Source organism: Melopsittacus undulatus, unplaced genomic scaffold (genome assembly GCF_012275295.1).
Source record: "Melopsittacus undulatus isolate bMelUnd1 unplaced genomic scaffold, bMelUnd1.mat.Z mat_scaffold_55_arrow_ctg1, whole genome shotgun sequence".
NCBI lineage: Eukaryota > Metazoa > Chordata > Aves > Psittaciformes > Psittaculidae > Melopsittacus > Melopsittacus undulatus.
In genome coordinates, this window is record NW_022994420.1 from 425,851 (window position 1) to 567,625 (window position 141,775).

Consider the following 141,775-nt stretch of genomic DNA (forward strand, 5'->3'; position numbering starts at 1 on the left):
TCCCTTACCAGTAGAGCTGAGCATCTGCTTTTGTCCCTTACCAGTAGAGCTGAGCATCTGCTTTTGTGTCTTACCAGTAGAGCTGAGCATCTGCTTTTGTCCCTTACCAGCAGAGCTGAGCATCTGCTTTTGTCCCTTACCAGCAGAGCTGAGCATCTGCTTTTGTCCCTTACCAGTAGAGCTGAGCATCTGCTTCTCCCCCTCATCAGTAGTCGATGCCTTGGCATGTTAAGTACTTAGGACAGACAATACATTTATTTAAGCAAAGGAATTCCTTTAACCCCCTGTTGTGGTTTAAACCAAGTCCCCCAACTCCCGGAGAGTTAGGAAGGACAATCCAAGGAATGTAGCCCCCACGGGTTGAGACAAGAACGGTTTAATAGCTAAGGCCTAACACAATAATAATGATACAGCCAATAACAAGTGAAAAGAATACAACACCTCACCAGCCACCAACCCATAACTCACTCCACCCTGCCCGGCCGAGCACCGCGTGCTCCTTCCTCCATTTTCCTCTAGAGCTCCATCCCTCCTGCTCTCTCTCTCCCAGCTGCATCCTGGGCATCACGTGCTATGGTATGGAATACCTCATTGGCTAGCCTGGGTCAGGTGTGCTGTCTCTCCTTCCTCCCGACCTCCCCATCTCCACCTGGCTGGAAAAAACCTTGAACAAAAACACCCTCAAATCATGCTCAGCCCATGACATTATCCACCCCTTATTCCATACCATTCACATCATGCCCAGATCCCACATTTTCAATACACCATCACTCTTAAGTCCACCCCTCGATCATGAGTCAATCTCTATGTTGCATCTCTGGACTGATGGCCTGAAATATCTGGGCCCACCAGGCTCAAAATCATTCACCGTCCCCTTCAGCAGTTCTACAGCTTGCTGCTGGGGACTCCATACAGCTGCCTTCCACTTCCAATGCTTCCAAAGCACAGGAGGGGCCCAGTGGACCAGATACCTGGCCATACTGTCCCACATGCCCTGCCACTCATGACCGTCCAGCCTTGGGGACAGTCTCCTGGTGCCCCTATATCCTTGTCTAACCTTAGACAAGACCCAAACCTGACTCTGCTTAACTTTTGGGATCAGACAAAATGGTTGTGTGTAGAACACACTCTGTTTCTGTGCCACCAAGCTGACCCCTATCACAATCAGCAGGCAGGTCCCAAGGGCACCCAAAAGCCATTCAAAACCATCAGAACTCTCAGCTGCTGCTGCTGCACTTGTCACTGGGGCTGATGTAGCTGCCCTGCTTGCCAGCTCTCCCACCACCAGCTTCTCTTCTCCCAGGTCTGGATCTTCCTCCACTGCCTTGCTGGGAAGTGCTGCGTGGTCTCCTGCCTCCTGCTGGGGCTCGGCGGGTGACTTCCGTGGGGACACTCTCGGCCATCGGGGGGTCCGGAAGGGCCGCAGGACTCTGCTCTTCCGGTGCCTGCTCCCCCTGCTTGGCTACTGCCCCTCTCTGCTCCTCTGCCGCCTCCCCCGGATGCTCTGCTACAGCCGTTTGGTTCCCGGGGCCGCTCTCTCTGGCAGCCTCAGCTGGTGCTGCCGGCTCCTGGGGCTGCTCCTTCCTGGCTTCACACAGCCTCACGCAGACGGAGGCGAGGACAAGGGCAAGGATGGTGAAGAGCAGCGGGATGGCCTGGTACAAGTCCAAGTCCATGACCATGTCCATCCCCCCCTGCTGCCGGAGCCCCACCGTATTACAAGTCATTGCCGTAAAGTACAGTGAAACAAAAACTTTAGCCCAAGCCCCATGGCTGTTAAACACAAATACATCTAATCCATACACAAAGTACCTGGCAAAATCCTGAAACTGTGAGATCCAGAGAAAAAACTCTGAGAGCCAATAAATCAGCATTGTGATGAGTGACTATAAATCTGCTCAGATGTGTTGTTATCTCAACCCCTCGTGCCCCACGTTGGGTGCCAAAAAGAACTGTCATGGTTTAAACCAAGTCCACACACAGCTCGTTCACTCAGTCCTCCCCTTGCTTCCCCATCTCCTGGAGATTAGGAAGGAGAATCCAAAGAATGTAGCCCCCACGGGTTGAGATAAGCACAGTTTAATAGCTAAGGCACAACACAAATCACTACTGCCATTACTACTACAAATAATAGTGATAAAGCCAATAACAAGTGAAGAGAATACAACATCTCACCAGCCACCGACCCATAACTCACCCCACCCTGCCTGACCGAGCACCAACCGATACCTCCTCTATCCTCTCAGAGCTCCAGCCCTTCCGGGTCTCTCCCGGTTACATCCTGGGTATGACGTGCTATGGTATGGAATACCTCTTTGGCTAGCCTGGGTCAGGTGTCCTGTCTCTGCTTCCTCCCTGGCAGAGCATGAGCTCAGAAAAGGCCTTGGACAAACCAAACATTGGAGCAGTAACTCAAAACATACTTGCTATCAGCAACCGTTCCCAGCCCGAAAGTCAAACCACAGCACTGCACCAGCTATCAAGGAGGAGGAAAATTACTGCTACTGCTGAACCCAGGACACGCACCTACTCAAAAACATTCTACAATTACATTTAGGAAATGGAGGTGATACTAATGACCAGAGAATAACACTTGAGCATAAAGTTCAAGTGATTACTCTAATTCTCTCACTGAATAGACTATCTCCTATTTTGCCCATGCATGGATATGGTCTGGATGGAGAGGGACTGGCAGAAGAGTGAGCACTGGCTGGGTTGTTGGGTGCAGAGGTTGATAGATTCTATCCTGCAGGAGGCTGGAGAGTACCACAGGGGTTTATCTCCCTAACCTATCTAAACTGAACAGAAGGAGAGCACCACGGTGTGTAGGGACCATCCCACAGTACCTGAGCAAGAGAAGGAGGGCAGGAACAGAGACCTGGGCCAAGTGCAGCCCAGACAAGCAAGCTGGGGATTACAAGACAGGTCCACAACCAAGCTAAAACAGATCAAATCAATCCCCTGGTCAGGTTTAAGTCCAGCATTTGCTAGGAAAGACCATGAGCAAACCTAGGTCTAAGGATCATCAAAGGATTTCATAGGTGTGCACACCTCCTGCTAAACCAGAAATCCTCAAGTATAGTCCAACCACCTTGGCCTGAGCTTAAATAGAGATGTTGGGAAAATGGGCAGAGGGTGAGGATGGAGCACCAGCTGAGGCTGCTCAGGGGGATAACGGCCTGGGACAATTCATCAATGCCTCAAACTGCCCATTTCTCACCCTTCAGTAAAGTGGAAGCCCAGAGTCACCAGCTCAGCTGCAGGACATCCAGGCACTGCATGTGGATAATCCCACTGAGGATGGAAAACTGGGCTCTCAAGTGTGCACAGAGGGAAAACAGCAGCTCCAGAGAAGGAGTCACTTGTGCTTCATGTCCCTTTTGAGGACTGTGTGCAAGATCTGGAATGTCTCTCAACCCATTCTCATTGTGTCAGTCTGTTCAGACCAAAACCTTTGCATGGTCCACAAGTATGTCAGAAGCATCCTATGAGCCCTCATCACTGCTGCTGTGCAGCTGTGCTCAGGCATGGCTCATCCATGCCATGTCTCTCAGATGCCCAAGCACCACAATGCCTTTCAGAGGTGATTTCACACCCTTTGCTTTTCCTTCTCTTTGTTTTCCTCTGCTAAAGCATGAGCAGCCCTGGAGGCTTCCTCCCAGGAGAGCACATGCAACTGTATTTACAGCCCCAGCACCACAAGCTGGGCTCTTGCAGTCTGGCAGGAGCTCACCTCTCTTCACATCAGGAGCTGAACAGAGCTGATGCTGGCACCTGGATGTTCTCTGCTGCACTGGGGATAAACTCTTGGCTCCCATCACTCTGTGGTAGAGAGAAGACACAGGAGGTAACACCAGCACAAAGCACAGCCTCACCTGCATTGATGCTGTGGGCTTGCTTCTGCATGTCCTTGGGTCCTCTTTCATAAAGCTGTGCCAGAGAACAGCCTTACCAATGTGGGTTTTCTTCATAAGAAGAGGGAGCAATGTCTTATATAGGTTTTTTTCTATTAGACAGGCAGCTAAAGCAAGATGCACTGATTTATTTGATACTTAAATGAGAATTAATTTTATTCTGTTATACAGAAATGCAACATTTCAAATTGTCAGCAGAATACAGTCACTAATAAATCAGCCTTTAGAATAAACCTGTTATAACATCAACTCCTTTTTAAAGCAAGATACTGAATGCCCATTGGTTTAGGATGTTTTATCGTGTCAGAGTAAGGTATAATTCGTTAATTTAACAATGTCAATGTTATTTGTTGTAAATGATCTCAAACAGTTTGTTAAATGTGATTTGGTGACTGGAATGATAATCATAAGCCAAAGGAAATGTGTGTGGGTAATGCATGTGTAAGCTGGGCTTTCACTGGGAATGAGATATTCACTTGCTCCACATTTGTGTGCAATCCTATGAAGATCCTCTGAGGTGTCTTCTGACACAAATTTCCTTCACATTGCAAGTGATTAATGATCTGATTCTCTGTTCAAACACATGTGCTTGACTAAATCCATAGCTTTAATTGTCCCAGCATAGAAAACCTAAAATGCCATTTACTGCTTCAAGAAACTCCCTGTTCTGTTCTGAATACCTCATCTGAAAAACAGAATATATATATATGTATGTCTATATGGTTAGAAAGTATATTGGAATAATAGAAAATGTAACAGGTACATTTGTCATTGATTGCAGATAGATATGGTCCAGATCTGAATATCCATTTTTGATCAGTTTGATGTTTCTCTTCCTTTTGTCTCAGCAGGGAACACCTGGTCATGGCCGGAAATCACACACAGATTGAATTCATCCTGTTGGGAATTACAGACAGACCATGTGCACAAACTCCTCTTTTTGTCTTCTTTCTAATGATTTACATTGTCACTCTGGTGGGGAACGTTGGCATTATCACATTGGTGAGGGTGTCTCCCAGCCTCCACACCCCCATGTACTTCTTCCTCACCCATTTTGCCTTCGTTGACATCTGCTATTCCACAGTCATCTCCCCCAGGATGCTGGCAGACCTCTTATCAGAGGACAAAACCATTTCTTTCACTGCCTGCATGATGCAGTTCTTCACCTTTGCTTTCTTTGGTATTAGTGAGTGTCACCTGCTGGCCATGATGGCCTATGACCGGCACGTTGCCATCTGCCAGCCCCTGCTCTATGTGACCATCATCTCCAGCCGTGTCTGCTGGCAGCTGGTAGCATCATCCTATCTATTCGCCTTCCTCAGTGCCATCGCCTACACATGGAGCGTGTTTGGAGGTTCCTTCTGTGGTCCCAACCGCATTGACCACTTCTTCTGTGATGAAGTTCCTGTTCTAAAGCTCGTGTGCTCTGACACCCACAGCAGTGAGATGGTCATCTTTGCCTTTCTCACTATCAACGAGGTGGGTACAATTGTGGTCATTTTGCTCTCTTACGTCTCTATCATTTGCACAGTGCTGAGGATGTGCTCAGCACAGAGCAGGGCCAGAGCCTTCCACACCTGTGCCTCCCATTTGACGGCTGTATCCATGTACTTTGGGCCAGCATTCTTCATGTACCTACAGCCTCCATCTAGTCACAGGAGTCTGGATAAAGTGGTTTCCATCTTCTACACAGTGGTCACCCCCATGCTCAACCCATTCATCTACAGCCTGAGGAACAAGGAAGTGAAAGGGGCTCTGATCAAGTGCAGGAGGAGACTGTTCAACCATAGGCAACTGAGATGAGTTCTTTCATCCAGAACATACGTAGGATGATGCTACCGGCTGTCAGTTCACATCCAGTGTGAAAGCCTATGGGGCACTGAAATACTGAGATTTTCCAGTGATACTCATGACTTTATCGAAGTTCTTCTGCAGGTCCTACACAAAAAGTCAATGACAGTACTGGATGAGAAACAGACCCTCAATATGACACCATTCTTGGAAGAAAACAAGAGGTGACTGAGCTTCAAACTTCATTTCTCTTCACAGTCCCCAGCCTGGAGGAAGAAATTACCCTCAATTATCCCAGGCAGCATTTCCACACAGGAAGCTCCAATGAGCTTCATTGAGTTACAACTTTTGTCATTCATAAACATGTGTTTCTCTTGCAAGATCCTTGACCTTGTCCCTCGGCTCCAATAAAATTCCTCACTCTTACCTGTGAGCTCTTTATTAAAGCTGCTGGGGTGGGAGGGAACAGGAAGTGCAGTTTTACATTTGCTTGCTGAGAATGAGTCAGAGAAAAGGCTTCAAAAGATTCATTGCATTTGTTTGTGCCTTTCAAAGAGCAGAAGCTAATGGGAATCAAGGTCTAAGCTGGGACTTTGAATATGTCGTGGTTTAAACCAAATCCTCACAGTACTCTCACTCATTCCCCCCCCTTGCTCCCCCAACTCCTGGAGAGTTAGGAAGGAGAATCCAAAAAATGTAGGCCCCGTGGGTTGAGATAAGAACGGTTTAAAAGCTAAGGCACAACACAAATCACTACTGCCATTACTACTACAAATAATAATGATAAAGCCAATAACATCCAAAAAGAATACAACACCCCACCAGCCACCGACCCATAACTCACCCCAACCCTGCCCAGACGAGCACCAACCAATACCTCTTCCATTTCCCTTCAGAGCTCCACCCTTCCAGCTTTCTCCCCCAGTTGCATCCTGGGCATCACGTGCTATGGTATGGAATACCTCATTGGCTAGCCTGGGTCAGGTGTCCTGTCTCTCCTTCCTCCCAGCCTCCCCTCCTCCCCAGCAGAGCACGTGCTCAGAAAAGGCCTTGAACAAAAACACCCTCAAAACATGCTCGCTATCAAGCAACTGTTCCCAGCCCAGAACTCAAACCACAGAACTGCACCAGCCACAAGAAGGAGAAAAATGACTGCCACGGCTGAACCCATGACATTATCCACCCCTTATTCCATACCATTCACGTCATGCCCAGATCCCACATTTCCAATACACCATCACTCTTAAGTCCACCCCTCGATCATGAGTCAATCTCTATGTTGCATCTCTGGACTGATGGCCTGAAATATCTGGGCCCACCAGGCTCAAAATCATTCACCGTCCCCTTCAGCAGTTCTACAGCTTGCTGCTGGGGACTCCATACAGCTGCCTTCCACTTCCAATGCTTCCAAAGCACAGGAGGGGCCGAGTGGACCAGATACTCGCCCATACTGTCCCACATGCCCTTCCACTCATGACTGTCCAGCCTTGGGGACAGTCTCCTGGTGCCCCTATATCCTTGTCTAACCTTAGACAAGACCCAAACCTGACTCTGCTTAACTTTGGGATCAGACAAAATGGTTGTGTGTAGAACACACTCTGTGTGTGTGCCACCTTGCTGACCCCTATCACAATCAGCAGGCAGGTCCCAAGGGCACCCAAAAGCCATTCAAAACCATCAGAACTCTCAGCTGCTGCTGCTGCACTTGTCACTGGGGCTGATGTAGCTGCCCTGCTTGCCAGCTCTCCCACCACCAGCTTCTCTTCTCCCAGGTCTGGATCTTCCTCCACTGCCTTGCTGGGAAGTGCTGCGTGGTCTCCTGCCTCCTGCTGGGGCTCGGCGGGTGACTTCCGTGGGGACACTCTCGGCCATCGGGGGGTCCGGAAGGGCCGCAGGACTCTGCTCTTCCGGTGCCTGCTCCCCCTGCTTGGCTACTGCCCCTCTCTGCTCCTCTGCCGCCTCCCCCGGATGCTCTGCTACAGCCGTTTGGTTCCCGGGGCCGCTCTCTCTGGCAGCCTCAGCTGGTGCTGCCAGCAGCTCCTGGGGCTGCTCCTTCCCGGCTTCACGCAGCCTCAAGCAGACGGAGGCGAGGACAAGGGCAAGGATGGTGAAGAGCAGCGGGATGGCCTGGTACAAGTCCAAGTCCACGACCATGTCCATCCCCCACTGCTGCCGGAGCCACACCGTATTACAAGTCATTGCCGTAAAGTACAGTGAAACAAAAACTTTAGCCCAAGCCCCGTGATTGTTAAACACAAATACATCTAATCCATACACAAAGTACCTGGCAAAATCCTGAAACTGTGAGATCCAGAGAAAAAACTCTGAGAGCCAATAAATCAGCATTGTGATGAGTGACTATAAATCTGCTCAGATGTGTTGTTATCTCAACCCCTCGTGCCCCACGTTGGGTGCCAAAAAGAACTGTCATGGTTTAAACCAAGTCCACACACAGCTCGTTCACTCAGTCCTCCCCTTGCTTCCCCATCTCCTGGAGATTAGGAAGGAGAATCCAAAGAATGTAGCCCCCACGGGTTGAGATAAGCACAGTTTAATAGCTAAGGCACAACACAAATCACTACTGCTACTACTACTACAAATAATAGTGATAAAGCCAATAACAAGTGAAGAGAATACAACACCTCACCAGCCACCGACCCATAACTCACCCCACCCTGCCTCACTGAGCACCAACCGATACCTCCTCCATCCTCTCAGAGCTCAGCCCTTCCGGGTCTCTCCCGGTTACATCCTGGGTATGACGTGCTATGGTATGGAATACCTCTTTGGCTAGCCTGGGTCAGGTGTCCTGTCTCTGCTTCCTCCCTGGCAGAGCATGAGCTCAGAAAAGGCCTTGGACAAACCAAACATTGGAGCAGTAACTCAAAACATACTTGCTATCAGCAACCGTTCCCAGCCCGAAAGTCAAACCACAGCACTGCACCAGCTATCAAGGAGGAGAAAAATGACTGCTACTGCTCAAACCAGGACACCCACATACTCAAAAACATTCTACAACTACATTTAGGAAATGGAGGTGATACTAATGACCAGAGAATAACACTTGAGCATAAAGTTCAAGTGATTACTCTAATTCTCTCACTGAATAGACTATCTCCTATTTTGCCCATGCATGGATATGGTCTGGATGGAGAGGGACTGGCAGAAGAGTGAGCACTGGCTGGGTTGTTGGGTGCAGAGGTTGATAGATTCTATCCTGCAGGAGGCTGGAGAGTACCACAGGGGTTTATCTCCCTAATCTATCTAAACTGAACAGAAGGAGAGCACCACAGTGTGCAGGGACCATCCCACAGTACCTGAGCAAGAGAAGGAGGGCAGGAACAGAGACCTGGGCCAAGTGCAGCCCAGACAAGCAAGCTGGGGATTACAAGACAGGTCCACAACCAAGCTAAAACAGATCAAATCAATCCCCTGGTCAGGTTTAAGTCCAGCATTTGCTAGGAAAGACCATGAGCAAACCTAGGTCTAAGGATCATCAAAGGATTTCATAGGTGTGCACACCTCCTGCTAAACCAGAAATCCTCAAGTATAGTCCAACCACCTTGGCCTGAGCTTAAATAGAGATGTTGGGAAAATGGGCAGAGGGTGAGGATGGAGCACCAGCTGAGGCTGCTCAGGGGGATAACGGCCTGGGACAATTCATCAATGCCTCAAACTGCCCATTTCTCACCCTTCAGTAAAGTGGAAGCCCAGAGTCACCAGCTCAGCTGCAGGACATCCAGGCACTGCATGTGGATAATCCCACTGAGGATGGAAAACTGGGCTCTCAAGTGTGCACAGAGGGAAAACAGCAGCTCCAGAGAAGGAGTCACTTGTGCTTCATGTCCCTTTTGAGGACTGTGTGCAAGATCTGGAATGTCTCTCAACCCATTCTCATTGTGTCAGTCTGTTCAGACCAGAACCTTTGCATGGTCCACAAGTATGTCAGAAGCATCCTATGAGCCCTCATCACTGCTGCTGTGCAGCTGTGCTCAGGCATGGCTCATCCATGCCATGTCTCTCAGATGCCCAAGCACCACAATGCCTTTCAGAGGTGATTTCACACCCTTTGCTTTTCCTTCTCTTTGTTTTCCTCTGCTAAAGCATGAGCAGCCCTGGAGGCTTCCTCCCAGGAGAGCACATGCAACTGTATTTACAGCCCCAGCACCACAAGCTGGGCTCTTGCAGTCTGGCAGGAGCTCACCTCTCTTCACATCAGGTGCTCGATAAAGGTGATGCTGGTGAGTAGAAGTTCTCTGCTGGGCTGGGGATAAAGTCTTGGCTCCCACCACTCGGTGGCAAAGGGAAGGCACAGGAGGTAACACCAGCACAAAGCACAGCCTCACCTGCACTGAGGCAATGGGCTTGCTTCTGCATGTCCTCTTTTCCTCTTTAGTAAAGCTGCATCAGAAATCAGCCTTGCCTGTGTGGTTTTTCTTTATAAGAAGAGGAAGCAATGGTTTGTGCAGGTTGTTTTCTTTCCCATAGGCAGCTAACCCAAGATGCACTGAATTACTCAAGAGTTAATGAGGATGAATCTTATTTTGTTCTAAAGAAATGCAACATTCCAGATTGTCAGCAGAATGTAGTCACTAACAAATCAGCACATTGTAACATCAACTCCTTTTTAATGCAAGCAGCTGAATGCTCATAGATTTAGGATGCTTCAATGTGCTGGAGCTCAGAAATCTATAAATCATGTGAATGTTATCTGTTAGGAATGATCTCAAACAGTTTGATAAATGTGGTTTGTTGATTGGAATGATAACTAAAAGCCAAGTGAAAATGGGTGCAGTTCATTCATGTGTAAGCTGGATTTCACTGGGACTGGGACTTTCTATCCTCCTGGTTTACATGTGTTACTATGAGGTTTTCAGGTGTCTTCTGAACAAATTAGCACTGAAAACTGAAAAGTGAAAGTGAAGAAAGATCTGATTCTTTTCTTTAATCTGAAAACACATGTGCTTGAATGAACTGATAGTTTTAAGGGTCGTAGCATTGAAAATGCCATTTGTTCCTTCAACGTGCTCCTTGTTCTTTTCAGGTTACCTCAAATGTATAACACAATATATATGTAATTTGGGTTAAAAAATACTTTAGAAAATACAGTAATTTGGCAGTTAAACTGACCATTGTTTGGATTAAACTATGGTCCAAAAGTGCGTAAAGAAATCCCTTGTTTTAAGTGTTCCAGCATAGAAAACCAAAGACACCATTTGTTGCTTCACTGTGCTTCCCGTTCTTTTCAAGTACCTTCACTGAAAACCAAAAAACATATAGCTTGGGGTTAAATCTATAGCAAAATATGTGAATTTAACCAAAATGTGGCAGTTAAAATAGTGACTGATAGTCATTAAATATGGTCCAAGAGTGAATGTCCACTTTCAAAAAGTGTTCTGTTTCTCTTCCTTTTGCCTCAGCAGGTAACACCAGGTGATGGGAGGAAATCAAACCCAGATTAAATTCATCCTCTTGGGAATTACAGACAGACCATATGCACAAACTCCTCTTTTTGTCTTCTTTCTAATGATTTACATTGTCACTCTGGTGGGGAATGTTGGCATTATCTCATTGGTGAGGGTGTCTCCCAGCCTCCACACCCCCATGTACTTCCTCCTCACCCATTTCGCCTTCATTGACATCTGCTATTCCACAGTCATCTCCCCCAGGATGCTGGCAGACCTCTTATCAGAGGACAAAACCATTTCTTTCACTGCCTGCATGATGCAGTTCTTCACCTTTGCTTTCTTTGCTACTGTTGAGTGTCACCTGCTGGCCATGATGGCCTATGACCGGCACGTTGCCATCTGCCAGCCCCTGCTCTATGTGACCATCATCTCCAGCCGTGTCTGCTGGCAGCTGGTAGCATCATCCTACCTATTCGCCTTCCTCAGTGCCATCGTATGCACATGGTGTGTGTTTGGAGGTTCCTTCTGTGGTCCCAACCGCATTGACCACTTCTTCTGTGACGTATCCCCTGTGCTAATGCTCGTGTGCTCTGACACCCACAGCAGTGAGATGGTCATCTTTGCCTTTGTCACCATCAATGTGGTGGGCACGAGCATGATCATTTTGCTCTCCTACATCTCTATCGTTCGCACAGTGCTGAGGATGTGCTCAGCACAGAGCAGGGCCAGAGCCTTCCACACCTGTGCCTCCCATTTGATGGCAGTTTCCTTATTCTTTGGGTCAGCATTCTTCATGTACCTACAACCTTCTTCTAGCCACAGAAGCCTGGATAAGGTGGCTTCCATTTTCTACGCCGTGGTCACCCCCATGCTCAACCCATTCATCTACAGCCTGAGGAACAAGGAGGTGAAGGGGGCCCTGGTCAAGTGCAGGAGCACGTTCTTCAACCACTGGCAACATAGAAGAGTTTTATCATTAAGGACATGAAGATTTCATGCATTGTCAGACAGCCTATGAGGCACTGAAGCAATGGGATTTTCCACTAATCCTCATGATTCTATGTAGTTTCTTCCACAGTTCATGCACAAAAGTCAATGACAGTATTGAATGAGAAATAGCCCCACAAATCACTTCTTTCTTTCTTAGATGGATATCAAGAGGAGAGGAACCTCAACCTTCAATTAACTTCACAGTCACCACTTTGTATGAAGCAATTGCCCTGAATTATCCCAGGCCTCATTTCCTCACAGAAACACCAATCAGCTTTATCCGGTTATAGCCTTGGTCACTGATAATACCTATTTTTCTTGCAAGATTCTTGACCTTGTCCCTCAGCTCCAATAAAATTCCTCACTCTTACCTGTGAGCTCTTTATTAAAGCTGCTGGGGTGGGAGGGAACAGGAAGTGCAGTTTTACATTTGCTTGCTGAGAAAGAGTCAGAGGAAAGGTTTCAAAAGATTCATTGCATTTGTTTGTGCCTTTCAAAGAGCAGAAGCTGGTGGGAATGAAGGCCCAAAGATGCACATTTGAATATCAAGGGCAATCTCTCCCCATTCTGCAGCTTCAGACTAGATTTCATTTCAAAGAAGGCACCTATAGAGAATAGAAATCTTTACTCAGAATGATGAACTGTGCTGAGACCACCCAGTGGTAAGGACAATTTGGGCAAATCAAGGGCTCATCCCATTCATTTTAAGAGGTGTTTTGCATTCATCTTAAGTCCTGTTTACTTAAATGGTGAGATCAATGGAATTCCACTTGGAGATAAGCACCCACATCCCATGTCCATGCCCAGCTCATGCTAAAGCACACCAGGGAAAAACAAATTGTCTATGCCACTTACAAATTAAGCCTGTTGATGGTGACTTAGGTCTGAGGCAAAAGTGTCTTCTATTTGTGGTCAACAAAGGAGCCACAATCAATGTAATTAAATGCTGAAAAGCCAGGAAGAACAAAGGCCTTTGAAATCAGAGCTTCCTTGAAAACCTTCTGCACACCTTGGTTTCTTCATTCTAGTTTGTCATATACATGCAGTAGGTATCTTAAAAGACCAACAGGAAGGGGGAAAAGTGATATGTAATGACATAGAGCAGAGAAATCAGATTGTCGGTGGTCTTGTAGCACAAGCCAGTACTAGAAACAAAGCAAGACTTGCAAATCATTGCAAACCAAGTCTGTAAGCACAAGAAATCAGGTGGGGAAACAAAAGTCCTTGGTGTCAAGTGAAGCCCTGGTCTCTTCTGTCACAAAATCAGCAGATAAACATCATGACAAAGCTATTTCCAAAGCAAAGTGCTGCCAATCACTAAAGACCTAATATTATACTTGGTAAAGGAGAATGCAGTAAAGACCAGAAAATAACACTTGAATGTCATGTTCAGTTTCTCACTCTAATTTCCATCACTGATTGGATTGTATCTTAATTTCCTCATGCAGGGATATGGTGTGGATGGAGAGGGACTGGCAGAGCAGTGATCCCTGGCTGGGCTGTTGGGTGCAGAGAGTAATGGGTTCTGCTCTGCAGGAGCCTGGAAAGTACCACAGGGGTTTGTGTCCTTTATCTGTCTAAAGAGAAGCAGAAGAGAACACCCTGGTGTGCAGGGACCATCCCACAGTACCTGAGCAAGAGAAGTAGAGCAGGAACAGAGACATGGGCCAAGTTCATCCAAGACTCCAGAGCATCAGGCAAGTTGGGGATTATGAGGCAAGTCGAGACTAAGCCAAAGCAAGACAACACAAATCAAGTCAATCACTGAATTAGGGTCAGGTGCAGCAATTGCTGGCAAGGTACATGAGCAAGCTTTGGTCACCATCAAAGGATTCCTTAGATGTGCACAAGTCCTGTTAAACTGGAAACCAAAACACAAACAGAGCCCAGCTTCCCTGGGCTGGGATTAAATAGAGGTGGGGGACAAATGGGCAGAGGGTGGGGATGGAGCCTCAGCTGAGGCTGCTCAGAGGGATAAAGGCCTATTAGTTCAGCCTGGGAGAATTCATCATTGCCGGGAAATGCCCATTTCTCACCCTTCAATACACTGGAAGCCCAGAGTCACCAGCTTTGAATATCAAGGAGAATCCCTCCCCAGGATGTAGCTTCACATATAAGAATTAGTTCTGTAGAAATCTTCCACTCTTTAAAGACAACCCTGAACACTGAATCCATGGTAACTGAGAGCTTTCTGGGTTTGAAAAAAGCCAAAACACAATGATGGGGGAAAATATCTTTCCTTTAGCTGTTGTGAGAATTAACTTATATTTCAAAAGTATATGGATTGTGAACAGACTGTTTATGTGCTCTGAAAAACAACAGTATGAAAGAACACATCACCTTAGGTGTAGGGGGAACATGGCTTCTACCTGTGGTCAATGAAGGAGCCAAAACCTATATCTTTAAATGCTACAGAGTTTGCAGGAGAAAGATCTTTGATATCAGAGAACTTCCTTTGAAAACTTCACCAAACCTTGTTTTCTTCCAATCTACTTTATTGGATATTTCTGCTTAGCCTATATGTATGGAATCTTAGAGCCACAAAAAGCCCAAATCTGGCCTCAAAATAGAGGTACTGGAGAGGCACAATTGTGAATTCCAGCAATACATTGCCAGAGGATGTTATCACTCCCTACACCTGCCTGACAGGATGATGGAGCCTGGAGGGGACTCTTCCCTGCTCAAAAGGAACAAGGGATGGGACAAGAGGAAAAGGCCTCAAGCTGCACCAGGGCAGGTTTAGATGGAGCTGAGGAACAATTCCTGCCCCACAGGGTGCTCAGCCATTGGAACAGGCTGCCCAGGGCAGGGCTGCAGGCACCAGCCCTGCAAGGGTTCACACCCCTCAGTGCCATGGGTTAGGGGTGGCCTTGGCAGGGCTGGGAAAGTTGAACTTGATGAGCTTAAAGCTCTTTTCCTTTTTGTCTCCCTTTTGCTTGGCAAATCAGAATAAACAGAAAGTGAATTCTACTGTTCCACTGAATCAACCTCCATTTCTAGACAGTGTTGCTAAACTCATTAAAGGACTTAAGAAAAGGACAAAAACACCTTTAGCCAGAGAAATAGAGATGACAGCAAATACGTGTGATGCCATGCAGGGAGATTTTTAGGTTTTGATGTACAAACCTCATTCAATGGTTTCCAGCACCATTAACCTCATCTCATTTCAGACAGCAAAGAATTTAAGTGTATGACCTCTGTTATGAAAGAAGGCTCGTTGAAAGTGTTTTAAGACGTGGTAGTGATAAATTCCCACCAAAGGGCAGATACTATCAAGGAACCCCTGTCCCCTGCTCCACACCATTGCTTTCTATTCCCCTGTTGGCAGCAATAAAAGCCATGATCTCCATGGCAGCCTGACCACAGCAGAGCACACGAGCTTTGGTGTTGCTCAGCAGCCTTCAGACTTAATACATGACAACCTGGAGCAATGGCATTGCCTGCCCTGATGTCTACCCTGCTGCTTTCCTGCACAGAGAGTTGGTCCTTGGTGGAAAAACATGGTATACAAATAAAACCCCAAATACTCCAGTTTGTCTATGACCCCTGATCATAGAGCTGCAGCCTCTGTCAAGACCATAGAGAAACTAGGAGTTATGGCTGAGCCATAGAGCTATCCCAGAGACATGGAATCATAGAAAGGTTTGGGTTGGAAGGGACCTTAAAGCTCCTCCAGCTCCAACCCCTGCCATGGGAAGGGACCCCTTCCACTGGAGCAGCTGCTCCAAGCCCCTGTGTCCAACCTGGCCTTGAGCACTGCCAGGGATGGGGCAGCCACAGCTTCTCTGGGCACCCTGTGCCAGCGCCTCAGCACCCTCCCAGGGAACAGCTTCTGCCTCAGAGCTCAGCTCAGTCTCTCCTCTGTCAGGTTAAAGCCTTCATGGGGGTTATGGGGAACCTCCACCTACAGCCAAACATGACAGGAAGGTGCATGTCACACGGATCAGCCTGATCCCCCAGCAGTGCACACTGCCACAATCTTGGCATCATTTGGGGTTCCAATCCCTTCCAGCACCATGTCAAGTGTACATCTGAACAGACCAAGAAGGAGAGGAAAAAAACCAACAGGCAATAAACAAGTAGATAAATCAGATTATCTGTGGTCTTGTTGCACAAACCAGTTGTAGGAAGAAAGCAAGACAGAGAAATGGTTCCAACCGAGACTGGAAGCCTAAGGAAGAGGCTGGGAAAACAAAGCCACAAAACCAGCAGATAAACATTGTGCCAAAGCCACTTCCTAAACAAGGTGTTGCCAATCTACTGAAGAATGAAAGTCTAATGTTGTACTTGGTAAAGGAGAAGGCACAAAGGAAAAGATAATAACAACTGAATATAACGTTCAATTTATTACTCTACTCCCCTCACTGAAAATACTATCTCCTCATTTGCCCATGTAGGGACATGTTCTGGATGCAGAAGGACTGGCAGAGCAGTGAGCACTGGCTGGGCTGTTGTATGCAGAGGGTGATGGGTTCTGCTCTGCAGGAGCCTGGAGAGTGCACAGGGGTTTGTGTCTTGAATCTCTATAAAGAGAACCAAAGGAGAACACCCTGGTGTGCAGGGCCCATCCCACAGTACCTGAGCAAGAGAAGTAGAGCAGGAACAGAAGACCTGGCATAAGTACAGCAGAATAAGTGGAATAAGTTTACACAGCATCAGGCAAGTAGGTGATGATGAGGCAGATCCAGGAACAAGCCTATAGAGGTCAAGTCAATCTCTTGGTCAGGAACAGTTCCAAAACTTGCTAAGAACATAAATGAGAAAGCCAAAATCACCATAGAATAGTTAGGGTTGGAAAGGACCTTAAGATCATCCAGTTCCAACCCCCCTGCCATGGGCAGGGACACCTCACACTAAACCATATCACCAAAGGCTTCATCCAACCTGGCCTTGGACCATCAAAGCATTCCAAAGGTGTGCAGAACTCCAGATAAACTAGAAAATAAAACTCCTCTACAAAAACCTCAACCTCCCTGAGCTTTGATAGAGACTGGGGACAAATGGGCAAAGGCTCAGGATGGAACCCCAGAGGAGACTGCTCACAGACATGAAGGTGTATTAGTTAAAGCTGGGACAATTCATCACTGTGTGAAAATGCCCATTTCTCACCCTTGAATACAGTGGAAGCCCAGAGGCACCAGCTCAGCTGTTGGACATCCAGGCTCTACATATATGTGTAACCTCACTAGGAATGGAAATCTGGGCTCTCAAGTGTGCACAGATGGACATTAGCAGTTCCAGAGATGGAGTCACTTGTGCTCCATTTACCATTTGCAGACCGTCCGCAAGGTCAGATATGTTTCTGAACCATTTTTATTGTGTCAGTCTGTTCAGACCAAAACATTTGCATAGTCCACAAGTATGTCAGAAGCATCCTATGAGCCCTCATCACTGCTGCTGTGCAGCTGTGCTCAGGCATGGCTCATCCATGCCATGTCTCTCAGATGCCCAAGCACCACAATGCCTTTCAGAGGTGATTTCACACCCTTTGCTTTTCCTTCTCTTTGTTTTCCTCTGCTAAAGCATGAGCAGCCCTGGAGGCTTCCTCCCAGGAGAGCACATGCAACTGTATTTACAGCCCCAGCACCACAAGCTGGGCTCTTGCAGTCTGGCAGGAGCTCACCTCTCTTCACATCAGGAGCTGAACAGAGCTGATGCTGGCACCTGGATGTTCTCTGCTGCACTGGGGATAAACCCTTGGCTCCCATCACTCTGTGGCAGAAGGAAGGCACAGGAGGTAACACCAACACAAAGCAGAGCCTCACCTGCACTGAGGCAGTGGGTTTGCTTCTGCATGTCCTTGGGTCCTCTTTAGTAAAGCTGTGTCAGAGAACAGCCTTACCAAGAAGAGGGAGCAATGTCTTATATAGGTCGCTTTTCTTTTACATAGGCACCTAAAGCAAGATGCACTGATTTATTCAAGACTTAAATGAGGATGAATCTTATTTTGTTGTAAAGTAATGCAACATTACCAATTGTCAGAAGAATATAGTCTATAAGAATCAGCTTTTGGAATCAGCACGTTTGAACATAAACTCAGCTTTCAAGTAAGCTCAGAAATGTACAAATCATGAATTCAACCTTATGAATGTTATCTGTTGTGTATGATCTCAAATAGCTTGATAAATGTGATTTGGTGACTGGAATGATAATTAAAAGCCAAGGGAAAATGTCTGGAAGTCATGCATGGGACTGGGATATCACTGGGACTGGGACTTTCATTTGCTCTAGGATTATGTGTGCTCTTATCAGGTTCTTCTAATGTGTCTTCTGACACAATTTGCCTCCAAACTGAAAGTGAATAAAGATCTGGATTATTTTCTCAAGCCTGAAAACACATGGAACTGAATAAATCCATAGCTTTAAGTATCGAGTACAGAAAAACAAAAATGCCTTTTGTTGCTTCAATGTGCTCCCTGTTCTCTTCTGAACACCTCAACTGAAAAATAAAAAACATAATTTGCTGTAAGAAAATAAAGTAGAATATACTAATTCTACCAAAATGTGGCAGTTCAAATACTGAGTAAGTAGTGTGAGAAATGGTCCAAAAGCTAATTCTATTTATAACTACTTAGATGTTTTTCTTCCTCTTTCCTCAGCAGATCATGGGAGGAAATCACACTCAGACTAAATTCATCCTGTTGGGAATCACAGAGAGCCCATGGGTGCAGACTCAACTTTTTGTCTTGTTTCTATTGATTTACATTGTCACATTGATGGGGAACGTTGGCATTATCTCATTGGTTCGGGTGTCTCCCAGCCTCCACACCCCCATGTACTTCTTCCTCACTCATTTCGCCTTCACTGACATCTGCTATTCCACAGTCATCTCCCCCAGGATGCTGGCAGACCTCTTATCAGAGGACAAAACCATTTCTTTCACTGCCTGCATGATGCAGTTCTTCACCTTTGCTTTCTTTGGCAGTGCAGAGTGTTACCTGCTGGCCATGATGGCCTACGACCGGCACGTTGCCATCTGCCAGCCCCTGCTCTATGTGACCATCATCTCCAGCCGTGTCTGCTGGCAGCTGGTAGCATCATCCTACCTGTTTGCATTCCTCAGTGCCATTATGTGCACATTGTACACATTTGGAGGTTCCTTCTGTGGTCCCACCCACATCAACCACTTCTTCTGTGATGTTGTCCCTGTGTTAAATCTTGTGTGCCCTGATAACCACAGCAGTGAGATGGTCATCTTTGCCTTTCTTACCATCAATGTGGTGGGCACGAGCATGTTCATTTTGCTCTCCTACATCTCAATTCTCTGTACCGTGCTGAGGATGTGCTCAGCACAGAGCAGGGCCAGAGCCTTCCACACCTGCGCCTCTCATTTGATGGCCTTTATCATATTCTTTGGAGCAGGTTTCTTCATGTACCTACAACCTTCTTCTAGCCACAGGAGCCTGGATAAGGTGGCCTCCATCTTCTATACCATGGTCACCCCCATGCTCAACCCATTCATCTACAGCCTGAGGAACAAGGAGGTGAAGGGGGCCCTGGTCATGTGCAGGAGGAGGTTCTTAAACCACTGGCAACATGAAAGAGTTGTATCATGCAGGACATGAGCAGTTCATGTCAAGTGAGAAAGCCTATGGGACATTAAAACTATGGTATTTTCCACTAATCTTCAAGATCTAATGTAGGTCCTTACACAGTTCCTGCACAAAAGTCAATGACAGCATTGAATGAGATACAGACCACTCAAATCAAATCTCCCTTTGAAGGAAACCAAGGGGAAGAGGAACCTCAAACTTCATTTCACTTAAGATTCCCCAGCCTGGAGGAAGAAATTACCCCCAGTTATCCCAGGCCTCATTTCCTCACAGGAAACACCAATCAGCTTTATCCGGTTATAGCCTTGGTCACTGATAAAGACGTCTTTTTCTTGCAAGATTCTTGACCTTGTCCCTCAGCTCCAATAAAATTCCTCACTCTTACCTGTGAGCTCTTTATTAAAGCTGCTGGGGTGGGAGGGAACAGGAAGTGCAGTTTTACATTTGCTTGCTGGGAAAGAGTCAGAGAAAAGGCTTCAAAAGATTCATTGCATTTGTTTGTGCCTTTCAAAGAGCAGAAGCTGGTGGGAATCAAGGTCTCAAGCTGCTCCTTTGAATAACAAGGGGAATCCCTCCCCAGGCTGCAGCTTCACAAGAGATTTCACTTGCAGGAAGAAACTGTAGACAATAAAATCCATAATAGAGGATGATGAAGTGTGCTGAGACCACCCCGTGTTAGGGACATTTCGGGCACATCAGGATCTCTTCCCACTCATTTTAAGGGGTGTTTTGCATTCATCTGAAATAGCCTTTTACCTAAATGGTGAGAGAAATGGAATTCCACCTGGAGATCAGCACCCACATCCCATGTCCATCCCCAGATCATGCTAAACCACCCCAGGAAACCTAATTGTCTATTTCAGATAATATTTAAGAGTGTAGGAAACTTTTATAGATGAAAGACAAACCTGAACACAGAACTGATGGGAACTGAGAGCTGACTGGGTCTCAATAAAGCCAAAATACACTGATGGGGGAAAGTATCTTTCCCTTACCTGTTGTGAGTGAGAATTAACTTCTATTGGGAAAGTATATGGATGGTGAACAGACTGTTTATGTGCTCAGAAAAACAACAGTACTAAAGCACACACTGTCATAGGTATGGGAGGAATGTGGCTTCGACTTGCATTCAATAAAGGAGACAGAATCTATATAATTAAATGCTAAAGAGCTAGGCAGAAGAGACACCTTTGATATCACAGAGCTTCCTTCAATACCTTCACCACACCTTGTTGTCTTCCATTCTGTTGGCTATTTTGGTTTAGACTATACATATAGAATCATAGAGGCACAGAAAGGCCAGGCTGGACCTCAAGAGATCATCTGGTCTGAGCTTTTGTGGAAACAGGAGTCCCGATGAGCAGTGTCATGTCTAGGGCTCATTGCTGCTGGGTGAATTACCCCCTTCTGGGGTCCTTATTTCCTCTTGGGTTTAACAAATTTCCCAAAGCAGAGGGAACTGGAATGTTCAAGCATTTACCCACACTTGATGCTAGGCTCCTAAGAGAGCTCTGCATTGCCATAGTCTTCTGTGGGGGATCCAACTCAGTGAACTGGCAATAGGAACCTCAATCTAACATGCAGGGGAGGCACAATTGTGAATTCCAGCAACACAAGAAACAGGCTTGAGGTTTTGGAAATACATTTTATACTGGGAGCATCATTGCATGATTCTGCTTCAATCTTTGCACAGAAGGGTTCTACAAAATGCAGCAGCCCCTGCCTATAGATGTGCACTTCCCACATCAAATACATGACAGAGGTCCTCCCTATAGATGGTTCTGACACGGCAAAAAGCAAGCACCTTTTAGGCACGAAGAGCTGGACATGGGTCCCTTTGTCCTCTGCTTCAGGTGCTCTTACATCAGCCTGAATGTTTTGGAGGAGAATATGGGATTCTCTGGAGATGATTCAAAACCTGGCCTATATTGGCATGAACAGTTAGGGCGATATTATTCAACAGCCTTATCTACCTAACAATTAGCTATCAAATCTCATCTTTAGATACCATACCTAGCTTTATCCATAGATAACAGAGAGGATAGAGATCTGAGAGCAGTGCCTAACATAGGTGAGGTTAATGCCATTTTCTCTCTTAAATGTACTTAATTCATTACTTTGATTTCATTTCCTGCACTGGTACAGAAAAAATTCATTGCCCTTTAGTGACAGAAGAGAATGGTCCTGAAAATAAGAAGAGGTCATAAGGCAGGTTTTAAGCCATCAACTGAGAGATGCTGATGGCAGTGGAAGAGCATTTTGACAGGGCTAGCAACGAGCACAGAGCTAATGTCCAGTGCCCATCTGAAAAGACCAAGAGAGAGGGGGTATAGACAATAAAATACATTAGATAAATCAGACTGTGGTGTTGTGGCACAAACCAGGCATAGGAAGACAGACTTGGAAATGGTTCCAAACCAGGTCTTTAAGACTAAGGAATAGGGAAGGCAAACAAAAGTCCTTGGTGTCAAGTGAAGCTCTGGGGACCTTCCTCACAGAACCAGCAGCTAAACATGGAGCCAAAGCTACTTCCACCTGACAAAGTCCCTCAGGGCACTCTTCACCTCCCTGCTCCTGAGGCTGTAGATCAGGGGGTTCAGCATGGGCACCACCAGTGAGTAGAACACAGCAAAGACCTTATCTGTGCTCAGGCTGCTGCCAGACCCTGGTCGGAAGTTCAGGGCGAGGATGGAGCCGTGGAAGATGGTGCCTCCAGCCAGGTGAGAGGTGCACGTGGAGAAGGCTTTGGGGCAGCCCTGAGCAGAGCTGGTCCTAGAGACAGCAGCGAGGATGAAGGTGTAGGAGACCAGGACGGACGAGATGGTCACCAAGGCCAAATATCAGATACCTATTGACACGTGTGTCGGAGCAGGAGAGGGCCAGAACAGGCATGAGGTCACCAAGGACAGAGGTTTGACACCCTCCCTGGACCCTATGTCAGTGCTTCACTGCTTTTACAGTGGGGTTTTCCCCTCCCTCTGTTTCTAACTGGAATTTCCCACATTGCATATTCACAATAAGAAATCTCACATTTACCCTCATCTGCAAGATCAAGCACATGGAGAACTTGCAGGTGGCATCAAGTGAAAAAGAATGTGACACCATTAACTCTTTCACACATCCTTTCTCTGTCCCTGAAACCACAGAATCATGGAATGGGTTGGGTTGGAAGGGACCTTAAAGCTCCTCCAGCTCCAACCCCTGTCACTGCAGGTAGCATCAAGTCAAAAAGAACATGACACCAGTAATTCTTTCATGCATTCTGAGCCTCTTCAGTCATAGAATCATGGAATGGGTTGGGTTGAAAGGGACCTTAAAGCTCCTCCAGCTCCAACCCCTGTCACTGCAGGTGGAATCAAGTCAAAAAGAACATGACCCCAGTAATTCTTTCATGCATTCTGAGCCTCTTCAGTCATAGAATCATGGAATGGGTTGGGTTGGAAGAGAGCTTAAAGCTCCTCCAGCTCCAAGCTCTGCCACAGGCAGGGACACCTTCCATGAGAGCAGCTTCCTCCAAGCCCCTGTGCCCAACATGGCCTTGAACACTGCCAGGAATGGAGCATTTACCACTGCTTTGGGAAATGAAGCCTTGGGTGATATGGTTTAGTGTGAGGTGTCTCTGTCCATGGCAGGGGGGTTGGAACTGAATGTTATTAAGGTCCTTTCCAATCCTAACTATACTATGATTCTATGTGCCTGCTCCTGAGCCATCCCAGTTGTTTCTTCACGATGATACCAGCTCCAAACAAACATAATTCCATAGTCCTAGACTATTATCCCAATGAAACATTCACATGAGCATGGGTAGAGCAGGTCAAACTGAATGCACAAGGGGCAAGAAGCATAAAGGCATCTGGGTCTGAGTTCATCTGCCTCAACATTGACTATTAACAACTGGAGATGCCCCTGAGTCTGCCTCTGAGCTTTTCAAACTTAGATAAATAAAAGCTGAGTCATTAAATCCGAGTTCTGTGTCTCCATCTGTGCTCATTGAAGGTGTTTCTGTAGCTCCAGGATTTGTTCAGATAAAGAGTGAGCTGCAAGAGTGCAAGTTTGAACACACGCACATGCACACACACACACACACACACACTCACACACACACACACTCATACACACACAGACTCAGCTTTCTCCCCTCACTGTGTTCCCATCCCCATCACAGCCTGGGCTCAGGCTGCATGAACTGGGCTCCTTTCAGACTCTTAGAACCAACCAGGCTGCAAAAGCCCTTCAAGCTCATCCAGTCCAACCATTCCCAGCCCTGCCAAGGCCACACCTAACCCATGGCACTGAGGCCTCGTCTCCATGGGATGTGAACCCTTGCAGGGCTGGTGCCTGCAGCCCTGCCCTGGGCAGCCTGTTCCAATGGCTGAGCACCCTGTGGGGCAGGAATTGTTCCTCAGCTCCATCTGAACCTGCCCTGGTGCAGCTTGAGGCCGTTGCATCTTGTCCCGTCTCTTGGATTCAAACAAACTGGAAACAGGTTTGAGGGGGGCAGCTGGTCCAGTTTGACCTCCAGGAGGCCTTCAGATCCTGACTGCAATTACTTTAATCCAGAGAAAGCTATTCTGAGATGCACAGACCATGCACAGAGGGTCCATGGTACAAGTCCTTCTGATGTTCAGACCTGTTCTGGACCACATCCATCTTCACCAACTGCCCTAGGATGTGAGAAAACATCCTTTTATTCCCATCCATTCTAGAAGGGACCTGACTAGCTCATAACTAGACAAGGAATTGTAGATGTTGAGTCAGGTGACCCCATTCCCATGCTTATTCTACAATCCACATTGATAATGGTAGAAAACCCACATTTCTGAAAGCCAGTCAGGCATGGAGGATGGATGTAGTGGACTTGAACTTCCCTCACAGCTGAACAGACACAAGCAAATCCATCCCAAGGCAAATAATGGCAAGAAGTTTAAAGTATGAGGTGTCATTGAGGAGGTTCAAAGGTGAGGAGAAATGCAATGAGCTTCCCCAGCTCTCTATATTAGGGGGTCAAAAGCAGGAAGGACAAAGCACCCCGTTAGCAAGAACCACATTATCTGCACATGTCATGAAGACAAGGATGTCTCTTTAAAGAGAGAGTATGACCAAGCTTGTATGGGCACAGAAAGCCCTCCAGCAGGCCCCACATCCAGGCTTTCACAAGACAAGCAGTCACAGCTATTTCCATCACAAGTGATGCTGCTCACTGGCCCAAAGCAAGAAGTGCTCCTTGGGGACCAACCACCCTTCCAGGAGTCATCAGCTTTAACAAGACCTTCTGGGCTTTACCAAGGAACTTTCCTCATCACCACAAAAGCTTCTCACAACACTTGCATGTGACTTACCTCATTCTTCATAACAAGCCCTCAGAGATTAATTAGCTGGGGAGAACAAGAAAGAAACTTTCTCCTTTGTTAACAAAGTTCACTTCTACAGCTGCCTTGCTTGACAGAGCTGGTCCATGCCCAAAGGCAGTGAGTTGGAGGGTCAGTGTGTTGGCATGTTTGTGTCTTAAGGACAATTTCATGGGCCTGGATCATAGAATCCCAGCCTGGTTTGGGTTGGAAGGGAGCTTAAAGCTCCTCCAGCTCCAAGCCCAACCCCTTCCACTGGAGCAGCTGCTCCAAGCCCCTGTGTCCAACCTGGCCTTGAGCACTGCCAGGGATGGGGCAGCCACAGCTTCTCTGGGCACCCTGTGCCAGCGCCTCAGCACCCTCCCAGGGAACAGCTTCTGCCTCAGAGCTCAGCTCAGTCTCCCCTCTCTTGGGCAGGTTCAAGCCATTCCCCTTGTTCTGTCCCTACAGGCCCTTGTCCCAAGCCCCTCTCCAGCTTTCCTGCAGCCCCTTTAGGCACAGACAGGTTTATGGCGGAAAGTTTCTCTCTTATTGCTCTTGAAAGACCAAACCAACACCAGTATTTTCTAAGGAAGAATTTCCTATCCATCTATGCAGAATATAAACCCTTCTTCATGAAGTTAATATCTGCTATTAGCAACCTTGATAAAAGCAAACACACAACCAGGACACTGCACACATCCATTTTGCTTTCCTACTCTGTCCAGGAAGTGGTTTATGGATGCTGAGCATTGAGGCTCTGCTGCATTAGAAATTATTCATCTATAGAACTGATGGATGCCAGGTTGGATGGGGCTTGGAGGAAGCTGCTCCAGGGGAATGTGCCCCTGACACAGGCATTGGGATGGAACTTCAAGTTCCTTTCCAACCCAAACCATTCCATGGTTGCATGAAAGCTGCTTTCACCTCCTCACTTTGGAGTGGGGTTTCTGAAGGACCCCAACACATCAGCACAGTGAGCTGATGTTTCCCATTAGACTTCAACTGACTCTTCAGGCTATGGCCTGTGTCTGCTCTCAACACAACCCACATTGGAGCTGTGTCTGCCCATCACCCTTCACTGCAAGTGCAGAGAACCAAACACTTTTTCCAGAAGAAACCCCTGATATGGAGGTTTAAAATAGATCCAAGCTGAATCCAAGCCCAAGATGCATCCTTGTCTCTATAAGAGGAACCTTTGGTGACTAATTCCAGTGCGGAAACCTATAACTAGATAAATAACTCATTGGACCAGTGTGACTCAACCACCAAAACTGCTTATCACAGGGGATGAAATTCCACCCTGCTCCTGGGTCAGCATGGTGGTAGCTTTCCATGGGACAGGCCCATCCAGGAAAGCATGACACCAGCTACATCCTATGGAGGAAATAAGTACATTTCCTAGGAGCAAATGAGCAGATGGACACACGAAGCTGAGAGCTGGTCTGGATGAGGTTCCCACCACCATGGGGATGGAGACCAGTAAAACAGTCACAAAGAGCAGCTTCTACAGGTTGGTGAAGCCCAAGAGGACAAACATGGTCACACTCAAGTGGTTTCCCTCCAGCCACTCTCTTGGCAGCAGGAGACAAAGAAACATGGGAAGAGGTTGGATCACTTCTCCCAGCTCATAGGAACACACAGGGCATGAGGTTAAGGCAGGATTTGGGGTTTCCTCTGTGAATGCACCCAATTACTTGCAGATAAAACCATGATGGGTGAAGGTCATAAATAATATATTGAAAAATAATAACTTGATAAAATAATAGTCAATAATTCATGTATGGAAAAAAATTATCTTAAGGCTTAAATGGTAAAGCTCTGGCTGGGCTGTTATGGAAGGAATTGGTCCTGCAAAACATAAGCATCTTCCTATGAACATCCAAACCCTTTATAACAAGTACACTTCTTTGAGATGATTTCTATCCTGTTGGGAGGATTGCTCTTCTTTAAGGACAAGTAAGTACAATAATATCATGCCTTAATTTGCCACATGAATTAGTGTTGCATTAAATAGATAAGAGGTCACATTTCAGTGATTTTCTGACTCTGTAGTCATGTTTGAGTCAATTAAAGAGAGATCAGAATCCCTGATTGCAGTTCCATGGACTTGTAGCTTCAAGGGAAAAACCAGCCCCTTCTCATCTCAATTATACTTGCATGTATTTCTTCCTCTGTTCTTATACTTAAAGGACATCTGTATATATAAATCTGTATGACAAGATGACTGCTGCTCATGTTACCCTTAAATATGCATTGACCTTAAAATGATGAGATGACCTTAAAATACGCATGGTGCCTGTTGAGAAATGAGCATTACTCCTCCTTCCCCTCCCACTTCCCTCTGCCCTTCAGCCCCTTTCCCAGCAAGATGACCATTTCTTCAGCACAATTCACCTTCTCCCTCCACCCTTCCCAAAGCAGCTTTGACTTCCCCATTCCCCAGCCTGTGCTCAGAGGTTCACTGCAGAAAGGCCCTTGACCCACCACCAATGCTCTTCTCAGGGTGCTGGTGGCTGCCTTTGCTGCAAGGACACATTGATGGCTCCTTTCAACACAGAGGACACCACAACCACCTTGTCCCTCTCTGCTAAGGTGCCCCCAGCCTGTCTTGGTGCTTGGAGCAACTGTTCCCCATGGGCAGGACTCAGCATTTTCCCTTTTTGAAGTCTGTGTGATTCCGTCTGCTCATTTTGGACCCAAAATTGGCCTTTGAAAAGCCATTTTGCTCCAGTTTCCTCCACATTTAAATATCCTCAGGGTGGCTCTTTGGTGTGTGCAAGAGGAGGAACTGAAACCAAGAGTGGGACATATTGCATGTAGGGAAAAGCAGCTGACAGCAGACAGGGTTTTGCTAAAGCTTTAACCCCTTTAAATGGGTTCAGAAGGTCCAGCTGATGTTGTCTACACCAACCTCAGCAGGGGGATAAAGGCAACTGCTGTTTCCCATTGCTAATGACTCACACACTCAATGGCCATCTCCTCATCCTCATTCATCTCCTTCACTTTGGGTAGTAGTTATATAACTAAGTTATAGATATATAAAGAGGAGACATCTGAAACATCCATCTTTCATCTACCACCACTGAAAGCAGCCATTCTCAATACCACTGGTTGTGTAAACAGTGCAAAACATCACCCATCCCATATCAAATATCCACATGTTCTCATACATGGAAGCATCCTTTTCTCTGTGGTCTCAGCTTTACACACTCATGCTGACACTGCAGGTGTCTAAAGCCAGCTGAATGCAGTCCTGCCCATGGGTCTGTCATTGCTCAACCCAACCTTCCCCTTCTCACTTTTACCCTTTGTCATGATACAGGAAATACAAATTTCCCTTCTTGGGTTCAAAAACCATAAATCAGAATCCCAGAGTGCTTTGGGTTGGAAGGGGCCTTGAAGCTCCTCCAGCTCCAACCCCTGCCATGGGCAGGGACAACTTCCACTGGAGCAGCTGCTCCAAGCCCCTGTGTCCAACCTGGCCTTGAGCACTGCCAGGGATGGGGCAGCCACAGCTTCTCTGGGCACCCTGTGCCAGCGCCTCAGCACCCTCCCAGGGAACAGCTTCTGCCTCAGAGCTCAGCACAGTCTCCCCTCAGGCAGGTTAAAGCCTTCATGGGGGTTATGGGGAACCTCCATCTACAGCCAAACATGACAGGAAAGTGCATGTCACACGGATCGGCCTGATCCCCCAGCAGTGCACACTGCCACAATCTTGGCATCATTTGGGGTTCCAATCCCTTCCAGAGCCATGTCAAGGGTACATCTGAACAGACCAAGAAGTAGGAGCAAAAAAAAACAACAGGCAATAAACAAACAGGAACACAGACCTGGGCCAAGTTCACCCAAGGCTCCAGAGCATCAGCAGAGCTGGTGATGAGGAGGCAGATTCAAGACCAAGCCAAGTCAGGTCGAGTCAATCCCTTGTGCAGGATCAGGTGAAAAAACTGCTAGGAAGGGGTGTGAGAAATCCTTGGTCACCCCCAAAAGATTCCGTAGGTGTGCTGAACTGCTGCTAAACTGGAAACCACAACTGCTCTAGTAAAGCTCAATCTGCCTGTTCTGAGCTTAAATAGAGATGGGGGAAAATAGGAAGAGGGTGGGGATCGAGCCCCAGCTGAGGCTGCTCAGGGGGATGAAGGCCTATTAGTTAAAGCTGGGATAATTCCTCCCTGCCTCAAAATGCCTGTTTCTCCCCCTTGAATACAGGGGAAGTCCTGAGGCACCAGCTCAGCTGCAGGACATCCAGGCACTACATGTGGATAACCCCAGTGGGGATGGAAAACTGGGCTTTCCCTTCACAGAGGGACATCAGCAGCTCCAGAGATGGAGTCACTTGTGCTTCATGTCCCTTTTGAGGACTGTGTGCAAGATCTGGAATGTCTCTCAACCCATTCTCATTGTGTCAGTCTGTTCAGACCAAAACCTTTGCATGGTCCACAATTATGTCAGAAGCATCCTATGAGCCCTCATCACTGCTGCTGTGCAGCTGTGCTCAGGCATGGCTCATCCATGCCATGTCTCTCAGATGCCCAAGCACCACAATGCCTTTCAGAGGTGATTTCACACCCTTTGCTTTTCCTTCTCTTTGTTTTCCTCTGCTAAAGCATGAGCAGCCCTGGAGGCTTCCTCCCAGGAGAGCACATGCAACTGTATTTACAGCCCCAGCACCACAAGCTGGGCTCTTGCAGTCTGGCAGGAGCTCACCTCTCTTCACATCAGGAGCTGAACAGAGCTGATGCTGGCACCTGGATGTTCTCTGCTGTGCTGGGGATAAACCCTTGGCTCCCATCCCTGGGAGGCAGAAGGAAGGCACAGGAGGTAATACCAACACAAAGCACAGCCTCACCTGCACTGAGGCAGTGGGCTTGCTTCTGCATGTCCTCGGGTCCTCTTCAGTAAAGCTGTGCCAGAGAACAGCCTTACCAATGTGGGTTTTCTTCATAAGAAGTGGGAGCAATGTCTTATATAGGTTGTTTTTCTATTACATTGGCAGCTGAAGCAAGATGCACTGATTTATTTGATACTTAATGAGAATTAATTTTATTCTGTTATACAGAAATGCAACATTTCAGATTGTCAGGAGAACACAGTCACTAATATATCAGCCTTTAGCAAAAAAACTGAATTCCCATTTTTTTAGGATGCCTTATTGTGCTGGAGCTCAGGAGGGTATAAATTATGAATTTAACAATGTCAATGTTATTTGTTGTAAATGATCTCAAAGAGTTCATTAAATGTGATTTGGTGACTGGAATGATAACCAAAAGCCAAAGGAAAATGTCTGTAGGTAATGCATGTGTAAGCTGGGCTTTTACTGGGACTGAGATATTCTCTTGCTCCATATTTATGTGCAATGCTGTGAGGATCCTCTCAGGTGTCTTCTGACACAAATTTCCTTTACATTACAAGTGATTAAAGATCTGATTCTTTGTTCAAACACACGTGCTTGACTAAATCCATAGCTTTAATTGTCCCAGCATAGAAAAATTAAAATGCCATTTACATTTCAATAAACTCCCTGTTCCTTTCTGAATACCTCACCTGAAAAACATAACACATATATATATAAATCAGATAATATATTGGTTATTGATTGCAGATAGATATGGTCCAGATCTGAATATCCATTTTTGATCAGTTTGATGTTTCTCTTCCGTTTGCCTCAGCAGGGAACACCTGGTCATGGCTGGAAATCACACACAGATTGAATTCATCCTGTTGGGAATTACAGACAGACCATGTGCACAAACTCCTCTTTTTGTCTTCTTTCTTTTGATTTACATTGTCACTCTGGTGGGGAACGTTGGCATTATCACATTGGTTCGGGTGTCTCCCAGCCTCCACACCCCCATGTACTTCTTCCTCACCCAGTTTGCCTTCATTGACATCTGCTATTCCACAGTCATCTCCCCCAGGATGCTGGCAGACCTCTTATCAGAGGACAAAACCATTTCTTTCACTGCCTGCATGATGCAGTTCTTCACCTTTGCTTTTTTCAGTACTATTGAGTGTCACCTGCTGGCCATGATGGCCTACGACCGGCACGTTGCCATCTGCCAGCCCCTGCTCTATGTGACCATCATCTCCAGCCGTGTCTGCTGGCAGCTGGTAGCATCATCCTACCTATTTGCCTTCCTCAGTGCCATCATCTACACATGGTGTGTGTTTGGAGGTTCCTTCTGTGGTCCCAACCGCATTGACCACTTCTTCTGTGATGAAGTTCCTGTGCTAAAGCTCGTGTGCTCTGACACCCACAGCAGTGAAATAGTTGTCTTCACCTTCATCACCATCAATGTGGTGGGCACAAGCATGATCATTTTGCTCTCCTACATCTCTATCCTTTTCACAGTGTTGAGCATGTGCTCAGCACAGAGCAGGACCAGAGCCTTCCACACCTGCGCCTCCCATTTGATGGCTGTTGCCTCCTTCTTTGGTACAAAGGTCTTCATGTACTTACAACCTCCATCTAGTCACAGGAGTCAGGATAAAGTGGCCTCCATCATCTACACAGTGGTCACCCCCATGCTCAACCCATTCATCTACAGCCTGAGGAACAAGGAGGTGAAGGGGGCTCTGATCAAGTGCAGGGGCATTTTCTTCAACCACTGGCAACGGAAGAAAGTTCTATCATCCAGCACATGCACAGTTCATATCAACTGAGAAAGACTGTGGTACACTACAACATTTTTACCAGCAATCCCCATGATTTAATGTAGGTTCTTTCACAGTTCCTGCTCAAAAGCCAATGACAGTATTGAATGAGAAACAGACCCCCAAAATCACAGCATTCTGGCAAGAAAACAAGAGGAGACTGAGCCTCAAACTTCATTTCTGTTCGTAGTCCCCAGTCTGGAGGAAGAAATTACCCCCAGTTATCCCAGGCCTCATTTCCTCACAGGAAACACCAATCAGCTTTATCCGGTTATAGCCTTGGTCACTGATAATGACGTCTTTTTCTTGCAGGATTCTTGACCTTGTCCCTTAGCTCCAATAAAATTCCTCACTCTTACCTGTGAGCTCTTTATTAAAGCTGCTGGGGTGGGAGGGAACAGGAAGTGCAGTTTTACATTTGCTGGCTGAGAAAGAGTCAGAGAAAAGGTTTCAAAAGATTCATTGCATTTGTTTGTGCCTTTCAAAGAGCAGAAGCTGGTGGGAATCAAGGTCTCAAGCTGCTCCTTTGAATATCAAGGGGAATTCCTCCCCAGGCTGCAGCTTCAGACTGGGTTTCAGCTCAAGGAAGAAATTGTTGACTTAATTAATTCATTGTAACTAATGTCAGTATGGTTACTGAATATAATTATGTTACATTAATCATAATAAAATTAATAATACAGGCTGAACTGTGCTAACACCACCCAGTGTTAAGTGTAATTGGGGCACATCAAGGGGTCCTCCTATTCATCCTAAGTGCCCTATGCTTACATGGAGAGACACATGGAATTCCAGCTGGAGATAAGCACCCATATCCCTTCAGCATGAGCTGGGCATGAACAAGCACAAAAGGAAAAGGATGTATTTCATTGACAAATGAAGCCTGTGGCTCGTTTCCATAGATGAAAGACCATCTTGAGCACAGAATTGCTGGTAAGTGAGAGCTGTATGTGTCTCAAAGAAGCCAACACACACTGGTGTGGGATAATAACTTTCCTTTGCCTGTTTGAGTGGGAATTAACTTATATTGAGAAAGTATATGGATGGTGAGCAGTCTCTTTTGTGTGCTCTGGCAAAGCACAGCAAGAGAGGAGATGTTGCCTTAGGTCTCAGGGAAATGTGGTTTCTACCTGTGGCCAATGATGGAGACAGGAAAAAATGTCATTAAATGCTGAAGAACTTAAGAGGACCTTTGATATTAGACAACTTCCTTGAAAAGATTCACCATAACATGTTTTCCTACTTCTTGTTACATGGATATCTTGGTTTAGATTATACGTATAGAATCACAGAGCCACAGGAATCCCAAGTTGGACCTCAAAGGATCACCAGATCCAATCTTTTGTGGGAAAGGGAGCCTAGATGAGCAGTGTGATGTGTAGGGCTCATCCCTGCTTGATGAATTACCCCACTCTGCTGTCCTTATCTCCTCTTGGCATTCAGGAAGTTTCCAAAGCAGAGACACCTGAAATGCTTAAAGGTTTACCCACACTTGGTGCTACATTCCTAAGGGAGGCCTGGATTGCCATAGTCTTGTGTGTGATGGATCCACATCAGGGAACTGTCCAGGGGAGGCACAATTGTCAGTTCCAGCAATACAAGAAACAGCCCTCAGGTTTTGGAAATACGTTTTATACTGAGAGCATCATTGCATGATTCTGCTTCAGTCATTGCAGGGGAAAGGGTCTACACAATGCAGAAACTCCTGCTGGAGACACAAAATGCACACACCAAATATATACCAGATTTCATCTCAATCAAAGTCTAATATTACACTTGGGAAAGGAGAAATCACTATGGACCAGAGAATGATACTTGTATATAATGTTCAGTTCTGTACCCTATTTCCCTCACTGAGAACACTAGCTCCTATTTTGCCCATGCAGGGACATGTTCCAAATAGAGAGGGACAGTCAGAGCAGTGAGCACTGTTGTCTATGAAGGATGATAGCTCTGCTCTGCAGTAGCCTGGGGACTGCCACAGGGGTTTGCATCATTCATCTCTTTAAACTGAGCTAAAGGGGACACTACAGTGAGCAGGGACCATCCCACAGTACCTGAACTACAGAAATATGGCAGGAACAGAGACCTGGGCCAAGTTCAGCCAAGACTCCAGAGCATCAGGAAATCTGGTGATGATGAGGCAGGTCCAAGAGTAAAAACAAGACCCAGATGAAATAAATCCCCTGGTCAGCATCAGGTCCAGCAACGGCCATGGAAATCCATTAGCAGACCTAGGTCACCATCAAAGGATTTCCTAAGTGTGCACAACTCCTTCTAAACTGGGAACCACAATGCCTCTGATAAAACCCAACCTCCCTGGAGTGAGCTTAAATAGAGATGGGGGCAATTGGGCAGAGGGTGGGGATGGAGCCCCAGCTGAGGCTGCTCAGGGGGATAAAGGCCTGTTAGTTCAGCCTGGCACAACTCATCATTGCCTGGAAATGCCCATTTCTCACCCTTGAATACAGTGGAAGCCCAGAGTCACCAGCTCAGCTGTTGGACATCCAGGCACTGCATGTGGATAATCCCACTGGGGATGGAAAACTGGGCTGTCAAGTGTGCACAGAGGGAAAACAGCAGCTCCAGAGATGGAGTCACTTGTGCTTCATGTCCCGTTTGGGGCCCTCTACAAGATCTGAAATGTCCCTAAAACCCATTCTCATTTTGTTGCCAAGGTCAGACTAAATACTTTGCATAGTCCACAAGTATGTCAGAAGCATCCTATGAGATGCTCATCATTGCGGCTGTGCAGCTGTGCTCAGGAATGGCTCATCCACACCATGTCTCTCAGGTGTCCAAACACCCCAATGCCTTTCAAAGTTGATTTCACACCCTTTGCCTGACAACAACCAAAATCCACAGGAAGCATCATTCTCTTCATCTCCAGGTGCACTAATAAACTCCAGGAACAATTTGCTGTAAATATGTGGATTTGGGGACATGTCTTTCCCCTTCTTCCACACTGAGTGGAGGCAGTGCTGGCAAGTGACTGTCTACATAATTCACCACTGACTATTCCCATAACTTTTTAAACTGGCTTTTCCAATGCTACTTAAAGAGGATTTCAGCAATGCAAAGAAGAGTTCCTGCAACCATTTCTATTCTCACCATTGCCCCTTGTTAACATCTTCCTGTAAACTCACTCCTGACTGTGATGCCTGACATTGCTGATGGACCCTGGTACCACCTCCCATCAGCAAGGTTCCCCTCAGCTCCCTGCCATGATAATGCCAACCATGGCCCTTGTGCAGCTGTAACTGCCTCAGAAATGCTCCAAAAGTGGATGTGAAAGGTGGGGTTGTTCTGTGGTTTGCTCTAAGGGAGCCCAAAGCCCTGTTGCTTGCTCAAGCTGAGGTCATCTCCTCTGGGTACACTTCATCCCCACACTAATCAGCACAGAGAAGAGATAATGACCTGCTGTGGGCTTTGTCACCTCCTGGGGCCCAAAGACATTCACAGTCCCCACATCCCCACATCCCATCAAATAGGAAGGGGGTTTGCTGATGCTGGTTCATTGCCAGGCTCCCTGCACAGCTCCAGCCACCTTCATCTTCACATCCATCTGCGAGAGCATCAGGAGGGCAGCAGAGACAGAGCTGAGATGTAAGTGAGGGGCAGCATCTTTCAGCCCATCATTCTCCTGTGCTTCTCTCTTGGCAACAAGCAGCAGCTCCTGTCTTCATCTCCTGCCCTCCTGCAGGCTCCTGGGCTTCTTGAGGATGCTCTGGGCTTCCCAGGGAGCTGCTTGTGCTGTGTCCTCCCCATGCAGCTGCTGAGAAGGCAGGTTTGGAGATCAGCCTCATGGAGAACACACAGGAGGGAGGGGAAACCAATACAAACCTCTGTGTAAACTTGCATAAGATCATAGCTTGCATTGGAAGGGACCTTAAAGCTCATTCAGTGCCAACTCCCTCCATCCACTACAGCAGGTTGTGGCTAACCTACACTTTCTATAGATCAGGAATCCATTCCAGTAACGAAGAAACCCAAGCAGAGAGGGAAGAAGCAGGTGGGTGGGAAATGCCCTCAAAAGCATGAAGGATCAACTCTGCACTGTGAAAGCACCACGTTTCTCTGTGTTCCAGGTGGAGCCGCATGGTCTGCAAGCCCCAGGCTCAGCACTAACGCAGGCAATGAAGTGCAGCACTAAGGTAAAGCTGCTCGGGTGTGCAACCTCCCCACTGCTTTCCACAGGGCTCATTGCTCAGCATCTGCAGGTGAGCCAGAGGAGCAGGCACCACCTTGTGCCATGGTGTTGAAGTGCTTGAGCACCCCTTTGTTCTCCCTGTGCTGGGACAGGACTTTCCCCAACCTGTTCCTCATTGATTTGTGCCTCAACTCTCCCTTTACATCCTGCAGGACTGTCTCTGAGCAGCTCCCAGCACACAGAGGCTTTTGCACCTGGCACATCCCTGCCTGCTGGACAAGAAACCTCCAGCCAGCAGCTCACACACAAAGCACCATCCAGCCCATGGCACAAAGCAACTGCACCCAAGTGACCCAGTTCATCCTGGTGGGGTTCACAGAGGAGCCGGTGACTCAGGGCAACTTGTTCCTGCTCTTCCTGCTCACCTACCTTGTCACCATCGTGGGCAACCTGGGCATCATCATCTTGATCAGGGCCAGCCCCCACCTCCACTCCCCCATGTATTATTTCCTGGGCAACCTGGCCTTTGTAGACCTCTGTTCTTCCACCATCATCACCCCCAAGATGTTGGTTGACTTGATGTTGGAGAAGAAGAGCATTGCTTATGCTGGGTGCGTGGCTCAGGTCTTCCTCTTTGATCTTTTTGGGATTACTGAATGCTTCCTGCTGGCTTCGATGGCCTATGACCGTTATGTGGCCATTTGCCATCCCCTGCTCTACCCCCTTGTCATGTCCCCAAAGTGCTGTTTCCAGCTGGTGACTGGCTCCTACCTCATGGGGCTGACCAATGGTGTGAGACACACCATCGGCATGTCCACCCTGTCCTTCTGCAGCTCCAGCACCATCAACCTCTTCTTCTGTGACATTTCCCCTCTCATCTCCCTCTCCACCTCCGACACCACCCTCAGCCACATCATCCTGACCACTGCAGCATCTCTCCTTGGTGTGTCCAGCAGCCTGGTTGTCCTGCTCTCCTATGTGGCCATCATCCTCACCATCCTGAGCATCAATTCAGCCGAGGGCAAGCGCAAAGCCTTCTCCACCTGCACCTCCCACCTCGTGACTGTCAGTATCTTCTATGGGGCATGCTTTTTTATGTATTTATTCCCCAGCTCACACAGCTCAAGAGGAGCAGATAAATGGGCTGTGGTGATCTACACCATAGTGACTCCCATGCTGAACCCCTTGATCTACAGCCTGAGGAATAAGGAGGTGAAGGAGGCTTTGAGGAGACTCTTGAAAATAAAGTGATATTGAATGTTTTAAGTTTAGGACCAGACAGAATGGAGATGTGGGGAGATGCTCAACTGTTTGTTAAGTTTCTCAGGTGGACAACATTTGCTGGGGGAGTCTTAAGCACCTTAACTTACATGATGCCCTGGCGGCTTTGATATCACCACCTGCATATACAAATAAGAACCTTGCAAAAGCTTTAACAATTCTCTGTACAGAGAGTTGATTTGTGGTGGAAAAACAACACATACAGGAAAAACCACCAACACATGCCAATGTGTGCATTATCTCAACCCGTAGAGCTGTAGCCTCTGCCAGGACTATGGTGAATCCTGGAGCCATGGCTGAGTCTTAGGGCTATCCTAGAGACATAGAATCATGGAATGCTTTGTGTTAGAAAGGAACTTGAAGCTCCTCCAGCTCCAACCCCTTCCACTGGAGCAGCTGCTCCAAGCCCCTGTGTCCAACCTGGCTTTGAGCACTGCCAGGGATGGGGCAGCCACAGCTTCTCTGGGCACCCTGTGCCAGCGCCTCAGCACCCTCCCAGGGAACAGCTTCTGCCTCAGAGCTCAGCTCAGTCTCCCCTCTCTTGGAAAGGTTCAAGCCATTCCCCTTGTTCTGTCCCTACAGGCCCTTGTCCCAAGCCCCTCTCCAGCTTTCCTGCAGCCCCTTTAGGCACTGGAGCTGCTCTCAGGTCTCCTCTTCAGGAGCCTTCTCTTGTCCAGGCTGCCCCAGCCCAGCTCTCTCAGCCTGGCTCTGGAACAGAGCTGCTCCAGCCCTTGCAGCATCACAACACACATCAACCACATCCCATATTCACAGATCACACACACACAATGATGTGCTCAGCTTTGCAGCACAGTTTATGTCTAAAAAGACAAGAGCAACATTTTCTGGCAGGTATCTAAGGTAGGAAAAGCATCATCAGCTTGAAGTAACATGAAGTCTGCCTGATTGTGTCTGGGTTATTGGTTTAAATCATATTCCATATTCCATTCATTAAACCTTAGTCACTCAGGAGCTATATAAAAACACAACCTGTGATTGAGTGTGCCATGGTTCCAAAATCCTCTTAAAAATCTTCATGTAAAGACATACAGAAGGCAAAACTTATCCCAAATCATAAAAGTCTGTTGGGTCTGTGTGGTTTCTTTCCCTAAAGAGACAAGGTTTGGGTCCATAACTCCCTAACATTTGTCCTGAGAATGAGAGAAGACCCCCAGGCAAATGTCAATGCCTAAGAGAACTCTCATCACCTGCACTTGAAGCTTCATTTCATTCCACTCAAATCACTATCGTTTCAACACTGACTTGATGAGAACTGAGTTGTCTAAAGGGGACAAAATGAATCATTCAGTGGTTTTAGCAAGTGGTGCACAGGCTGATGTCAGTCACTGTGGCTGATCCAATGCATTGGGATGGGATTTCTCCCAGTGGCTCTCAGCCTGCAGCACTACAGGAAGAAATGCCAAAATCCAATTGGAAAGAACATTTGGGGTTGCTCTGCTTGGGTTTGTCTTTAACAGATCAGTGCCTATACTGAGCACACCAGCTACATCTGAGCATGAGTTAGCTGAATGCTGTTCTTCATCTGACCATTCGCACCCTATTGTTGCCAGCTCCTCTAAGAAGCAATTCACCTTACTCCAAAACAACCATCCTAAATAGCTTAATTCAGTACTACCTAGGAATTCCCACTTATCACTGTTGACTGCAGAGCTCAAGTTATTCCCTGCACCAGGACAAAGGGGTGTCATAGAATCATGGAATGGTTTGGGTTGGAAAAGACCTGAAAGCCCAACCCCCTGCCATGGGCAGGGATGCCTCACACTAGATGAAGTCACCCAGGGCTCTGTCCAACCTGGTGCCTGTTGACTTCACCCTGATAATCCCCACACTTAGAGCCCAGATCCACATCTGGAGGAGCACAGAGCTGAAGGATGCTCTGGGAAGACTCCTAGGAAAAGTTCTTGTTTCCTCCCACATTCAGGCTGGTAAAAAGATATAATCAACTCGATGTAAAGAACATGGATGTTCTTGAGATTGCACCTTTGTTCTGCACCTACAGACATGGTAACAGTGAGCACATAACATGGAGAGCTCTGAAAGCTCTGAAATAGACTTTAGGTTGCAGGGAGTAACTGAGGGCAATGGTGCAGAACACTTCATTGGGTGCAATGGCCACACTGAGTATCTGCTTCAAGGACCTGATCCTTAGGGAAATACAGGATGAAGAAATAGAGCAATATCCCCAACCACACAGCACAGGCAATGCTGGGACAGGAGAGGATGCACCTGCGTGCTCTGCCCTGGCAGATGAGCTGCTGTGGGGTTGTCACACAGACATCTTCAGCCTGCTTTTGTTCTTGTGCTCTCTACACTTGTGATCCCACCTTGGACCCTCACTGTGGGGATATACTCTAGCTCACAGCTCCATGGGACATGTGGGATCCTGCTGGACAAGGCCATGAGTGAGTATTCCTGGGTAAAAAGGGTCAGCAAGGGACACAGAATCACATTAGCCAAGAAGGTAAATCTTCAAGGGGATTCATCTTTCTTTTCTCTGTCTCCTCATCTCTCTGCCCATCCCTTGTGGTACCTGATGACAAACACTAGAATCAACACATGAGGCCAGATAAGAAAATCATCAAGCCCATTGAGGAGCATCCAGCAGGAGAGGCAATTGAGAGAGGGTCCTCCAAACCTGACTGGAGCATAGGGGAAGCTGCAAGGAAGCAGCAGGGCACAGCTCATATTCTGGTCTTCCTATGGAAGGGTCTGTCACTTCCATTGCCTATGGAAGAGCTGAAGTAACTCATTCTTAGGCTGGCAATGTCAGGTGAGAGGAATTCAGGTTCTGTGCCTGTACTCAGCTGTGCAAACACACACTAGCACTGAATAACTGCTGCTTTCAGTAATGTGCCTAAAACCAGAGCTCCTAACATACACACATTGTAATTAAGGCTTTTCAGTGCACATCCAACCCTTCAGTGTTTGCTCATGCAAAAGAGAAAGCTCAATGAGACAATGCTTTTACTGCTAAGACTGAAGGCAATGAATCCAACCAGACTGTGTTGGGCTGTAGCAGATGGGGACTCCACATGCATTTGTCTTCAGCCTCTATCTCCAGTTTCTGCATATGAAATTCAAATTAAAGAGTCTTAATGTATGAGCAATTTAATGTGACACCGAGATTGAGATCTCATATTCATAGAAGTCAGGGAATGCAAGGAAGTGTTCAAGGCCAGGTTGGATGGGGTTTGGAGCAACCTGCTCTAATAGAAGGTGTCCCTGCCCTGGACAGGTGGCTGGAACTGGATGAGCTTTAGGGTCCTTTCCAAACCATTCCATCATTCCCTGATACAACACCTCAACCAAACTATAAGAGTGCAGATTCTCTCAATGCTAAATTTACTCTACTTTTCTCTATCCTGTGTGCAGCTGTGCTATGGTACAGAGAGTAATACCAGCACCATGGAAGCCCTTCCCTTAGCCCATGATCAAGACCCCACACACTGCAGCGATGAAACAGCCACTGTGATCCATGTCTCCAGTTCAGTTCCTACACCATGGAAGAGAGGAACCACAGTTCAATCACCAGCTTCATCCTCCTGGCACTCACCACAGACCCAAAGCTGCAGCTTCTCTTGTTCATGGTGTTCACCTTAGCCTACATCACCACCCTCTATCTGTGACTATCTCACAACTAAAGAAGGAATTGTAGATGCTGAGTCAGGTGACCCCATTCCCATGCTTACTCTCCAATCCCAATTTCATAATAATAGGAAACCACATTTCTGAAAGCCAGTCAGGCATGAAGGATGGATGTAGTGGACTTGAGCTTGCCTCACAGCTTAACAGACACAAGCAAATCCATCCCAAGGAAAAGAATGGCAAGAAGTTTAAAGTATGAGGTGTCATTGAAGAGGTTCAAAGATAAGCAGAAATGCAATGAGCTTCCCCAGCTCCCTTTATTAGAACGTCAAAAGAAGGAAGGGACAAAACACTCCATTAACAAGAACCACATTATCTGCACATGTCATGAAGACAAGGATGTCTCTTTAAAGAGAGAGTATGACCAAGCTTGTATGGGCACAGAAAGCCCTCCAGCAGGCCCCACATCCAGGCTTTCACAAGACAAGCAGTCACAGCTATTTCCATCACAAGTGATGCTGCTCACAGGCCCAAAGCAAGAAGTGCTCCTTGGGGACCAACCACCCTTCCAGGAGTCATCAGCTTTAACAAGACCTTCTGGGCTTTACCAAGGAACTTTCCTCATCACCACAAAAGCTTCTCACAACACTTGCATGTGACTTACCTCATTCTTCATAACAAGCCCTCAGAGATTAATTAGCTGGGGAGAACAAGAAAGAAACTTTCTTCTTTGTGAACAAAGTTCACTTCTACAGCTGCCTTGCTTGACAGAGCTGGTCCATGCCCAAAGGCAGTGAACTGGAGGGTCAGTGTGTTGGCATGTTTGTCTTAAGGACAATTTCATGGGCCTGGATCATAGAATCCCAGCCTGGTTTGGGTTGGAAGGGAGCTTAAAGCTCCTCCAGCTCCAAGCCCAACCCCTTCCCATGGAGCAGCTGCTCCAAGCCCCTGTGTCCAACCTGGCCTTGAGCACTGCCAGGGATGGGGCAGCCACAGCTTCTCTGGGCACCCTGTGCCAGCGCCTCAGCACCCTCCCAGGGAACAGCTTCTGCCTCAGAGCTCAGCTCAGTCTCCCCTCTCTTGGGCAGGTTCAAGCCATTCCCCTTGTTCTGTCCCTCCAGGCCCTTGTCCCAAGCCCCTTTCCAGCTTTCCTGCAGCCCCTTTAGGCACAGACAGGTTTATGGCGGAAAGTTTCTCTCTTATTGCTCTTGAAAGACCAAACCAACACCAGTATTTTCTAAGGAAGAATTTCCTATCCATCTATGCAGAATATAAACCCTTCTTCATGAAGTTAATATCTGCTATTAGCAGCCTTGATAAAAGCAAACACACAACCAGGACACTGCCTGCAGCCATTTTGATTTCCTGCTCTGTCCAGGAATTGTTTTATGGATGCTGAGCATTGAGGCTTTGCTGCATAAGAAATCGTTCAATAGAACTGATGGAGGCCAGGTTGGATGGGGCTTGGAGGAAGCTGCTCCAGTGGAATGTGCCCCTGTCTGTGGCAGGGGATACAACTGGATGAACTCTAAGCTCCTTTCCAACCCAAACCATTCCATGGTTGCATGAAAGCTGCTTTCACCTCCTCACTTTGGAGTGGGGTTTCTGAAGGACCCCAACACATCAGCACAGTGACCTCATGTTTCCCATTGGACTTAAACTGACTCTTCAGGCTATGGCCTGTGTCTGCTCTCAACACAACCTACATTGGAGCTGTGTCTGCCCATCACCCTTCACTGCAAGTGCAGAGAACCAAACACTTTTTCCAGAAGAAACCCCTGATATGGAGGTTTAAAATAGATCCAAGCTGAATCCAAGCCCCAGATGCATCCTTGTCTCCATAAGGGGAACCTTTGTTGATTAATTCCGATGTGGCAACTTACAACTAGATAGAATAACCCCTTGGACCTGTGTGACTCAACCCTCAGAACATGGAATGAGAAATCATGAGTAAGCAGCAGCTGGGATGGAAAATCAGCTTTGCCTGGATGGACAGACATAAGCAGAAGAGGAGGTGATGGGGGAGTTCTGGACAACACCGAGAGACTTTGAGCCATGAAATAAGTTAGAGCACATCTGGATACAACATATGGCCAGCAGCATGGAGCATCTGTGTCATCAGCACCAGATAACAGACAAGGAAAACCCTGCTCAGACAGGGTCTGCAAAGGCTGTTCCCAGACCAAGTTGGGTGACTGCTTATCACAGGGGATGAAATTCCACCCTGCTCCTAGGTCTGCATGGTGGTAGCTTTCCATGGGGCAGGCACACCCAGGAAAGCAAGACACCAGCTACATCCTATGGAGGAAATAAGTACATTTCCTAGGAGGAAATGAGCAGATGGGCACATGAAGCTGAGAGCTGGTCTGGATGAGGTTCCCACCACCATGGTGATGGAGACGAGTAAAACACTCACAAAGAGCAGCTTCTACAGGTTGGTGAAGCCCAAGAGGACAAACGTGGTCACATTCAAGTGGTTTCCCTCCAGCCACTCTCTTGGCAGCAGGAGACAAAGAAACATGGGAAGAGGTTGGATCACTTCTCCCAGCTCATAGGAACACACAGGGCATGAGGTTAAGGCAGGATTTGGGGTTTCCTCTGTGAATGCACCCAATTACTTGCAGATAAAACCATGATGGCTGAAGGTCATAAATAATATATTGAAAAATAATACATTGATAAAATAATAGTCAATATTTCATGTATGGAAATAAAATTATCTTAAGGCTTAAATGCTGAACCTCTGGCTGGGCTGTTATGGAAGGAATTGGTCCTGGAAAACATAAGCATCTTCTCATGAACGTCTGAATTCTTCTTAAGAAGTAGGCTTGTTTGGGATGATTTCTTTCCTGTTGGAGGTATTGATCTTTAAGGACAAGTAAATACAATAATAACATGCCTTCATTTGCCACATGAATTAGTGTTGCATTAAATAGATAAGAGGTCACATTGCAGTGATTTTCTGACTCTGTAGTCATGTTTGGGTCAATTAAAGAGAGACCAGAATCCCTGGTTGCAGTTCCATGGACTTGTAGCTTCAAGGGAAAAACCAGCCCCTTCTCATCTCAATTCTACTTGCAAGTATTTCTTCCTCTGTTCTTATACTTAAAGAACATCTGTATATATAAATCTGTATGACAAGATGACTGCTGCTCATGTTACCCTTAAATATGCATTGACCTTAAAATGATGAGATGACCTTAAAATACGCATGGTGCCTGTTGAGAAATGAGCATTACTCCTCCTTCCCCTCCCACTTCCCTCTGCCCTTCAGCCCCTTTCCCAGCAAGATGACCATTTCTTCAGCACAATTCACCTTCTCCCTCCACCCTTCCCAAAGCAGCTTTGACTTCCCCATTCCCCAGCCTGTGCTCAGAGGTTCACTGCAGAAAGGCCCTTGACCCACCACCAATGCTCTTCTCAGGGTGCTGGTGGCTGCCTTTGCTGCAAGGACACATTGATGGCTCCTTTCAACACAGAGGACACCACAACCACCTTGTCCCTCTCTGCTAAGGTGCCCCCAGCCTGTCTTGGTGCTTGGAGCAACTGTTCCCCATGGGCAGGACTCAGCATTTTCCCTTTTTGAAGTCTGTGTGATTCCATCTGCACATTTTGGACCCAAAATTGGCCTTTGAAAAGCCATTTTGCTCCAGTTTCCTCCACATTTAAATATCCTCAGGGTGGCTCTTTGGTGTTTGCAAAAGGAGGAAACGAAACCAAGAGTGGGACATACTGCATGTAGAGAAAAGCAGCTGACAGCAGACAGGGTTTTGGTAAAGCTTTAACACCTTTAAATGGGTTCAGAAGGTCCAGCTGAAGTTGTCTACACCAACCTCAAGCAGGGGGATGAAGGCAACTGCTGTTTCCCATTGCTAATGGCTCACACACTCAATGGCCATCTCCTCATGCCTACTTATCTCCTCCACTTTTGGTACTACTTATATAACTAAGTTATAGATATATAAAGAGCAGACATCTGAAACATCCACCTTGCATCTACCACCACTGAAAGCAGCCATTCTCAATACCACTGCTTGTGTAAACAGTGCAAAACATCACCCATCCCACATCAAATATCCACATGTTCTCATACATGGCAGCATCCTTTTCTCTCTGGTCTCAGCTTTACACACACATGCTGACACTGCAGGTGTCTAAAGCCAGCTGAATGCAGTCCTGCCCATGGGTCTGTCCTTGCTCAACCCAACCTTCCCCTTCTCACTTTCACCGTTTCTCATGATACAGGAAATGCAAATTTCTCCTTCTTGGGTTCAAAAACCATAAATCAGAATCCCAGAGTGCTTTGGGTTGGGAGGGACCTTAAAGCTCCTCCAGCTCCAACCCCTGCCATGGGCAGGGACCCCTTCCACTGGAGCAGCTGCTCCAAGCCCCTGTGTCCAACCTGGCCTTGAGCACTGCCAGGGATGGGGCAGCCACAGCTTCTCTGGGCACCCTGTGCCAGCGCCTCAGCACCCTCCCAGGGAGCAGCTTCTGCCTCAGAGCTCAGCACAGTCTCCCCTCAGGCAGGTTAAAGCCTTCATGGGGGTTATGGGGAACCTCCACCTACAGCCAAACATGACAGGAAAGTGCATGTCACACGGATCGGCCTGATCCCCCAGCAGTGCACACTGCCACAGTCTTGGCATCATTTGGGGTTCCAATCCCTTCCAGAGCCATGTCAAGTGTACATCTGAAAAGACCAAGAAGGAGGACAAAAAAAACCAACAGGCAATAAACAAACAGGAACACAGACCTAGGCCAAGTTCAACCAAGGCTCCAGAGCATCAGCAGAGCTGGTGATGAGGAGGCAGATTCAAGACCAAGCCAAGTCAGGTCGAGTCAATCCCTTGTGCAGGATCAGGTGAAAAAACTGCTAGGAAGGGGTGTGAGAAATCCTTGGTCACCCCCAAAAGATTCCGTAGGTGTGCTGAACTGCTGCTAAACTGGAAACCACAACTGCTCTAGTAAAGCTCAATCTGCCTGTTCTGAGCTTAAATAGAGATGGGGGGAAAATAGGAAGAGGGTGGGGATGGAGCCCCTGCTGAGGCTGCTCAGGGGGATGAAGGCCTATTAGTTAAAGCTGGGATAATTCCTCCCTGCCTCAAAATGCCTGTTTTTCCCCCTTGAATACAGGGGAAGTCCTGAGGCACCAGCTCAGCTGCAGGACATCCAGGCACTACATGTGGATAACCCCAGTGGGGATGGAAAACCGGGCTTTCCCTCCACAGAGGGACATCAGCAGCTCCAGAGATGGAGTCACTTGTGCTTCATGTCCCTTTTGAGGACTGTGCGCAAGATCTGGAATGTCTCTCAACCCATTCTCATTGTGTCAGTCTGTGCAGACCAAAACATTTGCACAGTCCACAAGTATGTCAGAAGCATCCTATGAGCCCTCATCACTGCTGCTGTGCAGCTGTGCTCAGGCATGGCTCATCCATGCCATGTCTCTCAGATGCCCAAGCACCACAATGCCTTTCAGAGGTGATTTCACACCCTTTGCTTTTCCTTCTCTTTGTTTTCCTCTGCTAAAGCATGAGCAGCCCTGGAGGCTTCCTCCCAGGAGAGCACATGCAACTGTATTTACAGCCCCAGCACCACAAGCTGGGCTCTTGCAGTCTGGCAGGAGCTCACCTCTCTTCACATCAGGAGCTGAACAGAGCTGATGCTGGCACCTGGATGTTCTCTGCTGCACTGGGGATAAACTATTTGGTCCCATCACTTTGTGGCAGAAGGAAGGCACAGGAGGTAAGACCAACACAAAGCAGAGCCTCACCTGCACTGAAGCAGTGGGCTTGCTTCTGCATGTCCTCTTGTCCTCTTCAGTAAAGCTGTGTCACAAAACAGCTTCAGTAATGTGGGTTTTCTTCATAAGAAGAGGGGGCATTGGCTTTTGCACTTTGTTTTTCTGTTACATAGGCAGCTAACGCAAGATGCACTGAATTACTCAAGAGTTCAATGAGGATGAATCTTATTTTGTTCTAAAGAAATGCAACATTCCAGATTGTCAGCAGAATGTAGTCACTAAGAAATCAGCACATTGTAACATCAACATGTTTTTAATGCAAGCAGCTAAATGCTCATAGATTTAGGATGCTTCAATGTGCTGGAGCTCAGAAATCTATAAATCATGTGAATGTTATCTGTTAGGAATGATCTCAAACAGTTTGATAAATGTGGTTTGTTGATTGGAACGATAACTAAAAGCCAAGTGAAAATGTGTGCAGTTCATTCATGTGTAAGCTGGATTTCACTGGGACTGGGACTTTCTATCCCCCTGGTTTACATGTGTTACTATGAGGTTTTCATGTGTCTTCTGAACAAATTAGCTCTGAAAAGTGTAAGTGAGGAAAGATATGATTCTTTTCTTTAATCTGAAAACACATGTGCTTGAATGAATTGATAATTTTAAAGGTCCTAGCACTACAATGCCATTTGTTCCTTGAACGTGCTCCTTGTTCTTTTCAAGATACCTCATCTGTATAACATAAAATATATGTAATTTGGGTTAAAAAATACAGTAGAATATACAGTAAGTTGACAGTTAAACTGGACAATGTTTGGATTAAACTATGGTCCAAAAGTGTCTAAATAAATCCATCGTTTTAAGTGTTCCAGCATAGAAAAGCAAAAAAGGCATATTTTGCTTCAGTGTGCTTCTGGTCTTTTAGAAATACCTTCACTGAAAACCAAAAAACATATAATTTGGGGTTAAAACTACAGCAGAATATGTGAATTTAACCAAAATGTGGCAGTTAAACTAGTGACTGATAGTTGTTATATGTTGTCCAAAAGTGAATGTCCACTTTTAAAACGTGTTCTGTTTCTCTTCCTTTTGCCTCAGCAGGTAACGCCAGGTGATGGGAGGAAATCAAACCCAGATTAAATTCATCCTCTTGGGAATTACAGACAGACCATGTGCACAAACTCCTCTTTTTGTCTTATTTCTATTGATTTACATTGTCACTCTGGTGGGGAACGTTGGCATTATCACATTGGTGAGGGTGTCTCCCAGCCTCCACACCCCCATGTACTTCTTCCTCACCCAGTTTGCCTTCATTGACATCTGCTATTCCACAGTCATCTCCCCCAGGATGCTGGCAGACCTCTTATCAGAGGACAAAACCATTTCTTTCCCTGCCTGCATGATGCAGTTCTTCACCTTTGTTTTCTTCGGTACTATTGAGTGTCACCTGCTGGCCATGATGGCCTATGACCGGCACGTTGCCATCTGCCAGCCCCTGCTCTATGTGACCATCATCTCCAGCCGTGTCTGCTGGCAGCTGGTAGCATCATCCTACCTATTTGCCTTCCTCAGTGCCATCATCTACACATGGAGCGTGTTTGGAGGTTCCTTCTGTGGTCCCAACCGCATTGACCACTTCTTCTGTGATGCAGTTCCAGTTCTAAAGCTCGTGTGCTCTGACACCCACAGCAGTGAGATGGTCATCTTTGCCTTTGTCACCATCAATGTGGTGGGTGCAAGCGTGGTCATTTTGCTCTCCTACATCTCTATTCTCCGGACTGTGCTGAGGATGTGCTCAGCACAGAGCAGGGCCAGAGCTTTCCACACCTGCGCCTCACATTTAATGGCCGTTTCCATGTACTTTGGGCCAGCATTCTTCATGTACCTGCAACCCTCTTCTAGGCACAGGAGCCTGGATAAGGTGGCCTCCATCTTCTACGCCATGGTCACTCCCATGCTCAACCCATTCATCTACAGCCTGAGGAACAAGGAGGTGAAGGGGGCTCTGCTGAAGTCTGGGAGAATGCTTTTCAGGCACTGGCAACATGCAAGACTTGTATCATCCAGGACATGAGGATTACATGTCAAGTGGAAAGCCTATGAGGCACTAAAGCTCTGGGATTTCCCACTACCTCTCATGATTTTATGTAGGTTCTAAAACAATTCCTGAACAAAAAGTCACTGACAGTATTGCATGAGAAATGGACCCGACCATCACTTCTTCCATGGAAGAGATCAAGAGGAGAAGGAGACTCAATCTTTAATTTATATCACAGTCACCTTTCTGTAGGAAGAAATTGCCCTGAATTATCCCAGGCCTCTTTTCCTCACAGAAAGCACCTATCAGCTTTACTCATTTATAACTTTTGTCACTGATAAAGACGTCTTTTTCTTGCAAGATTCTTGACCTTGTCCCTCAGCTCCAATAAAATTCCTCACTCTTACCTGTGAGCTCTTTATTAAAGCTGCTGGGGTGGGAGGGAACAGGAAGTGCAGTTTTACATTTGCTGGCTGAGAAAGAGTCAGAGAAAAGGTTTCAAAAGATTCATTGCATTTGTTTGTGCCTTTCAAAGAGCAGAAGTTGGTGGGAATCAAGGTCTCAGGCTGCACTTTAGTATATCAAGAGGTATCCCTCCCCAGGGTGCAACTTCAAAGTAGATTTCACTTTAAGTGAGAAACTGTAGACAGTATCATTCATAATACAGGATGATGAATGGTGCTGAGGCTACCCAGTGTTAAGGACAATTTGGGCATATTAAGGCTTCATCCCGCTCATTTTAAGGGATGTCTTACATTCATCTGAAGTGCCATTCACTTAAATGGTGCAATCCATAGAATTCCAGCACAAGACAAGAACCCACATTCCATGCCCATGCTGAACTCTTGCTAACGCACACCAGGAAATACCAAATGGTTTATTTCATATAGGAGTTAAGACAGTGGCTCATTTCCATAGATGAAAGACAATCCTGAACACAGAATCGATCCTAACTGAGAGCTGTCTGGGTCTCAGAGAAACCAAAACACACTGATGGGGGAAAATATCTTTACCTGCTGTGAGTGGGAATTAACTGATGCTTTGAACAGAATATGGATGGTGAACAGTCTCTTTTGTGTGCTCTGGCAAACAGCAGCAAGAGATGAGATGTTCTCTTTTGTCTGCGGGAAAGTGGCTTCAGCCTTTACTCAGTGAAGGAGGCAGAACTGATGTAATCAGATGCTAAAGAGCTTGGCAGGACAGAGACCTTTGATATCATTAGAATCATAGAATGGTTAGAAAGGACCTTAAAATCATCCATTTCCAGCCCCCCTGCCATGGGCAGGGACACTTCACACTAAGCCATGACACCCATGGTCCAACCTGGCCATAAACACCGCCAGGGATGGAGCATTCACAACCTCCCTGGGCAACCCATTCCAGTGCCTCAGCACCCTCACAGGAAAGAATTTCTTCCTTAGATCCAATCTAAACTTCCCCTGTTTCAATTTTAACCCATTACCCCTTGTCCTGTCCCTACAGTCCCTCAGGAAGGGTCCATCCCCAGCATCCCTATAGCCCCCCCTTCACATACTGGAAGGCTGCTAAGAGATCATAACACAAGACTTCCTATAGAAACTTCACCACACCTTGTTTTCTTCCTCTGTTTTGTTGGATATTGCTGCTCAGACCATACATATAAAATCTTAGAGCCACAAGAAGCCCAAGTTTGGCCTCAAAATTCATCTGACCCAAGCTTTTGTGGAAAAGGGACCTAGAAGAGAAGTGTCATCTGTAGGGTTCATTACCCCACTCTGGTGTCTTCATTTCCTCTTGGCTTTAATAAAGTCCTCAAAGCACAGATACAGAAATACTGAAACATTTATCCAGACTTGGTGCTATGCTCCCAAGAGAGCTCTGGATTTCCATAGTCTTGTACAGAGTGGATTCAACTCTGTGAATGTCCAAGAGGAAGCTCAGTCTAATGTGCAGGGGAGGCACAATTGTCAATTCCAGCAATATAAGAAAGAGGTTTGAGGTTTTGGAATACATTTTATACTGAGAGCATCATTGCATGATTCTGCTTCAGTCATTGCAGAGGAAAGGGTCTACACAATGTAGAAACTCCTGCTGGAGACACAAAATGCACACACCAAATATATACCAGATTTCATCTCAATCAAAGTCTAATATTATACTTGGGAGAGAAGAAAGCACTATGGACCAGAGAATGACACTTGTATATAACGTTCAACCCACTGAACTCCCTCACTGAGAACACTAGCTCCTATTCTGCCCATGCAGGGACATGTTCCAAATAGAGAGGGACAGTCAGAGCAGTGAGCACTGTTGGGTGCAGAGGGTGATGGGTTCTGCTCTGCAGGAGCCTGGGGGCCACCACAGGGGTTTGCATCATTCATCTCTTTAAACAGAGCTAAAGGGGACACTACAGTGAGCAGGGACCATCCCACAGTACCTGAACTACAGAAATGTGGCAGGAACAGAGACCTGGGCCAAGTTCAGCCAAGACTCCAGAGCATCAGGAAATCTGGTGATGATGAGGCAGGTCCAAGACCAAAACAAGACCCAGATGAAGTAAATCCCCTGGTCAGCATCAGGTCCAGCAGCAGTTAGGGAAATCCATTAGGAGACCTAGGTCACCATCAAAGGATTTCCTAAGTGTGCACAACTCCTCCTAAACTGGAAACCACAATGCCTCTGATAAAACCCAACCTCCCTGGAGTGAGCTTAAATAGAGATGGGGGCAATTGGGCAGAGGGTGGGGATGAAGCCCCAGCTGAGGCTGCTCAGGGGGATAAAGGCCTATTAGTTCAGCCTGGGACAACTCATCATTGCCTGGAAATGCCCTTTTCTCACCCTTGAGTACAGTGGAAGGCCAGAGGCACCAGCTCAGCTGTTGGACATCCAGGCACTGCATGTGGATAATCCCACTGGGGATGGAAAACTGGGCTGTCAAGTGTGCACAGAGGGAAAACAGCAGCTCCAGAGATGGAGTCACCTGTGCTTCATGTCCCATTTGGGGCCCTCTACAAGATCTGAAATGTCCCTAAAACCCATTCTCATTCTGTTGCCAAGGTCAGACTAAATTCCTTGCATAGTCCACAAGTATGTCAGAAGCATCCTATGAGATGCTCATCATTGCGGCTGTGCAGCTGTGCTCAGGTATGGCTCATCCACACCATGTCTCTCAGGTGTCCAAACACCCCAATGCCTTTCAGAGGTGATTTCACACCCTTTGCCTGACAACAACCAAAATCCACAGGAAACATCATTCTCTTCATCTCCAGGTGCACTAATAAACTCCAGGAACAATTTGCTGTAAATATGTGGATTTGGGGACATGTCTTTCCCCTTCTTCCACACTGAGTGGAGGCAGTGCTGGCAAGTGACTGTCTACATAATTCACCACTGACTATTCCCATAACTTTTTAAACTGGCTTTTCCAATGCTACTTAAAGAGGATTTCAGCAATGCAAAGAAGAGTTCCTGCAACCATTTCTATTCTCACCATTGCCCCTTGTTACCATCTTCCTGTAAACTCACTCCTGACTGTGGTGCTTTGATTACTAATGGACCCTGGTACCAGCTCCCATCAGCAAGGTTCCCCTCAGCTCCCTGCCATGATAATGTCATCCATGGCCCTTGTGCAGCTGTAACTGCCTCAGAAATGCTCCAAAAGTGGATGTGAAAGGTGGGGTTGTTGTGTGGTTTGCTCTAAGGGAGCCCAAAGCCCTGTTGCTTGCTCAAGCTGAGGTCATCTCCTCTGGGTACACTTCATCCCCACACTAATCAGCACAGAGAAGAGATAATGACCTGCTGTGGGCTTTGTCACCTCCTGGGGCCCAAAGACATTCACAGTCCCCACATCCCCACATCCCATCAAATAGGAAGGGGGTTTGCTGATGCTGGTTCATTGCCAGGCTCCCTGCACAGCTCCAGCCACCTTCATCTTCACATCCATCTGCGAGAGCATCAGGAGGGCAGCAGAGACAGAGCTGAGATGTAAGTGAGGGGCAGCATCTTTCAGCCCATCATTCTCCTGTGCTTCTCTCTTGGCAACAAGCAGCAGCTCCTGTCTTCATCTCCTGCCCTCCTGCAGGCTCCTGGGCTTCTTGAGGATGCTCTGGGCTTCCCAGGGAGCTGCTTGTGCTGTGTCCTCCCCATGCAGCTGCTGAGAAGGCAGGTTTGGAGATCAGCCTCATGGAGAACACACAGGAGGGAGGGGAAACCAATACAAACCTCTGTGTAAACTTGCATAAGATCATAGCTTGGATTGGAAAGGACCTTAAAGCTCATTCAGTGCCAACTCCCTCCACCCACTAGAGCAGGTTGTGGCTGTCATGGTTTGAGCATGTTTTGAGGGTGTTTTTATTCAAGGTTTTTTCCAGCCAGGTGGGAGGGGAGTCCGGGAGGAAGGAGAGACAGGACACCTGACCCAGGCTAGTCAATGAGGTATTCCATACCATAGCACGTGATGCCCAGGATGCATACTGGGAAAGAGAAAGCTGGAGGGGTAGAGCTCTGGAGGAAAATGGAGGAGGGAGCACGCGGTGCTCGGCCGGGCAGGGTGGAGTGAGTTATGGGTCGGTGGCTGGTGAGGTGTTGTATTCTTTTCACTTGTTGTTTGCTGTATCATTATTATCTGTAGTGGTAAATGGCAGTGGTGATTTGTGTTATACCTTAGCTATTAAACCGTTCTTATCTCAATCCGTGGGGGCTACATTCTTTGGATTCTCCTTCCTAACTCTCCGGGAGTTTGGGGACTTGGTTTAAACCACGACATTTTTGGCGCCCAACATGGGGCCCAAGGGTTTGAGATAAGAACAGGTCTGAGCGGATTTATGGTCTCTTGTCACAATGCTGATTTATTGGCTCTTAGAGGTTTTTCTCTGGATCTCGCTGTTTCGGGATTTTGCCGGGTACTTTGTGTATGGATTGGATGTGTTTGTGTTTGTCGATCATGGGGCTTGGGCTAAAGCTTTTGTTTCACTGTACTTTGTGTCGGAGGCTTGTAATACAGTGGGGCTCTGGCAGCAGGGGGGGATGGACGTGGCCGTGGACTTGGACTTGTACCAGGCCGTCCTGCTGCTCTTCGCCGTCCTTGTCCTTATCCTCGTCGTCGTCTGCGTGGAGCTGCATGAAGCCAGGAAGGAGCAGCCCCGGGAGCTGCCGGCAGCTGAGGCTGCCAGGGAGAGCGGCACGGGGAGCCAAACGGCTGTGGCAGAGCAGCGGGAGCAGGCGGGGGAGGAGCGGAGCAGGGCGGTAGCTGAGCAGCAGGATCAGGCAGCGGGGGAGGTGAGTCCTGCGGCCGTTCCCAGCCCCCCGACGGCCGAGAGTGTCCCCCGGATGTCGCCCGCCGACCCCCAGCAGGATGCAGGAGACTACGCAGCACTTCCCAGCAAGGCAGTGGAGGAACAGAGTCCCGTCACCGTTCCGAACCCCGCAGCGGCCGAGAATATTCCCCGGAAGTCACCCGCCGACCCCCAGCAGGATACAGGAGACCACACAGCATTTCCCAGTAAGGCAGAGGAAGAAGATCCGGACTGAGGAGAAGAGAAGCTGGTGGTGGGAGAGCTGGCAAGCAGGGCAGCTACATCAGCCCTGATCCCAAAAGTTAAGCAGGGTCAGGTTTGGGTCTTGTCTAAGGTTAGACAAGTACATAGGAGCACCAGGAGACTGTTCCCAAGGCTAGACAGTCATGAGTGGCTGGGCATGAGGGACAGTATGGCCAAGTATCTGATCCACTGGTGCTTTGGAAGCATTGGAAGTGGAAGGCAGCTGTATGGAGTCCCCAGCAGCAAGCTGTAGAACTGCTGAAGGGGACAGTGAATGATTTTGAGCCAGGTGGGCCCAGATATTTCAGGCCATCATTCCAGAGATGCAACATAGAGATTGACTCATGATCGAGGGGTGGACTTAAGAGTGATGGTGTATTGGAAATGTGAGATCTGGGCATGATGTGAATGGTATGGAATAAGGGGTGGATAATGTCATGGTTTGAGCATGTTTTGAGGGCGTTTTTGTTCAAGGCTTTTTCTGGGCACATGCTCCAGCCAGGTGGAGGAGGGGAGGTCGGGAGGAAGGAGAGACAGGACACCTGACCCAGGCTAGCCAATGAGGTATTCCATACCATAGCACGTGATGACCAGGATGCAACTGGGAGAGAGAGAGGAGGAGGGATGGAGCTCTAGAGGAAAATGGAGGAGGGAGCACGCGGTGCTCAGCTGGGCAGGGTGGAGTGAGTTATGGGTCGGTGGCTGGTGAGGTGTTGTATTCTTTTCACTTGTTATTGGCTGTATCATTATTATTGTGTTAGGCCTTAGCTATTAAACCGTTCTTGTCTCAACCCGTGGGGGCTACATTCTTTGGATTTTCCTTCCTAACTCTCCGGGAGTTGGGGGACTTGGTTTAAACCACGACAGGGGGTTAAAGGAATTCCTTTGCTTAAATAAAAGTATTGTCTTTCTTAAGTACTTAACATGCCAAGGCATCGACTACTGATGAGGGGGAGAAGCAGATGCTTAGTTCTACTGATGAGGGACAAAAGCAGATGCTCAGCTCTACTGGTAAGGGACAAAAGCAGATGCTCAGCTCTGCTGGTAAGACACAAAAGCAGATGCTCAGTTCTACTGGTAAGACACAAAAGCAGATGCTCAGCTCTACTGGTAAGGGACAAAAGCAGATGCTCAGCTCTACTGGTAAGACACAAAAGCAGATGCTCAGCTCTACTGGTAAGGGACACAAGCAGATGCTCAGCTCTACTGGTAAGACACAAAAGCAGATGCTCAGCTCTACTGGTCAGGGACACAAGCAGATGTTTGGTTGTGCTGACAAGTGGGGCAGAAGCAGACGGGACATGGACCAACCCCAGCACAGCCCCAGCCCACAGGTGAGCTCCTCACCTCTCCGGCTCCTGCCCTTCTCCTGCTCCCTCTGGCCTATGGCCAGGGGACGGTGGCCCAGCAGGGCCTGGCAGCAGGAGGAGCGCCCCGGGGCATGCTGGGAGCTGTAGTGCTGGGGCTGCCGGCGGCCATGTTGGTGCTGGGGCTTGCAGGTTGTGCTGAGGGGAGGGCCGGGGCCAGCGCTGAGGTGAGCGAGCCCCTGTGGAGATGGAGACAGCCCCGCTGTGGGCACAGGCACCGGGCACCCCGACTGCCAGAGCGCCGAGAGCTGCCCCAGCCCGGCCTGCGGCCTGCAGCTGGCCCTGGGCCTGCACAGGAGGAAAGGGGAGAGCACAGAGAGGCAGAGAAAGAAGGGCCTGGGCTGAAGAGGTTCCCTGGCAGGACGGAGAGCGGGAGCTGTGGTGAGTGCCCGGCCCTTGGGGCAGTGTCTGCCTCTCATCTCTCCAAGCTCCCGCTCCCTTTCCCCTTGCTGTCATTGTCTCCCTTCCCCAGACCTCTCTTCTATTCCTGTGCTGTCCTCCACGTCCCTCTCTTCTCCAAGTCCTTCTTTCTCTGTCTCTCTACCAGCCCCTTCTCCTGCTTGCAGCTCATTCTGTATCCCACCGTCTCTGCCTTTCTCCCTGCCTACTTCTCCTCTCTCTGGCTGTGTCTGCTGCTCCCAGACCCTTCCTCCATCACTCTGCAGGGCTTCTGATGCTTCTCTTTCTTTCTCCATCCCTCTGAGCTGCTCGTTGCTCCTGCACTTCTCTTTCTCTTAGTTGTTGGTCTTGTTTGTTGCTCTGGTTTTAGAATCCTAGAATAGTTAGGGTTGGAAAGGATGTTCAGATCATCCAGTTCCAAGCCTGTGCCATGGGCAGGAACACCTCACATTAAACCATGTCACCCAAGGCTCTGTCCAGGCTGGCCTTGAACACTGCCAGGGATGGAGCATTCCCAAGTTCCTTTGGCAGCCTGTGCCAGCCCCTCACCACCCTCACAGGGAAGAACTTCTTCCCTATATCTAACCTAAACTTCCCCTGTTTCGGTTTGAACCCATCACCCCTTATCCTGTCACTCTGGTCCCTGATGAAGAGTTGCTCTCCCACATCCTTGTAGCCCCCCTTCAGACACTGGAAGCTGCTCTGAGGTCTCCATGCAGCCTTCTCTTCTCCAGGCTGAAGACCCCAGTGTTCTCAGCCTGTCTCCATACAGGAGCTGCTCCAGCCCCTGATCGTTCTCGTGTCCTGCTTTGGACTTGTTCCAACAGCTCCGTGTCCTTTTTATGTTGGGAACAAAAGAACTGCACCCAGTGCTGCAAGTGGGGTCTCAGAAGAGCAGAGCAGAGGGGCAGGATCACCTCCTTCGACCTGCTGGTCACGCTCCTTTGGTTGCAGCCCAGGACACGGTTGCTTTGTGGGCTGTGAGCACACAGTCATGTTCATTTTCTCCTTGACTGACACCCTCAAGTCCTTCTGGACAGGGCTGCTCCGAGTCTCCTGTCTGCCCAACCTGTAGCTGGGATTGCTGGGATTGCTCTGACGCAGGTGTAGGAGCTTGCATTTGGCTTGGTTGAACTTCATGAGGTTGTCATTGGCCACCTCTCAGGCGTGTCAGGGTCCCTCTGGATGGCATTCCTTCCCTCCAGTGTATCGACTGAACCACACAGCTTGGTGTTGCTAGCAAGCTCTCCCTGCCCCTATTTGTTTTTTACCCACTCACCTTTCCTCTACCCACCACGTCTTTTGATGATCTCTGTCAATCCCGTAGTCCTTACTTCTCTCTGCCCTGCTCCCTCTCCCACTGTTTGCCTCTCTTCCTCTTTCCCTGCTGCTTCTTTCTCCATCTCTGTGCAGATCCCTACCCTTTTATTCTTCTCATGTCCTTCTTTCCCTTTTTCCTGTCTTTCTTTCTTTCTTTCTCTGTCCCATTCCCTGTCCCATCCTTTCCTGCTCACCCTCTCTGTCCAGCTGGCTGTGCCTTCTTTCACTCTGGCTCTGGAATTTTTCTTTCTCCCTCTCTTGACCTGATGCCCAGCAGTTGGTTTTGTCCTCCAGTGCTGCCTGGTGCCCCCCCCTTGCAGTGACTCCCGCAGCACCCCTGGGTGCCCAGTGGCCATGGGCACGATGCTGCCGCCATCACAAAGCCCTGGCGGTCACTGTGGATTTGCCCATTGTGACAAATGGGGCCCCCACGCTGAGCTGAGCGGGGGCTATTGAAAGAGCCAGAGCCCTGCGGGAACCAGTGCACAGGAGACCCCTCCTCTGAGGGTCGGGAGCTGCATCTGCCGTGGCTGCCCTGCACATCCAGGTGCATGTGCTTTGACTTTGCCATCCTGTTTGAGTGTGGCTGCAAAGACATTGTGGGTGCTGCTGTGAAGGGAGGAGAAGCTGTCAGGAGATGTGCTGGTGCCATGGCAGCTGTAGGAGCAGGGCATGGCTGAGGAGGAGCTCAGCCCTGGGCTTGTTGATGTGCTTGGAGCTCAGCTCTGCCTGCAGAGGTGCTGGGGGCAAAGCAGGAGCCTTGTGTGTGCAGGAGCTGCTGGGGTCAGAGGTGCTCAGAAGGTGTCAGGGCAGGAGAACTTCTCCCTTCCTCTCAGAGCCTGAGAAGTGCAAACGTCACCCCAGATCCCAGGAACACCCCATTAGTTTCACCCCCCCCCCCCCCCCCCCCCCCGGGCAGAGGGATGAGCTCATCATCAGCATCCTCACAGGTCAGATTTAGGGGGAACCCACCAGCTGAAGCCCCAAAACCTGGTAGGGTATTCCCGTATCTGAGGTCCCCCCCTCCCCAATGATCTGTGGGGTGGTCTCTGGTGGCTGTAGCCCCTGTTTGAGGGCTCCATTTTGTTATAAAAATTTTGTCTTAGCCATGTTCTGGTCCAGTTAATGTTATTTACAATTGATTAATATCAGAGGCAATAAGCAGCAGTGCTGGGTGCACCGGGGAGTCTCTGCTCCATCAAGGACACACACCGGGATTTTTGGGGTACAGTCTCTTATACTTCTCAGTCTTGGGTTTTAGCCAATCCTGTCATCTTCTTTACCCGAATGTCGACGTGGCCCTTTCCTTTGTTCTGTGCTTCTTTGCTGGGGTCTTTCTCCGGTGAAGACATTGCTGAACTTTTTTGGTAATGTATTAACACAAAAACGCTTACAAGCTTAACCATAGTCTTAACTTCTTGTTCTTTACCTTGTATGGTTATTTGCCTGGTAGCCAGGTTTGCAGCATCCTGTAACAAGATGTATCTCTTGGTTATCTAACCTCCTTAAGCCAGTCAAACAGTTAAACAGAAGCACCCTTTGGAAAACAAAGTGATTGATTAGGAGAGATTATCCCCTTTGTTTCTTCCTCCCTTTCATCATTGTATTGACAGGAGCACTTACGGTAATAAGTCACAAAGGAGGACTGGTTTCACACAAAGTGCAATGGGGACAAGGGCTCCTAAGTTCCTGACATGAATCATTCCTGTGTATTTCACAATTGGTCCCCCAAATTCCTCTGCCCCCTGCAGAGCTTGGGCACATTCCCATGAACCTGCAAATCCCTCAAAACCTCCAGTTCCCTTCTGAACCCCAAGTCCCCCCATTTACTGCCATGGGCCAACAGGGGCACTGAAGAGTCAGGGCACCCTGGCACAAATGTAACCCCTAGTTTTGGGACATTGGGTGTTCCCCAAATCCTTGCACCCCCCCGGGGAGCTATGGGGATCCCCCCTAATGCCTGAATCCCTCTGAGCCCCCAAACTCTTCCCTTCAGCCCATATCCACCCTGGGGGAACGTTGCTCACTCAAGAGCGACTCAGGGTGCCCTGGGAACCAGGTACCCCCATTTTCAGCACACAGGAGCTCCCCCAATATAATGTGCCTCCTACAGCGAGATTTGGGGAACCCCCCCAAGCTTCCAAATGTTCCTTGAACTCCAAATCCCCCTGAACCCCCAGATTCCTCCCATTTATGGCAATGTGGGTCCCTAGGGCATCCAGTGAGATTCGGCTGCTCTGCAATAGTTGGAACCCCCCATTTTCGGGAGATGGCAAGTCCCCAAATAACTGAGCAACCTGGAGGAGTTTTGGGGACCAGCTTGAATCCCCCAAATCCCCCCAGGACCCCCCAAAATTTCCACAAACCCAAAGCTCGCAGCTCCAAAGCTGCCCCAGCTCAGCACAGTGGTACAGACCCAGTAGAAAAGGGGTATCCTGAAAAGTGGGGTCTCCCCAGCACCCGCCCTCGGGGTCCCCCAAGCTGCTGTGTAGGTCCAAATTCACTGGGGGACCCCAATATTGCTTTGGGTTCAGTAGTGAATTCAGGTTGCCAGAGGGCGTGGAGCCCTCAGAAGAGGCACCCCAATAAATGGCCACCCCAGACCCACCCTGCCACAGCAAAGGGCCTTGAAGGCACCCAAAGCAATAGTGGTGCCCCCCAAAATCCTGGGGTAACCTGAAGCACCTCAAGAGCAGGGAGGACCCCCAAATGGGGGTCTGGGGCAGCCTAAAAGTGACCCTCTCTGCCTCACCACCCCAGGCACGCCCAAATGAACCCAGGGACCCAAAATCCTGGAGGGGACCCAGCAAACACCCCCACCCCAAATGGGGATGCCCCCAAAAGGCTGCTCCCTCTCAAAGCCACCAGACCCAAATTCCTGCTTGTTGCCCCCAAACCACACCCCTTGAGGGACTGCAACACCCCCCCCCCCATATCAGGGAACTGGGGGGAATCTCCAGAGTTGGGGGGATCTAATTTGGAGTGTTCCCCCCAAAAGACCACCAAGAAGGAGGTCAGGTGGGGGATGAGTAGGAGCACCTGCAGTAGGGACTGGGAGCACTGGGATATAGAAACCCCAGCAGTATCTGTGGCCATAGTGGCCTATATTGGTCTGTAATGTGCAGACTGGTCTGTACTGCTCCATACTGGGATGTGTAAGTGTGCAGATGACACCAGCTTGGGTGGGAGCACTGATCTGCTGGAGGGTAGGAAGCTCTGCAGAGGGATCCGGACAGGCTGGATCCATGGGCTGGGGCCAATGGGATGAGCATTGGGATTAAGGCTCCAGCATCGTGGGCTGGATCAGCACCCGTGCGGCAGCAGGGCCAGGGCAGGGATTGTGCCCCTGCACTGGGCACTGGGGAGGCTGCACCTCGAATCCTGTGTTCAGTTCTGGGGTCCTCACTGCAAGAGAGACCTTGAGGTGCTGGAGTGGGGCCAGAGAAGGGCAATGGAGCTGGTGCAGGGCCTGGAGCACAAGAGAGATGGGGAACGGCTGAGGGAGCTGGGGGGTTCAGATGGAGAAGAGAAGGCTCAGGGGGGACCTGATGGCTCCCTCCAAGTGCCTGCAGGAGGATGGAGCCAGGAGGGGCTGGGCTCTGCTCCCAAGGAACAAGGGATTGGACAGGAGGAAACGGCCTCAAGCTGCACCAGGGCAGGTTTAGATGGAGCTGAGGAACAATTCCTGCCCCAGGGGGTGCTCAGGCATTGGAACAGGCTGCCCAGGGCAGTGATGGAGTCACCATCCCTGCAAGTGTTCACACACCCTCAGTGCCATGGGTTAGTGGTGGCTTCGGCAGTGCTGGGGTAAGGGCTGGACTGGATGAGCTTAAAGGTCTGTTCCAACCTGGTTGATTCCATGATTCTGTGACCCTTTCTGCTGAGGCACTGGTGAACCAGGGTTGGTGTTGGTGTTCTCTGGGTGAAGGGAGGTGCTTCTAAACCTGGTGAGGGTTTGAAAGGCTGTTGTAACGCTGGGACTAAAGGCAAGAGTCTGAATTCCTTGGTTCAGAGGTGACTTGAACATTAATTTGTTTTTGTTCCATCAGGGCCAATTTCAATAGGTCACAGGAAGAGCCATGTGCAGCAAACCCCCATTCTGCTATGAGAGGGTGCTGGGGATGTACAGGCCCCAGTGACTTGTATGATTTTAATTCCTGTATTAGGCATTTCCTGCTTCCTCATGCTCTTTATTCTATCCCCATGTTTTTCTCTTTCATAACAGTGAGTACAGTGGGAGAGCAATGATAGAGAATCCAAGGCCATATTTCCCCCAGTACCCTGGAGGACCCACAAGCTGTTGTAATTCCTTCCCAGAGTGGGGCATCTGCCCTTGTTCTGTTTCTCTGAAGGTGTCTGCAGCAATCACTACACTGCTGCTATCCAAGTACCCCCTGATTTGACTGGTTTCTGCTTGGTTTCTGACATTGTGTAGGTGGAACTTCAACTTCTGCACCATGGAGTGCTTGCCACACTGTGATTGCTGCAGTTCTTAGGGGCAATCTCCTCTGATTAAGACATCATCTATATGATGGTACATTTTCCCCTTCTGAGGAAGTGAGACCTCCTGTGGGTTTGTGGTGTTCATGGGAGGAAGCTGAGTCCCCTTCCAGCCCCAGGCCTACAATCCTAGGATGACATGTATCAACTGACCAGGCTGGATCCCTTCCTTGAGGAGGGGTAAAGGAGATCCCAGCCTGTCCTGGCCTGTCTGTCCTGTCTCATGATGGAACAAGAAACAGGCTGCCCACAGAAGTGGTTGTGTCACCATCCCTGCAGGTACATAAAAGACATGTTCTAAAGGACATGGTTAATGTGTTGACTTGCAGTGTTCTGTTAATGCTGGACTTGATGTTCTTAAGGGTCTTTCCCAACCTAAATGGTTCCATGATTCTACTGACTCTTGTTGTTTAGACCAAACTGTGTCTCCTCAGAGCAATGACAGTGCAGGAAGGCAGTGTGTCTGCAGCTGAGGGAGGCAGCATCAGTGCTTGCTTCAGGCTGTTTCCCATGGGGTTCCCCTGGAGCCCCAGGGAGGCCTGGAGGGAGCCCAGAGGGGCAGAGGCAGAGCCACCTTGGGCTGGGCCTCTGCTGCTGAGCTGGGACCCAGGGGAGAGCTGTGAGCCTCAGAGAGCTTAAAGGCACTTGGCAGTGGAGGATGCTGAGGAGGAGGAAAAACCTTCTGGAGCAGTAACCTTCCCAGCCCTCTTTGTGGTAAGGCTCTGGGTGTAGGGCAATGAAGCTGCAGTTTCTGTGTGTAGATAAGGAGGAGGATGTGGTGCAGAGCAGGGCTTCCCTCTGCACCATGGCAGGGACAGGACCAGGCAGGTCCCTTGTGCCGGGTTGTGCTGGCTGCAGGCTGTGAATGTGGGTGTGCAGCCAGGGGTGCCCAGCGCTGTCCTTGCGAGCAGGATCCCTGCAGCCCAGGGGCTGTGTGCAGGGGCAGGAACTCTGCTGCCTGCCAGGGTCAGCACTCAGCCTGACTGGGAGATCCCACGGTGCTGGGGAGGAAGCTGAGGAGGGGAAGGAACACTCCTGTCAGGGAAAGGAAAATGTTCTTGTGCATGGAGAGGGTGCTGTGTGGGTCAGGGCTGCTCAGAGCTCCACATCACTCTGAGCACGTTTGCAGAGGGTCCTTCTGAAAGACACTGAGGCAGCGTTCACCTTTGAAGGCAAGATCCTGAGCTTTGATGTTTTCACTCTTGGTGGGCAGGTTGGGCAGTGGGAGCTGGGAATTCACTTCTGTGCTTTGGAGAAGGCACCGAGAGTCTTGTCAGGACTTGTGTGAGCTGCTCCTGAGCCCCTGCACAGGCAGAGATGCCCCTGGGCAGAGCCCTGCTGCCGGGAGGGGTGTGCAGGGCAGAGCTGAGCACACAGCCCATGGGATGGGCTCTGGCAGCACTGAGGGGGAGCAGAGCTGGGCACAGAGCAGCAGCTCCTGGCAGGGACAGCTCCAGGCAGCAGAGCCATGGGCAGGGAGTGGGGGGAAAGTGCAGCCCAGGCCTGGGGAGGCTGCGTTCAGGCAGCTCTCTTGGTGTCTGCCTTCCACTGCAGGTGGCTGCTGGACATGCTCTGCTGGGCAAGGAGCTGACTCTCTCTACAAAGTGCAGGGCAGCTGAGAGCCAGACTGATGGACACTGCAGCAACCTTGAGTAGACACTAACCCACAGACACTTGAGCCCTTCTGTCTGTCATATTATGAGACTTTTCAGAGTTGCCTTAAAAAACCTACATAGGAATTGTATCCCTGAAAAAGTCACTTGTCAGCTGTGACACTGGGAAAACAAACAAACCAACCAACCTCAGAGACAATCATGAGCAAGTCACTCTCAGCCTTTCCTCTGCAACATGAAAGTTTCCAGAGTCATGAGTGTGTAAATTGCACTTCTGTATCTGACATCCCTCATGTCCTAACCCATCACTGCCTGTTTCTCCCATGACAGTGCCCATGCCCACAGGCAGCAGATGTCCAACGGCAGCTCCATCACCCACTTCCTCCTCCTGCCATTTGCACACACGCGGGAGCTGCAGCTCTGGCACTTCTGGCTCTTCCTGGGCATCTCCCTGGCTGCGCTCCTGGGCAACGGCCTCATCATCACCAGCACAGCCTGCGACCAGCACCTCCACACCCCCATGTACTTCTTCCTGCTCAACCTCTCCCTGCTGGACCTGGGCTGCATCCTCACCACTGTGCCCAAATCCATGGCCAATTCCCTCTGGGACACCAGGGCCATCTCCTACACAGGTTGTGCTGCACAGCTCTTTTTCTTTCTCTTCTTCATTTCAGCAGAGTTTTATCTCCTCACTGTCATGTCCTATGACCGCTATGTGGCCATCTGCAAGCCCCTGCACTATGGGACCCTGCTAGGCAGCAGAGCTTGTGTCCACATGGCAGCAGCTGCCTGGGGCACTGGGTTTCTCAATGCTCTGGTGAACACAGCCAATACATTTTCACTACCCCTCTGCAGAGGCAATGCTGTGGAGCAGTTCTTCTGTGAAATCCCCCAGATCCTCAAGCTCTCCTGCTCACATTCCTACCTCAGGGAAGTTGGACTTCTTGTGCTAAGTGTCCTTTTAGCACTTGGCTGTTTTGTTTTCATTGTGGTATCCTATGTGCAGATCTTCAGGGCTGTGCTGAGGATCCCCTCTGAGCAGGGACGCCACAAAGCCTTTTCCACGTGCCTCCCTCACCTGGCTGTGCTCTCCCTGTGTTTCAGCACTGCAGTATTTGCCCACCTGAAGCCCCCCTCCATCTCCTCCCCATCCCTGGATCTGGTGCTGTCAGTGCTGTACTCAGTGGTGCCTCCAGCAGTGAACCCCCTCATCTACAGCCTTAGGAACCATGATCTTAAGGATGCAATGAGGAAGCTGGTGACTGGATGTGTTTCAGCATCCATACACTGCCTGCTTTACCATGGAAAGAGCTCCAAATGTAGGTCATGACAGGCCACGCCTGTCTTTGCTGCTTTGTGTATGTTTTCCTGTTTTATATTTGTGGTGATGTTGTCTTCATAGAAATGTCAGTTTTCATCTCCTCCTTAAGTGGCCACTCGTGTTGTCTGACCCACAGACTTTGTGTCAATGGGGCTCTCATTGTATTTCAGTAAAATAAATGATCCTGCAGCAACTTCTCTGTGTTATTGTCCTCCCATAGCAGGAATGAAGGGGAATGAAAGCAGCTTTGTGGCTGCTCCAGCTCTGGGATGGCTGCTCTGTGCCTGCAGCAGGAAGAGGTCTTGAGGAGCCCAAGGGTCGGAGCTGTTGTGCTGGTGTGAGGAGATGGGATGGCATGGGGGGGGCTGCAGAGCTCTCAGGGTGTCTTGGGCAGGAGAGCAGGGGACACAGGGGTCCCTGCAGGGGACTGCCCTGCAATGGCCCAGGCTGGGGCTGCCTGGCTGGGAGCAGCCCATAGGAAATGTCTGGGTGGGTAGGAGCTGGACAGGAGGCAGCTGTGCCCTGGCAGCAAGGGAGGACAGCAGCATCGTGGGCTGTATGAGCAGGAGCACGGCAGGAGAACAAGGGAAGGGATGCTCTGGGATACTGCATCCAGGTTTCAGATCCTCAATTTAGGAATGATATCTGGGTTTAGCCCTCAGGACAGGCAGCCATTGGAGCACTGTATCTGTGAAAGGAGACTGAGGGAGATGGGCTTGTCCAGCCTGGAGAAGGCTGATAGGGACCTTTGATCTTGGGAAGGCTGTTGGGGACTGGCTGCCTGTACTGGCAAGGAGGACATGGAGAATACAAAGCCAGGCTCATCACCATGGTGCCTGGAGGGAGGACAAAAGGCAATGGGGGATAGTGACAGAGGAGACGTTGAGCCAGGACAGGAAACCTTGTTCCAATAGGCTCAGGCGAGTGCTGCATCCGGTCACCCAGAGAGGCTCTGCAGTCTCTGGCTCTCAGATTTTCCAGCTCAGACTGTATCAAGCCTTGAACCACTTGCTCTGACCCTGTTCCTGATGGGTTGGACTCGAGACCTTGTGGGTTCCCTTTCCAATCTCTGTTCTCTTATGATCCTACAATGATGTGCTTATGAAGAGTCACAAAGATGCTCTAAGAGCTGGAACACATCTCCAATGATGACAGGCTGAGAGAGCTGGAGGTGTTCAGCTTGTAAAAGGCTGCAGGGAGACATCTTAGCAAGCTGCCCATACCTAGACAGAGCCTACAGGAAATCTGGAGAGGGGGGTTTTAAAAGGATGTGCAGTGACAGGGCAAGGGGGAATCATTTTAAGATGAAAAAAAAGATTTAGCTTGGATATTAAGTGGAAATCCTTCCCTGTGATTCTACTGAGGCACTGGCACCGAGTGCCCGGAGAAGCTGTGGCTGCCCCATTCCTGGTAGTGTTCAAGGCCAGGTTGGATGTTAGTTAGCATTGCTCTCCACCACTACTTTGTCCATCTCTGATGTTCACAAGGGATGTCAGATAAAATCCAACTTGATTGTGAAGATCGCTCCTGATACTCATGATTCAGATGAGTCTGGGCTACACAAGAGAGGCTCGGCATGGCCTTAGAATCATTTTGTCTGTTGTTTATTTACTAGTATAACACTGCTGAGGGTTTTTTATAGGGGTATAAAATATTCTACATATGGCTGAAAATTGGAAGAGTGTTAAAACAGGGAGAAATTCTCAGCTCTTTATAGCTCAGAGCTGAGCCAGGAGAGCTGCAGTGTCCATCGGTCCTTTCCCATTTGCCCTGGGCTCAAACCTGCACTGCCTGTAAGATGCCTTCACACACAAATGGATCTGAAGAACCCCCACAAACATGTGTCCTGTGCTGAGAGCAGGGCAGCAGGGTTCAGAGGGCAGATCAAGGAGCTCTCATGGGGAGAAGCAAAGGACTGTGCCCAGCAGAGCATGTCCAGCAGCCACCTGCAGTGGAAGGCAGACACCAAGAGAGCTGCCTGAACGCAGCCTCCCCAGGCCTGGGCTGCACTTTCCCCCCACTCCCTGCCCATGGCTCTGCTGCCTGGAGCTGTCCCTGCCAGGAGCTGCTGCTCTGTGCCCAGCTCTGCTCCCTCTCAGTGCTGCCAGAGCCCATCCCATGGGCTGTGTGCTCAGCTCTGCCCTGCACACCCCTCCCGGCAGCAGGGCTCTGCCCAGGGGCATCTCTGCCTCTGCAGGAACCTCACACCTGGCACTCCATGGATCCAGCAATGGGGAATGGAGAAACATGGTCACCCCTGAGGAAGCCTTGAGAGCTTCTGGACTCTTCAGTTGGTTCCTGGTGGCAATGAGCAGAGTGCAGGGAGCTGAGGGAGGCTGGAGGGAAGTCAGCAAGAAGCAAGGTGATGGTTCAGGGCTTTAACAAACCCTTACAAGCAGGACAGAGCCCAGCAATGGAGAGCAGTTGATGTCTGTAGGTGCAGGAGGAGTAGGTGTTCCTGCAGTGTGGCTGCAGGCCCTGGACACACCAGAGGCTGTCTGAGAAGTTTCCCTGATGGGAACATGCCTCAGTGTGGCACATGGGGAATGCCCAGAGCTGGGGGGGCCTGAACACTGCTCATCTGCCCCATGAGCCGACCTTCCTGTCTCCCTCTCCTGCACTTCCCAAACTCGCCTGGAATGCAGGATCTATCCCTGAGTCTGGACAATGCAGGAACCTCCTGCAGTCAGGTGTCTGCTGCAGGGGAAGTGCAAAGCTCCTGTGAGACACTGGTGAGTGCGGGCAGAGAGTGGGGTGTGCGCAGCAGAGAGGGGGCTACAGGCAGGAAGCTGTCCCAGATGAGGTGCCCTGTCCCCACAGCATGGGATACCTTGCACCCAAGGACAACACCTTTCCTGTTGGCTCTTGCCAGCAAGTTCTCAATCCAGACCATTGGCTTTTCCCACTGCTCTCCCATGGTGCTCAGTTCTCTATCCTGATGGCATCCCCCATTCCTCTAGAAGCCTCCTTTAGATCAGCTTGATGAGGGATATTCACTCCACCTGATGAATTGACACTATAGTAGCAGCCTGCAACTACTGGAAATGTGGCTGCAGAGATGATGGAGGTTTTCTTGCTAGCAGGAAGAGAAGGAAACCTCTACAGAGTGCAGCCTGGAAGGTTCAGACTCCAGGTTAGGAAAGAGAAATGTGTGTCAAAAGGTGGACTTGTGGTGCAAGAGGTGACCCAGAGGGAGTCTGGCTCAGCCCATGGCTTTGTGTTTCAAGGCACAGACAGCCATGGGTGCAGAGATGGGACTGAAGGGACAGAAATGCCAGGGGAGAGCTGGCTGGGAAAGCAAGATGGGTGTCAGCAGCCTGAAGGGAAAGAGGTGCAGGCATGGGCCAGTGCAGGACAGCCTGCAGCAGAGATGAGGGAGGATTCTGGCAAGGCTGAAAGGCCCCAGAGAACAAAAGGTCTCTGTCCCCTGCCCTATGGCACTTGCCTCTTTCATCAAGGCCTGGGAGGAGAACTTTCATTCTCAGCATTTCAGGCTCTACTTCTCCAAGGGCTGTGCTCAGGGCTTGGCCTTTCTGCTTCATCAAACACACCAAGGGTGTTCTCAGCATCAGACACCTGCACTTTGCCTTTGTCTGCTGTAATCACAGCCTACAGGTACTTGCTTTAATGAGTCCCTGGGGCGGCTTTGTCAGGAGCAGCCCTCAGTGGGGCCCATTAATGCTGAAGGGACTTGGGGCTTTGTTTCTGACTTGGACTTCTTGAGAGGTTTCTTCAGTCTCCTCTCAGTACCTGAGGTTCATGGACTCAGCCCAAATACACCATGGGGCTCATTAAACCCTGACGAGCCATGTCTCACCCTGTGCATTTTGTCAAGTCTTCCAGATTGTCTTCCAGGGAATTTGGAGGTTTCTGAGTGCAGGGAGATTACAAAGAGCATCTGATAAAAGTGATTTGAAAGGGTTTATTTTATCACTTTTCCGTTCAGAAATTCCTGTTCCATTGCCACTGATCCCGAGTGTCTCTTCCAGAGGCTGCACAGGCAGGACAAGCAGCCCTTAAGGTCCAGCGCTGCACTGAGCACCTCGCTCCTCACCTCCCCACCCAACATTGCTCTCAGCGTCCACCTGGGACTTGCACCACTTCTCCTCACACCGGAATTCTCCATTGAATCTGGTGTCTGATGCTGCAGCTCCTGTGCACAGCTCCAGCATGGGGGGAAGCAAGGAAAAGTGTCCTACACAGTCAAATACACTCGGGCACCACGTGCCTGGTGCAAGCAGCACCTCACGGGGTCCTGTTCCTGCACAGGGTAATCTCATGAGGAAGGGTTTAGAGACACAGGTGGGTAGAAAGAGGTGGCTGTGAACATGATTGAAGAGTTGTCCAAGGTGAAACAAGGGGAACACAAAATCACAAAATGGAATTTATAAACCTTTAGAATTAGTTTTAAGCAATGTTAAGTTCAATGGCTTTGTAACAGTAGCAGTGGAAAATTACTGAGGTGCATAATACATAGAAAAAAATAGAGTACAGATAGAGAAGATCCTGGCACAAGATCAATCGTTATAGTTGATGTGGTCTTAAGAAAAACAGTCTAGAAAAACAGGACACAGGGATAAGGAGTATCTGGGAATAGCAGGTGTCCAGGATGGGCTATGGGTAAACTAACTGATAAGTAGGAGGATAGGGGGATTATTATGTCTCTGGTGCTAGTGAACCAATTAAACTGGTATGAGCATCTACTGCGCATGGTTCAAAGGCTGCCAGAAGTGATGAAGGTTGTTGGAAGAAGTAAACGCCCCTCAGAGACCACCACAGTTCTGTACACATGCGGGGAGCTTTCTGGAAAATGATGTAATCCATATGTAGCCTCATGAATATGTATGTGTGCCCAAGGGCTATATAAGGATGGCTTGTGTAGCAATAGGGAGACACACGTTAGGAGGAGTTATCCCCTGTGTCTGCTGGCACCGGAATAAAGAATACCTGCTTGTGAGCTTGAAAACTGTGTTGGCAAGTTTGTTCCTGCAGTTGTCTCCGTATCCATTTGTCACCCCAGATGGGAGCCTCTCTGCTCGGCTGCAGGACCCGCTGAGGACAGGGCTCCCCTCCACTCATTGGGGTCACTGCGGGAGCAGACAAGGACCATCTTCATCAAAGGTATTCTTTTCTTCTGTATAGTCTGTAAGGTGCAGGGGGCAGCTTGCATAAAGACTACATTGGTTATTGGGTTGGGTTGGTAAGTGTACACAAGGTTTGGAAGCCTTCTGTAAGTCAAGATAGGAAATCTCGTAGGTAAAGGTGTACACCCGGCTGCTGGCGTCCGTTTGGGATATACCCACAGGAAGCAGGTGTTCTTGTGGTTTGGGTTGTGCAAGATGCAGGGGGTGTCTCCTGGAAATGGTTTTGGATCTTGTTGTGGCTTGTGACATTAAGGATTTTGGTCTTGTGATTTTGGTATTGGTGACAGGATGTTATAACTGTGTTATTAACTGTGGTTTGTTTGATAGAATTTTAGTCTCTGTTTCAAGTGTTGTAACTGTGTGGAGTGTGTCTGTGGGATCCTTAGTGTGTGTGAGTGAGAGATTGATAATGGAAAATCAGCAGAGTGAAGAGATCATGAACAAGAGTCCTTTAGGGTGCATGTTGGCACACTGGAAAGAACTGGGAGGGTCTCCTGGGGGCTCGGGAAATAAGAAAATGTTGTCCAGCTGTTTTGAAAAATTTTGTAACCGATGGTGGCCTTTGTATACTTTGGAAGATCAGGAAAAATGGTCTAAAAATGGAACCTGAACTATAATACATTGTTACAATTAATGTTGTTTTGAGGCTGCAAGGAAAATGGCATGAAGTAATGTATGCCGATACGTTCTTCACTTGAAGAGACCACATGGAGTGACAGACGCAATGCAAAATTAATATGGCTCTGCCAGATCCCTTAATTTTGGCTTTGGAAAAGGACAGGGAAAACCTGAAAGTGAAGATGGATGGAGAGCTGTTGTTCAGCTGTGACACTGGGGAAAGATGTTTAGAGTTAAAAACAATAATCACGAAGATAGGCTGGAAAATTATCTATCACAGGTACCTGCGAGAGGAGCACCCTCTGCATCTGTCCTGTCTGATATTCATAAGGAGCAAGAGATCCCGGCACTGGCACCAAGCGGCAGATGCACATTCCGAGGTCAGAAAGGGTTAAAGCAGCAGTGCTGTTGCAGAGGCATCTGCAGCCCCTGCAGAGCAGGGTGAGCAACTGGGAGGGGAAAAAAGGAAAACCAAGGGGGAAAGGAGGGGAGCTCACACAGCTCCTGTGTTTGAGCATGGGATGGGTGCTGGGGCAGGCAGACAAGTGGGAACAGACGTTCACGGACGGGACTGAGGGGTTGTTGAATAAATGTGGACAGGAGGAAGCATGGAGAGCGTATAGGAATCGGGAACAGGTAGGAAAGGCAAAGCTGGGTCGTGCTATAGCCACAGCTGCGGTGGTTGCTTTGAAACTGGGGGGGGAGAGTTCGGACGCTGGAAGTGAGACTTCCGGGGGGGGGGGGGGGGGGGTAGTGCCATGGTGTGGCTGCAGTGACTGAATTGGAACCAGACTGACAGGGACCTGGGGAATCTACCCTGGCAGATTAAATCAAAAGTAGGAACTAGAGGACATAAAGTGGAATTTTAGTGGATAGAGGAGCAACTTATTCAGTGTTAAATCTGAGAGAAAAGAAGAATTTGTTACAGATGTGGGAGCTGCTGGGCACCAAGAAAAAGAGAAAAACAACCAACCAACCACAAAGGACCCGAGGCATCTTTCTGAAACCCTTAAAGTACAAATTGGGAAAACAAACAGGAATGCATAAATTTTTATGCATGCCAAATTCTCTAAAATCTTGATTAGGGTGAGAAGCAACATTTAAAGAAGGCAAAATGGAATTTAGAGTTAAAAACAAACAGTTAATTGCAGTTTTGAGTTTATCTTTAATTCAACAGAAAAGCAAACATGAGAACCTCCCTGAAATAGAAGAAATTCTTAATCAGGTGTATCTGGGAGTATGGGCATCTGAAGCTCCAGGTAAGGTGAAAAATGCTTTGCCTGTTAAAGTGGAAATAAAAAGGGAGGTCTGCCCAAGTAGAATAAAACAATATCCCTGAGAATTAGAAGATCAAAGGGAATTTAAAAAAAAAAGTCATTGATAAATTTTAAAATATATATTATTAATTGAATGTGAATTGGAATATAATATTCTGGACAGTAAAGAAATAGGATGATAAAAGTTGCAGACTGGTTCAAGATCTCAGAGCAGTCAACAAAACTGCAGAGGATATTTGTCCAGTAGTAGCTAATCTGTATGATTTATTGACTAAATTGAACTATAATCAGAAATGTTTTGCCATCCTGGATTTAAAGGATGCTTTCTTTTGCTTACCATTGGCCAAAGAAAGACAAACTTTATTTGATTTTGAATGGGAAAATCCTGACACAGGAAGGGAAACTCAATTAACTTGGATGGTATTACCTAAAGGGTTTAAAACAGTCCAGCAATTTCTGGAAATCAGCACAAGAACTAGGATCATGGAAGCCACTGCTCAGATGGGGACTCTGTTACAATATGGGGATGACCTATTAATTGCTACAGAAACAAAGGAAGAATGTGGACAGTGGACAGTGGAATCATTAACTTTTCTGGACTGAATGGTTATTGGGTATCCAGACAAAAGGCCCAACTAATCCAAACCCTAGTTTCCTACCTAGGATATGAAATAACAGGAGGACAGAGAGAACTTGGAGCTGCTGGAAAAGAAGCATCTGTCAGACTCCACGACCATCAACCGGCAAGGAGCTCCGGACATTACTGGGAATGACTGGATGGTGCAGACTTTGGATCCATGTTTACGGTGTTCTGGTAAGACTACTATATGAACTGTTGAAGGGAAACCCTCTCTCTTTAGAATGGACTAATTCAGCAGAGGGGCTTTGAGAAACTTAAAACCAGAGCTAATGAGAGCTGCAGCTCTGTGACTTCCGGATGGAACTAAATCCTTTTGGCTCTATTCCTATGAAGAACAGGGAATAGCTCTGGAGGTCCTTGCTCGAAAACCAGGACCCTACAGAAGGGCAGTGATGTGTTTTTCACAACAGCTGCATGAAGCGAGCAAAGGATGGCCCAGATGCCCAAGGGCTGTGGCAGCCGTTGTCATGAATATTGAAGAAGCTCCAAATTCACCTTGGGACAAAATTACTGTGCTAATGTCCCATGTTGTGTCAGCAGTCCTGGAGCAGAAAGGAGCCCACTGGTTATCTCCTTCATGTGTTTTAAATACCAGGCCACCCTTGCGGAACAAGATGATATAGAAACTGTGGTCACTTATTGATACAATTTTAGAATCATAGGTTAGGGTTGGAAAGGACCTTAAGATCATCCAGTTCCAACCCCCCTGCCATGGGCAGGAACATCTCACATTAAAGTATACCATGTTAGGCTTTGTCCAAACTGGCCTTGAACAGTGCCAGGGATGGAGCATTCACAACCTCCATGGGCAACCCATTCCAGTGCCTCAGCACCCTCACAGTAAGGAATTTTTTCCTTATATCCAGTCTAAATCTCCCCTGTTGAAGTTTTAACCCATTACCCCTTCCCTGTCACTACAGTCCCTAATGAAGAGTCGTCCCTCCCCAGCATCCCTGTAGGCCCCCTTCAGATACCGGAAGGCTACTCTGAGGTCTCCATGCAGCCTTCTCTTCCCCAGGCTGAACAGCCCCAACTTTCTCAGCCTGTGTTCATACAGGAGCTGCTCCAGCCCCTGATCATCCTCGTGGCCTCCTCTGGACTAGTTCCAACAGTTCCATGTCCTTTTTATGTTGAGGACACCAGAACTGCACACAATGCTGCAGGGGAGCTCTCACGAGAGCAGAATAGAGGGGCAGGATCACCTCCTTTGACCTGCTGGTCACGCTCCTTTGGATGCAGCCCAGGACACAGTTGCTTTCTGGGCTGCGAGCGCAGAAAGAGTCCTGTAGGGAGCATTTTGTCACATTGGGAAGAACTGAGAGGGTTTCCTGGGGGCTCGGTAAATGAGAAAATGTTGATAAAATGTTGTAACCAATGGCGACCTTTGTATAGTTTGGAAGATCAGGAAAAATGGCCTAAAAATGGAACTTTGAATTATGGTACATTGTTATAATTAACGTTGGTTTTGAGCTGGCAAGGAAAATGGGATGAAGTAATGTGTGCAGATATGGTTTTCACTTTAAGAAACCATCCCAAGTGACAGCCGGAATGAGAAATTAATATATCTCCACCTGATCCCTTAATTTTGGCTTTGGAAAGGAACAGGGAAGAACTGAAAGGTGACCTGGAGAGATGTTGTTCAGGTTGTGATACTGGGGAAAGATGTTTAAAGTTAAGGAAAACCAAAGGGGGAAAGGAGGGGAGATCGGCAGCTCCTGTGTTTGAGTGTGGGATGGGTGCTGGGGAGGCAGAAGTGGAGGGATGTGGGGCGGAGGTGGGGGAGTGGGTTCTTCTCCTGTGGGACCGGATCGGTGTGCACTGTGGGGAGTTTGGACTTGGAAGTGAGACTGCCCTGGGGGCAGTGCCATGGGGTGGCTCTGGCAGCAGAATTGGAACTAGACTGACGGGGACGTGGGGAATCTACCCCAGCAGATCCACTGGTTAAATAGAAACTAGGGACTAGAGGAAATAAAGTGGAATTTAGTGGATACAGGAGCAACTTATTTGGCATTAAATCAGAGGGGAATGAATTTGTTACAGATGTGGGAGCTGCTGGCACCAAGAGAAAAAAAAGGGCATTCTTTCTGAAACCCTTAAAGTACAAATTCAGAAAACAAATGGGAATGCAGAAATTGTTATGAACGTGAAATTCTCCAAAATTTTTATTAGGGAGAGAAGCAACATTTAAAGAAGGTAAACTGGAATTAAGAATTGTATGATCCAGAGTAGGAGCCACTGCAGGAAGGACCCGATCTTGACTTGGAGCAGGTATGCGACCTCCTAAAGTAAGATGAAGTACGACAGTGAGACTTGGATCTTAAAACAAACACAACACACACACACACAAATGGAAGTTAATTCAAAACCATCATTCTCTCTATATTTTTTCCTCCCAAGCTTGGTTTGGGTTTTCTTCTCTTTCAGCTGCCCACATAATGCTGCTGCAAACTGAAGAGATAACATAGTTCAATCATTTGCTGCCCGAACATGGACCCTGTGCCGTGCTTCCTGCTGATCCAGGAGTCTCTGGGACCTTCACGCCAGGGTTGGGCATTTCCCAGAAAGGAACCACAGATCCCAGACCAACTCGGGACCTTGGTAAGACCCTGATTTTATTTCTTTCAAAAGGCTTCTTTTTGGTAACTTGTCCACGTGAGTCACAGGGGATGCCCTGCGCAGTTGGTAAGGATTTGTTTCCTTGTCTGGACATTGTATTGGGATGGAGGTCAGGACCACTGCCTCCAAAGGGAGGATTTTGAAGAAATCCCCATTGGGTTGCATTTTGTAGGGTGGGTTTGGATGCAGATGGGAAGAGAGCTCTAGCCCCATCATGAGGTGAATAACAAAAGGGGCTCTCCGAGGTACACAAGCTCCTTACACCAGCGAGCAGGGGTGGAGGTGACTATCAAGGTGTCTTTTTCTGGGTCAGATTAATGAGCCTAGAAAGAGTTAGCCGGGCCCTTTAGGGAAGATCCTGAAAAAGTAACTAAAGTGATGGAGACGATTATTAGAACACCAGATCCAGACTGGAATGATTTACAGGTAGTCCTGGATACTTTGGTAAATAAAGTACAGTGCTGGCAAAAGCAAGGGAGGAGGCAGAAAAGATCCATATGTAGGGGGCACAGGGCAGTGTCAGTAGACAACCACTTTCCCTCTGCAGACCCTCCATGAGATCCAAATCATCTACCTGAGCAGGATCTATTAACCAAATACCAGCGGTTGGTTTTGTTTGGAATGAAACAGAAGGATACAGGTAAGGACCCTGAAAAAGGTGCAGCACAGTTATACGTTATCTTATATCTCATACATTACAGCCTAGGTTACAAGTAACTATATATTGAATTTCCATGGCATACTTACAGTTCACAGCTTGTTCTGGCACCTGGGCAGTGCATGGTACTGTCTGTTCTCGGAGGACCTTTTGGAGAGGGGAGAATCAAAAAAGCCCATTCAGCTTATCTGAAGGTAATTGTTTAAGAGAAATTCTAAAGCTGTCATTACTTACCACCTGTGGGTACTGATGGTTGCTGCTGGATCTCCTTACGGAGCCTTTTTGTGTAGCCAACACCATTTTTGAAGTTGTTCACAGCCTAGAGGCAGAGGAACATGTTATAAAGGTAACCTGAAACTTCAGCACATACACCAACAAAAGCCTCCACATGTATGTAAATACTTGAGCGTTAACACCAAACTTGAAAGTGAGGTGATTGTGTTAAACACATGTGTGTCCTGAATTTGCCACATTGTCTCTAAAGAGCTGTCAGAGATAATGTGTTTGAAAAGTAAATTTAGCCTTATTCAATTTAGCCTTGCTTAAGGCTAAATTAATATTACAGTAATCTTGTCTTCTCTCTCAGCTCCTTACGAGCTCTTTGTCCAATTGATGTAAAAGTCATCACACTACCTGGCGTAGGCTCTTGTTGGCAACTAAACCATCAGGAGGAACGTCTGTCCGGTGACACGCTGGGCATGTATATTCCTCAGTCTCCAGCAATGCCGTTCTAATACCTGTGCATAATTAGCATAATCACAATGCAATAGTTTTTAGCCAAACTAAGGAAAGCTGTTCGGTTCTAATCAAAACACGTATATGATTCATGGGTGAATGTGGTCTCGAGCGTACAGCATGAAGCTGCAGATGTTCAAGTGTCAACAATTTCTAGTCTGCAGCAAATAGTTACACAGTTTTGACATTTTGCTGTTGTAATATTTGGAGTGTCGGATGTGTCTTCCTGATTCAACTCATCCTTTTTCCACTGTCCGTGACAGCAAAAAGTCATTGACCCCAAAGTTAAGGAACAAAGCACATCTCAAAAAAAAGCATTGGTAGGTCTGAGTTCTGAAGGTTTGAACCAGCTCTCCCGTGGAGAAGAATGTGGATTTAATGCCTAACTATCCATTTGTTGCAGACCACAGCCAGTCACCAGAGATGGCTGTATAATTTTGTATGAGAGAAAGGGCTGTGGACAAACATTTGGTACCTAATACTGTAATCAAATGCACAGTTAGACACTCCTCTGCATGCAAAGAGGACATAACTGGATCTGTAGAAAGAGAAATAAGTTTTCTGCCCCCCCTTTTTCTTTAGTCCTTTCCTAGTCAGGGTATACTTAGGCTTTAATTAGAACAGGTAACAAAGTAATTTTGTTCTCTGCTATTTTTGCTTCAGAAGATGAGATGTGATGTCTTCAATTAACAACATGGGAATAACACTTACACTCGTCACAATAACTGCTTCCACAGCAGGGAAGAACAGCTGCATCGGTCATGATGTCTTTACAAATGAGACATAACAGCTCATCTGGAACAGGACCATCAGAAGAGGAGGAGGATGGCTCCTCTGGTAAAGATGGAGGCCTTTTCCTCTTTTCTCTAGCATAAGCTTCCCTGGAGGGCATGTGGGGAAGGAAAAAGAACAAATTTAAAGATGGGTAAAGGAATACTTGTCCAAGCCTTGCGTTTTATCAGAAGAAGATACTAGATGGAATTCTTCTCACTCCACATTACCCTTCTGAACTGTAGGCACTGAGCTGAAACTACTTCTCTATAGCCATAACTCTGTAAAATAAAAACCCAGAGGGGGAGGAAATCTCAATCCAACAGCTGTTGGTTCAATTCTTGTAAGAAGCATTTGAAACATAAACCAGATGCAAAATGAGCTCTCAAAGAGAATGACTCCCTGTCAACACTACTGAAATGTTCTGCAGAAATACAGATCCTTGGTGCACTGCAACTTGAACCAACTTCCAGGGGCATGACAAGTATGAATGACCACCCTCTTTTCATGCGAGCAAGCATCACAGATTTTAAGGTTAGAATGCAATGGCTGTGCTTCCTCTCCTGTAATTACAGATGCAGTCCAACTTGGTTGCATTATCCACTCAGATGTTTATGCATGCTTTTTCTCATTCACTATTTGGTCAGTCCAATTAATCCCGTACTCATAGAATCATAGAATAGTTAGGGTTGGAAAGGATCTTAAGATCATCCAGTTCTAACCCCCCTGCCATGGGCAGGGACACCTCACACTAAACCATATCACCCAAGGCTTCATCCTGCCTGCTCTTAAACACTGCCAAGGATGGAGCATTCACCACCTCCCTGGGCAACCCATTCCAGTGCCTCACCACCCTCACAGTAAAGAATTTCTTCCTTAGATCCAGTCTAAACCTCTGCTGTTTAAGTGTCAACCCATTACCCCTTGTCCTATCATTACAGTCCCTAATGAATAGTCCCTCTCCAGCATCCCTGTACTTACGCATTAATAATGGGGATCGCATATTTTCCAGTGTTGGTCAGCATTGCACCCTTTGTGTTGGGATCTTTCACCTCTATCAGGAAACTCCTTGGAATTCCTGTGCTCCTTTTCAGTCTGGGAACAGACTCCACATTTCTGTCCTGTTAAGAAAAGAAATGCAGACATACCTCATCTTAAGACCTACACTTAAAATGACAGTTCAGTGACGACTGGAAGAAGCAAAAGCCTTGAAATCCTCTCCTTTTACCCAGCGTGGAGGTTGTTCAACCAAAGTACTTCTTTTCCTAAATGAACATGGCCAGAGTGTTCCTAAGTCACCTATTGTTCCTAAGCCAGCTTCTAAGGGAAGTGGTGGAATCACTGTCCCTGAATTCTGCAAAAACACACGTAGACGAGGGCATTAGTGACACGGTTCCTGATGGATCTGGCAGTCCTGAAGCATCAGTTGGACTTGATGCACCTCTTCCAACCTAGTTGGTTCTACGATTCTGTGAAAGGCTTAAGCAGAGTTTTGATCTGAGCCGACATTCTTTGGCTTAACAACAGGTTTCTTAAGGGTGAAATATCCCTTAGCACACGATCCACTGGGAGAAGACACACAAACCTGATCCTCCCCCAAAGCACAATTCAGAGAGAAAACTTAAGTCAGGGCTCTGGGTCAGCCACTGCAGAAACATCTATTCACCAGCTATGGATGAAGGTTGAATTCATACCTCATGTGTATACATTCAGTGACTAATGTTAAAGGGCATGCACACTCAGCCAGAGACTTGTGTCGGTAAAACACACAAATACTCAATAGATGGGGTCAACAGAAACATCTTGGTTTCATGCAAAATACTGAAAACGCCAGCTCTCATTAAAAAGAGTTAAAACAGAAACATTTCCAGTAGTACTGAAATACATAAAAATATGCATGTAAATTCACAGATGAAAAGATCTATGGACTTATTTCATGTCTGTGGCTTAGAAAAAAGAAAACATTACATTTATAATCCCGGCTTTCCCTTGAACTTTGAGGGGCTTTTCAGCATTGCCATGTAACCTCTGTATTTCACCTCAAGATAAACACTTCTTCATACGATTATTCCTGTGTTTGTTACCTGACTGCCAAGGTCAGAAATTAAACAAGGTCGGAAAGTAACACCACAAGTCCCCAAAATCTTACCCCATTTCTTGGGCAGTCCTTTCTATAGTGGCCAGGTTTTCCGCACCGAAAGCAAACATATGATGGTGGAGGTGTAGCCAAGGGCTTCTTCATGGGACTAAAAAGGTTTCAGGAAAAGAAAGGTATGCATTTGTCTCTCTTGTTAAAACAAACATCTACACAATTTTTCCATAATCATCAAAGAACTGATTTGACTTTATCAACACTTACTGGACTGGATCATATTCACAGAAAGACTGTATCATCATGGCTTTTATTTTATCTTCTTCAGAAGCACTGGCTTCAGCCAGGTTGGCAGTCTGTTTAACACAGAATTATTTGACACACACATTAGAAACACATGCAAGCTCAGCCAGCCAAAGACAACACCACTTGCTCAGTCCTGTACACAGCACCACAATACTAGCTGATGTTGCCTGAAAACAAATGCTTCTATGAAACAGTTGTCCTGAGAGTGCGCTGGGGAGACTTTGTGCTTGTAAATGATGCTTATGTGCCTGCTAGCCTACTTGAAAAGAGCCTTCTTGGGCACTCAAAACCTTAGGCTTGACATAGACTTGTGTAACCCATCCACTTTTCTTCCAAGTGAACTGAAGTGATGAGGAAAAGAAATGACACTAGCAATAGTTTTCAACTGGTTTTGAAGCTCCAGCCCATTTGAAGGAGAAGATGGTTACTGTGCATTTAATTGAGAAAGATGTCTGCAAGTTATATGTTTTACATTTTGCAGCATTAAAAAGAACACACTATGTTAGTGTCAGGTCTCTAGTTTTTGCTTGCTGAAATTCAGCATCAGACACAGAAGCACTGAAGGGAGTCTTTCTGATCCCTCAGCAAGACACAAGGCTCTCTTCAGTATAAACATGACCATCCAGTCCTGTAGGCAATCCAAACTGCATTTCCCCAGATAATATTTCACAGCACAATGCCCCTGTGCTAAGCTGGTCTGAATAAAGTGTTTAGAGCAAGTAACAGTTTTGAGCTGCTTTATGTTTTGTTCATGCGTTTCTCAAAAGGTTCAATGGGCACCACTTGGACAGTTTTTCACATTTGAGAGTAAAACTTCACATGGGTTTACAGAACCAAGGCCACATGCAGGGACAGCCAAAGGCACAACATTTAATTTCTTCACTGAGAGAGGGAAGATGCTGCCGGTGGGAAGACCTCTCGTTCTTAGCAATGAACTCCTGTCTCTCTTCTCAGCAGAAAGAACTAGCTCCCATCTTTTGCATTGACTTGGCTAACTCTATGCTTTTGCACAAAGTGCAGTCATTAGTGTCTTGCTGAAGTTACAGTGTTGAGCCAAATGAGCACGCAGTTCCATCCCAAAACAGGCCACTGCAACATCTTCAGCTGGTCACATCTAGTACACTGTAGATACACACTGGTATAGTCCTCTAAACAATCAAGTACACAATTTACACAGCTGACACAGTCTGCATTCAAACAAATTTGTGTTCTCCACTGTCTCGAGCCTGGAATTTGTGGGACTGTGCAGTATTCAAAGAATGCTTCTGTGCCTCTGACGACCAGAAATTCAAAACCAGCCATGCCATTGTCCAAGTTCCAGAAACACTTGTACTTCAGCTGTTGCAAACTGCCCTGAAATGTCCATAACATACAGACAATTAAATTCCTTTGTAAAAAATCTGTTAGATTCCAACACAAAATTAATGAAACATAGGAAAAACAGTAAAAGCTTCTGAAGTACTGCTGCTTTATTTCCTGAAGATGAGTAACGCTGCAACATTGTGTTGGTGCTGAGAAGGCACTCCCCTTCTGTCTTCCCAAATTGGCCAGTACTCTTGAGAGTACAGCATCAAATTATACATACTTCTTAAGGTTAAAATAAATACTTTATTAAAAGTTAAAGTTTTGTTCACATGACAACAGTTATCCATCTATAGACTGCAAGTAAGGCTTAAAATTATGAAGGAAACACTTATTCTTAAGTATTTTACAATACATATATATACACACCTTTGAAAGCTGGGCCAGAGAATTAGATGCAGAAGACTCACCATTCGTTTGTGCAGCAAAAAATAAACGCATATTCAAGTTCTAGAATCAAAACATAGCAAGAGTTAACCCCTACTGCAGTCTGAAAATCTGCACTATACCCACTGCGTGTCACTGAAAGAGGCATTTCCAACCTACTGTAATTTGTATTTGCTCAGAATAAAGTCCCAACCTGTGACAGCTGAAAAGTGCCTTTGTGCTTAATGAGACGAAACTAAATTAACCAGCTGGCTGGAGATGGACTTACTGCTCCAGAATATCTCAGAGAGGGGCCCTTGTGAAAAATGCTCAAGTTTATTGGAGAAGGAAGCATCACTACAGGAATCTTACTTGCAGTGTAGTTTGCAAATTAATCGGTTAATGTCTCATCACTTAAACATGCATTTATACAGTTATGCTTTGATGAACACAGTAGCTGCCTGTCAAGAAAAAAAGCAGCCCTGAAACATGTGCTCTGCCCTTCTTCTCAAGAACTGCAAAGATGCCAAATTCACTATACCCCACCAAACCCAAACACCAATCTGAACCATCAGCCACAAAAGTAACCTGCCAATTTGTCTATAAAAAAAGAAACTGCTCAAATTATTAAAAAAAAAAAGAAAAAGAAAAAGGTGTTTACTATGACAGAGTAGCCTATAAAAATGGAGAAAAAAAGATCTTGTATTTTTATAGACCACAGGACAAACTATCCAAATTAGTTTGGGAACTGTGAGAATTTTTATTGTTCTTCTGTCAGAGCAAACCCAGTCTTTCATGGTGATGAGAGCATGGATTCAAAGCACAGTCATGGCAGTTTTTTCTCCACTGCAAACACACTCCTCCCTCCCAGCTGCCTACGCCAATAGCTTGCCACAATTAAGTCCTCAGGCCCCAGTTAGGAATGGGCCACAGTGTTTGCAGAGAGCTACTACTGACGTGTAGCTTTTACAAAAAGCACAGAAGAGGCTGTGCAAACTCACAACATTACTAGCTATAGGCAGACAGAGCTCGAACATGGCACCAAGTTCAATTGTGCACACCTGGAACCTGCGTGAACTAAAGATGATCGGGCACTATCTGCACAACACAGTCACACAGGACATATTCTAGCATATGCAATAGGAAATACCATGCATTACTAGGCATAAATCCCAGCATTCACATCAGAACTGGGCAAATTGATGGCGTGACTCAGTTTTCACTATGATGAAACAGTACATTTGAATGACAATCTGTACTATGTTTTACTGGGAGATACATGAAGTTAATGTTTGGAAAATTAATACAAGGCTACATAGTTTAGAATTCAGTGCAGTGTGCAGAAAAAAAGGTGAGATTGGGTTTTTACGTACTGCTTCTGATGTTCTGCTCACTGGCTCAGTTCGACTTCTAGGAGGAGACAGAAAGGTGATCAGAACTTAAAGCACTTGTACCCAACAGAAAGCACCAAAAATCAATTATAAAACCCAAACATCACAACATTACGTTCTGATAGTCTACTGAATATGGACATTTATTTGTATACACAAACTGTTATCTCTTGGTCATTCAGCGCAACTAAGAAAACCTCCAAAATCCCATTTCTACTTTGTCCTAAGTCAGACTTACAGATACAAAACACACCTGTGCAAGAGAAAGCACTCATATTTTCTCTGCCACCTAAGTATCAAATATATCAAGTCTGTACTACAGTTTTGTGTTCCTAAATAATCAACCCTCAAACTATGAAGGTAACTTCAGGCAATCTGTACATCCCTACTATTACAAACAGGTGTCACCTACAGTACTTTAGTTTCTATGGCAGAACAGTGATAGCCCCAACACTTCAAAAGCCAAGTTTACTTCAGTGAAAGAAAAAAGTCAGTCATCTGACAAGGAACTAACAAAACTGTCAGCAGCTTAGCCTTTAGAACAGTGTTTCCTTGTGGAAGCCCAAGCACTGTGCTCAGGTATCTACCGTACTTAGCCGTGAAAGTGTAAAAGTACTAGCCATGTTACATACGCTGTACTGACTAAAACTAGTAGTAGAAATGTCACCTGAAAGAAGCTGCTCCTGGGATTTTGTGTGACTGAGGAGCCCTGCGACAAAAAAAAATAAATAAAGTCTTAATTTCCAGAATTTGTTTTACGATAATGCTGCAGCATTTTAAGAAATACTTATTCCATCTGAAACCTTGCTGCGATTCCACGTACTCACTGACCAAACATTAAGCACTCTACCCCCTGTTTCTGCAATGTTTCCAGCTGAAGGAATAGAAAGCTGATCTGCCCCATCAATTTTCAATGCTAGAAGAGCAGTGCCATTCTTTCCTCAGCCCCACATACAGGTAAAACAGCATCAGGAGGATAGCCACCAACTGCTGGTAATGTGCTAAGTTGCTTACTAAGCTTCAGGTTTGGAAAGGATTAACTACTCCTTCACTGTACTTGCACAAGAGGCAATACACTTTATGACACTGCTCTTTTCCTCTTGCCCAAAACAGACCCTGACTTTAGGAAACTAATAGGAATCACTTTTGAATGGAACTTCTTGTTTGCATGGTTTGCCAGCTGGCAAACGTCAGTCTTTCCCGCATAGCCAGTATGCAAGCCCCAGCCATTTGGGGCATAAGAATACCTGACATATCCTGTTCCTCTCCCCCAGATACAAGAAAAAGTCAAACACTAAGAATCAGACTCTTCTGAGACAGGAGCAAATTTTAAGTTTACACTACACTGCAGAACTGTCTTCTCTCTAAAAGCCATAAAAGCAAACACATTTAACAAGGAATCTCTCCACGCAGACAAAACAGGATCTACAACTTGGCTCTCAGAAAAATTAACCCAACAACCAACCCCATAGAATCATTTTAAAAGGTTCTATTGTTGCAGTTTGAACCCCATATCCCAGCAGGCCTAAAAACATAAGTCTGCTTCAGGACCAATACAGGAAAATCCACCCAGTGACAACAAAAATTAACAGAAGCTTTAACAAGAAAGATACAATCTGAATGTCTCATATGCGCTGGAACAGTTCACACACTGAAACCAACAGCAAAGAATGCAATGCTGTGTGGACACTTACGTAACATCCGTTTTGCTGGTAGCTTTAACTCCTCCAGCAGGGATTCTTTTAACAATTACCAATGAGTTTTTAGGAATCAGGGCATCTTCTGTGTATTCTGAAACCAACAGAAATACAGGAAAAGATATTCAAAAGGGCATGTACATCATGAACTACACAGCACTTCAGAGAAGGCCTTTACAGGTACAGAAGCCAAATCTTATATATAACATCGTGCTTTCATTGTCTGAACACACTAACAGTACCTTTCAAGACATTTTCAGGTTTGATAACCAAACACCACCAGCTAAATCTTTTTCCTTTCTTAAAAAGTTTGAATGCCAACAGCAAAATGGTCTCAGAGGTCACTACAGGACAGCCGGCTAATACAGGGGTTGCATTCCTGAACTAACTGAAGTTGCTTTTGCTTCTATTAGGCTACAAAACCAATAGATCTCTGGAGATACACAAACCACTCCAAAGTCTCATCTGCTCAGTGCTTTACATGTGCTTGATCAAGTCTGATGCTAAGACTAGATCCAACCACACCTAGGCTCTCTCAGGAGTTTAAAAAGCCAGGGGGTGGGTGCACTCTGAACTTTGTGTCTCGGTGGGAGGGTCTCCTCTCTTTCATCTTCAGTTTCTATGCACATCATTTTAGCTTGATTCTACCTTGATTTTCTTTTTCTACATTCCATTAGACATAAACCATTGACCAAGCTTGAGACTAAGGCTAGATCTAGCTTCACCTAGGCTCCCCTCAGGGGTTTACAAAGCTCAGGGCTCTATTCTGGACACTGTAAATCAGTGTGCACATTTGACAAACTGGTGTAGCCAGCAGGATGCCAAATCAGATTTCATGACACCACCCCACTTAGTCTCTGGCACTGCTTACCCTCTTGGTGCTCCTGCCACCTGGCGGGATGGGCCCCAGGCTCACTCATGCTATGTGGGGATGAGCCATCAAAGGCAGAATGCAGCTTCTGCTGGCTGCGGCCATCATGGGGTGCTCTGCAACGTCACCAGCCAGGACATGCCCAAAGCCCTGCCCCTGCTGCGCACACGTACCTTCTTTGGTCTGGGCATTGCTGATCTGCAGATCACAGTTGGCTGCCTTCAGCTTCTCCTTGCGCATGATCTTGCACTTGAGGTCGCAAAGGGAGATGTCGAAGCCACTGAAGGTGACTGTATCATAGTCCAGCTTGGAGAAGAACTTGTAGTGGATGCAAGACATGGTCGGGGCCAGGCAGTGCCTGCTCCACTACCGTGTCTAGCTCAGCAAATGACAGATAGAGGCCTTGCAGCCTCTATGAAGGTGAGAGCACGTGGCAAAGCCCACCGAGGGCGCTGGGGTGAGCAGCACAGGCTGAGCTTGTGCTGGCCAACGGCATTCAGAGGCTGCAGCACTCTGCCACAGCCAGGCCCTGAGATATCAGGCAGCCTTGGCTGACAGAGCCTCATGCCTCCATCCTGGCTTAGTGAGGCCCTGGCTTTGCCACCTTAACTACTCCAGGCTACGGTGCTCAGCAAGTGAGCTGTGCCGTGATGTTGGAACCAGCCCCAGTCCTCCTCAGAGCCCAGGGGAGGAGAGCTCCCTGAAGCCCCAGCCTGGCCTCAGTGTCCTCTCCCGCATGCAGCACTCTGAGGATCGACCAACCAACCTCTATGGTGACTCAAGCACCTCTGCCCCAGCCTTCACCAGGTGCCACAACACAGTGCACCCGGGTGACCCAGCGCATTGTGACAAAAGGCTTGTATCACGTGCAGTTCCGAGCACCCCAAAGGGGGGGACCCATCACACCTGGGCCTGTCACTGCCCTGAGCTGCTCCTGTCCCTGCTGTCTCCCCAGCCTGACCTCACACAGTGACCATCCTCTCATCCCCCGTGCCCGTGCCACAGAGCCAGCAAAGGGAGGGGACTGAACAAGCTGTTTGAGGGCATCTTAAAGAATCACAGACTTCAGTCAAAGCAGCCAATGACCATTTATGTTTATTGCCATTAACCAATGGATTTTCCCACTGTCACACATCCACAGTTGCTTCAACTCTGGAGAAAAGGACTAAAAAGTAACAAATGTGCCACCAGCATTGGGAGAGGCTCCAGGTTAGAATCAGTATCTCTTCTGAGCCCCTCACTCCCAACTACTGATAGCTACAGGAAAAAGTGTTGCAGCCCTCTGGCAGAATGTAGCTCTAAATTCCCCCTCTCTGTAACAGCTTTTGTATCACACTTAGGGGTTGCAGAACTAGAACAAGCTACTGCAAATACCTGAAGGCAGTTCGAAAAAGCCATTCCTGAAAGCACAAACAGCGTTACAGCCCTACAGGAAGAAACCAAATCATTATCACAAATGGTAATATGGGGTCAATTAGCTCTAGATCACCTTTTAGAACTACTGGACAGAGCATGCACATTACAGATTATGTGCATTGCTGACTAACAGCCACTGGGGGTTTTATGTGAATCAGTACCACAAAAACAAAACTGACAGAAACAAGATAAAGACTCATTTAAAAATATGACATGAAGTAAGGCAGGGATTTCCACTAAATCTATTTGGGTGGCAAACTTCCTGACCCCCAGACAAAGGTAGAGGACTGTGAACTAAAAGGCGCTGAGGTGTCATACTCCCTCTCTTGTTCTGCTTTCTAACGATGTATGTCTGTTCTCACTGTTGTGTGACCTTATGAACTCAACTCAGGCCTTGAACAGTGAACAGTACAGTGTGACCCTGATGGTCAAAAGAAAAGGAGGGACTGTCAGGAAAATCTCTTTCCCTAACTATTGTAGCAATTGGTCTTTAGAGTATGAAGCTGTACGAACTTTCTTCAAGTCCATATAGTTGACACTGTAAACTGCATAGCTGTGGTTCAGTCAGCACAACTAAAGAACACCAGCTCACTGCAAGGGGGAGAAGAACAGCCCCAGCTCTGAAGAAGAAAGGATACCTCTGCACTACCCAGAACAGAGCAGCAGCACAGCCCCTCTGACATCTCACTGAAACTCTCCCGTCACCTTGCAGCAGAGATAAGGTACGGCAGCAAGACCAGCTGCAGGGATGTCTTGCTCAAGAAAGAAGCAGATGGATGACAACGCCACACAATTAGAGCTGCTTTGCAAAACAGCACTATATGTGTGTGTTGAGTAGGCATTGCACAAATCACTGAACACTTGAAAGGTGTAACAATCATGTGTAAGAATCAGCCTGTTTAATCTAGAGAAGAGGAGACTGAGAAGGGATTGTCATTAATGCACAGAAATATCTGAAAGACAGGTGCCAAGAGGATGGTGCCAGACTCTTTTCAGTGCTACCCAGTGACAGGACGAGGAGCAATGGCCATGAACTAAAGCACAACAAGTTTCATCTCAACATGAGGAAGAACTTCTTTACACTGAGGGTGTCAGAACACTGGAACAGGCTGCACAGGGGGGCTGAGGAGTCCCCCTCTGCGCAGACATTCCAAAACCACCCAGACACATTCCTGTGTAACTTGCTCTGGGTGGCCCTGCCTTGGCAAGGGGTTCAACTGGAAAATCTCCAGACTTCACTTCCAACCCTAACAATTCCATGACTCTGTAAAACCACATTCAGGATGCCCCAGTTTCACTGGTACACCTCATGGCCATGAACAGAGAATTACTCTGAAAATTCTATATTTTGTGTCCTAGCCTCTCTCCTTGAATAGCACATGCCAGCTCAAGAATTTTTAGACTCTTACTCCTCTCCCCATTCTGAAGGGTGTCCTCCAAGGCATTGCCCCTGGCGAGGCCCACAAAAGCCTTCTGTTCATGGGGGGACACTTTACCTCCATCATCGCACTGTCCTCCCAGGAAATGATCACTCAGGAAGGACTCTCACTGAAAACACAACTTGAATAGGACTGCTGTGGGATGTGGGTCAGGTTGGCTATGGGGACTGGGCAAGCCATTCTGTGGTGAGCCGGAGACAGCGGGGGAAGTCCAGGGTAGCCAGCTGCCAGTGCTGGGGCTCAGCAGCCTGCAGGACACACACACACATTCCCAGCTGCTCACCAGTGCTGCTGACAGATATCAGGGTTTCTTGACTTGCCACTGCTGGTCAGAAGGCTACATGCAGCAAAACATCTGGCTGCGTGACGAGGCCTAAAGCAGAAAAACACAGTTAACAAAAGCATCCCCGTGCACAAGGGAACCCTCCGGCTTCTCCCAAAAAAAAATCAACTGCATCCTTAGATGCATCATTTAAGGAGACAGAGGCTTCAGCAACAAGCACAAGAAATTCTGACTTGTGCACCTGGCCACCTATTTTCAGTGCATGTTGCAAATGCTCTAAGGCAGCTCACTACCCCCATCCAGGTTTTAGAAAACTGTGCAACTATAAACCTCCTTCACTTACACCCTGAGCTACAGAAAAGCCCTCAGAGGGCAACGGGAATGTGCTAACACCCTGATTAAGACATTCACTGCTCACTGTGCTGCTCCAGGTAGTTGCACTGGCATGAAAGGGCACATTGTACTGTGGGACAGGAAGGCAAGGGGCAAAAGGTAACACCAAACTCCTTCAACAAGCAATGCTACCACAGTCTCTGCATCCTGCAGCGTCTCTTCTGAGATCTCAAAGCCATGCTAATATGCCTCTTGGGACAGTGTGCACAAACAGCCTCTACCGGAGCACAAAACGGGATCCTTACTGGGCTCTCACTGAAGTCCCCACATCTCCAGGCTGGTGGGATATCGCCAGCACATCCACACCTTTGATGTTCAGGGTCTACTACAAAGATGGTTTCCATTCTGTCACATCCTCCGAGTTTTAACCATGGCAAAACCAGAGAACGTTCATGAAAGCACCAGCACGCAAGTACACATCCTTATCACAGACCACCTGCCCCATTACCAAAGTGAGTGATGCCGTCAGTATGCTTGCAGCTCAGGGTCTCATGATCATCAGCACCAACAAAGCCAGTTGGAATTGGAAACGGGAAGAAAACCAGATGCAATCGGTCCAATTTCATTCAAGCTCAGGTACGTTCAATTTCACATTGACTGTGATTCACAGCAGGTCCCAGGCAACCCTCCAGATCCCAACGCCATCCTGGGCAGGGGACAGAGAGGGGAAGATGAGGAAAGGGAGCAGGACACCGATTCTCCAAGAAAAACAAAGGCAGCAGGACAGGTGAGAGAGGGAAAATGGGACAGGAAGGCAGGACAAAGGCAAAGACAGGCAAAAATAAGAGATGGGGAGCAGGACAGAGCTGGAGGTAAGAAAGCCAGGGCTGGGCAGGAGGACAGAGAGATGGAAGGAAAAAAACACACTGTGCTGTGACTGAGAAATAAGAGTGACAGAGAGCAGGACAGGGTAGTGGTGGTGGGGAGCCCTGAGAGGAAGTATGGCAGAAAAATGGGGGGGACAGGGCAAAGACAGGGAGCAGGACAGAAACAGAGAGAAAATGAGAGGGACTGAGCAGGGCAGAGGTGGAGAAAGAAGGGAAATAAGAGAAAGGCAGCAGAACTAATGGAAAGAGAAAAGAGCAGGGACAGAATGCAAGACAAAGTGATGGAACAGAAAATCCTGATGGGCTTCAGGCTCAAGATGAAGGAATGAAAATAATGGGCACAGCAGGCCAGAATGACAGAGAGAGAAGCAAGAGAGAGCAGGGCAGCACTGGAGGACAAAACCAACTGCTGGGCACCAGGTCAAGAGAGGGAGAAAGAAAAATTCCAGAGCCAGAGTGAAAGAAGGCACAGCCAGCTGGACAGAGAGGGTGAGGAAGAAAGGATGGGACAGGGAATGGGACAGAGAAAGAAAGAAAGAAAGGAAAAAGGGAAAGAAGGACATGAGAAGAATAAAAGGGTAGGGATCTGCACAGAGATGGAGAAAGAAGCAGCAGGGAAAGAGGAAGAGAGGCAAACAGTGGGAGAGGGAGCAGGGCAGAGAGAAGTAAGGACTACGGGATTGACAGAGATCATCAAAAGACGTGGTGGGTAGAGGAAAGGTGAGTGGGTAAAAAACAAATAGGGGCAGGGAGAGCTTGCTAGCAACACCAAACTGTGTGGTTCGGTCGATACACTGGAGGGAAGGAATGCCATCCAGAGGGACCCTGACACGCCTGAGAGGTGGCCAATGACAACCTCATGAAGTTCAACCAAGCCAAATGCAAGCTCCTACACCTGCGTCAGAGCAATCCCAGCAATCCCAGCTACAGGTTGGGCAGACAGGAGACTCAGAGCAGCCCTGTCCAGAAGGACTTGAGGGTGTCAGTCAATGAGAAAATGAACATGACTGTGTGCTCACAGCCCAGAAAGCAACCGTGTCCTGGGCTGCATCAAAAGGAGTGTGACTAGCAGGGCGAAGGAGGTGATCCTGCCCCTCTGCTCTGCTCTTCTGAGACCCCACTTGCAGCACTGGGTGCAGTTCTGGTGTTCCCAACATAAAAAGGACACGGAGCTGTTGGAACAAGTCCAGAGCAGGACACGAGAACGATCAGGGGCTGGAGCAGCTCCTGTATGGAGACAGGCTGAGAACACTGGGGTCTTCAGCCTAGAGAAGAGAAGGCTGCATGGAGACCTCAGAGCAGCTTCCAGTGTCTGAAGGGGGCCTATAAGGATGTGGGAGAGCAACTCTTCATCAGGGACCAGAGTGACAGGATAAGGGGTGATGGGTTCAAACCGAAACAGGGGAAGTTTAGGTTGGATATAAGGAAGAAGTTCTTCCCTGTGAGGGTGGTGAGGGGCTGGCACAGGCTGCCAAAGGAACTTGGGAATGCTCCATCCCTGGCACTGTTCAAGGCCAGCCTGGACAGAGCCTTGGGTGACATGGTTTAATGTGAGGTGTTCCTGCCCATGGCACAGGCTTGGAACTGGATGATCTGAACATCCTTTCCAACCCTAACTATTCTAGGATTCTAAAACCAGAGCAACAAACAAGACCAACAACTAAGAGAAAGAGAAGTGCAGGAGCAACGAGCAGCTCAGAGGGATGGAGAAAGAAAGAGAAGCATCAGAAGCCCTGCAGAGTGATGGAGGAAGGGTCTGGGAGCAGCAGACACAGCCAGAGAGAGGAGAAGTAGGCAGGGAGAAAGACAGAGACGGTGGGATACAGAATGAGCTGCAAGCAGGAGAAGGGGCTGGTAGAGAGACAGAGAAAGAAGGACTTGGAGAAGAGAGGGACGTGGAGGACAGCACAGGAATAGAAGAGAGGTCTGGGGAAGGGAGACAATGACAGCAAGGGGAAAGGGAGCGGGAGCTTGGAGAGATGAGAGGCAGACACGGCCCCAAGGGCCGGGCACTCACCACAGCTCCCGCTCTCCGTCCTGCCAGGTAACCTCTTCAGCCCAGGCCCTTCTTTCTCTGCCTCTCTGTGCTCTCCCCTTTCCTCCTGTGCAGGCCCAGGGCCAGCTGCAGGCCGCAGGCCGGGCTGGGGCAGCTCTCGGCGCTCTGGCAGTCGGGGTGCCCGGTGCCTGTGCCCACAGCGGGGCTGTCTCCATCTCCACAGGGGCTCGCTCACCTCAGCGCTGGCCCCGGCCCTCCCCTCAGCACAACCTGCAAGCCCCAGCACCAACATGGCCGCCGGCAGCCCCAGCACTACAGCTCCCAGCATGCCCCGGGGCGCTCCTCCTGCTGCCAGGCCCTGCTGGGCCACCGTCCCCTGGCCATAGGCCAGAGGGAGCAGGAGAAGGGCAGGAGCCGGAGAGGTGAGGAGCTCACCTGTGGGCTGGGGCTGTGCTGGGGTTGGTCCATGTCCCGTCTGCTTCTGCCCCACTTGTCAGCACAACCAAACATCTGCTTGTGTCCCTGACCAGTAGAGCTGAGCATCTGCTTTTGTCCCTTACCAGTAGAGCTGAGCATCTGCTTTTGTCCCTCATCAGTAGAACTAAGCATCTGCTTCTCCCCCTCATCAGTAGTCGATGCCTTGGCATGTTAAGTACTTAAGAAAGACAATACTTTTATTTAAGCAAAGGAATTCCTTTAACCCCCTGTCGTGGTTTAAACCAAGTCCCCCAACTCCCGGAGAGTGAGGAAGGAAAATCCAAAGAATGTAGCCCCCACGGATTGAGATAAGAACGGTTTAATTGCTAAGGCATAACACAATAATAATGACACAGCCAATAACAAGTGAAAAGAATACAACACCTCACCAGCCACTGACCCATAACTCACTCCACCCTGCCCAGCCGAGCACCGCGTGCTCCCTCCTCCATTTTCCTCTCGAGCTCCATCCCTCCTGCTCTCTCTCTCCCAGTTGCATCCTGGGCATCACGTGCTATGGTATGGAATACCTCATTGGCTAGCCTGGGTCAGGTGTGCTGTCTCTCCTTCCTCCCAGCCTCCCCTCCTCCACCTGGCTGGAGCATGTGCTCAGATAAAGCCTTGAACACAAACACCCCCAAAACATACTTGTTATCAGCAACTGTTCCCAGCCCAGAACTCAAACCACAGAACTGCACCAGGTACAAGAAGGACACAAATGACTGCTACGGATGAACCCAGGACACCTAGGTAGGAAACTAGGGTTTGGATTAGTTGGGCCTTTTGTCTGGATACCCAATAACCATTCAGTCCAGAAAAGTTAATGATTCCACTGTCCACTGGATACATTCTTCCTTTGTTTCTGTAGCAATTAATAGCTCATCCACATACTGTAACAGAGTCCCCATCTGAGCAGTGGCTTCCATGATCCTAGTTCTTGTGCTGATGTCCAGAAATTGCTGGACTGTTTTAAATCCTTTAGGTAATACCATCCAAGTTAATTGAGTTTCCCTTCCTGTGTCAGGATTTTCCCATTCAAAATCAAATAAAGTTTGTCTTTCTTTGGCCAATGGTAAGCAAAAGAAAGCATCCTTTAAATCCAGGATGGCAAAACATTTCTGATTATAGTTCAATTTAGTCAATAAATCATACAGATTAGCTACTACTGGACAAATATCCTCTGCAGTTTTGTTGACTGCTCTGAGATCTTGAACCAGTCTGCAACTTTTATCATCCTATTTCTTTACTGTCCAGAATATTATATTCCAATTCACATTCAATTAATAATATATATTTTAAAATTTATCAATGACTTTTTTTTTAAATTCCCTTTGATCTTCTAATTCTCAGGGATATTGTTTTATTCTACTTGGGCAGACCTCCCTTTTTATTTCCACTTTAACAGGCAAAGCATTTTTCACCTTACCTGGAACTTCAGATGCCCATACTCCCAGATACACCTGATTAAGAATTTCTTCTATTTCAGGGAGGTTCTCATGTTTGCTTTTCTGTTGAATTAAAGCTAAACACAAAACTGCAATTAACTGTTTGTTTTTAACTCTAAATTCCATTCTGCCTTCTTTAAATGTTGCTTCTCACCTTAATCAAGATTTTAGAGAATTTGGCATGCATAAAAATTTATGCATTCCTATTTGTTTTCCCAATTTGTACTTTAAGGGTTTCAGAAAGATGCCTCGGGTCCTTTGTGGTTGGTTGGTTGTTTTTCTCTTTTTCTTGGTGCCCAGCAGCTCCCACATCTGTAACAAATTCTTCTTTTCTCTCAGATTTAACACTGAATAAGTTGCTCCTCTATCCACTAAAATTCCACTTTATGTCCTCTAGTTCCTACTTTTACTTTAACCAGTGGATCTGCCAGGGTAGATTCCCCAGGTCCCTGTCAGTCTGGTTCCAATTCAGTCACTGCAGCCACACCATGGCACTACCCCCCCCAAGGGCAGTCTCACTTCCAGCATCCAAACTCTCCCCCCCAGTTTCAAAGCAACCACCGCAGCTGTGGCTATAGCACGACCCAGCTTTGCCTTTCCTACCTGTTCCCGATTCCTATACGCTCTCCATGCTTCCTCCTGTCCACATTTATTCAACAACCCCTCAGTCCCGTCCGTGAACGTCTGTTCCCACTTGTCTGCCTGCCCCAGCACCCATCCCATGCTCAAACACAGGAGCTGTGTGAGCTCCCCTCCTTTCCCCCTTGGTTTTCCTTTTTTCCCCTCCCAGTTGCTCACCCTGCTCTGCAGGGGCTGCAGATGCCTCTGCAACAGCACTGCTCGTTCAACCCTTTCTGAACCGGGAATGTGCATCTACCACTTGGTGCCAGTGCCGGGATCTCTTGCTCCTTATGAATATCAGATAGGACAGATGCAGAGGGTGCTCCTCTCGCAGGTACCTGTGATAGATAATTTTCCAGCCTATCTTCGTGATTATTGTTTTTAACTCTAAACATCTTTCCCCAGTGTCACAGCTGAACAACAGCTCTCCATCCATCTTAACTTTCAGGTTTTCCCTGTCCTTTTCCAAAGCCAAAATTAAGGGATCTGGCGGAGCTGTATTAATTTTGCATTGCGTCTGTCACTCCATGTGGTCTCTTAAAGTGAGGAACATATCGGCATACATTACTTCATGCCATTTTCCTTGCAGCCTCAAAACAACATTCATTGTAACAATGTATTATAGTTCAGGTTCCATTTTTAGGCCATTTTTCCTGATCTTCCAAAGTATACAAAGGCCACCATCGGTTACAAAATTTTACTAACATTTTCTTATTTCCCGAGCCCCCAGGAGACCCTCCCAGTTCTTTCCAGTGTGCCAACATGCACCCTAAAGGACTCTTGTTCATGATCTCTTCACTCTGCTGATTTTCCATTATCAATCTCTCACTCACACACACTAAGGATCCCACAGACACACTCCACACAGTTACAACACTTGAAACAGAGACTAAAATTCTATCAAACAAACCACAGTTAATAACACAGTTATAACATCCTGTCACCAATACCAAAATCACAAGACCAAAATCCTTAATGTCACAAGCCACAACAAGATCCAAAACCATTTCCCAGACACCCCCTGCATCTTGCAGGACCCAAACCACAAGAACACCTGCTTCCTGTGGGTATATCCCAAACGGACGCTAGCAGCCGGGTATACGCCTTTGCCTACAAGATTTCCTATCTGGATTTACGGAAGGCTTCCAAACCTTGCGTACGCTTACCAAACCAACCCAATTACCAATGTAGTCTTTATGCAAGCTGCCCCCTGCACCTTACAGACTATAGAAAAGAAAAGAATACCTTTGATGAAGATGGTCCTTGTCTGCTCCCGCAGTGATCCCAATGAGTGGAGGGGAGCCCTGTCCTCAGCGGGTCCTGCAGCCGAGCAGAGAGGCTCCCATCTGGGGTGACAAATGGATACGGAGGCAACTGCAGGAACAAACTTGCCAACACAGTTTTCAAGCTGACAAGTAGGTATTCTTTATTGCTGCACCGGCAGACACAGGGGATAACTCCTCCTAACGTGTGTCTCCCTATTGCTACACAAGCCATCCTTATATAGTCCCTGGGCACACATACATATTCATGAGGCTACGTATGGATTACATCATTTTCCAGAAAGCTCCCCGCATGCGTACAGAACTGTGGTGGTGTCTCTGCGGGGTGTTTACTTCTTCCAACAATCTTCATCACTTCTGGCAGCCTTTGAAGCACGCGCAGTAGATGCTCATACCAGTTTAATTGGTTCACTAGCACCAGAGACATAATAATCCCCCTATCCTCCTACTTATCAGTTAGTTTACCCATAGCCCATCCTGGACACCTGCTATTCCCAGATACTCCTTATCCCTGTGTCCTGTTTTTCTAGACTGTTTTTCTTAAGACCACATCAACTATAACGATTGATCTTGTGCCAGGATCTTCTCTATCTGTACTCTATTTTTTTCTATGTATTATGCACCTCAGTAATTTTCCACTGCTACTGTTACAAAGCCATTGAACTTAACATTGCTTAAAACTAATTCTAAAGGTTTATAAATTCCATTTTGTGATTTTGTGTTCCCCTTGTTTCACCTTGGACAACTCTTCAATCATGTTCACAGCCACCTCTTTCTACCCACCTGTGTCTCTAAACCCTTCCTCATGAGATTACCCTGTGCAGGAACAGGACCCCGTGAGGTGCTGCTTGCACCAGGCACGTGGTGCCCGAGTGTATTTGACTGTGTAGGACACTTTTCCTTGCTTCCCCCCATGCTGGAGCTGTGCACAGGAGCTGCAGCATCAGACACCAGATTCAATGGAGAATTCCGGTGTGAGGAGAAGTGGTGCAAGTCCCGGGTGGACGCTGAGAGCAATGTTGGGTGGGGAGGTGAGGAGCGAGGTGCTCAGTGCAGCGCTGGACCTTAAGGGCTGCTTGTCCTGCCTGTGCAGCCTCTGGAAGAGACACTCGGGATCAGTGGCAATGGAACAGGAATTTCTGAACGGAAAAGTGATAAAATAAACCCTTTCAAATCACTTTTATCAGATGCTCTTTGTAATCTCCCTGCACTCAGAAACCTCCAAATTCCCTGGAAGACAATCTGGAAGACTTGACAAAATGCACAGGGTGAGACATGGCTCGTCAGGGTTTAATGAGCCCCATGGTGTATTTGGGCTGAGTCCATGAACCTCAGGTACTGAGAGGAGACTGAAGAAACCTCTCAAGAAGTCCAAGTCAGAAACAAAGCCCCAAGTCCCTTCAGCATTAATGGGCCCCACTGAGGGCTGCTCCTGACAAAGCCGCCCCAGGGACTCATTAAAGCAAGTACCTGTAGGCTGTGATTACAGCAGACAAAGGCAAAGTGCAGGTGTCTGATGCTGAGAACACCCTTGGTGTGTTTGATGAAGCAGAAAGGCCAAGCCCTGAGCACAGCCCTTGGAGAAGTAGAGCCTGAAATGCTGAGAATGAAAGTTCTCCTCCCAGGCCTTGATGAAAGAGGCAAGTGCCATAGGGCAGGGGACAGAGACCTTTTGTTCTCTGGGGCCTTTCAGCCTTGCCAGAATCCTCCCTCATCTCTGCTGCAGGCTGTCCTGCACTGGCCCATGCCTGCACCTCTTTCCCTTCAGGCTGCTGACACCCATCTTGCTTTCCCAGCCAGCTCTCCCCTGGCATTTCTGTCCCTTCAGTCCCATCTCTGCACCCATGGCTGTCTGTGCCTTGAAACACAAAGCCATGGGCTGAGCCAGACTCCCTCTGGGTCACCTCTTGCACCACAAGTCCACCTTTTGACACACATTTCTCTTTCCTAACCTGGAGTCTGAACCTTCCAGGCTGCACTCTGTAGAGGTTTCCTTCTCTTCCTGCTAGCAAGAAAACCTCCATCATCTCTGCAGCCACATTTCCAGTAGTTGCAGGCTGCTACTATAGTGTCAATTCATCAGGTGGAGTGAATATCCCTCCTCAAGCTGATCTAAAGGAGGCTTCTAGAGGAATGGGGGATGCCATCAGGATAGAGAACTGAGCACCATGGGAGAGCAGTGGGAAAAGCCAATGGTCTGAATTGAGAACTTGCTGGCAAGAGCCAACAGGAAAGGTGGTGTCCTTGGGTGCAAGGTATCCCATGCTGTGGGGACAGGGCACCTCATCTGGGACAGCTTCCTGCCTGTAGCCCCCTCTCTGCTGCGCACACCCCACTCTCTGCCCGCACTCACCAGTGTCTCACAGGAGCTTTGCACTTCCCCTGCAGCAGACACCTGACTGCAGGAGGTTCCTGCATTGTCCAGACTCAGGGATAGATCCTGCATTCCAGGCGAGTTTGGGAAGTGCAGGAGAGGGAGACAGGAAGGTCGGCTCATGGGGCAGATGAGCAGTGTTCAGGCACCCCCAGCTCTGGGCATTCCCCATGTGCCACACTGAGGCATGTTCCCATCAGGGAAACTTCTCAGACAGCCTCTGGTGTGTCCAGGGCCTGCAGCCACACTGCAGGAACACCTACTCCTCCTGCACCTACAGACATCAACTGCTCTCCATTGCTGGGCTCTGTCATAGAATCATAGAACAGTTAGGGTTGGAAAGGACATTAAGATCATCCAGTTCCAACCCCCCTGCCACGGGCAGGGACACCTCACATTAAACCATGTCACCCAAGGCTTCGTCCACCTGGCCTTGAACACTGCCAGGGATGGAGCATTCACAACCTCCCTGGGCAACCCATTCCAGTACCTCACCAACCTGACAGTAAAGAATTTCTTCCTTAGATCCAATCTAAACCTCTGCTGTTTAAGTTTGAACCCGTTACCCTTTGTCCTGTCACTAGAGTCCCTAATGAATAGCCCCTCACCAGCATCCCTACAGGCCCCAAGAGAAACCTACAATCTTCTGTCCTGCTTGTAAGGGTTTGTTAAAGCCCTGAACCATCACCTTGCTTCTTGCTGACTTCCCTCCAGCCTCCCTCACCTCCCTGCACTCTGCTCATTGCCACCAGGAACCAACTGAAGAGTCCAGAAGCTCTCAAGGCTTCCTCAGGGGTGACCATGTTTCTCCATTCCCCATTGCTGGATCCATGGAGTGCCAGGTGTGAGGTTCCTGCAGAGGCAGAGATGCCCCTGGGCAGAGCCCTGCTGCCGGGAGGGGTGTGCAGGGCAGAGCTGAGCACACAGCCCATGGGATGGGCTCTGGCAGCACTGAGAGGGAGCAGAGCTGGGCACAGAGCAGCAGCTCCTGGCAGGGACAGCTCCAGGCAGCAGAGCCATGGGCAGGGAGTGGGGGGAAAGTGCAGCCCAGGCCTGGGGAGGCTGCGTTCAGGCAGCTCTCTTGGTGTCTGCCTTCCACTGCAGGTGGCTGCTGGACATGCTCTGCTGGGCACAGTCCTTTGCTTCTCCCCATGAGAGCTCCTTGATCTGCCCTCTGAACCCTGCTGCCCTGCTCTCAGCACAGGACACGTGTTTGTGGGGGTTCTTCAGATCCATTTGCGTGTGAAGGCATCTTACAGGCAGTGCAAGTGTAAGCACAGGACAAATGGGAAAGGACTGATGGACACTGCAGCTCTCCTGGCTCTGCACTAAGCTACAAAGAGCTGAATACTTCTGGCTATTTCAGTACTCTTCCGTTTTTCAGTCATACATAGAATGTTTTATACCCCTAAAAAAAACTTCAGCAGTGTTATACTATTAAATAAATAACACAGATAAAATATGTTAAGGCCATGCTGAGCCTCTCCTGTGCAGCCCTGACTCATCTGGGTCATGAGTACAAGTAGTGAACATTAAAATAATGTTGGATTTCCTCTGACATCCCTTGTGAACATCAGAGCTGGAGAAAACACTGCTTCACTGATAAAATGAGTACCATTCAACCTGGCCTTGAACACTGCCAGATATGGGGCAGCCACAGTCTCTCTGGATACCCTGTGCCAGAGACTCAGCACCCTCACAGGGAAGGAATTCCTCTTAACATCCAAGCTAAATATCCCCTTTTTCAGGTTAAAACCATTCCCCCTTGCCCTGTCACTGCACATGCTTGTAAAATGCCCCTCTCCAGATTTCCTGTCTAGGAATGTGCAGATTGCCAAGATGTCTCCCTGAAGCCTTCTCTTCTCCAGGCTAAACACCTCAAGCTCTCTCAGCCTGTCTTCAGCTAGTTATGAAGATGTGTGGAGGAGTACCCCAGCACTCAAAGAATACTTGTGGCCCTTCAGAAGCCCATTATTGTAGGATCATACGAGAACAGAGGTTGGAAGAGACCCCAGGAGGTCTAAACTCTAACCTGTATGGGACAGGATCAGAGCAAGTAGTTCGATGCTTGATTCCAAGCTAGAAAACCACAAGTCCAGAGATCTCAGGTCCCCATTGGCCTTCTGTTTTCTGGCCTGGACAAGCCTAGCTCCCCAGCCTCTCCCCACAGGCACTGCATGTCCTCAGGGCCCATTGCTAAACCCACTGCTGCTTGCCAATAGCCTTCCTGAATTGGGGATTTAAAACCTAGTTGCAGTATCCCAGAGCATCCCTTCCCTTGTTCTCCTGCTGTGCTCCTGCTCATACAGCCCACGATGCTGCTGTCCTCCCTTGCTGCCAGGGCACAGCTGCCTCCTGTCCAGCTCCTGCCCACACAGACCTTTCCCATGGGCTGCTCCCAGCCAGGCAGCCCCAGCCTGGGCCATTGCAGGGCAGTCCCCTGCAGGGACCCCTGTGTCCCCTGCTCTCCTGCCCAGGACACCCTGAGAGCTCTGCAGCCCCCCCCCATGCCATCCCATCTCCTCACACCAGCACAACAGCTCCGAACCTTGGGCTTCTGAAGAGCTCTTCCTGCTCCAGGCACAGAGCAGCCATGCCAGAGCTGGAGCAGCCAGAAGGCTGCTTTCATTCCCCTTCATTCTTGCCACAGGAGGACACATCACAGAGAAGAAGTTGCTGCAGGATGGTTTATTGTGCTTAAATGGAATGAGAGACCCCCTTGACACCAACTTGTGGGTCAGACAAGATGCATGGATAAATAAATAGCAGGGAATGAAAAATGACATGTCTTTGAAAACAGCATCATCACAAGTGGAAAAAAAAACAGCTGGAAAGCAACAAAGACAGATGTGCCCTGTCACGACCTACATTTGGAGCTCTTTCCATGGTAAAGCAGGCAGTGTGTGGCTGATCAAACACATCCAGTCACCAGCTTCCTCACAGCATCCTTGAGCTCCTGGTTCCTCAGGCTGTAGATGACGGGGTTCACTGCTGGAGGCACCACCGAGTACAGCACTGACACCACCAGATCCAGGGATGGGGAAGAGATGGAGGGGGGCTTCAGGTAAGCAATGGCACCAGTGCTGACAAAGAGGGAGACCACAGCCAGGTGAGGGAGGCACATGGAAAAGGCTTTGTGGCGTCCCTGCTCAGAGGGGATCCTCAGCACAGCCCTGAAGATCTGCACATAGGATACCACAATGAACACAAAACAGACAAATGTTACACAGGCACCAATCTCAAGAAGCCAAATTTTTCTGAGGTAGGAATGTGAACAGGAGAGTTTGAGGATCGGGGGGATTTCACAGAAGAACTGCTCCACAGCATTGCCTCTGCAGAGGGGTAGTGAAAATGTATTGGCTGTGTTCACCAGAGCATTGAGAAACCCAGTGCCCCAGGCAGCTGCTGCCATGTGGACACAAGCTCTGCTGCCCAGCAGGGTCCCATAGTGCAGGGGCTTGCAGATGGCCACATAGCGGTCGTAGGCCATGACAGTGAGGACAAAATACTCAGCTGAAATGAAGAAGAGAAAGAAAAAGAGCTGTGCAGCACAACCTGTGTAGGAGATGGCCCTGGTGTCCCGGAGGGAATTGGCCATGGATTTGGGCACAGTGGTGAGGATGCAGCCCAGGTCCAGCAGGGAGAGGTTGAGCAGGAAGAAGTACATGGGGGTGTGGAGGTGCTGGTCGCAGGCTGTGCTGGTGATGATGAGGCCGTTGCCCAGGAGCGCAGCCAGGGAGATGCCCAGGAAGAGCCAGAAGTGCCAGAGCTGCAGCTCCCGCGTGTGTGCGAATGGCAGGAGGAGGAAGTGGGTGATGGAGCTGCCGTTGGACATCTGCTGCCTCTGGGCATGGGGCACTGTCATGGGAGACACAGGCAGTGATGGGTTAGGACAGGAGGGATGTCAGATACAGAAGTGCAATTTACACATGACTCTGAACACTTTCAGGCTGCTGAGGAAAGGCTGAGAGTGAATTGGTCATGTTTGCCTCTGAGGTTGGTTGGTTTGTTTGTTTTCCCAGTGTCACAGCTGACAAGTGACTTTTTAGGGATAAAATTCCTAAGTTTCTGAAGACAACTGTGAAGAATCTCAGCATGGGACAAACAGAAGGGCTCAAGTGTCTGTGGGTTAGTGCCTACTCAAGGTTGCTGCAGTGTCCATCAGTCTGGTTCTCAGCTGCCCTGCACTTTGTAGAGAGAGTCAGCTCCTTGCCCATCAGAGCATGTCCAGCAGCCACCTGCAGTGGAAGGCAGACACCAAGAGAGCTGCCTGAACGCAGCCTCCCCAGGCCTGGGCTACACTTTCCCCCCACTCCCTGCCCATGGCTCTGCTGCCTGGAGCTGTCCCTGCCAGGAGCTGCTGCTCTGTGCCCAGCTCTGCTCCCTCTCAGTGCTGCCAGAGCCCATCCCATGGGCTGTGTGCTCAGCTCTGCCCTGCACACCCCTCCTGGCAGCAGGGCTCTGCCCAGGGGCATCTCTGCCTGTGCAGGGGCTCAGGAGCAGCTCACACAAGTCCTGACAAGACTCTCGGTGACTCCTCCAAAGCAGAGAAGTGAATTCCCAGCTCCCACTGCCCAACCTGCCCACCAAGAGTAAAAAACATCAGAGCTTAGGATCTTGCCTTCAAAGGCAAACGCTGCCTCAGTGACTTTCAGTAGGACCCTCTGCAAATGTGCTCAGAGTGATGTGGAGCTCTGAGCAACCCTGACCCACACAGCACTCTCTCCATGCACAAGAGCTGCACACCCACATTCACAGCCTGCAGCCAGCACAACCCGGCACAAGGGACCTGCCTTGTCCTGTCCCTGCCATGGTGCAGAGGGAAGCCCTGCTCTGCACCACATCCTCCTCCTTATCTACACACAGAAACCAAGAGAGTCCTCCTGACACATCCCATGGACTGTCCCAGGCAGCAGCTTGAGGAGATTCCTCCAGCAGCTGCAGCTGCATTGCCCTGCACCCACAGCCTTACCATGCACAGGGCTGGGAAGGTTTCTCCTGCAGGGAGCTCTCAGCATCCTCCACTGCCAAGTGCCTTTAAGCTCTCTGAGGCTCACAGGTCTCCCCTGGGTCCCAGCTCATCAGGAGAGACCCAGCCCAAGGTGGCTCTGCCTCTGCTGCTTTGGGTTCCCTGCAGTGCTCCCTTGGGCTCCAGGGGAACCCCATGGGAAACAGCCTGAAGCAAGCACTGATGCTACCTCCCTCAGCTGGCAGACACACAGTGTCTTCCTGCAGTGTCATTGCTCTGATGAGATAGTTTTTTTCTAAACAACAGGATTGTGTAGAATCATGGATTCATTTAGGTTGGAAAAGACCCTTAAGAACATCGAGTCCATCATTAACCAAACACTGGCAAGTCAGCCCTTTAACCTTGTCCTTTGCAGCATGTCTTTTATATACTTCTAGGGATGGTGACACAACCACTTCTGTGGGCAGCCTGTTTCTTGTCCCATCATCAGACAGGACAGGCAGGCCAGGACAGGCTGGGATGTCCTTTACCCCTGCTGAAGGAAGGGATTCAGCCTGGTCAGTTGAGCCATCTCATCCTAGGCCTGTAGGCCTGGGGCTGGAAGGGGACTCAGCTGCCTCCCATGAACACCACAAACCCACAGGAGGTCTCACTTCCTCAGAAGGTGAAAATGAACCAGTATATAGATGATGTCTTAATCAGAGGAGATTGCCCCCAAGAACTGCAGCAATCACAGTGTGGCAAGCACTCCATGGTGCAGAAGTTGAAGTTCCACCTAAGCAATGCCAGAAACTAAGCAGAAATCAGTCAAATCAGGGGGTACTTGGTGGACAGCAGCAGTGCAGTGATTGCTACAGACACCTTCAGAGAAACAGAACAGGGGCAGATGGCCCAGTCTAGGAAGGAATTACAACAGCTTGTGGGTCCTCCAGGATGCTGGAGGAAATATCGACCTGGATTCTCTGTCATTGCTCTCCCACTGTACTCACTGTTATGAAAGGGAAAACCATGGGAATGGAATCCAGAGCATGAGGAAGCAGGAAATACCTAACAACAATTGAAACCATACCAATCACTGGGGTCTGTACATCCCCAACACCCTCTCACAGCAGAATGGGTTTTTGCTGAGCATGGCTCTTCCTGTAACCTATTCAAACTGGCCCTGATGGAGCAAAAAGAGCTTTAATATTCAGGTCACCTCTTTCAAAGACACTGAACAGAGATATTTGGAGTGGGAAAATGGATTCTTGTCTTTAGTCCCAGCAGTAAAACAAATTGAGTAAAACAAAAACATTGATCAAGAACAACCAGTACAAGCCATCCACTCAATACATTCAATCCATTCAATTGACTTGATAGGATCCCAAAGTGTACTGCTCCTCTGGATGGATTTATACAAAACCTCAGGCAGAAAATGGCATGTCTGCCTAAGGGGGGAGGAAGTGAAATTACCTGAAGGACAGACTGAAGGTTCCAAACTACTGCATCTGGTTGCAAATGCAGAGCCATGAGCATCACAACCTTTCAAACCCTCACCAGGTTTAGAAGCACCCCTCTTTCAGTGAGGGAGCACCAGCAGAATGGTTCACTGGATCACTGATGCCTCAGCAGAAAGAGTCACAGAATCATGGAATCAGCCAGGTCAGAACAGATCTTTAAGCTCATCCAGTCCAACCCTTACCCCAGCACTGCCAAGGTCACCACTAACCCATGGCACTGAGGCCTCGTCTGCACAGTGTGTTAACACTTGGAGGGCCGGTGCCTGCAGCCCTGCCCTGGGCAGCCTGTTCCAATGCCTGAGCACCCTGTGGGGCAGGAATTGTTCCTCAGCTCCACCTAAACCTGCCCTGGTGCAGCTTGAGGTCGGTTCCTCCTGTCCCATCCCTTGTTCCTTGGGAGCAGAGCCCAGCCCCTCCTGGCTCCATCCTCCTGCAGGCACTTGGAGGGAGCCATCAGGTCCCCCCTGAGCCTTCTCTTCTCCATCTGAACCCCCCAGCTCCCTCACCCGTTCCCCATCTCTCTTGTGCTCCAGGCCCTGCACCAGCTCCATTGCCCTTCTCTGGCCCCACTCCAGCACCTCAATGTCTCTCTTGGAGTGAGGGCCCCAGAACTGAACACAGGATTCGAGGTGCAGCCTCCCCAGTGCCCAGTGCAGGGGCACAATCCCTGCCCTGGCCCTGCTGCCACACTGGTGCTGATCCAGCCCACGATGCTGGAGCCTTAATCCCAATGCTCATCCCATTGGCCCCAGCCCATGGATCCAGCCTGTCCAGATCCCTCTGCAGAGCTTCCTACCCTCCAGCAGATCAATGCTCCCACCCAAGCTGGTGTCATCTGCACATTTACACATTCCAGTATGGAGCAGTGCAGACCAGTCTGCACCAGTACAGACCAATATAGGCCACTATGGCCACAGATACTGCTGGGGTTTCTATATCCCAGTGCTCCCAGTCCCTACTGCAGGTGCTCCTACTCATCCCCCACCTGACCTCCTTCTTGGTGGTCTTTTGTGGGAAATGCCCCAAATTAGGCACCACCCAACTCTGGAGATTCCCCCCAGTTCCCTGATATGGGGGGGGTGTTGCAGTCCCTCAAGGGGAATGGTTTGGGGGAAACAAGCAGGAATTTGTGTCTGGTGGCTTTGGGAGGGAGCAGCTTTTTGGGGGCATCCCCATTTGGGGTGGGGGTGTTTGGTGGGTCCCCTCCAGGGTTTTGGGTCCCTGGGATCATCTGTGAGTGCCCGGCGGGGAGGGGGGGAGTGTGGGTCACTTTTGGGCTGCCCCATTTGGGGGTCCTACCTGCTCTTGCAATGCGTCAGGAAGATTTGGGGTTACACCAGGATTTTGGGGGCACCACTATTGCTTTGGGTGCCTCCAAGGCCCTTTGCTGTGGCAGGATGTGTCTGGGGTGTCCCTTTATTGGGGTGCCCCTTTTGAGGGCTCCACGCCCTCTGTCAACCTGAATTCACTACTGAACCCAAAGCAATGCTGGGGTCGTCCCCCCCCCCCAGTGTATGCGGGGTACACAGCATCTTGGGGGACTCCCAGGTCGGGTGCTGGGGGGACCCCACTTTTCAGGACACCCATTTTCTAGCAGGTCTGTGCCACTGTGCTGAGCTGTGGCGGCTTTGGAGCTGTGGGGTTTGTGTTTGCAGAGATTTTGGTGGATCCTGGGAGGGTTTGGGCGCTAGGGAGCCCCATTGTCATAAATAGGAAGAATTTGGGGGTTGAGGGGGAGTTGGAGTTCAAGGAACATTTGATGGCTCGGGAGGGGGGGGTTCCCCAAAACTCGCTGTAAGAGGCACATTATATTGGGGGATCACCCATGTGCTGAAAATGGGGGTACCTGGTTCCCAGGGCACCTGAGTTGCTCTTGGGTGAGCAACATTCCCCCAGGGTGGAGATGGGCTGAGGGGAAGAGTTTGGGGGCTCAGAGGGGATTCAGGCATTGGGGGGGATCCCCAAAGCTCCCCGGGGTGGTGCAGGGATCTGGGGAAGACCCAATGTCCCAAAACTAGGGGTTACATTTGAGCCAGGGTACCCTGACTCTTCAGTGCCCCTGTTGGTTCATGGCAGTAAATGGGGGGACTTGGGGTTCAGAAGGGAACTGGAGGTTTTGAGGGATTTTCAGGTTCATGGGAATGTGCCCAAGCTCTGCAGGGGCAGAGGAATTTGGGAAACCAATTGTGAAATACACAGGAATGATTGGTGTCAGGAACTTAGGAGCCCTTGTCCCCATTGCACTTTGTGTGAAACCAGCCCTCCTTTGTGACCATGATTACCATAACTGCTCCTGTCAATACAATGATGAAAGGGAAGGAGAAACAAAGGGGATAATCTCTCCTAATCAATCACTTTGTTTTCCAAAGGGTGCTTCTGTTTAACTGTTTGACTGGCTTAAGGAGGTTAGAGAACCAAGAGATACATCTTGTTACAGGATGCTGCAAACCTGGCTACCAGGCAAATAACCATACAAGGTATAGAACAAAATGTTAAGACCACGGTTAAGCTTGTAAGTGTTTTTCTGTTAATCTGTTACCAATAAAGTTCAGCAACATCTTCACCGGAGAAAGACCCCAGCAAACAAGCACAGAACAAAGGAAAGGGCCACGTCGACATTCGGGTAAAGGAGACAACAGGATTGGCTAAAACCCAAGGCCGAGAAGTATAACAGACTGTACCCCAAAGATCCCGGTGTGCGTGCTTGGTGGAGCAGAGACTCCCCGGTGCACCAAGCGCTGCTGCTGATTGCCTCTGATATTAATCAATTGTAAATAACATTAATTGGATTAGACTGTGGCTAATGGATCCCTCAAACAGGGGCTACAGCCACCAGAGACCACCCCACAGATCATTGGGAGGGAGGAACCGCAGATACGGGGGAACCCTGCCAGGTTTTGGGGCTGCAGCTGGGGGGTTCTCCCTAAATCTGACATGTGAGGATGCTGGTGATGAGCTCATCCCTCTGCCCAGGGGGGGATGAAACTAAGGGGGTGTTCCTGGGATCTGGGGTGACCCTTGCACTTCCCAGGCTCTGAGAGGGAGGGAGAAGTTCTCCTGCCCTGACACCTTCTGAGCACCTCTGACCCCAGCAGCTCCTGCACACACAAGGCTCCTGCTTTGCCCCCAGCACCTCTGCAGGCAGAGCTGAGCTCCAAGCACATCAACAAGCCCAGGGCTGAGCTCCTCCTCAGCCATGCCCTGCTCCTACAGCTGCCGTGGCACCAGCACATCTCCTGACAGCTTCTCCTCCCTTCACAGCAGCACCCACAATGTCTTTGCAGCCACACTCAAACAGGATGGCAAAGTCAAAGCACACGGCCCTGGATGTGCAGGGCAGCCACGGCAGATGCAGCTCCCGACCCTCAGAGGAGGGGTCTCCTGTGCACTGGTTCCTGCAGGGCTCTGGCTCCTTCAATAGCCCCCGCTCAGCTCAGCGTGGGGGCCCCATTTGTCACAATGGGCAAATCCACAGCGACCGCCAGGGCTTTGTGATGGCGGCAGCATCGTGCCCATGGCCACTGGGCACCCAGGGGTGCTGCGGGAGTCACTGCAAGGGGGAGGCACCAGGCTCTGCCCAGCCGGCTCGGGGAGGTCCCTCCCGGGCTGGTCTTCCTCAGTGCCTTTGGTGCGGAGGTGCAGCATGCGAGGGGTCACAGCTCAGCCTGGGCAATGGAACAGGCGTCACGGCACCTACGGCAAGTGCAGAGTGACCCACATTGGCACAGCAGAGAATCCTGGAATCCCAGACTGGGCTGGGCTAGAAGGGACCTTAAAGCTCATCCAGCTCCAACCCCTGCCATAAGCAGGGACACCTTCCACTGGAGCAGCTTGATCCCATGGCCTGTGTCTCTGTGCACTCCCAGAGCATCCTGGGGATACCCCTAGAGAATCCCAGAGAATGCTGCAGCACCTCCAGAGCACCCCATGGACCCAGTCAGAGCTCATGCATCACAATGACCTTGGGAACATGGGGACCACAGGGGTGGCTGATTCTGGAACTCCCCATGTTCAGGTGTGCGAGGCCATGGAACCCCACAGAACCCCTCAGCAGTGGCACCGGCATCTCAGAAACAGACCAAACAATGGAAATATTTGTAACCCTCAGGAGTTTCACTGAATCGGGATATTAAGGAAGTAACAGAGTGGAAAGTTACTGCTTAGCACTTGTAGATTATCAAAGGGATGCCAGACACAAAATAAAGGTGTTCAGATTTCACCAGAACTGGAGTCTGTCTTTGATACCCCACAGCACAGGGTGCCCACAGAAGCTGTGTCTGCCCCATGGCTGCTGTGTTCAAGGCCAGGTTGCACACAGGGCCATGGGATCAACCTGCTCTAGTGGAAGGTGTCCCTGCCCATGGCAGGGGTTGGAGCTGGATGAGCTCTAAGGTCCCTCCCAGCCCAAAGCGGGTGGCAGCCCATGATGCTGGCACGCACTGCCATGGGCTCCCTGGCAGGTGAGTGCTTGGCCTGGCTCTTGGCCTGGCTTCTTGGCCACTGCAGTGGGTGCTGCATGTGAGGAGGGATGTGGGAAGAGGCTCTGTGCTGGCTGAGGTGCCATGGTCCTGCTGGGACCTGGGCTTCCCACCCAGGAACCCTGTGTGCAGGGACTGGGGCTTTGTCACTGCTGTCATTGCAAGCAGGGCATCCCCTATCCAAGGAGGTTGTGTTGTTCTCTGCTCCCTTCCCACTTCTGCCTAGGACAGCCCTTAGCTGCAGCCCAGCAGCACTGCCTGTAGCACCCCCAAAGTGAACCTCACCCCACCATCACCATGGGCCATGCCAAATGAAACTGGGGACCCAAAATCCTGGAGGGGCCCCACCCCCAACTGGAGATGCCCAAAAAAACTGCTCCCCGCTACCCAAAGACACCAGCCCCAAAACACTCCTTGTTGCCCCCAAACCACACACCATGGGGCACACCCAACCCCCACCCACTCCGGTATCAGGGAACTGCAGGGGGGAGGTAACTCCAGAGTGGGAGGTGCCTAAGTTGGGGGGTCCCCACAAAGAAAGCCCCAGCCAGGATGTCGTGTGGGGGATGAGCTACAGCATCTGCAGCAGGGTCTGGGAGCACTGGGATATTGAAACCCCAACAGTATCTGGGCCTATATTGTCTGTACTGGTGCAAACTGGTCCAAACTGCTCCATGCTGGGATGTGTAAATCTGTGGACAGCACCAAGTTGGGTGGGAGCGTTGATCTGCTGGTTCTTGCTTGGTTACTGACATTGCTCGGGTGGAACTTTGACATCATGTAGTGCTTCCCACACTGCTGGTGCTGCTTCCCCTGCCTCTGGGGGGAATCTCCTCTGATTCAGACATCATCTATATAATGGTACATTTTCACCTGCTGAGGAAGTCAGACTGCTGATAGGAGTTCAGCAAGTGCAGCACGAACACCTGGGGGTGAAGGCTGGTAAAGGTTTGCTGGAGACCTTCCTAAGTAAAAGCAGATTTTCCTTCTCCTCCTCTTGCAGAGGAACCATATCAAGAACATCTCCTTTCACCTCATGCTGCCATCCAGATCTGTGCAGCTGCTTGCAAAGTCTCTGCAAGTCTGCAATGTTTGGTGCAGCAGCTCTCAAGGACCTGTGTTAGCATTTAAACACCTGCAGGCAACTGTTAATCACCTTCTTCAACCAGGTTCATGACTCACCAAACTGGTGAGTTCCATGGGGAGTGAGTTCTGGAAATGAGGTTTTGCTTTCCCAAATCAGCTGTGACCTGAGAGATTCCCTTTTGTGCTGCTGCAGACAGTGGGGATTGTGGGACATTGGTGATCTTTGAATCCCACCTCCTGTGGGTTTGTGGTGACCACAGGACAGAGCTGAGTCCCCTTCCAGCCCCAGGGCTTCAATCCCAGGATTCAGCTAACCAGGCTGAATCCCTTCCTTCAGCAGAGGTAAAGGAGATCCCATCCTGTCCTGGCCTGCCTGCCCTGTCTGATGATGGGACAAGAAACAGGCTGTGCACAGAAGTGGTTGTGTCACCATCCATGGAGGTATATAAAAGATCTCTTAGATATATAACAAGACCTTTTATATATATGAAGGTATATAAAAGACATCTTAGGCATATAAAAAGACCTTTTACACACATGGACATCTACATCTACATCTAGAAAAGTAGTGATCTGAAAGCTGGATGCAGTATCCCAGAGCATCCCTTCCCTTGTTCTCCTGCCGTGCTCCTGCTCATACAGCCCACGATGCTGCTGTCCTCCCTTGCTGCCAGGGCACAGCTGCCTCCTGTCCAGCTCCTACCCACCCAGACCTTTCCCATGGGCTGCTCCCAGCCAGGCAGCCCCAGCCTGGGCCATTGCAGGGCAGTCCCCTGCAGGGACCCCTGTGTCCCCTGCTCTCCTGCCCAGGACACCCTGAGAGCTCTGCAGCCCCCCCCATGCCATCCCATCTCCTCACACCAGCACAACAGCTCCGACCCTTGGGCTCCTCAAGAGCTCTTCCTGCTCCAGGCACAGAGCAGCCATCCCAGAGCTGGAGCAGCCACAAAGCTGCTTTCATTCCCCTTCATTCCTGCCATGGGAGGACATAGCACAGACAAGAAGTTCCTGCAGGATCTTTTACTCAAACACAGTGACAGACCCATTGACACCAAGTCTGTGGGTCAGAAAGGTGTGTGGATACGTAAGTAGCAGGGGATGAAAACTGACATGTCTTTGAAGACAGCAACATCACAAGTGGAAAAAGACCAACTGTGCCCCCAGCTGCCCCAGTGCTGCTGAAATCCATGCCCAGCTCTGAGCACATGGGGCAGCAGTTTGCTCAGATGAACATCTCCAGCATGGCCACCTGCATGGGGACATCCCTGGGCAGATGAACATCTCCAGCATGGCCACCTGCATGGGGACATCCCTGGGCAGTAACATCATCCTGGGCAGCAACATCCACCCCAGCTCCTCTGCTGCCCCCCCACAACCAATGCCTTCAAGTGACTGAGGAGCTGCTCACCCCCAACTACACTATCCCACAGAGCACCAATGCCAACCTGAGCCTGGAAGGATTCAACACCATCGGGATGGAGCCCCATGGGCGATGTGGGCTTGTGGCAATGGACGTGGAAGCGTCCCAGCCTGGCAGAGCAGAGAAGTGGGGGATGAAGTGGGGGATGAAGGGCAGGGGCAGCACTTGCCAAAGCCACCCAGCAAGCGCAGGGCTCTTGCAGCCAGCCCGGGGATGCCAGGGGAGGAGTAGAGCAGAGCAGGGGTGAGGTGGGGATGGGGGCAGCAGGAGGAGGGGAGGCATTGAGGCCTGAGGGGTGTTCTGGTAGAGTTTATGAGTGTTCTTTCTTGTTTCCATCCAAAAAGAGCTCTCCAGAACCGCTCTGTGCCTGTGTGGGATGGGGAGGGAGTGCAGGGAGCACAGGGAAATGGCACCCAAGAGGTGCAAAAGCCAAGGCAAGGCGACAGCCAGGGGACCTGGGGACCTGCAATGCACCAGGGGAGGCACCTGATGAACCCAGGTTTGACTCCAATGGGGTTTGTATGATTGCGGTGGCTGTTGGTGCCCTGCCACGTGTCACAGGCAGTGGGTACTGCACTGCAGGGAGCAGGGCTGGAGCTGCTGGAGCCTGGGGATGGAAAAGAAGCCTGGAAAGGGGAGAGTGAGCAGCCCTGGAACAGCAGGAGCTGAGAAGCGGCTGCAGAAGGGCTCTGCTGTGGGGCTGAAAGCCAAGGCTGGGGCAGGGGAAAGGAGAGACTGCAGAGCCTCAGCCCTTGGGCTGCTCTCAGAGGAGGTGGCTCTGCTGCCCTTGATCCTGGCTGTTCTCCAGGCCTGAGCTGCCCTCAGCGCTCTCCAGTGGCCTCTGCCCAGGCCAGCAGCAGACACAGGATGTTCTGCACCAATGTCTGCAGCTGATCCTGGGGCTGCCTCAGTGCTGAGAGCTCTTCTGCAGCCAAATGCAGATCGTGTTTTACAGTCCTACAGTCACAGCCTGGTTTGGGGTGGAAGGGATCTTAAATCCCCAGAGGGATTCACAGCATCCCACAAGTAGAGCATCCCAAAGGTGTTCAGAACATCCCAAAAGCAGAGAATCCTATAGAGATTTAGAGCATCCCAGAGGTCTCCATGGCATCCTATAAGAATTTAGAGCATTCTGCAAGCAGAGCATCCCATACAGATTCATATCATCCCAAAAGCAGAGCATCTCATAGGGGTTCAGAACATCCCACAAGCAGAGCATCCTATAGGGATTTAGAGAATCTCAGAGGCCTCCATAGCAGCCCATAGGGATTCAGAGCATCCTGCAAGCAGAGCATCCCACAGGTTTTCAGAGCATCCACAGGGATTCATAGCATCCCACAACCAGAGCATCCCCCAGGGCTCCAGAGCACCCCATAGGGATTTAAATCATCCCAAGACAAGTAGACTCTCCCATCTCCCCATACACCCTGCCCCCCTCCATGGAACTCCCCCCTCTATGACATCAGCCCCAGCACCAAGGGACCTGCATCCAGCACCTGTATCCCTGGGGCAGTTGTGCTTTGGGTGCAGAGGTGGCTGCAGCTCCTTGGTAGCAGCTCCTTCGTGCCATTAGGTGGTGGCAGCTCCTTGGGGGTACCTCCTTGGTGTCACCCGTTTTGGGGTGGAAGGGACTTTAAATCCCCATAGGGATTCACAGCATCCCACAAGCAGAGCAACCCATACAGATTCAAATCATCCCACAAGCAGAGCATTCCATAGATGTTCAGAGCATCCCACAAGCAGAGCATCCAATAGGAATTTAGAGAATCCCAGACAGCTCCGTATCATCCCATAAGGATTTTGAGCATCCTGCAAGCAGAGCATCCCATAGGGATTGAGAGTATCCCACAAGCAGAGCATCCCGTAGGGGTTCAGAGAATCTCACAGGGGTTCAGAGCATCCACAGTGATTCACAGCATCCCACAGCCAGAGATCCCACAGGGCACCAGAGCTTCCCACAGGGATTCAAATTATCCCAATACAATCAGACTCTCCCATCTCCACATAAGGCCCTGCCCCCCTCCATGGAACACCCCCCATGGAACCTACCTCTCTATGACATCAGCCCCAGCACCAAGGGACCTGTATCCAGCACCCGTAATCCTGGGGAAGCTGTGCTTTGGGTGCAGAGGTGGTTGCAGCTCCTTGGTAGCAGCACCTTGGTAGCAGCTCCTTGGTTGCAGCATCTTGGTGTCACCATTAATGGTGGTGGCAGCTCCTTGGTGGTACTTCCTTGGTGTCACCTGGTTTGGGGTGGAAGGGACTTTAAATCCCCATAGGGATTCACAGCATCCCACAAGCAGAGCACCTCATAGGTGTTCCGAGCATCCCATAGGTGTTCAGAGCATCCCACAAGCAGAGAATCCCATACTGATTCAAAGTATCTCACAAGCAGAGCATCCTGTAGAGGTTAAGAGCATCCCACAAGCAGAGCATCCTTTAGGGATTTAGAGAATCCCATAGGGATCCATAGCATCCCATAGGGATTTAGAGCATCCCACAAGCAGAGCATCCCATAGGGATTCAGAGCATCTCACAGGGCTTCAGAGCACCCCACAGGGATTCACAGCATTCCAGAACCAGAGCATTCCACAGAGCTCCAGATCATCCCATAGTGATTCAAATCATCTCCAGCCCATCAGACTCTCCCAGCTCCCCATGTGCCTCGCCCCCCTCCATGGAACCTCCACCCCCCCCCTTTTAAACAGAGAAAGAATAAGTTTTACATACTGTAAACTGTGAACAAAACCAATAAGAAGAGGACTTGATCTTACCAAGTGCTGCCTTATTCAGCCCTGCAGATTGAGGAGATCCTTCAAGTCTTAGGGTGACCGGATGCAGCACTTGCCTGAGCTTATGGGAACAAGGTTTCCTTCTGTCCTGGCTCAACCTCTCCTCTCTCACTATCCCCCATTGCCTTTTGTCCTCCCTCCAGGCACCATGGAGAGGAGCCTGGCTCTGTATTCTAGAATCAGAGACCCATAGAATAGTTAGGGTTGGAAAGGACCTTGAGATCATGGACTTCCAAGCCCCTTGCCACGGGCAGAGACACCACTCACTAGACCATGTCAGCCAAGACTCCATCCAGCCTGGCCTTGAACCCTGCCAGGGATGGAGCACCCACAGCCTCTGGGCAACGTGTTCCAGGGCCTCAGCACCCTCACAGTAAAGGACTTTTTCATTATATCCAATCTGAACGTCCCTGTTTACGTTTGAACCAGTTACCCGATGGGGTGTCCCATAGATGAGCATAGAGGAGCACCCCATTGGGTGCTGCAGGGACAAGGGGTGCCCCATAGATGAGCATCATCCCAAGCCATAGGATGCTGCAGGGACAAGGGAGCCTATGAGGTGCCCCATAGCTGTGCTGTGCCACCGCATGGGGTGCTGGAGAGCAAGTGGGGTTCTCCCAGTCCCACCACCCCACTGGTGGTGACTCTGGAAATGATGAACAGTCATGTTCCATACCTGGTTTAGGTCTCTTCTTAATGCGGACAGAAGCTGAGTTCAGCAGCAGCATCTCCCTGTGGAATACCAGGAGCCCCGCAGGCTGGTGCCACTGACCCACAGCTGTGCCAGGAGCCATGCACCAGCCAGGGCAAGGACACAAGGATGAGGACATGGAGCCAAGCTGGCGCTGCCATCACCGTTAAGGGTGACACCAAGGAGCTGCAACCAAGGAGCTGCTGCCTCCACTGCACCGAGAGCACAACTGCCCCAGGGATACGGGTGCTGGATGCATCCCTTAGTGCTGCAACCACCAGTGCTGGTTCCTTGTTGGAGAAGACTCAGCCGAAGTCAAGAACGTGCTCAATATGAGTTACATTTCTTGCTTGCTTTATTGATCATGATCGCCTGTATTTATATAGTCAGTGATAGCCCACGCGCTCCTAAACACTCTTTCATTGGTTACATTGGTTTGTCCACACACCTATCTACACATAGCTATTGGCTAAGCTAGAATTTCCATGTTAGTCTCTGCGTCTGCTTACAATAGCTCAGTGTATTATACTTGGATCCATACACAATCAGTGGCTGTATTAAGATCGCACACATCACCAACAGCTGCTGTATTAGTGGGTACATGTCCAGTGTAGCACACAGCAGCTCAGATACAGTTGGTCACGTTAAGCGGATGAGAGCCTGGTCTCCAAAGCTTGCTCACAGTTCACTGCTGTGTCTTAGCACATCCCAGGTTCTTCTCCTCTTGCTTGCACTGCTACTGCTGCTGCTTTACCCACGGCTTTCTTCATCCTCGGTTCCTGCCCAGCTCCACGTAGGCTCTGCTGACTTGGGATTGTGGCTGCACTGCTCAGAAACACCATCTGCTAATGCTGCAACATCGGGATTGGGCACAAGATGCCCACTGCTTTGCAGCCAGAACACACCCATAGAGCACCATTGTTGGCCCATAGAGCCCCATTATTGCCCACTTATTACCCCATAGAGCCCCATTATTACACCAGAAAGCCCCACTGTTGCCTCATAGAGCCCCATTATTGCCCAATTATTACCACATAGAGCCCCATTATTACCCCACAAAAGCCACATTGTTGCCCCATAGAGCCCCATTATTGCCCAATTATTACCACATAGAGTCCCATTATTACCCCACAAAAGCCACACTGTTGCCCCATAGAGCCCCATTATTGCCACATTATTACCCCATAGAGCCCAATTATTACCACACAAAAGCCAAAATTTTGCCACATAGAGCCCCATTATTACCCTATAGAGCCCCATTGTTGCCCCATTGTTGCTTCATAGAGCCCAATTATTGCCCAATTATTACCACATAGAGCCCCCTTATTACCCCATAGAGCCCCATTGTTGCCTCATAGAGCCCCATTATTGCCCAATTATTACCACATAGAGCACCATTGTTGCCTCATTGTTGCCTCATAGAGCCCCATTATTGCTCAATTATTACCACATAGAGCACCATTGTTGCCCCATTCTTGCCTCATAGAGCCCCATTATTGCTCAATTATTACCACAGAGCCCCATTGTTGCCCCATTGTTGCCACATAGAGCCCCATTATTGCCCAATTATTACCACATAGAGCCCCATTATTACCCCATAAAGCCCCATTGTTCCCTCATAGAGCCCCATTATTGCCGAATTAGTACCACATAGAGCCCCATTATTACCCCACAAAGCCCCATTGCTGCCTCAGAGAGCCCCATTATTACGCAATTATTACCTCATAGAGGCCCATTATTACCCCATAGAGCCCCATTGCTGCCCCATTGTTGGCTCATAGTGCCCCATTATTGCCCAATTATTACCACATAGAGCCCCATTGTTGCCTCAGAGAGCCCCATTATTACGCAATAATTACCACATAGAGCCCCATTATTACCCCATAGAGCCCCATTGTTGCCCCATAGTTGCCTCATAGAGCCCCATTATTGCCCAATTATTACCACATAGAGCCCCAATATTACCACATAGAGCCCCATTTTTGCCTCATAGAGCCCCATTATTGCCCAATTATTACCACATAGAGCACCATTATTACCCCACAAAGCCCCATTGTTGCCTCAGAGAGCCCCATTATTACGCAATTATTACCACATCGAGCCCCATTATTACCCCATAGAGCCCCATTGTTGCCCCATTGTTGGCTCATAGTGCCCCATTATTGTCCAATTATTACCACATAGAGCCCCATTATTACCCCATAAATTCACATTGTTGCCTTATTGTGCCCCATTATTGCCTCTTTATTGTCCCATAGAGCCCCATTTTTTCCCCATTATAGCCTCATAGAGCGCCATTATTGACCAATAAAGCCCCATTATTGCCCCATTATTACGACATAGAGCCCCATTGTTGCTCCATAGAGCCCCATTGTTGCCTCAGAGAGCTCCATTATTACCCCATAGAGCCCCATTGTTGCCCCATTGTTGCCTCATAGTGCCCCATTATTGCCCAATTATTACCACACAGAGTCCCATTATTACCCCATAAAGCTCCATTGTTGCCTCATGGAGCCACATTCTTGCCCCATAGAACCCCATTAATGCCCCATAGAGCCCCATTGTTGCCTGATAGTGTCCCATTATTGCCCCATAGTTGCGCCATAGAGCCCCATTGTTGCCATATTGTCGTGGTTTAAACTAAATCTGCACAGTTCCCCCTTTGTTTCCCCTCTCCCCCCTCACCTTCCCACTCCCAGAGGGATGGGAACAAGAGCCAGAGGAATACAACTGCCACGGATTGAGGTAAAATCAGTCCAGCAATCAAGGTACAACAGAAATAACTACCGGTACCAACAACAAATCAATGTTAGAGGAGACAAACAGGCACAGACAATACGATACCACCTGCGGCCAGCCCGGAAGAGAGAGAGCTCCCCCCTCCCCTCCCATCCAGCTTCCAGTCCCCTCCCCGAGCAGGACGTGCTGTGCTATGGAACCTCCCCGGCTAGCCCAGACCAGGCCCTATCTCTGCCTCCTGCCTGGCAGAGCATGAGCTACTGCTGAACCCATGACAAGGTGACAGGCTCTTTAGAAAAGACAAGACTGGCAGGCAGGGAGGGGGAGTTGGTGTTTATGTTAGAGATAGGCTGGAGAGTATGGAATTCTGGCTGGGGACAGCCTTAGGGTTCTCCAGCTGGGCAGCTGCAGGAAACTGCTTTCACACAGAGCATAAACTCCCTCAGTACCTCCCAGCTCTGCCTATGGGGGCCTTTCCACAAGTCTCTCTGCCTCCTTCAGCCAAACTCATGAGCATCTGATGTTCTGGATTTGCAGGAACCACAGGTGACACCATCACATCATCAGAGGGATGCTTTTAGTCAGAGAACACTTTCTTTCTAAGCAAATCTTGACACAGTTCACACATCAACACCCATGATTTGTGAAAGCCAATACATTTATGTGTTTAGCACAGGAGTCATCCTCTCACAATCCCTCATATGCTCTTCCTGGGTATTACACAGCCCATTCTCCAAAGTAAATTCAATACCCGTTCTCCTACTGGGTGTGCTTCACTGCTTCATCTGATACAACACAGTAGTGAAGGGGAAGGCCTGTGCTATCAGGAGCACATTGGCTCATTGTTTAATCTCAGGAAGAACCTGCAAATGTGTAGTTTACATCAGCACCTGCTGAGTGGCTCTTACAAAACCAAACCAAACCCAAATGTACATTGCCTTAAATGTGCAAGTTCTCCCTGGTGGAAGGAAAGGGGAAACAGAGAGCAGGCTCCTATGCAATGTCAGGGGTAGCTAATTCAGTCACACCTTAGCTTTTGTTTCTAGTTTTAAGGCCAGGCCCAACTCCTGCCTGTCTCTCCCTCAGCAGCAGTGGGCCAGCCATGCTGTTCCAGCAGTAACATCCTTATAAATACCTATTCTAGCCTTACAGTTGTATTTCTATGCTGAAATAGGTTATTTCTCTCCAACCCCAGATGCACTGGGACAAGCCCCTTTACCTTGGCACAACTAACTTGGCTCAGAGAGCTTGGATGGATTTAACTGTTTGATTAATTCATTGATTGATTGTTTTCCCTCTCACCTGTACTGGCAGGAGCATCGTCTGTGTCACCCCCAGGACAAGCAGAAGACAGCAGTACAAACTCATGTCAGCAGCCTCTTTGCAGGCACCAGGAACGTTCCAGTGGTACCACTTTTCACTCTGGGGCCCAGTAGGAGGCACACACCAACTGTGCCGGGCACAGAAGAGGAGAACACAATGTGTACCACCCATGTCCTAACAGAATTCAAAGCTCTACAGGATCTTGATTATTAACTCCCCTCTCTGGAACTTCCACCCATTGCTAGTGAAATTCTCAGGAAAATAAAGGCCAAGTAATAAACACAACACGGAATAAATTATTTTTTTCCCTTTTCCATCACGAAATGGACTCATTGCTCTCTCCTATTCCTAAGAGGTTTGAGAAAGCCTTGCCAACAAATGAAAAGCCCAGAAGCCTTCAAATGCCTGGTTGCAGTTAAGCCTGCTGAGGGGAATCAAGAGCCTTAATCCAGACACCCTTGTCCAAACATGAAGCTCCACAAGGTGAAACTCAGGTTTCACAGCCAGGGCTGCTCCAAAACAATGGGCCTCCAAGTTCAGTTTCTTAGCAAACCTCTGCAACTCTACGGGAGGAAAAGGACAGAAAGAAGGTCATAAAAATCCAAAGTATTTCTACAGTATACACATTAGTTCCTAACATGCTCTTTGTCACCCAAACTGCTTTGCTAAGAGAGCTCCTATGCCTATTTCCAGCTACTGACAGCACTCGAAGTCAAAAGCTTCCTGCAATGTCATGGTGCTCAGTGGGTTCAAACAACTTGAAGATGTCATCTTTCAGCTCACCAGCATTTGCTCCTGTGTTATCAAAACCAGGCTTAGGAGAGAACAGAGACTGAAGCTCTCAGTCAACTGAGTGAGGTTTTTTCAGCTGTACTCTGTGGCAACAACTGGAGACTTGCACTTGGCATGGTTAAACTTCATGAGGTTGGCATCAGCCCACCTCACAAGTGTGTCCAGGTCCCTCTGGATGGCATTCCTTCCCTCTGGTGGATCAGCCGAACCACACAGCTTGGTGTCATCGGCAAACTTGATGAGGGCACACTCAATCCCACTGTCCATGTCAGCCACAAAGATGTCCAACAAGACCGGTCCCAACACCGATCCCTGAGGAACACCACTCATTACTGGTCTCCATCTGGACACTGAGCCATTGACCACAACTCTTTGCGTGCGCCCATCCAGCCAGTTCTTTACCCACCGAGTGCTCCACCTATCAAATTGATGTCTCTCCAATTTAGAGACAAGGATGTCGTGTGGGACAGTGTTGAACGCTTTGCACAAGTCCAGGTCGGTGACATCAACTGCTCTATCCCTGTCCATTCATTCTGTAGCCCCATCATAGAAGGCCACCCTATTGATCAGACAGGATTTCCCCCTAGTGAAGCCCTGCTGGCTGTCACCAAGCACCTGCTTGTTTTTCATGTGCCCTAGCATGCCTTCCAAGAGAATCTGCTCCCAGATGTTGCCAGGCACAGAGGTGACACTGACTGCTCTGTAATTCCCTGGGTCATCCATTTTACCCTTCTTGAACATGGGGCTTGTATTTCCCTTTTTCCACCTGTCGGGAACTTCACCTGACTGCCATGATTGTTCAAATATGATGGACAGTGGCTTAGCAGCTTCATTTGCCAGCTCCTTCAGGACCCGCAGATGGATTTCATCAGGTCCCATGGACTTGTGCACGTTCAGGTTCTTAAGATGGTCTCGAACCAGATCCTCTCCTACAGTGGGCCTAAGGTCTTCATTCTCCACTTTTTACCTTTAAGGGGAACCGCCTGAAGTCTTAACCATGCTTTCCCAAAGAATCTTAGAGAATAACAGAATCATAGAACTGTTTGGATTGGAAAGGACCTAAAGATCATCTAGTTCCAACACCCTGCCACAGGCAGGGACACCTCACACAAGATCATGGTGCTCAAGGCCAGTCCAGCCTGGCCTTGAACACTGGCAGGGATGGAGCATTCACCACTGCTTTGGGCAACCTGTGCCAGTGCCTCACCACCCACACAGGGAACAATTTCTTCCTTCTAGCTAACCTGAACTTCCTCTGTTTCACTTTAAGCCCATCACCCCTTGTCCTATTGCTACTGGCCCTGATCAAGAGTCCCTCCCCAGCATCCTTGTAGGCCCCCTTCAGATGCTGGAAGGCTGCTATGAGGTCTCCATGCAGCCTTCTCTTCTCCAGGCTGAACAGCCCCAACTTTCTCAGCCTGTCTTTGTACAGCAGCTCCTCCATCCCCCTTAGCATCCTCGTGGCCCTCCTCTGGATTTGCTCCAACAGCTCTACGTCCTTCTGGTGAGGACACCAGAACTCTACCCAGTGCTCCAAGTGTGGGTCTCATGAGAGCAGAGTGGAGGAGCAGGATCACCTCCCTTGACCTGGTCATGCTGGTGGTGATACAGCCCAGGACACAGGGGGTTTCTGGGCTCAAGCCCATGCTGAAGCCAGCTCATGTTCTGACCCCCAGGCCCTTCTCCTCGGGCTGCTCTGAATCACTTCTCCCTGCAGCCTGTAGCTGTGCTTGGGATTGCCCTGACCCAGGGGCAGGAGCTGCACTCGGCTTTGCTGAACTTCAGGAGGTTGGTCACCTCTCCAGCATGTCCAGGTCCCTCTGGATGCCATCCCTTCCCTCCAGCACGCTGACTGCACCACACAGCTCGGTGTCGTCAGCAAACTTGCTGAGGGTGCTCGATCCCACTGTCTGTGTCACCGACAAAGATGTTGAACAGGGTCTGCCCCAACACTGACCCCTGAGAGACACCATTCCTCACTGGTCTCCAGTTGGATATAGAGCCCCTGACCGCAGCTCTCTGCGTGCAGTCATCCAGCCAATTCCTTGTCCACCGGGTGTCCATCCAGCAAATTCACGTCTCTCCCATTCAGAGACAAGGACGTCGTGTGGGAGGATGTTAAATGACATTTATTTGCTCCAGAGAGCACGAACGTGGCAGGAAGGGCCGGGGGCAGCTGCTCACTTGCGGGGGGAGGGCAGGCCCCGGAGGTGGTAGATCCAGGAGCCCCCAGGGCAGGAGACCACCAGCCTGCTGGTGACAGGAGCCGGGCCGCCCGCGAAGGAGACGGTGATGGTGGTGCTGCTCTTGGCGCGCAGCACCTCGGGGGCCCTGACGGTGAAGCCCGGGTGCTTCACTGCGTATTGGAACGCCGTGGCCTTCCGGAAGACGTTCCTGAAGGAGATGGAGGTGGTGCCGCCGGCTGGGATGAGGAAGGGGCCCTGGGCTTCAGGGGGCAGCGCAAGGCCGATGAGTGGGATGCAGTACTGCCCGCCCAATGCAGAGCTGAGCTGCAGCGTGGCCTTGGCTTCGCCCAGGTGGCAGGGCTCAAAGGTCACTTCCACGCTCAGGTCCGAGCCCCCAGCACTGGCGGGTGCCGCACTGATGGATTTTGCCGTCTGGAAGTCGGCACAGTCGGTCTGTGCAGGGGAGACAAGAGACCATGGGGGGTGGGTCACAACAGCAGAGCCAGCACCTCGGGAAGAACACGATGGTCCCCTGGCCCTGGCCTGGCCCACCCACACCACACTCCTGGTGAGTGCCTGCGGGGAATGGGCACGAGAACTGTGCAAACGTGCCCAGCAGGGACAACCCTGCACCCAAGCCCCAAGATGCCCGACAGCCAGACCTGGGCTGCAAGGGGGAAGCAAGCCCAGGCACCGTGGCGCCTGCAAAAGCAGCTCCAACCAGGGCAGCAGACACGGGCCCGCAAGGGAGGACAGTGCAGCTGGTGACAAGCCCACACCAGTGGGAAGACCCCTGGGCTCACATGGCCACCCTGGCTCTACCACGCCAAGCCAGAGGCACTTAGAGCCCTTGGTGGAGAGGGCTGGTGCTGGCCAGAGGAGCTGCCTCCCAGCCAGAGCCCCGGCAGCCGCGCTCACCTGTACGAGGTACTCGGTCTTCTGATGGGCAAAATGCCGTATTTTGGTGGTGATGGTCTGACGGGAGCCCAGCCTGGTGCGGAAATACACGGGCTTCTCTGGCCTGCTCCAGGTGGCTTTCAGCTGCAGGGTGTAAAACAGAGAGCCCAAGTCGCTGCTCTGGAGCACCAGCTGCCCGCTGCTCTCACCCGTTTGCAGGGGCTGATACTCCAAGACAAGATCCGCCTGGGAGGAAGGAAGGAAAAAGCCACTTTGTCAGGCAGAGGCAGGGAACACGTGTGCCTGACAAGGGGCAGCTGGTCCCTGCTGTGCTCAGGCAGTGCCGGAAGGCTGGGCTGCCTTCCCCGCTCTGACTCCCCTCTCTCGGGCACAGCCTTGCTCCTTCTGGGGGACGGTTCACTTAGGGACAGATCCCAACAGCTCAGAGCCATCCAGCACGATGCCAGAAGCTTCCCACCATAAAAAGCCCCTGTGCTCCCCCAGGGCACACACCACTTCCTGTCAATCCAGGCTGCAGACAACCTGGCCATGGGCTGAGGCTTGTCCTGCAGCCACTCACAGCTGGAAGCACCACACTAAATGAGGGGCACGTGGCACAAGGACCTGCCACGTGAGGCCCACTTGCAGCGTGTTCCAGGGGGCAGCAGGGCAGGCTCCACCAGCACAGGATGATGCCCACTGGGGATATTCTCGCACACTGCTCCCTCTCTAGATCATCGGCAGGGAGCTGCCACCACGGAAGGAAGCCCCACATGGCTCCTTTCAGGCATCACCCTTCAAGAGCATCCCCTCCAGCCAGGAGCAGGGAGAGCAGAGGGAGCCGGAGGAGCTTTGCCCCTACCTTCGACTGTGCAGGGACAGTAAAGTGCTGGGGAACGCTGACGTCGGGCACTTTGCAGTTGATGTCAAACGTCACCGGGACAGGCAGAGGGTTGTCCACCTTGACGCTGGAGGACACTCTCTGCCGAACAGCGGTGCTCATTTGAACAGTGCCCATGGGTCCTGAAGCCACCACCTTGAAAGTCACCATGTGGAACAAGTACTCTCCGGTTGTCTCATTGAGGAAGGTCACCTAAATCAGACAGAAAGAGAAGGGCTGCTCATTCCACACATGAAAACAGACCCAAAACAGCCCACTGAGATCAGCGCCCTGCTTCCAGGAATGGCTGTGAGCACCCACCAAGGAAGAGCACAAGACCACAGAAAGCACGTGCGGTATTTCATAGGACCTGTGCACGTGGAGGTATGAAGAGGCATGTAGCTTCTCGGTGAGCCAACAGCTCCTTGAAGGGCCCTGCAGACCAGTGTCCTCACTTACCTTTGCCCTGAAGACTCCTTCTTTGTAGGAGAGGAAGGTGAGCTGGTAGTCCTTCTTCGCAGAGCTTGGCACGTCCATGTAGGAACACCCCTGCAGCACAGAACTGCTTTCCAGGTTCTCTGGGTTGAGCATGTCAATAACCACCAGGAACCTGTGGGTGAGAAGGACACAGTGAAGGTCAACACGAAGGACTCCCATAGGATACCCATTGTGTGGGGGTACAATACAGCCCCTCTCACCCTCAGTGCCTCAGGCACAGGGTGCCAGCTCTCATCCCCCTTGGAGGAAAGCCCTCCAGGGTGCCTCTGCACAGGCAGAACGTGGGTATGGCCAGACACGGCCAAGGAGAGGGACAAGCTTTCAGGGAAGGAGCTTCCAGGCACTTCCAGACTTCCTGGGCTGGACTCACCTCTGTGGTCTGTGCAGCCAGTTGGACACAGGGATGAGCTCCGTGTGGCACTTCCTGCATGGAACCTGCCGGGAAATGGCCCCTGAACACCTGGGGGCTTCAGCAGTTCCTTCCAGGTGGTAGCGTAAGCCTGTCCCGTCCGGTAGGGGGAAGAAGATGGAGCCCTACAGACAACGAATAGGACAAGTCGGCTCTGGAGCACCCCTGGCCAGCCCCATGCCTCAGGCTCTCACTGCAGCAACTTCCAGCACGCCCAGCTGGCAGAGCTCTGCCTGCAGCCCTGTCCTGTGCAGGAGGAGGCACCAGCATCGCACCTGCTCAGAGCAGGTTCTGAGTGGGTGCGTGGCCCACAGGACATGGCACAGCTACAGGACACAGAGGCAGCATCTCTGGGCAAAGCAAGGAGACACGGGCCCTGCAGCAGAGCTGCTCTGCACATCCCAACACTCCCTTACTGGCCACACTCACCTGGGCACGTCCCTGCCAGCCTGTGCTCATGCAGGGACAGCCCTGGGCAGGGGGTGCCCGTCCCTCATGAGCTCCATTGCCTCAGTCCTGCTGGCCTTAGCCCCAACAGCACTGTCCAGACAGCAGCCTCTAAGCTGGTACAACAGGGGCCCACCAGCCGTGGGCCATGGAAAGCTCATATTCATGATCATTCTGGGTGCCCGTGGATCCCAGACACCTGCCTCTGCCATCTCCTCTGCCTCCACAGCAGCTGAAAGCTGCAAGACTCCTCACGCAGGCTCTACGTTAAAGACATGCTGAGCACGTGCAACCCTAAGGGCACAGATCTGCTGAGCACCCTGGAGACGGAGACCAGAAATCTCTGACCTCATTTCTGGCCTACTGTAAGGTCAGCTGGAGCGGGACAAGGACCCAGCAGCTCCAGCACCCCAGAGCCCTTCTGAACTGACCCCTTGGATTTATGAGCTTGTGGCACAGAAAACATTGCAGAGGGGCCAGTCACCCCCATGTGCCCAGCCTGAGACCTGCAGGAAGGGCTCCTCCCACAGCTCCTGCATGACTGTCAAGAGATCTCTCTCGTTTCCCACTTGCCTGTTCACGGCCAGGAGGGCACTGAGAAACTGCAGGGCAGCTTTGCCCTTCTTGCTCCCTGCAAGCTGCAGGAGGACAGGCACAAGTGGTTGTGCCCAGTGCTTGGAGAGCCTGTGCAGCCGTGCGCTGAGCGTGGGGGTCTCTGAGCCCCCTGGGCTGCCACAAGCAGCCACCAGGAGCTGCGCAGAACAAACTTCATTTCTTGGCCTTCAGAAAGCCTGGCTCTTTAGGTCAGCTGCTCCAACACGTTTGGTGTCAGGCCCGAGTTCCCATCTGCCCTTTGCCTTTGCCTGGCCCCCAGCCACCACAAAACCCAGCTTCCAACAGAGGGCACAGGACACCTTCAGCTTGGACAGGACCTCTGAAGGTCATCTCGGCCAACCTCCTGCCCAAAGCAGGGTGAGCTACAAGGGTCATGCCACGAGGGTCAGCACACGCTGGCACAGCTCACGTACCTGGTGCTTCTTGTTCTCAGAGCTCATGGTTAGGGGTCTGTAGGTGACCTGGTAGACCTTTTCTTTTTGCCTGGCCTCCAGATGGATAAATTCAGGCCCTTTCCAGTATTTCCCCTCAATGATGGGCTGCAGGGTCCAGGCCTCGCTGCTCGGGTTGGACAGGAGGATGGTCTGGCTCTGCCTCTCACGCACATTGCAGCTGAAAGTCAGCGTCTGTAACAGAGGAGCACAGAGGCTGCTGGGTCGTACCCACAACCCTTCCCACTCTTCTCACGCTGGCTCTGCACCAGGAACTGGAGCACAGGGAGCAGCTTTTCCTTGTCACATGCAAAAATTACGCTTTGGCCATAGCTTTTGGAGTAAATCAAGCTGGTTGCTCTTGAAGAAGGGAGCAGAACAAGCCTTTCACATGCTGGGTGAAAGGAAACGGGGAGTCCTGAAAGGAAACTCCTGTGCAAGGACAAGATCTGCAGCCACACAGCCCCTTCCTTCGTGGGCAGGAGGAAGAGGAGCTCCACACTCTCTTTGGGAGCAAGAGCCAACAGCTCCCAGGCTGCCCCATCCCAGGGACTGGATGCAGATGCCTTGCCCCTTCCTACTGCTGAATGCCCTCCCCTGGCCCAGCAGGGGGGAGAAGTGTGGCTGCAGGTGCAGTGCTGGGATACATGGCATGGGTGCTGCAGTGCAGAGCCAGGACAGCTGAGCTGCTCACTGGAGGAGCAGCACCTTGAACAGGGGAGAAAGGCAATGACAGGGCTCAGGAATTCTGGCAATCCTGCCCAGCAGTTTCTCTCTGGGATACCCCAGCACCAGCGAGTCTGTGCTCACAAGTGTCCTTCAGTTCCTGCCCTGGGAGAGATGTGGTGCAGATGCTGGGGTCCAGGGGCCCATCCTGTCCCTGCTGCGTTACCTCTTTGGGGCCAGGGGCCTCCACGCAGGATCCTGCCAGTGTAAGCCGCAGCGCCTCACTGCCCTGGATGAAGCACCGCAGCCCCTTGTACTGGACAGCCTGGCTCAGCTTCGAGGGGCGGAAGGTCACAACCAAGGGCACATCCATCCCTGGGCTGATGTAACCCTTTGTGGGGCTGATGGAAAAGTCTGGCTTGAAGCTCTCCACGTCCCACATAAACCTTGCCGAGGAAAGCACAAGGACAGGAAAGAAGGATTAGCCACGGGGAGCTGTGAAGGCAGTGTAAGCCTCAGTGTGAGGCTCCAAGTCTCTTGTGGGCTTTCCCACCACATCTCAGGCCTGACGCTGAGCCACCTGGCAATAAGGCTTCAGGCTGGGCAGGACCTGCTGCTTTACCTGACTCTCGTGTCGCCCGCGTTCCGCATGACGACGCGCCGGCACGTGTAGCTCTGCTGCACCACGGCTCCAAAGCTGAGCTGGTCCTGGTCCAGGCTCACGAGGCTGCCCTGGCAGGAGCCCCGCACCACACAGAGGGAGCGCACCAGCCCGCGGCACTCCAGCAGCACTTCCCCGCTGAACGGCTGCATGCGGCGCTTCGGGGAGAAGGTCACCTCCACTTTGCAGGTGTCTCCTCTGCCCTTCAGCTTTAGATCCTTGCTGGGCTTCAAGCACAGAACCTACCCGAAGAAACGAGTGGAGACTATTTCATCTGGCAAGCGAGCTGTGGAGCCTCCCTCACCACACTCAGGGAAGAGGCTTCCAATTCCTCTTCTGTCCCCACCAGCACTGCCCCAGTCCCACTCATTCCCTCCTAGGCATTCCTAGGGAATACCAAAGGTGTTTTCTACCATGTGTCCACCTGGTCACAGTGAGGTCAACTCTGTCTTCTAAAGCTTTCACATACGTTCCAACAGAGCTGCAACTCTCCCTCTTTCAAGATTCACCTCCCTCACCTTTCCAGATCTAAAACACATGGCTGCATCCTGATGGATGTGTCTAAAACAGGCTAGAGGAATTGTGCTGCCTTCTCACTTCTGGCTCTCGGCGAGTCCTGGCACCCAGCTCAGCTGAAGCATTCGCACTGCAGGCATCTGCTGCCAGAGCAGTGCCAGCAGGGAGGACAGGGCAGGCACAGGCAGCCAGGGCAGCCCACACCTGAGTCATTACCTACTAGCTCCCACCCACAGCAGCTCAGCGCTCCCTGCAGGCACACCAAAGTGCTCTGCAGAGAAGGAACGGGCCTTACCCCAGCTTCCTGCAACTCTGGCATGGTGGACGTGACCCTCAGCTTAAAGGTGAGAGGGGCTGCACTCTTGTTGGCTACAGTGACCATCTTCTTCACCGTCTGTCCAATGCAGACGTTTCCCAGCTTCACCACCTTTCCTGGTGGATCCACAACGTCAACCTGAGGCGGTAGGGATTGATATCAAGCCAAAGGAAAGAAGGAGAAAAGGCTTTCTGCCACTCTCGTGGCAGAAACCCAAACCATGGGAGGCTGGGGAAGAGAGGAGGAAATGAGAAAACCATGCCGGTTACCACCTGGAGTTTTAGCCTTTAGATTTCATCTCACCTTCATTTTTATGCACCTTCCTTGGGCCTCAGCATTCAGCTTCTCTCCCGGGGCACACGGAGGCAGCAACAAGCTGTTGGGGCTGTTGTCATCTTTCGGTGTCCGTAGGGGCTGTGCACAGAAGGAAGAGAAACCATAGGCAGGATGAGTTTCTTGACCTTCACCATGTGAGCAGGCTCCCCAGCCGAGCCATCCCCTCCCACATTCCTTCCCCCCAGCGGCAGGGATTATCCAAGTCCCTCTGCAGCCTGCCAGCAGAGCTGTCTAACCCTGGAAGGCCACCAGGATTTTCCCTGCGCACTGCCCCCGTCTCCCTGCACAAGCCTGGCCATGATGGAGTGCTGGGAATCTACAGAGTGTGCACAGACCTTCCCCCTCACCTGCTCCTCAGCAAGGTGCTGCTGCTCAAACTGCACTGAGTAAACCTCACAGGGCTTCTTCACCACCACTGTCCCCTCTTCCCCATGGCTCTGGGGCAGCAGCGGTCCCAGCTCCAGCTCTGCGGGGATGGACTCCAGCCGTGGCTCCAGACCACGTCCCAAGACCGGCACCTGCAGGCGTTGGCTGCTCTGGCAAATCTGGATCTGCAGCTCGCCCCGGTAGCACTTCTGCAAAGAAGCAGCACAGAAAGCTCCTCCGTGAAGCCCCAGCTGACAGCACCTCCAAGTCAACAATCGCCCAGGGTCAGGGGTCTTGTCAGCACCTCCAAGCTGAACCCAAAACAGGTATTTACTTAGAGCAGGGGCTACAGCATCTGCATGGCTCTCAGGAACTGCAGCGAGTCCTGCTCTGGAGCATAACTGGACAGTTGGCTCCCAGATGGATCTAAAATGGGCTATCAGAGGTTTTCACCTGGGCACGGGGGAGCGCAACGCTCATGAGAAAGGTCTGCTTCCTCAGACACAGTCCTGGCACTGCAGCACCAGGCAAACATCAGCTGTGTGCAAGAGGCACCTGAGCTCTCACTGGACACAAATAAGGATCATCTTCTCTGCTCAGTGCTTGCCTCTGGTCAAAGCCAGACACGAGACGCTGAAATCTCCACGAGCAATTGAGAACCCTGGGACTGTCCCCAGGCATGGAAGCACTTGTGTCCATCCTGTCACACGCTACCAGTTTCCAAGTCATGGTGGCCACATGCAAACTGCCTTTGGGAATGCTCCATTATTTAAGCTGACTCCCGAACTGCTTGGGAACGTGCAGGGGAAACTGAGGCGCAGGAAGCTCCACATGGAGGCAGAGCTCATCCCCCGCTCCCTGGGCTGGCCTCCCCTTACCACACTGCCCTGCCAGACCTCCTGGCGTGACACCCACCAATCTCACCTCTTCCGTGGGTGAAAAACGGACTTGGACGTGGCACTGCTGTCCTGGAGCGAGGCTTCCAGCCGAGGGCAGCACCTCAAAGCCACAGGGCACAGACTTCATCTCCTCCAGCAGCTTCTGGTGCTCGCTCCCTGGCAGATGTTTGTCCACCTGCGCACACAAACCAGTGGTGTGAGGTCTCCTTGGTCTGTGAGGACAGACCCTCAGTTCCTGCAGTGCTCCGAGATGCTGGCACGGTGCAGGAAGCACCTTCATCCCACCCAGACGTGGCCACCACTGCCTAGAACTGGAGGGCAAACATGCTGGCAGGGCAGGCAGATGGGGAGGCAGTGTCCTCAGAGGAGGAGGAATGGGTGAAGACAGCAGAGAAGTGAAGCATCAGCTAGTGAACAGGCCCAGGTGAACCAGCCTTGCTCTGTACCCTCAAAAGCTTCCTCAAGCGAGCTGCAGCCCAAGTGCTCAGGCAGCCAGAGGGGCACAAAAGGCAAGAGTGGCAAAGAGAACCCAACCGAGAAGTTGTGTGTTACACGTTGTCTGTGCTTTACCTCCTCAACAGGATCAGTCATGCTGATGGACCATTTACAGGGGACCTGGAACGTGTTGTGGAGCTGGATGGTTTCTTCCTGGCACTGCCCACACTGGACAGCAGAGAACTCCAGCCTGTCCCTGGACACGCAGAGGGACGGCTCAGCCACCATGGCACGGAGGCGGACCTGGAATGTGGGGCCTCCTCTGACCTAGAGAAGGACAGAGCATCCAGTTGAGAGCCCACCCGATACTCGCTGCTGTGCCCAACCTGCTGCCTGCCCCAGAACCTGGAGTACCTTGATGGGCAGGAGCACATCCACTTTTCCCAGGGGCACGTTGGCACTTTGTGGGTCGAAGCACACTTCAAATGTCTTGCTCTCACAGGAGGGCAGGCGCTTCACACGCTCCAGGCACACGCTGAAGCCTGAACACAGCAAAATAAAGCAGCTGAGATATGCAAGCAACAGGAAATGGCTCAGAAGCACGCTAAGGCCACAGGGGTGTCCTGGCTGGCAGCTCTCTGAAAGACCCCTTTGCACCTCCAGAGAAGCTGCTCTTCTCCCTCTGGCACTGCCCAAAGCAAAAGGACTTTCACAACCAGAATCCAGGGGTTACATAGTAAAAAGGAATCACATTGCTTGAGGAACTCCAGCAATTCCTTCATCAGGCATCTCAGGGAAGGATGCATAGACCTCTCCAAAGGAGAATTGCCACCTAAGATACCAAATGCTGGGGTGCTCCCTGACAGCGGCTTAGAAGAGACGACTGGCCACCCCGCAGAGACAGCAGTCACCATGTGGTGGAGCTGCAGCCTTACCTCAAGGCCTCTTTGGGAAGCCTGTTTCCATAGAGCAGAGGATCCCACAGGCCGGTCAATAAAGGCTGAGCAGAAGTGCTCTGGCACTATGAACTCTAAACAAAGCACTTCTGAACCACAGAGGGTCCATCTGTTTGCAACATAAACCCTCAGAGTGCAGAAAGAAACTGGGATGATGCTCACGGGAGCCAAGAGCAGAAGATGCTGAGAGGCGATCAAGGTGATCAGCCCTTCTGGCCCCTGCAATCAGATTTTAGGGCAGCCACAGGCAGAGCAGGTCTCTGGGCACTGCTCGCCACAAGTCAGGCTCTTGAACAGGGCACCCAGCACGGGGGTACTAAGGAGGAAAAAGCTGTCCAAGGAAGTACTCAAATCTCCCCGTGACCAATGGCTTCAGCTGATGTGTCAGAGATAGCTCCTTCAAGCCCCCGTGAAGCCTCTCCACCACAGGTTACCTGTGTTATACAGGACATATCCATCGACACGGAAAGATGCGGGGAAGTGCCCAGTGTTGGTGATCTTCACCGTGTGTGTGTGGATGTCACCGGGAACAACATAGCCAAGGTCCAGGATGTATTCGGGCAGCTCAGCTCTGAAAGGAGGAGTAAGGACACTCTGTAAACCCCAGCATGGCGTGGGCTGGAGAAGCAAATGGAGTGGATAATTCTGTATTCACTGCTCTGAAAGCTCAAGCCAAGCCCAGGAAACCCAAGGCCTGAGCACCCAGTAATAACACTTGGCTAAGTCATGGGGAGTGCAGGGCCTAGGATTTATCAGCCACCAATGGGATCTTCGAGTGACTTTAAAGTGGGTACTGGACACGGTAACTATGCTGCGAAAAGCCATTGCAGAGAAGTCCACTGCATCTCCACTGATCTCAATCAAACTGCTAAGCTGGTGTCCAGCCCAAGCCTGAAACTGCTTCAGGACCTTGTCATAGCATTTCCTGGCAGAGGCCTTTGGCAGGCAATCCCACTTGGTAAAGTGCATAAGGGATCTGGACCATTCCCAGCTCTTCCTGCATAGTGGGGTCTGTTTCTTGGCACAAAGACGCCGGCTTTGAGATGCCCCTTTCAGAGCTGGTCAGCAGGGGTGGTGCCTGTGCTGTCTGCAAGGGCTTGCTCGTCTGCACCCCTCAGCTCTGAGAACAGAACCCAGCAACTGTGGGGAGGGGAGCACCTCCAGAGCTCAGGGGAGCACTGTGCAAGCGAGGACACCGACCTGCCCACAGGGAGCACATCATAGCTCTCAGCATCAGGCCCCTTCTGAAGTCCGCAGCTGTTCCCAGCTCTGAGACACAAGGAGCTCTCAGGAGCAGGCCTGCACTGCTGGCTGTTACCCTCAGGGCCCCTGCACACAGGCTACAGGACTCCCTACTAACTTGAGAAGCCTCCGATGTACACGCTGGTGAAAGGCAGTGTCCTCCGGGGGACGGGAGCTGAGAGCTTTCTGCTGCTCCACGGCATGTTCCTCCAACAGCATCTCCTCCATCTGCATCTGCAGCTGAGCATCCCACTGAGGAAAGTAAAGACAGGGGCTGCTTAGCAAAGGTCCTTCCCAAGGCATAAGCTTCTCTCAGGTGGAGGATCCCACCCTGCTCTTGTTGAGAGAGGCGATGGAGTCATTCTGTCTCACTGCTCAGTGTCTGGGACACTTCCTGCTCTCTCAGGCAGGATCATAGCTCCAAAGAAATGAACTCCAGTGTCTCTCCCTGCCCAGTTATCAAAGCTGATCTGGACACATGGACAGACAAGCCAGAAACCTTCCAAAGCTCCAAGTATGTCCCTGCCCCCAGTTAGTGCCAAAGCAGCTTGGACAAAAGCTCTCCTGGAAAGGGAATCATGAGAGAGCTGGAGCCTCTCGGAGATCCAGAACACAGCACAGCCTCAGGGTGCATTCAGGCTGCTGCTTTACACTCTGTAAAGCTGGCAGGGCTTGGCTGGTGAGCAACAAAACCCCCAGCACCGACCTGAATGTCCTTCAGAGCACCATAAACCCAACTGCTTGAGCACAGCCCTTAGCATCTCCTGGGGTAGTCAGGAGCTGGTGCATCTCCAGGAGGGACAACTCCCAGAGGTGGGCAGCCCATGGGGCACGCTGAGCTGACACAGTCCGTGGCCAGGGCTGTGCAGGGAGGCACCCAGTGCCAGCAGAGCCCTGGGCACAGGGCCGTGGGGCGCAGGGGCTCCAGTGACACGCAGGAGGGTGGCATGTGTGGGACAGGGCAGCAGCTCTACTCACCATGGTGCCTGAGTCGTCCATGCGGGGCTCGGCTGCCACAGCCTCCCCCAGAGCAATGGCCTCGTCTCTCTGGCTGCCTTTGTCCAGCTTTTCTTGGGCCTTTTGGAGGATCTTCTCATATTTGGCATTGCCTGAAAGCACAGAACACCACCAATAGCAGTGGGGCAGCACAAATCCCATGGAAGACGGGAAGCCCCATTCCCCCAACACGCAGACACAAACTGCTCCAGCAATGGAGAGAAAGGCGATCCTGCTGCTTCTCACCCCCAGCCGTCTTTCTCACCACACAGGAGCATCTCAGCCCCACAACGTGATGCAAACCCAACCCTGTCAAAATCCCTGCCAGCCTCTCTTGCAGCTTCCCTGTGCTTTTCTGCCCAGCCTTCGTCTTCCCAGACCTCTGGCATACACTGGCAAGCTGTGCAGGATGGTTCCTGCGGCAAAGCCACACGGGCTCGTCTGCCAGAGACCAAGGAAGCAACCAGAGGGCTGAGTTTGCCTGACAGCCCTGAAACCTCCAGGCCTGGCGGAGGTGCCTGTGAGCTGCCCTATGGGCATATGGCATGGGGGAAAGCCAGGTGACCTTCCTGGTGAGCAGACAGGCAGTGCTCACCTTTGATGTTCCTGGGCAGGTCCAAGTGGATCCTGGGAAAGGTCCCTTCTCCTTTCAGGCAGACTTTTGCTGGCTCCAGGTGACCCACTTGGATCTGGAAAGCCCTGCAGAAGACTCCAGGCACTCCTGGCAGGTAATAGACTTTCAGCACTTGCTGCTTGCCAGGTTCAATGTAACCCTGCGGGGCACAGAATACGGAGGGAGGTAGTGTACCAAAGAGGACTCAGTGGAGGGATGGCTCACACAACAGACACGCTGAGGACACAAGACAGCTTCTCATACATAAGGAAACATCAGACATCACCACCTCCAGCTTTCTTGTACCCAAACGCCCCAGTCTCCTACACCAAGATGCAGTATGTCCTTCAGAGGCCTCGCAAGGCTGCCCTCTGCTCAGCATGAGCACAGCTCTTCTGCTGACAGGGTTTACCCTCTGCTAGCCAGAGCCAGGCACAACAAACCAAAGCTCTTTCACCAGCTGCTCTGGAAGAGCACCGAAGGGCCTGCACTTCCAGCAGGGCCAGCAGCTCCTGGCAGCAGCTTGCAGGAGAGGACATCAGCGTGTCATCCCTCAGGCGGACAAGCACTGAGGAAGGTGGAAGCCACTTGCCCCTTTGCTTCCTCTTCCCATTGCAGAAGGGCACCAAGGCAGGAACACTGCTCCAGCTCTAAGACACCCAGGCAGGATGACAACTGGGATGGAGTGATGCTCCAGTGATGGCACAACCAGAGAGCTCAGCACTCAGCTCCAAAGAGCTCCCGCAACCATCGTGCCTCCCACTGCTGGTTGCTGTAGGACTGCAGAGCCAGCGGCGGCCAAGGCCAGTCAGGTGCTCCATTAGGATTGTGCTCAATGCACCTCCTCTGCCTCTGCAGCAATCGCTCACAGCCCTGTCTCTCCTGCCTGGTTTTGGACGGGGGTTGTGTGCTCATTCCCCCTATTTTCCCCCAAAACTCTCTCCTGGGCAGCCTGACACAGGCCGGGTGAAGCCCTTGTGCTACTCACCATGCTGGGCACGACCAGGGGCACGCCAGGCAGAGGGCTGGCTGCAGTGCCTGTGCCTGGGCTCAGCACCACAAAGGCAAATCCCAGCTTCCCACTGTTCTGCAGGGTCACTGCTGCTTCCAAGACTTTGTTAAACACCTGAGGAGAGGACAGAAGAGCAGGAAGTTACAGGCACACGTCTGCTGCTCACAATTTCATTCCTCTTCCATTGGGTTGAAAGCAAAGGAACACAGCCCAGAAGCAGGGAGCGCACAGGAGAGATGGGCACTGGGCTCTCTGGGTTAACCTGGGCAACCCATGACTGCAGGGTACCTCTGAGCCCTACACAGGGACAGGTATTTGTGGCAGAGGGGCAATTACAACCATGGAAAGATCAGGAAGAAACCAAGGAGGGGACACAAGCCCTCTGCACTTGAAGGTGTCACCCAACAGCGAGCTGAAACACAGGAGGAGGCACTGAGGCATTTCAGGAGAAAAGGCACCTGCACACAAGTATTTGTGGGCAAAATACAAGCCAAAAGGGAGACAAACAGGGCAACGCACACACGGCCAACAGCTGGAAACAGCTGTGGGGTTGTAACTGGAAAGAAGTACAGTGAGGGTTATTCTGGGACATTCTATCCAGCTACAGTGACTGCAAGCCCAAGTCAGCTGCCTCCCTGGCCGATGAATCAGGAGCATTGAAAGAGAGCACCTCCTTGCACCTCTGGCTTTAGGAGCCCATCAGCGGATGGACATCTGAGGGACACATCCCTCTGGAGAGCAACACTGGGATCCTGCCTGTCCCAGGAGGCAGCGGTAGTTCCCTCCAAGAGGATGGATTCCCAGCTTTGGGCTGGGCTGGAGATGGCCATTAAACACCAGCTTGGAGCTATCACCCAAACGCTGGACTTCCGAGCCACAGAGCCAGCAGAGCAGCTGGGAAGGGGGGAGAGTCCTCGACCCGGGGGGGCAGCAGCCCACCGGTCATGGCTGGAGACAAGGAGCTCTGACAAGAGCAGCGTGTGGTACCTGCAGCCCGCAGTCGATCTCGGTGGTGTCCAGGAGGTAGCTGATGCCTAAGGCCTCCCCACGCAGAGCCACCTCGTAGCAGGAGTCCAGAGCTCTCTCCGGATACACCACGCTGAAGGGAGCCTCAGGAACTCCTCTGTTGAGCAGGAGCACCTGCAGCAGCAGCAAGAAAGCAACATGGAAATACATGAAGAATCCTCTTTACTTACTGAAGCCTCACTTCTTTTCTACTTTAGCAATTAACATCTGTAAAAGGCAGAAGATGCTGAGCGCTGCTGCCAAATACAACAGGACAAGTTCTGCCTCAGGGCTTTTTCATGCAAAGCAGGGATAACTTCACACAAACAGAGCCACTCTGGCCTTATTCCCCTGACACAGAGCACTCCACTTGACCTGCAGTGGCAAGGACCTGCTCAGCACCACCAACTTGATTCAGACCCATCCCACACCTCCACCAGGCTCACTGCTGCCCACGAGCCATCCGGATCCACCCCATGCCCTGCCACCCGTCCTGCTCACCCCGTAGCTGTGGCTTGAGCCAACAAACACCTTCCCGACGCTCACCTGGTCGCAGCTGAGTTCCACCTGGGGCCCGACGCCTTCCCCGCTGATGCACAGGGGCAGCCTGGTCTCACAGCCTGTGGAGGGAAATCTCTGAGCGCAATTCCTTCTGCTACCCGGCACTTTCCAGGTTGTCTCAGTGCTGCTGCCGGTCCCTGGCCTGCATGGAACCACCTCCAGATGCTCCAGGAGAAGATACGGGACCCATCTCGTCCCTCAGGAGATCAGCCTTGGGGCTGGTTTCTCATTTCTAACCAACCCCCTGGGATGGTGTCTCAGAGAACCACAGAATGGTTTGTGTTGGAAAGGACCTCAAGATCATCCACTTCCAGCCCCTTGCCATGGACAGCGACACCTTCCACTAGACCAGGCTGCTCCAAGTCCCATCCAGCCTGAACTTGAACATTGCCACGGACGGAGCAACTTCCTTGGGCAGCCTGTTCCAGTGCCTCACCACTCTCACAGCAAACAATTCCTTCTGGATATCTAAACTAAATCTCCCCTGTTTAAGCTCAAACCCATCACCCCTTGTCTCATCCCTCCAGCCCTGGAAAACCAGCCCTCTCACTGAGCAGATCACATAAGCCAGACATGTACTGCTAACATGCACATCCCTTGGTACAAAGGCAACCGAGACCTCAAGGCTTACAGCCAAACTCCAGGGTGGCTTCTTTCCCTTAGATTTGCTAGAGATGACAGAGCACAAGATCTTCAGTCTGAAAGCTGCTCTCAGCCACTGAAGCCTGAATCCTGGCTCAAATTTTGGACGAGATCTCACTGCCATCCCATTCTACTCTGCACACAAGGCGAGCAGCACCAGGAGGAGGAGAGAGCCATGCAACCAAGACTCATCTTGGAGGTAAATGGTCTACAGGCTCCTGGTGCTCCTTCATTAAAGCTGTGTCTGTTGCAAATGCTGGCAAACCCGTGCCAGGAAAGCTTATTCCTTCACTACTTTGTCTCTTCTGGGGTCAGGAAGCCAGAGCCAGGCATCCTGAGCCCTGGCCTCAGACAGGAGACCACCGGGAACCGCAGGGACAGCAGCATGTGCCAGGCACTGTCCTCTTGAGCCCTCCAGAGCTACACGAGATCCCAGTGGGCTGGAAGAGTGTTTGTACCTCCTCTGTGGGAACAGGAGCAGGAGGAAGGAGCTGTACCTGAGATGTCACAGTAGGCTGCCTCTTGGTAGACTCTGGCTTCTTTGGGCTTAAAGACCACATTGATTTCAAGTGAAGAATTTGGCAAGATATCTCCCTCCTGAAACAGAAGTGACAGCAAACCATTTATCTTCAAACAGCACATTCTGTTGCCACTACAGCCCTGTAAGCCTTTATTTAGAGCATCAGCAAAGGGCAAGGAGCAAGCAACACTTGTCAACAGAATTTAGAGGAGAGCTTGGAAGCAGCTGCAGAAACACCTTCCAAAGTCCCTCGCCTTTACTGGCACCCGGAAGGGGCTTTTGTTACCCTCAGAAGAGACTGAGCTCTGGCTCAGGGATTTAAGTCTGGGCCACGCTACCAGTTTCTGCAACTGTCTGCTGCTTCCTCAGGGTCTTCTCTCTCTGCTGCTCTCCCACAGGATCCTGGCACTAGTGCTCAGTCCCAGGAAGCCTTGTCACACATTTCAGCAGGCACCCCTGGTTTCTATAGGCTCTCACTTCCTCCAACTGCCTTAAGCAAAGGCACCTCGTACAGCCCTTCAGCCCCAGCATTACAAATACACTTGACGTAAGTAGCTACACCTCTGGCAACCGTAATAATGCTCTACAGGAATTCAATATTGAGTTGACGGAAGCAGATAAAAAGAACAGAGTCATTTTTCTATCAGCACAGCCAGGCTCTGATTCCACTCTGCTCTTGGCTATTCTCAGGAATTTGTCCAGAAGAGCCTTGAACTGACTGGAGCTTCCAGCACTCCTGCAGCATCAATATTTACTAGCTACGGTTCTGCCACTGACACAGCACTGACAGCTTAGAGGACAGCCCCACAAAAATTAAAGAGCTACAACATGGGAAGTTATTGGCCTGCAGCTGCAAGTAGTTCCCTGATGCACAACCTGCTCTGAGTCAGGAGAACACGGGCAAGGACAGGCAGAGAAGAACCCTTTCAAACACCAACTGCCAGTAACTGCAAAAGTCTGAAAGAGTAAAGTCACTTGGATTCTTCTCAAAACCTGCACAAAGTCCCCATGTGGGACAGGAGACACTGCCCATGACACAAAGCCCTTGCTGCCCCGGCCTCCTCCCATTCCTGCATCCCCATTCCTCTAGCCAGGGCAGCTGGAGCTGCTCAGGGCCTCAAGGCATCTGTCTGACTCTGCAGTTGATCCCGGCCCCAGATAACCCAAACTCAACATCACAACGCTGAGCTGCCACTGCACCAAAAAGTACAGCTTCAGCAAGAACCTGGAGAACACTGCAAAGGTGCATCTCAAACACTGAGGAGTGCAAAGGAGAGCCCGGCAGGGTTACTGCGAGTGCCCAAGGCCCTGGGGGCATGATTTGCTCCATACCGAGACCACACTGACTGCTGGCATCATTCTGTACACACTCTTTAACTAGTGCAGGAGGGAGCTTAGAGCTTTGGGCACGTGCCATTGCTTCCATTACAAGCTAATCAGAGGAGGGTGCAGCACACACCCTCTTGCCAGGGATGATGCCTTGCTGGCCACCAAGCACCACAAAGCCATCCAGTGAGGCACCACGATCATCACAAGGGACACATCTCCATACATCCAAGGTGCTGCTGGGTCCCAAGGCACAGCCAGATTACACTTCTCTAAGGCACCTGAGGAAAAAGCTTATGGGCTAGCACTAAAGCCTCTCCTTTTCTAGGGATCAGCACAGCTCTCAGGAACAATCCTGATACAGCACCCACACTGGAGCCTTGCATTCATAGCCTCCATCCCAAGAGAACTGACCCAGCACTTAACAGGCTCAAGAGCAAGACTCTCCATGGGAAAAGGATTGTTCCATAAAGAATGGAATTCATGGAAATCAAGAGACTGATAACACTGCACAAGACACCAGGGGAGAGACTCCTGTAGGAGCCTGCTTTGATTCAGCCCTAGAGCAAACCATGTAACAGGAACACGGCCATTTAGGAAAGGTTTCCACTCACAGCTTGGGGCCAAGCTACACTTCACGTCTCTGCATCATCACATCTTGATGTGGACAGGACTCAGCCACAATTCCAGACCTCCCCTTAATGCACCTCAGGAGCTCAAGAGCAGCTTAAGCTCATTGTGGAGACACAGCAACTGGAATGAAGCAGGAGCCCTGGGGCACACTCCAGAACCAGCTCACACACCACAGGATGCTCTGAAGGCTCAGCTCAGCAGCTCCCACTCTCCCCAATATCCCTGCTGCTCTGACACAGTCTCTTGCTCACATCGTGCTGCTGCCAGCTACAGTGCTGTGAGACCGCACTTGTGCTGGCACTGGTGGCTCTCAGCCTTACATGCGCTGCAGGAGCAAGCAAGAAGAGAACAGCAGCCCCTTCCTCAAAAACAAAATCAAAACATAAACTAGTTTCACCCACTGGAAAAGAAAGAAGAGGTTGGGATTATTCCAGGCTTCACTCCAAGATGAGAAGGGATGTTGCACTGCTCAGATAGCAGCCATTCTTCAGCTCAGACCATGTGAATACCTACAGCAACGGCTCTGGCTGATTGAAGGACATGGGGGTTTTGCTTGCATCACCAGGAAAGTGAGCAGTTTTCTCTACCTATCTGCAGTAGAACTCAAAAAGCTTGTTTAAACCTGCCAGCCTCGTGTCCAGGCTCACAGACGGCACTGGAAGGGACACTCAGATGTGGTATACATCCAGGTCTTAGGAATGGATTGCTGTCCCCCCGATTAAACTTGGGCTCAATTTGGACTCCTTTCCACAGGAGATCATTTCATTCTGCAGGTCAGGATGTGAACTAACAGTGCACCAGTGGCCTTTCTTCACCCCCATGCGCTACATGGAAATGTGTCCTTACAGAGAATAACTGATACCTCTGAACACTGTGAGGACACTCATGAAGTGCCCTTGAGTCACAGCCCTTGCAGCAGAGCCCAGCCTGGGGTTGGCTCTTGCTGCTGCTCAGAAATGCTTTCTGCAACAAGCGCCACCAGCCTCACCAGAAACCTGATGTCTCCTCTCTTGGCACATGGAGCAGCTGACGTGGGATCTGCCAAGGGACCTCATTCAGAGAGGAGAAGGACGAGGAGCAGGAAGGGAGGTTCTCAGCCATCACTTACCATGGGCACAATGGTGAAAATATCACTGCAGAAAGGCATGGAGTCTCCCTGCACATCTGTCCCCTGGCTCTGGGAGGTGCAGATGGGAAGGGAAGGGTGTTCTCTGAGAGGGGGGACCACCCCATGCTCCTTAGGAACATCAACCAGCTTGTCCTCTTCCTGTCTCTGCAGCCTGTGCCATGGGAAAGACGAACCAAGGAGATCATTGAAGAAGCAGCAGATTTGCAGAGCCTGTCGTGTCCGTGCACGACCAGCAAAGCACTTGGTGAGGAAGAGCAGCAGCTCAGCACGGGGCTGACCCTGAGACACAGGCTCCCCCACGGATCCCATTATTTCCAGCACAGCAGCCAGTTTTACTGCTCACTGACAAGCTCATCAGAGGTTTCTTAAAGCTGGCAGCCCTCAAGAAAAAGCCTCCTGCACTGGGAGGGGAGAAGCAACCAGGTTTCAGCTGCATGTTACCAGCAGCACACTTTTCCCCTCCCCTTTTGCACCCACAAGGATGAGGAGACAGTATCTGCACTGCCTTGCACCAGAGGATCCCGGTGCACTTCCAAAGCAAACCAATGGGTTTGGCATCCCACCACTTCAGTGACACAAATGGGTTTCTGTGCATGAAAACAGAGGTGCCAAGAGAGGAAGGGACTTTGCCCAGCATCACCCAGGAAAGAAGTCAGCATCTCTGAATGCAAACCCTACGCTGAGACTCGAACCACCTCATCTTTTCCCTCATTTTGGCCTCCTCTGCAGAGATGCAATGCAGTTAACCTCTGCCTTTATTGCTGGTTGCAGCAGAAATCATTCTAGTGATTAGAGATCACAAGCAGGAGATGAGAGGGGAGCAGTGCTGCACAGTGGCTGCTCCTTACTGGGAGCCTGAAAAGTTGCACAAGGATTCCCCAAGTCACAGAAGCTTTTAAGTCTCATTTCCAGTTCATCCCCCCAGGCTGTCAGTGTTTCTCTGCTGCCTGAAATGGCAATTTCAAAGCTTCACCAGAGGCACCCTTGGAAGAACCTGTCCCATCTCTCACCACCAGGATGACACAGGTTGCTGAAGCCCAAAAGCACTTCCAAGTCCTGGCTGCCCTCCCTTCCCTGCACAGCCCTCCCCCTCCACATCTGCCCAGCTGAGGAGCAAGGCCAGAAACACCTCCTTGGGCCAGAAACCAGGACACTGGAAGGCAATTCCCCAGCCTACAGCAGGACGGCCACCACCTTCTGG

At 49.8% G+C, this 141,775-nt stretch overlaps 8 protein-coding genes, 1 long non-coding RNA gene and 1 pseudogene across 9 annotated transcripts; 6 read left to right on the forward strand and 4 right to left on the reverse strand.

Annotated features, from left to right (window-relative positions):
- Positions 1-4,778: 4,778 nt before the first annotated feature.
- LOC117438678 (olfactory receptor 1038-like) lies at positions 4,779-5,717 on the forward strand. Its single transcript, XM_034074120.1, has one exon. It carries the CDS (start codon positions 4,779-4,781, stop codon positions 5,715-5,717), a length of 939 nt encoding a protein of 312 aa, XP_033930011.1.
- A 5,424-nt stretch (positions 5,718-11,141) lies between these two features.
- LOC117438679 (olfactory receptor 1020-like) lies at positions 11,142-12,101 on the forward strand. The gene has a single exon (XM_034074121.1). The coding sequence runs from the start codon at positions 11,142-11,144 to the stop codon at positions 12,099-12,101; it is 960 nt and encodes a 319-aa protein (XP_033930012.1).
- An 18,570-nt stretch (positions 12,102-30,671) lies between these two features.
- On the forward strand, positions 30,672-31,649 carry LOC101870977 (olfactory receptor 1020-like). The gene has a single exon (XM_005140103.2). It carries the CDS (start codon positions 30,672-30,674, stop codon positions 31,647-31,649), a length of 978 nt encoding a protein of 325 aa, XP_005140160.2.
- Positions 31,650-36,108: 4,459 nt separating this feature from the next.
- On the forward strand, positions 36,109-37,041 carry LOC117438689 (olfactory receptor 5G3-like). Its single transcript, XM_034074130.1, has one exon. The coding sequence runs from the start codon at positions 36,115-36,117 to the stop codon at positions 37,039-37,041; it is 927 nt and encodes a 308-aa protein (XP_033930021.1). The 5' UTR covers positions 36,109-36,114.
- A 10,493-nt stretch (positions 37,042-47,534) lies between these two features.
- On the forward strand, positions 47,535-48,523 carry LOC117438680 (olfactory receptor 1020-like; annotated as a pseudogene).
- Positions 48,524-63,525: 15,002 nt separating this feature from the next.
- On the forward strand, positions 63,526-64,503 carry LOC117438681 (olfactory receptor 14A16-like). Its single transcript, XM_034074123.1, has one exon. The coding sequence runs from the start codon at positions 63,526-63,528 to the stop codon at positions 64,501-64,503; it is 978 nt and encodes a 325-aa protein (XP_033930014.1).
- Positions 64,504-75,539: 11,036 nt separating this feature from the next.
- Positions 75,540-77,064, reverse strand: LOC117438682 (E3 ubiquitin-protein ligase RBBP6-like). Its single transcript, XM_034074124.1, has 4 exons — positions 76,894-77,064; positions 76,081-76,184; positions 75,678-75,766; positions 75,540-75,594 (listed from the first exon to the last, which is right to left on the reverse strand). The coding sequence occupies exons 1-4, from the start codon at positions 76,943-76,945 to the stop codon at positions 75,540-75,542; spliced, it is 300 nt and encodes a 99-aa protein (XP_033930015.1). The 5' UTR covers positions 76,946-77,064.
- Positions 77,065-81,513: 4,449 nt separating this feature from the next.
- On the reverse strand, positions 81,514-85,377 carry LOC117438683 (E3 ubiquitin-protein ligase RBBP6-like). The gene is made up of 4 exons (XM_034074125.1): positions 85,212-85,377; positions 84,165-84,261; positions 82,414-82,489; positions 81,514-81,540 (listed from the first exon to the last, which is right to left on the reverse strand). Exons 1-4 carry the CDS (start codon positions 85,375-85,377, stop codon positions 81,514-81,516), a joined length of 366 nt encoding a protein of 121 aa, XP_033930016.1.
- A 15,126-nt stretch (positions 85,378-100,503) lies between these two features.
- LOC101879952 (olfactory receptor 14A16-like) lies at positions 100,504-101,436 on the reverse strand. The gene has a single exon (XM_005140072.4). It carries the CDS (start codon positions 101,425-101,427, stop codon positions 100,504-100,506), a length of 924 nt encoding a protein of 307 aa, XP_005140129.4. The 5' UTR covers positions 101,428-101,436.
- Positions 101,437-135,801: 34,365 nt separating this feature from the next.
- LOC117438661 (uncharacterized) lies at positions 135,802-137,519 on the reverse strand. The gene is made up of 3 exons (XR_004550947.1): positions 137,464-137,519; positions 136,310-136,383; positions 135,802-135,898 (listed from the first exon to the last, which is right to left on the reverse strand). It is a non-coding gene; the product is annotated as an uncharacterized lncRNA (long non-coding RNA).
- Positions 137,520-141,775: the final 4,256 nt, after the last annotated feature.

Bases quoted from the DNA above. Each gene is read 5' to 3' on its own strand.
- LOC117438678 (XM_034074120.1), top strand. From the start codon at position 4,779: ATGGCCGGAAATCACACACAGATTGAATTCATCCTGTTGGGAATTACA.
- LOC117438679 (XM_034074121.1), top strand. From the start codon at position 11,142: ATGGGAGGAAATCAAACCCAGATTAAATTCATCCTCTTGGGAATTACA.
- LOC101870977 (XM_005140103.2), top strand. From the start codon at position 30,672: ATGGCTGGAAATCACACACAGATTGAATTCATCCTGTTGGGAATTACA.
- LOC117438689 (XM_034074130.1), top strand. From the start codon at position 36,115: ATGGCACAAAGCAACTGCACCCAAGTGACCCAGTTCATCCTGGTGGGG.
- LOC117438681 (XM_034074123.1), top strand. From the start codon at position 63,526: ATGTCCAACGGCAGCTCCATCACCCACTTCCTCCTCCTGCCATTTGCA.
- LOC117438682 (XM_034074124.1), bottom strand. From the start codon at position 76,945: ATGACCGATGCAGCTGTTCTTCCCTGCTGTGGAAGCAGTTATTGTGAC. The intron at 76,185-76,893 runs GTAAGTGTTATT...AATTATGCACAG, and splicing joins AAGCAGTTATTGTGACGAGT to GTATTAGAACGGCATTGCTG. The intron at 75,595-75,677 runs GTAATGACAGCT...CCTCTCCAAAAG, and splicing joins TCAGTACCCACAGGTGGTAA to GTCCTCCGAGAACAGACAGT.
- LOC117438683 (XM_034074125.1), bottom strand. From the start codon at position 85,377: ATGTCTTGCATCCACTACAAGTTCTTCTCCAAGCTGGACTATGATACA. The intron at 82,490-84,164 runs GTAAGTGTCCAC...GTCTCCTCCTAG, and splicing joins ACCAGCAAAACGGATGTTAC to AAGTCGAACTGAGCCAGTGA. The intron at 81,541-82,413 runs GCACTGAATTCT...TTTTCTTGACAG, and splicing joins CACCTTTTTTTCTGCACACT to GCAGCTACTGTGTTCATCAA.
- LOC101879952 (XM_005140072.4), bottom strand. From the start codon at position 101,427: ATGTCCAACGGCAGCTCCATCACCCACTTCCTCCTCCTGCCATTCGCA.